This window comes from Chelonus insularis, unplaced genomic scaffold (assembly GCF_013357705.1).
Source record: "Chelonus insularis isolate UGA/USDA-ARS -01 unplaced genomic scaffold, ASM1335770v1 contig_23_pilon, whole genome shotgun sequence".
NCBI lineage: Eukaryota > Metazoa > Arthropoda > Insecta > Hymenoptera > Braconidae > Chelonus > Chelonus insularis.
This window is the reverse complement of record NW_023276443.1, coordinates 187965-332143: the sequence shown is the minus strand read 5'-3', so window position 1 is coordinate 332143 and position 144179 is coordinate 187965. Positions and strand designations below refer to the sequence as shown.

Sequence of the window (144179 nt, the reverse complement as noted above, 5' to 3'; positions counted from 1 at the left end):
ATCCATTTTTTATAACAAATGGAATTGTTATAAACGAAATGAGTCTGTTTTTATTCATTTGATATGGTTAGTTACTTTATTTCAGTAAAAGAAAAAATTGTGCGTTAGAAGAATTCGAATGTACCTCATAGATCCTTTTTTTCATTATTTACAACGAATTTCATTGTTATACACGAAAAAAGCATGTTTTCATTGATGGCATACGGTTGGTAACATTTTTTTAGTAAACGAAAAAATTATGCGTTAAAAGTACTCATATATATAGAAAGGGCCCCTATTTTTATTGTTTATAACAATTTAAAACTTATTATTTGAATATTACTATGATCAATGATCACTTGTTAGTAACAATGTTCAATTGTTATGAACGCAATTCCATATTATTGACTATTATAGCGTCTTTAATACTGTTTTCTCAATCCTAACACAAGTTTAAAATTCTTTCATTGCTGATTTTGTTTTTCAAAATTTTTTTTTTGATGAAACATTGTCACCATATTTTCATACAAGTATTTTAATCATTTAATATTCATATTCTTTTATAGATTTTGAAAAAATGGTATAATGTATAAATTGAGAAATTCAGGTCATTTTCCATTTTTGCTAGTTTTTGGTTCTGCAAAAAAAATGGCTGGACCGATTTCGCTGAAAATCTAATAGATTCTAAGTTACATAATAATGCGTCGAATGCAATTGGTCCCACATCGATATCATTTTTTGTTCTCAAGATAATCGAGGCGAAAAATAATTCCGAACGTACGTACGCACATATGACGCACGAGCAGTCACTACAGATCCGTGATTGTAAGAAATACTATGAGACATATTGCATGAAAATGACACTAAAAACGACCTGATTGTAATATTACAATTTACACAGAGATTCTTATTTTACATAGATATGAGTAAACCCTCATTTCACTGTCATAGGAGTAATACTAAGGTATCAGCGTGTTTACGCGGTAAAAGCAACTATTAAACATACAAGTTGTGACATCTACAGCTGAGAATGTAAATGAAGAATATCTATATTGTAAAATATTTGTATATCACCATCTAATGACTATTAGACTAACGACAGTTTGTTAGTTAACGACGATTGCTTGACGATTAGATTGTTTATAGCAACGAGGGGAGAGTTTGTTTGTCTCCAGTTTTTGACTGAGACTTGAGTTGACCGCACGGATTCTTTCTTTCTAATTAATTGCTGTCAATCTTTAATAAACATTTTTCTTTATTTATTAATTTTCCGAAGTTGTTATTTGCTCTTATTTTACAATATGTACACGACTAACACTCTCACTACAGTAAGAGTGTAGTAGTCATGCTTACTTGTTAAATACGGCTCTGACGCCGAACAGTATTAGTTTGGTGCGTCCTGTCTGCAGATTCGGATAGAACGTGAAATTTTTGTATGAAAGTGTAAACAATGACATCAAATCGACTTTTCCAAAGGATATTCAATGGATATTCTTACATTAGAGGAAGACAAGAAGGACAAAGAATGTAAGTATCTTAATTATTAATTACTCTCAGTTTTATAATAAAAAACATACCAAAATAAATTTTGAATCAGAAACAGGATTGAATCGATCGAAAATTAGTTTAATTAATATCGAGATTCATTTCCACATATTTTTATTTCATTGTTTATTCCAATATATTTATTCAGTAACATTCATTCCTATGATGAAAGTTTTTCTTTTCGGTAGATTTGTTCGATGCAGCGTGATCAATAATCATTTTTGTCCGAGGAGAGGATATATTACAAACAATTAGTTTTACTTAACTACAGAATATAATCATCCACTTATGAATAATCATCTCTTCATTACCGAATTTACAAATTTATTACGTACCCAGTAAACACTGAATATAACAGCAGTATAACACAAAGGTAACAATATATAACAAGTTCCCTCGCGGTTTCGAGGAACTGCGATTCTACGGTTACAAAATCGTTGAAACTCGGTTAAATTTAAGTTAAATTCCAGTTATTTTCTGGTAAAAAAATGGTTAAAAACTGGTTGAATAATCGAACCAAAATTCAACCGTTTTTCCTCGGTTGAAAACCAGTTAAAAAGCAGTAAAATAACTCGCATATTCAACTAAATATTTACGATTAGATCTCGGTTGAATCCTGGTTAAATATAAGGTATTAATTTAAAAGCAAAGAACTTTAGATTTTGACTGCTATTTTAGATAGTCTGTACTTGTAAATATATTTTTCTTGATATACTTGGCATGAAAAAGTTTATTATTATTATTTTCTTTTAGTTGTATATTATTTAGAAACAGACAAGCAGCGCAATTATTACCATTCAGAGACATAAGGAAAAAAATGAATTTCTGGCAAAACAGAGCAAAACTTCTACAACCAACATCATTACGTCTTTTTAAAGTGCTTGTGAAGAGAGCAAAATATCAAAAATTATTGACTTGTCACAATCATGGTCAGATGTCCATTGATTTTGGATATGATGAAGATGCGGTACGTTTTTGAAGTTTTTTTTAATAATCGATTAATTGACAAAATATTTGAAAAACTCAACGACAACATGAATTTATATATTGACACTAGTCATCCAATAATACCTAACAGCATGGATATTAAAAGATCAATTTCATGGAATGTTCCTTATAATCATTACGTAAGAGATTTTATGATAATACTCACTACAAACTATACATACAATTCTATTTACATTTTTTGTAAAGTATAATGGATTGTGAAAATTTCGTCCATGTATTAGACAGATAATCTTTTGGAAATTTTTTCTCAGTTATGATTCAAAATCTCTATTGATAATTTTATCAATATTATCTAAATTTTCAGCAAATGTTGTATCATCATATATATCGCTGATATGTAATTTTTTATTTATTCTATATATTCGCGTAATGTCCCATTCTTTCAAAATTATTTCATTAATTCTATTACTGTTAGTAATTTTCTTGAAAATATCAAGCATTGCCTTTTCATTAGGCTCTTTTCGTTTTTTTAATTTTATCTATTCTACTTCTCCTATCATTTTATTGGTTTCTTCATTGGAATGTTTAGGACATTCATATAATTCTCCTTGACATTTATTCAGCCGGCCATTAAATATGTAAGGTTTGTACAAAATCCACAAATCATTACTTTTGGGTCATATGGTACAAATTTCTTCGGCCCAAAATCTGTACTCATTTGGTGTAACTGGACTGTAAAAAAAAACATATATTAACTACAATAATAATGGACAAAATGAGAAAGTTTGATTAATGACATTTACGTTTGCTCTTTTTATTTGTCTACGTAAAATATCAATAGCTATATATTTAACTAACTGTTTTGTAATTTTGGTGGTGTCCGGGAAATCAAGCCAAATTTTTGTTTTTGGATTGCATTTTAAATAGCATCTCAGTGTCCGTTTTTTTTTTCTTCTTCATTGACCCGGCCTTGTAACAAAACTGCAGAAGCCTGTCCGTCCCAATCGTCACAAGAATGGTCGATTCCAAGGTTCCCTAATAGGCGCTGCCTGGGTTCCCTTAGCCCCGAACATTCCCTTATCATGTGGAGAGGCGTCTCCTCTTCTTCATCACACCACCGGCACGCGGATTCTTCTCCGCATCCCAGCATCAACATATAACGTCGAGTTAGCCAGTGTCCTGTGACGGCGCCAACGACCACTCTCAGCCTTTTTTTATTTAGTTCGATCAGGTCCCCACTAACTTGAGTTGTGGGTTTCCTGACGAACGCTCTGGTGTACCTAATTCCCGAGGTGACCGCAGTGACTCGGTACCTTTAGCAGCTTTAGTTTGTTGCAGCCTGCCGCTTGCTTTAGAACCCTTCTGCAGTGGTCCGCGAGTTTTGAACAGGCAGCCACTTGCGAAAGAGCCGTTGAAGCAGCATAATTAAAGATTCCAGCTCTGGTCTCTCCCCCCTTGATCTTCGCCCCATCCACGTACCAGACAGGCCCCTTAGGAGTAAGCGATTCCTTGCCTTCCTCCATCTAGGTCCGTCTGTCCATGAAGATGATTTCGTAACCACGGGAGAATTCTAGCTCCCTGGGGCAGCGGTCGACCGTTTTGCTACTGAGTCCCGTGAGGTTCTCTGAGGCCAAAATCGCCGCGTGCTCTGCTCGAAAGCTCCTTCACCGTCTATGGCTCCTTAAGCGGATGGCCCCCTCCTCGCTAACTCCTCTACCATCAGTTCCGGCGAAGGGATGCTCAGTAGGCAGCCCATAGCTAAGGTTGGAGTCGTCGTTAGAGCTCCCGTTATACCCAGCAGTGCCGCTCTATAGACTTTGTTCAATTGCCTCCTGCAGTCGTACCTCCTGACAGAGGTCCACCATACTATGGAGGCGTAGGTTAATTGGGAAATGACAACAGCTGTGTACAGCCATTTTATTGTTTTCGGCTTCAAACCCCATGTGAAGCTGAACATTCTTCTGCATGTCCAGAAGGTAGCCGTGGCCTTCTTGACCTGCTTGTCCACATGTGCCCTCCAGGAGAGCTTTCTGTTTAAGATTACTCCGAGGTAGCACTCTGTTTCCGAACATCTCAGCTGTTTGCTAAAGATGGAGGGAGGCCTGAAATCAGTCCTCCTTCCTCTTGTAAACAAGGCCAGTTCAGTTTTGTTCGGATTGACCCTGAGTCCCCGAATCTGGCACCATCTCTCAACGACGTTGAGGGCCGTCTGCATCTTGAGGGACAGACTTCTCAGATCGTCGCCTGTGACCGTGATGGCCACGTCATCAGCGTAACCTTGAACGCTGAAGCCCGCTTTTTTCAGGTTCATAAGAAGTTTGTTCACCACTGGGGTCCACAGCATGGGGGATAGAACACCTCCCTGCGGGTAGCCTTTGGCAACTGCAGCTCGAACCCTCGTACCTCCTAATTGGGCGATGGCCATTCTATTGGCGAGTAGGTTCATGATCCAACGTGCAAGCGTAACGTCTGCTCCGGAGTCTGCTCTACAGACTTGCCACTTTAGTAGGCGTCCTTCCCCATTTTGGGTATGAATACCACCCTGACCGTCCGCCAAGCCTTAGGTATGTAACCCATAGCAAGGCAAGATCGGTAAATATGTACTAGTCTGCGCCATAGTCGCTCCCTTCCCATTTGCAGCAGAACCGAATAAACTCCGTCTGTGCCCGGACTTTTGTAGCGATCAAAGGTACCGACTGCCCATTTCACCCGATCGTAGGTCACCACTCGCCTGGCGGTTTCCCAGTCAGTCCTTACGAACTCACCTGGTCCATCAGCCTTGCTTGTGGTTTCTTGCACCGAGGTCGATCCCGAAAAGTGCGTTTTAATAAAAAGCTTCAGTATGCCCTGATGATCATCGACCATCTCTCCTTCCAGAGATTCTAGGCCTTGGAGCGCCACGTTCTTGCCAGGAGTGAGCAGCTTGCGGATCCTGGCTACCTCAGGTAGGGCCTCGAGTCTCTCACAGAAGCTTCTCCAGGCTAGCCTCTTTACCGACTTGATTATAGACCTGAATTTCCTCCGTGAGGTTTTATATTTAGTTCATATCTGATCTGTCTTGAGCTTCTTTGCTCTGTCGAAGAGTCTCCCGGTTTCCCGGCGAGCTTTTTCAAGCTTTCTGTTTCCCCATGAGACTCTCCCACCCTACTGCATCACCGTGGCTGGGCATGAGCAACTATAGACCTCTGCAATAGCGTCCTGTAGGTCCAGTACCGCCTTATCGAGACTAGCTGGAGACTCTACACGCCCCTCCGTTTCAGGTTCCACCATGAGTTTTTCCAGTTCCTGCTTAAACAGGCCCCAGTCAGCACTCCTTGGGTCCGTACGGACTTGCGGTTCCACATTGCTCACCTTCCTCGCCAGAGTGAGATTAATGCGCCGGTGGTTCGACAAAGTTTCCTCTTCATCCACCTCCCACCTCCTGACAAAATCATTTTCGTAGGTTTGTGCCCTCTGTTCAGGACTCCCAGGCCGTGCTGAGTGAAGTATTCTAGTAAGCTAGCCCCTCTCTCGTTAATGTCACTGCTGCTCCTGAGAGTGTGATGAGCGTTGCCATCACATCCCAGTATGAGCGCGTCCTCCGGCAGTACTCCACGCGTCATCTGACCTCCTCAGTAGGTGGTGATTCAACAAAGTCATAAGGGAACTATGCCGAGCCGATGACGACTTTAACCGGCTTCCTTCCTAGCTCGATTTTCACCTGTACTGCCGCCAGATCCCTTGTACAGTATTAGCTGAGCCCCACGGGGTTTAGTTCTCGTCTCACGAAAACACATGCCTTAGGGTCCCTACCGCCTTTAGCGGCTCCCTTCAAAACCTCTCCGTCTTTACAATAAGGTTCTTGGATCAGGGAAACATCTGTGTGCTTTACCGCTTAGTCCCGACAATGTAATGCCACGGCCGTGGAGCAGTGTTGAAAGTTAATCTGCAAAATCTTCAACAGCCCTGATATCACAGAGATTTCGGCACCGTTTGATTTCGCGTGTTAGGAATGGGATTCGGGATGCGGAAGCATAGGAAGGTGTTATTCCTGCGTAGAGGGGCCAGCCGTCTCGCCGTCCCTTTTTCAGGGACGGCGACCCTTCCCTGCGCTCTCTCCCGGAGAAGGGTTATTCATTAGCTCTGCTCCGGGCCTTACCATGTCGGTCAGCCTGATCTGAGACAGGACCCTCCCCACCTTGGACAGCTTCTGGTTCTTCGTGGGTCTCCCCGAACCCCAGAAGTTGGCGTAACCCGCCCACTGGTCTGAGGTTTGCCTTCTCCACAGTGCGCCTTTTCAAGCCCCTGCGATGGCTTTCTTAGGAGTGGAGGGTTTGTGAGCCCTCCTGGCGTTCCTTCCTCCTCCGAGGTAGAGGCTGCATGCGTTTTCGCACGCCTCCTCTTCTCTCTCGGAGGGGGTGCCACCTTGGAGATCTCTGCTACCGGTAGTTGTCTCTTTCCGGGTGTGGCCTGTTTCCCCTCTACAGCCTTTGGCGCCTCGTAATATCGAGCTCTGCCTAGGCCGCAGTAAGGACTCATTCCTATCCCTTTTAAATCTTGAATAACTCGTCGTCCACACTAATGACCAAGCTAGTCAGTGTTAGCGTCGCCTTCGTGTTCCATACCCGCCAAAGGTTGGTATGCAGTCCAGCGTTTTGGTCTTTGAGCCTTTTTAAGATCACCGCCGGATCCACCAGTGGCCCGGAAAACGTCGCGGTGACTCTAGAGAGTCTTAGAACTTTTTCCCTCTCGAGAACCTCGAGGTTTACTCTTTCGAAGAGCTTTATAAAAGGGACTGTCTCCTTGAGCCACGTGGCTGCCCGTTCATCAGGACAGTTGATCTACAAGAGCCCTCTGTCGAGATTGTGGCCCTCGAATCCCAGAACAGTACCACTTGTGATGGCATCATCTAGGGCCCGAAGAAGTTCTGCCAGCACTAGTTCCCCTTGCTGCCTGCTGAAGGTCGCAGACGGATAGAGGTCCGGCGCGATAGCCACCCTCTTGCCTCCCGCAACCGCTTCAGCAAAGCTGCCAGGCCCAGGTGCTATGCGAGCCTTCTTCGCTCAACATTTTGCGTCGGGGGGGGGGACAATCCTCCGACATTTGCTTTTTGTTGTTACCTGCGGCTTCGGTAGAGGACCCCGACGTGGTGGAGCTAGTAGTCCCGGAATTAACCTTAAGGTCAGTCCCGGTTCCACTGGAAGTTGCCTTGCCTCCAGAGATTCTGCCGGTTACCGCAGGGGCCCCTGGTTTCCTTTGCGTTGACTCAGCTTTTGCTCCGGTTGTGCTAGCCCCGGATTTCTCCAGTTCCAGTAACCTAGCCTTCCTCCTTCTCTTCTTCGCTGCTCCGCAAAGTTTTTCCCTATTGGGGCGTAACGGTGAATCAGGTTTGTCGAGATTCTTCCCCTGATCCTCGGCTTGCGCCTCACCGTCCTTGCCGGTTCGTTCCGCTTCGGAAGGTCCTATCTCTTCGTCAGAAAAATTGGACTTCCACTACTCCGAATGTTGTCAAAATCATTCATTCGATTCCCACGAGTATTGAGTAAATTAAGGTCCACCAATAATTAATAAGTAATAATGATAAAAGTACCTCTTCTGTCAATTTTTCTTTTTTATACTATGATATTACTTAAAAAACAAAAAAATACGTAAAATTTTTATTGTAATTACTATAAAATATTATAATAACAATAATACCATAATGATGACTGTTTGATAAAGTCATACTTACGAAGAATCTTAATAAGGTATCTTTTTTTGTTAAAATTGTCTGAACATTTTAAAAATTGTTAATGTAAAGAAAAACTTCCGAAGTTTCTGTTAAAGTTAAATATGACTCCTTGTTGATTTTCATCTCTGCAATGTAAAAATAAAAAATAAATAAATGTCAATTAAAATTCTCTCAACGATAAGTATACTTTGATATTCGTTAAAAATAATATTTAAAAAATGTTCTTTTATTCTTATAAATATAAAAATCTAAATAAAATAGAAATGTTAATGTGCAAAAATTTTTAAATACTTCATAATTTTTCTAAAATCTACTCACTATCTGTTTTTATTGCAAATGAATGCCTGCGATAGTCTATTTTTTAGTTAATGTTTTTTGAGCTACGAATAACGATGGCAGATAAGCTGCGCCGTAGGATGTGGTCAGGGGAGGTGCACACACACAAAAGTCACTTTTCTTGAGCTTAATCAGGATTTTTATTATAAAAATAAAAGATTTATTACTTTAACAAAGCGTATAAACAATGTTAGAACTTAACAGAACTTAATTGATGAAATCTATCAAGAGCTTGAAACAATTCGTTTAGGCGAAATTAGAAAGAGCGGTAATCGAACACGTGAGCTGTAATTAGTTGAGCGCTAAAAGAAAAGCTAGGATAGGGCGAGCGGATCGGGTGAGCTCGACTGAGCACGAGCTGGGATGAGAGCGAGTCCAGCTGATAACTTGCAATTAACCTCTCGCAACACTATCAAATATGGGGGCATATTTGTCTAAGTCCCAAAAAGTTAAAAATTTTTTTGTAAATTCTACTGTATTATCTTCTTCTGAATAATATGATAGCGTGATTTGAAATTTATGAAAAACAACCCTATTCTGAGATGTACTCGGTTCCATAGCATCTTGATTTTGAGTTGTAATCGAATTGGCCCCGTTATCAACTTCGGTAACATCATCAGAAAGATGATATATAATTAATTCTTCAACATGCATTAAAATATTAAAAATTTGAATAAAATATATAGGCAAATATTCAAATATTTACATTTAGTTTCTTTTTTTGTTTAGGAGAACAGTTTATTTTCAATTTATATACCACACGTAACACTTTGAAATTTTATAAAGTGACCTAATCCCTACTCTTTAGCTTGACGTTAGTGTATATACTATACATACAACTTTTCTTGCAATTGCACACAATAAATCCAAGAATTTGGTGGGCATGGTTGGCGGCAACAAGAATTGTCAGCTTGACTAAGCGTCTACCGACGCTCTCTTGCCAGTTGTTATGTCCGACTTTATGGTTACAATTCTTCTTTTCTGGTAAACCAAAAAATAAACGCATACTTAATTTACCGATACGCTGACAAAATAATTTTTGTCTTTGACGGAAATTGAGTTTCACGCTTCCTCATGAGAGAATTCATTTCCCATGCAGAAACCCGAAGCCCTTGCTTAATGGAAAAATTCGTTTTGTTTAAATTTTAGGTTCTCAAGCTGACTAAGCTGAGAAACAGGTCTTTATTTTCGCTACCTTACAAAATGGCGGCTATATTTAAATAAAAGGAATTTCATTGTAAGTACTTTTTAAATAAAACGCTGAAATCGGAAGCGCTTACGATGCTCTATCGTTCGGGTCTTCTTGGAAACCCCCGGCGACTTAGACCAAGTACCGAGTCTACCTGTAGACTAAACAATTTTTATCGAGGCTTTTTGTCATTGACCAGAGATTAGTCAAGACAGCCCGCGTACTTAGCGTCGCGAGAATTAAATGACGTCAGTTAGCGCAACGACGTCGAACGCGCCCTATTAAGTTGAGATCTCAGTTCAGTTTGTGTTTAAATATATTTCTATACATCATCACGACACCAATTGTCATTAAATTGTAATAATCCGAGTTAAACAGAACTTAAATAAATTTCAAAAGAAACAGAACCCGTGGTACAGTTCATTATTAGTGCCTCTCTGGACAACGTCCCGACAACCTGCAAATTCCATCCATCCAGCACCAGTCGTAGCTGTGTAGGATATCTATCTTCAACAGGTAAGGTGCACAATTTTCCCGCTATTCGAGGAAAAGTCACTCAGCAAGACAGGGTCAGAGGGATAGAGTCCTTCTGAACGATCCCTAAATTAAAAATAAAAATAAAAAGATAGAGGAATTCTGTCCTCTATCTGAGATTAACGTACGTCCGCGCCTCCTGGGCCAAGTTCATACCGAGCGCTTCCAACGCATCTCAAAAATTTAGATTTAATTTATCATAAATTTAATAAATCATAAATTTAATAAATTTGAATTAAATTTCTGCAGTAGGAAAAATTTCAATCTTAATTTTTCGCGCCTTTTTATTTATTTAAACTTTCATAAAAAGTCGGACGTAACACAGTTCAACCAGGGTGTTGAGTATTGTAACATATAAAGAACATTTTAATGATCGATAATTCTTTATAATAAAACCTTCTACAATTACAAATGTTAATGAATTGTAATAAAAAATTTTTGTTATTAAAATTATTTTTCAATATTATCAATTAAACAATTATTGAATTTGACAAGCAGAAGGAACATAACATACCAATAAGTTTTTTTTTTCTTTAGCATACTTTATAAATATTTTTTTTTTTTATTCCATAACAAATAAAGAAATTTAAGCCATATTAGAATGCGGCAAATCTTGTATAACAAAATTTTTATAAATTTTAGTTTGTCAATGAAAAATCATCGATATTATTAACTTCTCAGTGGGAAGTTATAGTAATTAGTCCGATTTTGCGTATCCCGAATGTTGACATATCTCCACTCTGCCGAGTGGCAAAATTTTTCTAAATTCCACAGCTAGTAGAAAATATGAATTTCTACTGGAAAACACATTTTTCGATATATATACAGATCGATAGAAAATTTAATTCTCTATCGATTAGGCTATAGTTTTTTTAAAATTTTTTTTTTTTATATAATTTATCAATTTTTTTGCGAATTTCTTTGAATTTTTAATTGCAGGTAAATCTATTTTAACTCACTCAATTATTATATTACTAAAATACAAATAAAATAATGATATTTTCTTAATTTTTTCATCATTATTTCCATTTTTAGCATACACTTCTTTTATTATATATCGTTATTATTATTTAATTTTATATACGTATATATATATACATATGTATATATATAATATTAAGATAATAGAAAAATATAAATAATAAATTATAATTTTTTAAATTTTTATTAATTATCAATTATAAATGGTGAACCTATCTATATGGATTCTGTATTTTATTATGTATTTATTGATACTTAATTCTTACATGTGTTCGCTACTTTGCACTTACAAAAATTACAACATGGTATTTGAGCCGCTTCACAATAACAATTTACAGTATTACACGATTTGCAATTACAATTAGGCACTAACTCATGGATTGGTGGGAACAAGTCCATATTTTTCTTTGGTATCACTACTTTATCAATTTCTTCGTAACCAAATGCTAAGGGATCGAGATGGCTCTCAACATTAAATATATTAATTTGTTTGTAAGTAATGTAAAATGCCCTGCGAATGTGATATTGAATTAATGAAGAAGTTGGCGGTAATTCTGTGACTGCGAATTTTGCGGTGTGGTGGTACTGTTGATATCTTAACTGATCGAATGTTTGTACAGTATTTCCTTTTTTCAATACTTGAACTGAATAGGCTTCTGCTAGAGCAAGGGCATTTTCAAGTCGATCTAAATCTGCAAAAAAAAAACATTTAACATCATGGTAAAATTCGTAAAGTTACAATTATTTTCTATAACTCAATATAATTTAATGTTTTCTGAAATAATACCTGTTGCAAATATCCCCAAATAGAACAATCGCTGCAAATTGTAATTTCTTTCACGTGCTAGATCGATTATCCGTAAGGCATTTTGCATTTCTCTTAAAATGGAATTTTTACTGTCTATTTTGGATATCTTCTTTGACGAATTTCGCTCTGGAAATGTAATTCGCGAAACGACATCATTTAAGCTTCTCGAACGATGAAGTGATATTCTCTCCAAACAAAATTTTTTATATAATTCGGAACCAATTTCAAATACTTTATTACTAGATAAACTGTATTCTGATGAATATATTTCCTGTGTTGTAATGTTCAGTAGCGTTTTTGTACTCATGTCGGTAAATGGATTTGTATGAGCTTCTATAAAATCAATTATTTTATTAACAGAATTTTCAGTTTCTATTATCATAAATGAAGATTTATCGTGGTGAGTCTTTAATTCATTATTGTCATCTCGTACCCAGGTGATATTTCTAAATAAATTTGTAATTGCAAGTTCTTCATGGTGAACTAAGCCCCACCTAGTGACATATTCTTTTCGACGAGTAGAGCCAATGATACCAGGTGTGCTTTTTTTAGACCGATTTATTGTTTTTTCAAGGGCTTGATCTGGTGGAATTGACGAGAAGGGTGAGTTGGTCAGTTTTACCGTAAACCCCCCGTCACAAAAATTAGTGTAAACATCAGGGTGTGTTTTTTTAAGTTGTACAATATCTTACAAATATATATAGCTCCTCACCTTGCATAATTTGTACAATTCATCACGTGAAATATTGGCAAAATTTTCTCGACAGTTGACGTGTGCAATGTCCAATCACCCGTTCTGTCTGCGCGTATTAAATCTTTAAGTAATTGTATCATTATCAAAACGTTGTTCCAATATTTAAATAATGTGGATTTTTTGCATTGATTCGCGATGAATTCCTTCAAATTTCGATGTAATTTTGTCGATCTATCTTATAAATGTTCGTATATCATTTTCCCACTTTTTACATCTGAGATTATAGTCTCTTGCAGACGTTTGTACATAGCTAAATCGTCTTCATAATTTTCCGGCAAATTTTTATAAAAGAAAGCTTGTATTCGTTGGCGTCTTAATGATTCCTCTAATAAAACAAGACCGTATATCGATCTATTATAATTCCCGCCAGTTAAAATTTGATCCACTGTATTTAATCCAAAAAGTCCTGTTTCAATGAGTATTTCTTTTGCGTCACTACCAGTCAAATATTTTCCTATAACGCCCAAAAAAGTTTTTATAAAATGAAAATTCCCCAATAAAACAGCTAAATTCTTGAATATGGCAAAATTGGTAAAAAACCTTTTGTGTGAACTGGTCGTTCATCATTAATTAACATTGAATTAAATGGGGCCCATGTGACAGTACGCTGATTAGAATTTCTGATAAATATATATTTAGACGCCTCAGAAAGATTCATTCTGCATGAATTCCATGCTATATCACCTGTACGCAAGTTACTGTAGCTTTCAACATTAAGATGAGATTTCTGAAAAACTGATACAAATTCGTCTGGTAATTCCATGTGATCAGTAGGTTTAGACATTTCTTGTAGTTGTTGACATAGTAATAGCGATTCAAATGTTCTGTTTCGTGTTGAAACAGTTGTGTCTCTTATTAAGGGTTTACACATTTTATTTTTCGCTTCCTTTTGAAACAATACCGCTACAGTATCATAGGTACTGTTTAATCCTGATTTTGTGGCTTCGTTATGATCAAAGTTATCAAAAGCAGCTAAAGTAAATATATTTTTATCAAAATGTGTTGGAATCGGTACGTTAGAAGCAGAATTCTCAACGATAAAATCTGCTAAGCGCGTTTTACATCGTTCGACTTCTTCGTATGACACACTTACTCCAATCCTATTGAAACTCTTAATTAATGACGCACTTTTGCAAGTAGAATGTACTGTTGTACCTATAATTAAATGCAGAGGTGTTTTCTATTTACCTTTATGAAGCATATAATGCATTATTTGGAACAAACTCTTCATTCTCAGATCCATTATTTTTTCAGAGTTCAATGACTCATCATGGTTAGCAGGTCCATTATTTATTTCATGTGAAATATCATTAATATCATTATTATTAAATTTATGATGAAATAACTCAAAGAAAAAGATTTCCAGTTCCTGAGGAATTTTCATATTACTCCATGCCCCCTTCAAGTCATTGTCATCACAAAACTTATCATTCAGATCAAAATTATAATGTTTTAGAGATTCTCGCATAAATTTAGCACATTTTTTGATTAAATTTGTAGTAGAAGATACCGTGCTTAGAACATCATATAAATTAATTGATGGGCTGAATACAATTGTTGGTTTATCGCCATCTCCTGGCACAATACACTTCAATTTTTCATTGTAATATTTATCAATTATTATTTTAATATCTCTGTTTTCTACAGGAGATATTTCATTTAATTCATTTACCTGATTACGTATTTCAGTGAAAGTGTATGTAATTCAACCTTCAATGTCATTTAGAATTGAGTCGATGACTTTCTGAATTGTTGTTAATTTAAATAAACTTTGATTTTTTTCATGCACATTCTTATTGCCACTATGCATCTGAGTACTTGATATTTCACGAATTTCATTTTGACATTCTGTTTCAGTAAACTCATTTTGATATTTTGTACTGCTAATTTCATTTAGGCATTCTGTTTCAGTGACATTATAGCTATCGTCATTATTTAAATGACGTTCGTAGCGAGCGATATATGATCTTAAGCAGTTTTTGTAATAATACATATCTCCTGTGTGTATTTCTTCAACTGATCGGAAGTAAGACGTTCGTGAGAGAATTTCATCGTTAAAATAACGAGTAGCCTTGAAAAATTTACGCGTACTTGTTATGGCAGATAATTTTTTATTAGAATTTTTCAGCCAATTTTTATTGCAAATAATACAGTTCACATCTGATCCACAATTACGTTTTATTTTTGGTGGAGGTTCACTATTTAAACTTGAAGTAGATTGTGAATCTTGACTAGTTCTTCTCACTATAGCACGCTTGATATTGGCTTCAAAAGTTGAGTTGCCGCGGATAAAATTTTATTTCGATCATTTTCACAACTAACAAGATTTCTTACTTCTCCGCAAAGTACGCATTCACTTATAGCATCTTTACCATTTTTCGTACCGAAATCTTCGTGGTTTTTTTCCATTGTATCACGATTAACAAATGAGATTAATCAAAATTTGATAAGCAAATAGTAAAATCAAAGAAATTCACAATAAGTCGATCACAAAACAAAACGAAAATTGAACGCACTTGAGAACTTGAGAAAAAAAGAAAGTCAGTCTTGTATAAGAGAATATAGGATTTGTTAAAAAAAGGGATAAACTAATAAAACAATAAAACTTTATTTCTGTTATTAGCAGAAGATAAATAGGTCAGGAGTCCTAAGGTATAACTTATGACCTACATATTTTGATGAAAAAAATTGAATACAACGGAAATTATCTTATTGCAGAACCATAATTTAAATAAGCATCTATAGAGAAGTATATATTATCAAATAAATGTCAAAGGCAATAATTGTGACACAGTAAAGATTTTGGGACATATTGTTAAAAATTAAAACGGGGAATATATATGTATAAAAGAAAACAAATCCAAGGGTAGATACTTAAATATTTTACAATAAATCATATACAATAACAATAAGAAATAAACATAAAGCAGTTATACGGCAGTATAGGAGAAAGTAAAAGCAATCTAGGGATATATTTTATATCACTTGGAGAATAATTGATATTTCTAAAACCTTGGTGCTTCTCTTAAACCTATGTAACTATATAAATAAATAAAAAAAAAATGGCCCACCACCTAGAAAAAAATAGATTTTTACTGAAGAAATCATTTTTTAAACTATATATACATGCTGATATGTATATGCTGATTGATAGAAAATTGAATTCCCTATTGATTAAGCTATATTTATCTTCAATTTTTTTGGAATGGAAAAAATTAATTATTTTTCGCGAATTTCTCGGAATTTTTAATTGTAAGTGAACCTGTCCGTTAATTTTTCAGATACATAATAAAAGTAAATATTGATTTTTTAATTAATAATTAATTCAATATTGATTGACTAGTATTAAACTAATTAATGATTGATTATTATTTTATAATATAAATTTTTGATTATTACGTGCAGCAAATAATGAAGAATAGGTTTACCATTTATAATTGATAATTAATAATAATTCAAAAAAATTATAATTTATTATTTATATTTTTCTATTATAATAATATTATATATATATATATATATATACATACATATATATATATTTCTATTCTTTATGATAAACCTTTGTAATAATTTGTGGGCAATAAATACATTATAATTATAATAAATATTTAAAATTTTTATCCAAAATATTATCTCAATAATCATAATTTTAAATTTAAAAAAAATGCCTAAATATAAGTTTTAAAACAAAGGAAAATAAAAATATTGTTTCAATTTGGGTGGTTTTTAGAATTATTGTGCGCTATTTCTGAACTAACATTTCTGACAACCCTGTGTGGTGTCAGTTAACTCCAGACAAATCATGCGGTCGATTCTATACTTTTACTCGAAGTCAAGTCGCAGAATTTTATCTCTAAACTCACTTGTTGTGGAGGAAATACAGATCAGTCCTATCAGTGTTTGAAACTAACTTTTCTAACTTTTGTGTTTGAATGTTTGTTAATGAACCTTCTAGCATCCAACTTCATGAATTAATATTACGGTCTACTTGGTTCGATTTTTCTCATCCCGGCCGACTCGAAGTCAGAACATCCGGGCATTTTTAATATTTTCCCACTATGAGTTTAAGATATCATTTATTTTATATAAGACAACCAATTTCATTATTATTATTGATAGATAATAAAATAAAAAATTTTTTTATTAACAGTTTAAAATTGCTCTTGGTATTATTATATATACAAGAAAATTTGATTGAATACATTCAAATATATACGGGTGTTTCTTCAATGATTTGCAAGTTCTCGCGTATTTTTATATCTGTTTGGAATCCTAAACTTTAAAGATAAGTCATAGTATTAAGATCTCCGCCTCTAAAGTGTCTAAAAAATTCTCGTGCAGATATACTTTTATCTCTAGCTAGGAAAGGTATTACGGAATCGTTCTGCTAATTTTTTTATTTCATCATCATGACCCTTAGGAATTTCTTGAAAGGCACTATGAACATCAGCTCCCAACATTTTTGCCCATAAAATACTGTAGTAAGCAGCACAATATTTATTAACAAATATATCTTCCTTAGAAGTAATATAGTTACTCCTTTTTTCAAACTCTAGTCGAATATTGATTTAGGGTATTCTTTCGCTTTTTCAATTTTATCATTGTTTTTCAGCCATCTGAAATAATTTTGAAGAGCTATATTTTGATTAAAACTATGAGATATATTCAAAATATCATTTCCGAGGAAAGCTGGGTACTATTAAACTTTATTTTTATATTCATTTATTAAAGTTAATATTTGTTTATATAAATTTGAAGCTTCATCGACCGTTGTTGGAACTTGTACATCTGGATAAATTAGTTCAATGAGTTCATGATACAATGGATCGATTATCGTTGGTTTGGTTGTAAAATTATCAATGAGTCTTTCTATAATTCTCTGGTCTACATATTTTTTATAATTTTTTTATTCAATTTTTCTGGTATATTAACCATTATGTACGTCCTCCCACAAATATTATTTTTAGCTGCTTGTTTTCTTATTCTATGTTCGTTCCACAATTCCTTCGTTAAACATAACTCTGATTTGATTGAAGGGCCAAAACAATATTGTAAACATTTTATATGTAAATTGCTTCCATCAAATAAATTTCGTTTTTCCATACATTTAAAAAACTGAAAATAAAAGTTTGCGGAGTGACAACACATCTGACCCCAATAAGACTCGATTCTTTGATTTCGTGTACTCTTTCCTTGGATAAAATTTTTTTCTCCCGCCAACTTATCCGTATGTTTTTGACGAATGCAAATTTGAAGTGATTCAATCACGGTATTTTCTGTACCCTTATCTGATCTTGTAATCGTAGGTACAAATTGTAATTTTTGCACTGTATTCAAATAATAATATGCTGTTACTTTTGGATCTTTATTAGTTGTTGCAACTTCGAGCCACAAAATTATCCTAGAAAAACCATCTATGCAACCGTGAATAGCAAAACCAAATGATTTAAGTTTGTCATACCCATCAATATGTCACATGAAATTAGGTCCAGGATTTAAATACTGTCTTCTTTTCAGTTTATTTCCAAAACGGTTTACTATTCCCCTTGTAGCCATTAGGAAACAAGCTGCCGTCAGACTTACGCATGTTGCTGTCTTTTAGTTTCTTAACGTAAGATCAATATCAGACGTCAGATGCTGCCGCAGAAAGGAAACACACGTACGTAAGTCTGTCGACTCGTGCAAATGATGCTAGTGACACAGTTAACGGTGAGCCTTACGGGCTTCCGTAGTTATAGGAGGAATCGTAACCGTCAAAGATCGCCAAGCAAATATAAAAGTCGAAATCGTCATTTAGATCGTAGCAGTTCACAGGAGAATCGACGCTCAGGTGGGTCACATCGTCGTCGAGTAAGGAGTCGTTCTCAAAACAGTTATGAGGTTATGAGTCGCTGGAACAAAGATGCTCTGGAAGAGGTCAATTTTTATCTAGTTACTTTCTTGTTGATAAACTAAATAGCAAAAAAAAATTTATACTTAATCTGAAAAGACTCAATAATTTCATAGTATCTCTACCCTTCAAGTTGGAAGTCCTAAAGACGGTAAAGCGGCTCGTGTTTCAAGGATGTTTCATAGCTACATTAGACCTTAAAGATTTATATCTTCTCGTCTCCAGTAGAAAATCACATAGAAAATACTTATGATTTTCTTTCCAGAGCGTCATCTATCAATTCAGTTGCTTACCATTTGGTTTATGCACTTTGGTTAATGCTTAGAAAATGTCAAAGTGGTAAGAGAGTTATGTTGTATGGCCAAAGAAACACGAATTGAATTTTACTTCGAGTTTATTAACACTTATAAGTTCGTACAGCTTACAGTTGTTCTAGTAAAAAAATACAAGCTGACCTCGAATGGTGGTTAAAATCAATTCCTAAAACATCAAGAAATATCAAAGACTTAGTTTTTAAAAGAGCAATGCGCAAAATTGCTGATTCCCGACGAGTGTGAGTTTTAGCCCCGATAGAAGCGAGGAAGCTACATTCACACGAGTCGAGAATCAGCAATTGCTGCCCAAAATGCACATACTATTTTTTAATGCTAGGGGCGTTAAATCTCAAATAAAATTTTAAAGATAAATTATTAAAGTAATACTATATTTTTAATGCTAAGAGTACTAAATCTATATTGGAATCATTGTCAAAGTAGATTATACAAGTAATTTTGTTAATAACTTTATTTATTTTTATTATTTAAATTGGTTGTTACATTGCAATTTTTTAAGTGAAATGCAGCTCTTTTTTTTAAACTTAATTTAATCGTAATAGTCTGTGATTTAGTCAAATTCCTGTGACTTTGAGGTTCTTCCATTTCTTCATTGAAAAAATTTTCTGATATATCTATGAAGTTACTATCAATATTTATGTTTTCGTCATTAGAAATTGATGAAATATCTTGCATCTTCTTTCTTTTACTTGGTGGCGACAGTCGAGTATCATTATGTTATAAAATTGTAGTAGATGGTGTAGTAGAAGCAGATGGTTGGAGTTGTAATTGATGAGTTATCTGTTGGGTTATTTTCCTTTTGTTACACATTGAATCTTCAATGTTGCCGTGAGCAACGGTGTCAGATTTCCATCCCCCACGACGTTTGAGTGTGGACAAGTCACCTCCACCATCAACAAGTAACGTTCCTGATGTTTGGCGAAACGAGTGGCCGGAAAATAGTTCGGGATTAGGTAAATCCAAGAACTTAGCGATTTCCACAGGCATTTTCGCCATTTTCATTTTCCTATAGGCTGTCAAGTACATTTTCCCATTTAGAAATTAAGACTAATTTTATAAAAAAAAATCATCAACAATTGTTTTTAAAATAACATAAGAATTAAAAATAACTAAAAGGAATAAAAAAATTTTTACAAACTTTTCAAAACCAATGTATGTAAATATCAATATCGCAGGTTCATTAGTTACAATTACTACATTTGAATAATATTTGATTACAAAATAATAACATAATACAAATTGCGACAGGAGATAGCGCGCTGATTGATGTCTTTATTAAGAAAGTAAAATTATTTGGCTGTGGTGTGAAGATAGAAACTTTCGCATTTTCGCGTCTTATATTAAATCTAAGGATAATATGAAAGCTGATAAAAAATCAGGTAGACTACCGAGTGAAACAGAATGGGAGCTCGCTAATTGGGCCTTTAAGGAAATAAAATCAATCTTAAGGCTATTAGAAGTTGATTTTTTTGCATCGCACTTAAATAAAGAATTTCAAAAGTTTGTATCATGGCATAGAGACCCGGAATCAATGGCTATTGATGCTTTCACATTAAGATGGTCAAATATAAAATTTTATGCCTTCCCACCTTTTTCACTTATCACGAAAGTACTTCAAAGATTATTGTTGATAATGCAGAAGGTGTAGTTGTCGTACCTTTATGGAAGGGTGTATTTTGAGAACTGAAAATTATTGATTGGGTTGATTTATTTAGAGCTAAAAGATCGATAGCGATCGAGCTACGCCATAGGATGTGGTCAGGAGAGGTGCACACACAATAGACACTTTTCTTGAGCTTAATTATTAGGTTTATTATAAAAATAAAGTATTTTTCACGTTAACAATGACTTATTAACAATGTAAGAGCTCAACTGAACTTTATTGAGACTGAGCAGAATTTATCAAGAGCTTGAAACGATTGGGATTTGCAAAATAGGAACGAGCGATAATCGAGCACGTGTACTTGAGCGTCGCTTGAGCGTTAACGGCTGCAAACACGTTGTAGCCGGCGTCGGTAGACCTAGCACAATGATAGAGCAACTGTCATTGGCTAGGTTGGAGAAGAAGAGCTAGAATTCGCCGAGCGCTGAAACAAGAGCTCGGATAGGACGAGCGGATCGAGTGAGCTCGACTGAGCACGAGCTGGGACGAGAGCGAGTCCAACTGACAGGTTGCGATTAACCTCTCGCAACAAAGGGCCAAGCTTGGTTTCCTCTATTTAAAAATATACTAATGAGTAAATTATTGAAATTTGAGCCTAATAATAATTGATTAATTTCTATCCTCAGAGAAGTGCACCCACTGGCGCATAAACTTATCCTGACGAAGTGGGATAGATACATCCGTTTTCTCAGCACATAGCACAAGGCTGGCTTCTAGCTCAGCAGCATTCAGAAAGGGTGCTAACGTAGAAGTAATTCGCGAGGCAGCAGGGTGGACAGAAAGGTTTAATATATTCGCAAAAGTCTATAACACACCTCTTATCTCAGAAAAAAATCTAGCGAACACTATGATCTCAAATCTTAGGGCTGGGCTCAACTTGCGTAGCTGACTGATTCACCTCTATCTGAATACATTGAATCGTGTGTTTCTAATTTCTCCGGGAATTTATGTTTTACTTAAAAATTTTGCTCTCGAATCAAAACTTATTTTATGCTGCAGTGGAAAAAGTACAAATTTTGATTATCCAATTGACTTTCTTAACAAAAAAATTACAAAAAAAAATTGAATAATTATGAATTGATTTGCCGCGCTTCAACACTAAAATAGCTGCTACAAGGTTATAAAAATAAATCATGAATGATTCATTTTTTATTTAATTCGTGCTCATCAAACTTAGTTTCCGCAATTCTGGCATCATATTTGTACCTAAAAAAACGTATTTCAAGCGATAATATTCGATAATTACAATAAAATCCGTATCAAGAATTGATGGTGTCCTGCACTTTAACATCTATTACAGTTAATATAAATGTCAGTAATAATACTCATTGAACATGGAGGTGTATGATTCCTGGAAATAACTCAAGATACACATATTTATCAATTGTTATGATTGTTATCGGAGCCAGCATACTATTAATTGAATTTTCATGTTTTTCACATTTTAATTGATCAGTTATAAATATCAACAAGCAAGCTTAATTCCAAGTCTGCGTATCTAAGTGTGTAGTTTGAATGTGAAAAACATGAACATTCAATTAATAGTATGCTAGCTCCGTGGTCAAAGCGCTAAGCTTTTATTTTGCCGAGTAGGGTTCAATTTCGGTCACTGTCAATTTTTTTATTTGTTAGATTTGCATGTAATTATAATGTTATTGAGCATAAATTAATTCTCAATAACGATTTGAATTTCTTTTTTTAATTATTCATTTAATTAATAGACGCTGAGTAAGAAAAAATTCAAATAGGACCACACTGGAAAAACAGTTTCAGAAGGACCAGAAAATTTTTCCCTACAAAACTGGTTTTAGCTTATTGAAAAAACCGCAGTTTACAGGTTTAAAATTTTTTTGTGTAGTAAAAAAACAAAGCTTTCTTATAGAGGGTAAAAGAGAACATAACCTCCGCTGTATTACCTCAAATCTTTAATATCATATATTCCTAATTTTACAACGATATAGAATGAAAATATCTTTATTTTATATTTTTTAGACGTGCGCAATTATTCTCTACACAAAAAATCATTGAAAATTTGTAAAATATATTGATTTTAAAAACGAGAAGACTAACCACTACATTACTTCTGCAAAAACCACTATGACCCTCTTGCTTTAGACATTCTTTAGCTTCAACATTTGAGATTATTTACAATTTTTCTGATCTATTTAGTTTTGAAAAATTATAATTAAACGAATAAAGAAGAAAATAATAAGTGTTGATTCAACAATTTGAGGGCAATTAATTTATTAACTTTATTTTTACTAAAAAATATTTCAATAGATATTCTTACATATGGCCAGGCTACTATAGTATCGTGAGTAAGTTTTAATCATCTCACAAAACTATTGTTTTAGCGCTACACCGAGGAAATGGTCCAGTAATGTCAATCGATAAAATCGACCATAGATTTGTTCTAGGTCTCTTACCTACATAATTGACTACTTTCATTTGACTGTACTTTGACTTGAAGCATACAGAACAATCGGAAACATATTTCCTAACTATCTCAGTGAGTCCTGGAAAGAAGTAATGTTCCCTGACTCTAGCTTCAGTCTTACTTGTGCCCATATGACCTGCAATCTTATCATCGTGAAAAGCGAATAGAATCGTTTGGATTGTCGACTCGTCAGGAGGTACCTTCTTCCAATAATTCTCTTCGATTGGAGCTGGTAAATCACTGACATAGAAGAATAGTTCTTTATCAATCAACTTCCAGGATGGATACTTCTTAAAAAACTTCCTGACTTGTTTACAGCGATTTGTGTACCAAAGATCATAAGGAATCCGAGACTTCTCTTGGACTTTATCCTGACTATCTGTATACGACTTCTTACCGACTGATCTCATTAAAAGAGCATATGAGAAATAACAATGCCCATCTAGCCAATCTACCTTTAAGGCTAGTAGCTGCCATTAATGATGTTAGAGCTGAATGATCAGTAAATACGGAATATCAGTGCTCTGCAGTGGTCTGGGTGCGACCCGAAAGGTCCACACGACCAACTTCCCAGTGGAAAAAATAAAAAAACAATTTGAATAGAACCCGTTTCCATTTTTTATAACAAATGGAATTGTTATAAACGAAATGAGTCTGTTTTTATTTATTTGATATGGTTAGTTACTTTATTTCAGTAAAAGAAAAAATTGTGCGTTAGAAGAATTCGAATGTACCTCATAGATCCTTTTTTTCATTATTTACAACGAATTTCATTGTTATACACGAAAAAAGCATGTTTTCATTGATGGCATACGGTTGGTAACATTTTTTTAGTAAACGAAAAAATTATGCGTTAAAAGTACTCATATATATAGAAAGGGCCCCTATTTTTATTGTTTATAACAATTTAAAACTTATTATTTGAATATTACTATGATCAATGATCACTTGTTAGTAACAATGTTCAATTGTTATGAACGCAATTCCATATTATTGACTATTATAGCGTCTTTAATACTGTTTTCTCAATCCTAACACAAGTTTAAAATTCTTTCATTGCTGATTTTGTTTTTCAAAATTTTTTTTTTGATGAAACATTGTCACCATATTTTCATACTAGTATTTTAATCATTTAATATTCATATTCTTTTATAGATTTTGAAAAAATGGTATAATGTATAAATTGAGAAATTCAGGTCATTTTCCATTTTTGCTAGTTTTTTGGTTCTGCAAAAAAAATGGCTGGACCGATTTCGCTGAAAATCTAATAGATTCTAAGTTACATAATAACGCGTCGAATGCAATTGGTCCCACATCGATATCATTTTTTCTTCTCGAGATAATCGAGGCAAAAAATAATTTCGAACGCACATACGTACATACACACACAGACGTCCACTGGGAAATGATCGTATTCGACTCTGGGGATCTTAAAACGTGGAGATATGTAAAAATTCGGGATTTTCACAATCGAACCCATTACTATAACTTCCTACTGGGAAGTTAAAAATAGAACACCTCCTAAGAAATGTCTAAGTTTACTAATCGACCAAATGACTGCTAAACACTCTTTTTCTGATGCATGATAATTCTTTTCAACTGGTAAAAATGGTCGAGAGATACAGGTAATTAAATACTCTGTATCTTTATCTTTGTTCATACTGAACTAACACAGCACCAATCCTAGTATCATCAGCGTCTATATACAGCCTAAATGGTAACTTAGGATCTGCTGGAAATAGCGTTGGAGCATCTATTAATGCCTGTTTCAACTTTTAAAATGATTTTTGAGACTTAGCTGACCATTCCCATGAACTTTTTGAACTACATAATTCATTTAGAGGACCTTGAATGTCCACAACCATTTTCAGATGTCTATAGTACCAGTTCACCATGCCAAAAAATCGACAAAGTTGTTTCTTGTTGGTTGGTACAGGGTAGTCTAGAATAGGTTGAAGCATCTTACTATTTATATGGACTTCATCTTTATCAACTATGAAGCCTAGATATCCAATTTGATTTTGACATAGTTTACATTTGTCTACATTTAATTCAAAGCCTTGCTCTTTAAGTACAGAAATTAATGTTCGAAGTAGAACTGCATGATCGTCTAATGTTTGACTTACTACAACCCAGTCATCTAGATATACGAATATGTGATTTTCAACAGATAACCCAATATTTATCTCACTTAGTTTTCGTTGAACCAATTCTCTAGTAATATCTGCTAGTCTGGAGTATGTGAAGGGTGCTCCAGTTAACCCAAAGGGCGTGCGTACCCACTTATATTGTCCACGTCTTTCCACGTGGAAAGCCGTGTAATCCTGGCTTACCTGCTCAATCTCTATATGATGGAACGCACTACTAATATCTAGAGAAGAAACCCAAGCTGGTCTGCCTAGCTTCTGGAAGACACGAAGCATGTTTGGCAGCGGATAGCCAGACTTATAGGTTCTAGCATTGAGACCTCTACAATCTACACATAATGTCCAGCTACCATTTTTTTTCTTAACCAACAGTGGTTCACTGCTCCATGTGCTATCAAAACGGACAATGTAACCTTTTTTGACTAAATCATCGACTAGATCTTGTAAGACTTTAATCATGACTTCACTACGTTTGAATGGTTTCTGACGATAAGGTTCTACGTCTGGTTTGATATGTATTCGATGTTTTACTAATCTACATAACCCTTCAACTACACCAGTTTTGGTATTCTCGATTTCTTTATAAATTTCAGCTGCTACTTAATGAGGATCGAGTTTAGCAAAACTCGTATTATTACCACTAACTTCAAGTTTAACAATTTTTACTTTATCTGATCTAATTTTAGCTATATAATTTAGAGATGTAGGTTCTGAAGAAAGACTACTAAATTGCACTAATAAACTTTTTAACTGAGATATAGCATTTTTATCGCAAGGCGAGTATGTTTGGATTATTTCACTAGGAGGACAATATTTCTCAACAAATGGAGCCACCATATTGTTACCTAATGACCAAGTATCGTTAGAGAAGTTCATCACCATTTTGGCTTTACGACAGAAATCCATTCTAAGCTCAACGTCGTCACTTATATGTTTAACAGCGTATATCCATATTGGAACTAACTCATCATCAATTTTTAATTCAAAAATTGCACCAAACTGAAGTGGTACTGACTCACTACTTGCTGTGACTATACTACCATTCATTTCTGCCAAAAGCTTAGAGTATTGAACGACTTTTTTGAATAAATCTAACTTTATAGAACTTCTCTGTGCACCAGTATCTAATAATGCAGGTACTTTCCTTTTACCTATGTTTATTGAACACTCAGCTTTAAATAAACGTGTTTCTTGTAGAGTAGTTTCCGGGGTTTTATTTACTATTACTGCTATATTGTCTTTTATAGGTACTTTATTTTCTTTAATTAATCCAGTACATTGATCCAATACTTGTTTTAAACGCGTATTTTCACGGCATTTTCCTTCCCCGCCTAGAACGCGACATGGAGTAACAGAGCTGGACTTAATCCTGCTGCGTCGTCGAACTCTAAATGAGGCTGAGTCGCGCGCACGGCATCCTATCGATTTTACTGAATGGGGAAGTGCAACGGAGGTGGTATTGACCTGTTGCTCTTCTTCTTCGTCATCAGCCCAGTCAAGGTCGAATGCAAGTTGACTATTTACGACTCGACACGTGACTGCTGTGGTAGGTTGTGGTTCATTGGTAGTGGTTTGTTGGACGTTATTGACTATTGTATCAGCTTTTTTTTTATCTAATACCTTTATAATATTATCAGTTATTTTATCTATTAACTCTACATGTTTATCAGTTGGCTTTACATTTTGACTTGTTTGTTGTTGTATTAAATTTAAATCCGGTCTAATTTCGTCTCCCGCCAATAAATCAGCATCAATGAACTCTTCTTTAGATGAAATATCCTCATAATTATTAACTAAATCGGCTATTTCATTATTCATATTCTTCGATTCTGAAGTATTGTTGGTACTTTCCCCATCTAACTGTGATTGTACCAGAGCCACAGTGGGGTTTACCCGTTTTTTGATTTCTTACTAGGACAATCATTAATTCTATGCCCAGCTTTTTCACAATTGTAACATATATTATTGTCAGTAGACTTTGTAACAATTATCGCGTTGAATACTCTGTCTTGTTTAGAATGATTGATTTTCATGTATTTTTCAAATAAAACTTCTGTTCTGACTTCGAGTCGGCCGGACGAGCAAACTAAAAACTAGTGGACTGTAATGAATAAGAGCAGAATAAAGAAAAAGGTTGGATGCTAGAAGGTTCCTTAAAATAGTTTATTAACACCAACAGTGTATGGTTTTTTCACTTTTATTAACAAATACAATAAAACTAGTACAATAGAAAACACTAATCACTAGGGTTCATTGAGTTGTCCGTAATTCAACTATTTCTACACGTGTGAATTGTCTGCTGGTCAATGTTTCACCAAAAAAGTCTCAAAACAGTGAATAGCAACATTCACGTTATACACCAGAGTTGTTCGGGTGTGCGATGTATATGTGAATGTCCGTGAGGCACTATGGCGTCGACGCCAGTTCAGCTTCGCGTCCAAAGACACTACAACTGACTGTACTGGACCACTGGCACTGATGAGATTGATTATGAAGCTTCAATTATGTTCACGAGAGTTGTCTGAGTCTGTTTGACCGTATTTGTAACTATAAAGGGTGAGCTGACTGCAAAAATCTGCGATTCGACTGTGTAAATTTATACAGAGATGACCGCGTGATTTGCCTGGAGCTAACTGACGCCACAAGTGCTCGACCTAGGGGCTCACTAGGGCCGTAGAGTTGCCTTCTGGGCCATGAGGGAAATATTTCCCGATGATTGGTCCAGTGAGTTGACTGACGCGCCGGTGGACAAGTCCGGCATTAACAATTTTCGAATATTCTGAGACTTGCTGACTTGGGGCCCTCCAAGTCAGAACAACTTCTAAATTTTTTATGGGATTATTATTATTATTATTATGTAAATGTCTTTCCATTCATTAATACCTTGTCATTTTTTATACCAATATTTCCTATCGACGTAAGTGACATGAGTTCTCCAGCTCGCATATTTTCACCGGCTCGTGTGGGAAAATATCTTACAGATGCATGCTTAAATTCATTCCAAGAATTAATCGTATCGGCTTTTGATACGTACCACAACTTAGCTACGCCCTTCAAGACTATTTCATCATATTTTTCTATACAATTATTTGACTGTAGTTGACTATCTAAGTCTTTAAGAAAAATGATCTACTTTACTATCTTCCGTGCTGTGATATGAAAAATTCCATGTTTGAATGAATTTATGCCATCGCATCTTGCTATTTATTTCTTTAGCAACCGAGTCTGCACTTTGGACAGGTGTGCTCGTACGATCTGTAAATGTTGATTGTTGGCGTCGACGTTCGTTAGCTTCACTGACTATTTGAAATATATCAAGGGTACTAAACCCTGAGCAAAGATCTGCTACTAATTCAGTGTCCGATGGTCGCATTTGTGACACAAAATATATCATTGACACGACACGTTTTTTCTTATCTTGACTCATTTCCGAACTTTGATCTGTATTTTCAACTGCACGTGTGTTTCTTTGTGTGTTATGTGATTGAGGTAGGTTAGGTATATGGACAAGAGGCTGTTGGTTAGGTATTTGTGAATTCGTAGTTGTGGGAGTTGCTTGTGAGGTAGACGGTTGAATCGCCGCCTGTGCTCTTAGGCCCTCTAAACCAGCACGTATGAGGGTGTTGGATAGGGTTAAGTCTTCTGTGTTAACGTTACTTATGTCCATTTCCCCTAATATCAAACCTCTATTTTGTGTGATGACTTTTTCACGATTTTTCTTAGCCGCTGACGATCGGGTATCTACTCGTTTAATTTTTCCGAACGGTGTTGTTAATTCTAATTTCTTTTTATACTTTTTCATTAGCCTAATAGTATTTTGATATTTTTTTTCGTAGCCGTAATATTGATCCGCGAATATTCGTGATAGTAACGCAGTTACGGTTTTTATCTTGAATTTTTAAGAGTTATAGACTTGTATTATTAGCGACTAAGGTATGAATATTCAATAGATAATAAAACAAAAACAAATAAAATAAATGAATATTTCATACACACTCCATTCACTCGATAAATTTTATATTTCTATTTGTTCACGACTTATTTTGCATAAATTTGGTATTTTATTACTTATTTATTCTTTTTGTAGAATTATAAAATTTTACTGTTAAACAAAATAAAATAAATAAATGAGGGATTCCGTTAAACCGATTAGAAGAGATTTCTTTTTGTACTTTTTTTTTTTCTAAAAAGGACTGTACTCTTTTAGAAATTCTTAGGACGCTAGAGCGTCATGTAAATAACTTTTGACCGTTAGAATTTTCAATCAACTTCATTCAAATTTTGAAATATTTGTTCCGAATATAAAAGAATTTTCTAAAATAATATTCGATTTATTTCATTTTTTCAAATTCAATTTGATCGAATTTGTAATATTTTAAAAGTAATCAAAACGAAGTTAACTAAATTGAATAGCTTCATTTTCTGGAATATTCGATGTAAACGATTTCTCTTTGTTTTTCTTCGAAAAAAATAAAACGTTTTTGAAACGTATTTCATACGAATACAAATAATTTAATACTTGATTTTGCCTCAGGCTAAAATCTCAATCATTATCAATTAATAAACATATACTTTCAATTATTAATAAATTATTTCAGATTAATTATTAAGACAATTGCAATTCTATAAATTTCGTCCGGGCGCCATTGAAATTAACTGAGGAGGAGATCTTTTTATTTTTACCATGGGCGATCTTCCGCGTTCCGCGTTGGATGGATGATTCTAGATACCATCAACTATCCTAACGTTTTTTGTCATAAACATTCAAATTGTGAGAGCAACATCAGACTTTTATAATTACGTATGATTCAATGACTTCAAATGAATCGAATGATTTGTATGAGTAGCTTATAATAAATATTAGTGATAAGAACGGTGAGGTTCTCCTCAAAGAAGCAATAAAGCAATTTATATTAAAATAGACTTGATTTATTATAAAATTAATATTCTCTGAAATATGTCTTGATTGCCTCTCGAATTCACAATAAAATATTTTACAATAGTTAGACTTGAAGGCTTAAGATGAATATAATCTAAGACGTAATAAATATTATATTGACTGATCAAAGTTTTCAATCTCCATGTAAGTAATTGAATTTGTGAATCTCTTGATATTCACTTGACTACATCGACTGTTAGCGATGAGGATATTAGAATTTTAATATTCTGATAGTACAAGCTTTCAGCATTAATAATAAATCTAAATAGAAGTGGCATAAGCCCAGAAACAATTTGAGGTACTTTCTAGCAACACAAATGTGACTTCAACCCAAGCTTTAATTGCAATTGTTTCAGTAATAAGTAACTGTATTTGTCTTACTTAATCACCCTCAATCGTACCAAGTAACGGGCTGGACTTACATGACTGCAATCCTTGAGTGCGTAGTGGATTTGTATCTCTGGGCTTTGGATTCAACAGCAATGAACTCTGGACCCTTGGAGCTGGACCACGATGTCGGGATGCCTCCTGCTTCGACAGGATCTCTAGCTCTCGTACGTTGTCTCTGGAACTGTTATCTGATCTCTGGACCTTTTGGAAAACTTTCCGTTGCCTCAGGAAGATACGACAATAGTTTGCCAGACTTTTGTACTTGAAATATTCTTGGTGAATTAGACTTTATAGACTAATGACTGTCTGAGTGTACTCATATTGACTAAATCGACTTATTAATTAACTCTTAGACCAATTAAAGAAATAGCGGTAAAGCAAATGGACACGCCGTCATTGTCTGAAGAATCGTCTAGGGCTGAGAGGCATCGATTGTGCCAGCGTCGTTCCTCGTGGCGTCCGTCATCCCCTCCTATCTTGGTCTCGTTTTATTAGCTCTGTTAGTAACTGTTTTTTCTTCTTTATCGGTAGTTAATACTCTTATAAACGAAGATAACCATTGAGTAGAAACATAGTTGAATTGAATTAATCAGGAGTTAAGAATATACTTACATATCGAGGATTAGAGAGAGTTTGAAGTACAAATAATATTGACCATAGATATCATTCTTCTCATCAAGTACAAAAATTTTGAGTTGAGACAAGAGTGTGTTATAATTCTTAACAATAGAAGATTTAACTTATTTAACTTTCTAGACAAACACACCCCGGACGTCGTACTACTGTTAGAAACTAAACTAAATAGCAACCACAAGTTTAACCTAGACAAGTATCATATTTTCAGATCAGATAGGACGAAGGCGCTCCAGCAGTAGTGGTGACTAGGGATCTTAAAGTGGAGCATGTAACTATCCCAACACTAGCCAAGTTTGTAGTCTTAGAGGCTATAATAATCAAAATGAAAATGGGACAATCGTTGCTATATATCATCTCCATAGGTGAAACAAATAATAATGAAAGGAAAATATTTATCAATGAACTAAATGCACTTTGTGAGGCCCTTAAGCTTGCTAACCCGGAAAATTACGATGTCATGGCGGGTAATTTTAACGCTTATTCTCTTCTGTGGGAAGATAAGTCTTCTAACCAAAGAGGCATATACTTGGAACAATGGCTTACCAATGAAGGTGCAGCACTTAGGGCAAAGATCTATAGCTCACGAGGGCCCACATTTACGCTGGCAGGCACATTCCTGAATTTTTGCCTGGCAGATAGTGATCATTTAGCGCTATATTTAAAATGAATCAATACAAAGATACTGGCAAAATTAAATAAATGATATTGACTACAGGTCATCTAAAATTTCATTTTCCAAGGATTTACAAATATCTGAGAAAAAGGCGTCAAATCGAAATAGACTCGCTCACCGTCAATACACAAACAGACGACCAGCTTATAAAAAGAGCTAAAATCTCAATAACTGAACACTAAGCCGAAAATGGGAACATTATATTAAGCAACAAGACCAGCAACTTCAATGTGATTGTAGCTGTGTTCGAGGAAATCAATTCCCCGAGGTTGTTGAACAAAGGCCAGAGGCTTACTGAAATAGTTAATAGCGAAGTACGAAGATTTGTGAAGTGTTGGGCTTGACCAACGGATTCTAGCCACTTAGTTACGTCTTGGATTTTCCATACTTACTATAGGAAAGTACTTATACCCCCTTTTGCTCCGAGTTTCAGAGTATAAACTCTAGGGGCGCTAAATTAGCTGGGCGGAAGGAAGGGAGAGAACGAGGAACAAGAAGGGATAAGGATCAGCCACGCTTGGTAACGCTTGAGCGTTACTCGTCACTTAGATTGTGACTGTGCCAAAGAACATCACGCACCAAATACAGTCCAAATAGAAGCAACAAGTTGCCGCCTTTTTTATTATTGAACATCATAATCAAGTCACATAAGTCATTTATAGTCTATGGTCCTTTGATATGAAAGTCAGACAGATAGTCAGAGAGTAAAAGTAATATTCAATCAATAAGTACAAAGTAATATTGGCGACTGAAAGTCAGAGTATCCAGTCGATTTCTTCGAGATCGTTAATTCAGATCGTAAAGGAACAAAGGTGCTGTCCAAGGTATTGCAGCGTAGCTGAGACGAGACGGATTCTGGGAAGTGGAACAGCCATAAGCATCCAATCTACCAAAGTCTGAAGAAAGCCTAAAAAGTTCCAGTCCGGCAGAGACAACTAGATCCCGTAAATGCAGCAGATCAACATGAGCGAGTAAGTCCAGCCAGTTACATAGTATGATCGATAAGTATGTCTGTCTCACTATTAAAGTCTGTCCTTTCATGTCGATTTTGCTGATCAAGTCTTTATAGTTTAATAATTACCTGTTATTTACTGATCTCCTGTTGCCCAGGGTTGTAGTCTCAATCATTGAGTCATTGTAGAGATATAAATAATCTCGTGTTAGAGTCAATCAATAAGTCTATATGAAAACTACAGAAAATATTAATTATTGAGTTTTTGCATTGTATCGAGTCATCCATAGACAAAGTCTATAAGAATATTTATTGTCACGAATTAATGTAAGTCAGATGTTGGTTAAATTATATAAGTCGAATCATTTTTCTATTGTTAAATAAACTAAAGTAATGTAAATAAAATCTTATCATTCCTAGGAAAGATATTACACCTTTCCCATTTTCAGGAAGATAGTACAGATTGAGAAATCTAGATGACTCAATTCATTTGATCATAGTCGTACATTGTACATGTTTAATCAAGTTGTACTTTATTAATTACCTGCCAATATCGCTCGCTAATCAAATTATAGTCGGATTCTGAAATCAATTTCATAAGCTTAGGATAGGGTTCCTACAGGGTTGTCTTCCAAGAATAAAATATTTTCACTTCCACTTAAAAAAATTGAAAAAGTAGATGAAAATTTCACAATGGCGCTCGAACCAAATTAAGATTCACATAAAATTATTGCTGTTGAATTTTATTTCAGTGACTCAATGAAATCACAAAGAATTAATTGAGTCGTTATCCTGTTTTAAACATATTTATTTCGTATTAATTAATTCATTTAGTATTTATTTTATTAAAAAAAAGAAGAGAAATATTTACGCAACCCCGATAGGATAGAATCTAAGTACTTCATCAATGGAGAAACTAAGAGTGTTCGAGAGGAAATGCTGCAGGGCCTGTTTGAGTATGTACCGATCTGATGAATGAGAGTACACTAGGACGATCAGCAACTCTAAATTATACAACAGAGCTAACATTTCTCACATAGATTCACATATAATTAAACTTACCAGAGAATTTCTTAACAACTGTAAAGAAGTAAAGAACCCAATAATTTATAAGATAATTGACACTGAGGTTGAGAGACACCCAAAGTTCTTGAGTCTTGAGGAGATCTCCCCTCAAACGTTCACGCATATTGATCATCTAGGGCTTATTCAAAACCACAATAACGTTCCTCTCATATTTTATTATTTATAAAATAACAAACTAAAAGTAACTAGTCCTTGTGAAGGCCAAATAGTGTTATGAACGAGATGAAGAATTAGTCGTGGTAATTTCATTTGATCCCTTTGCACTTTGGTAATCGTCGAGCAAGCATAGAGTGATTCGGAATTTTTATGCTACGACTGTAAAGTACCTGCAAGCGATAAAGCTTCCATATTAATATTGGAATTATCAATTATTATATAGTTGCTACATCGACTTGCTTCTGGCCTCTGGGCAAGCAGTCGAAAAAAGAGTAGTTGATAATTAAGAACAACCCATCTTAGAGTCAATTATTAGAAATAAGCCAACACGCTGTGAATACAATTTACACAAAGAAAAGGAAGGAAAAACATTTTTGCTGTGACTGGGATCGAACCCTGCCTGGCAAATTAAAAGTCTGACGCTCTGAACACAGAGCTAACATGTATTCATATGAGATAAAAATGTTTATAAGTCATAAACTGCGGGCTTGAGTACGGAGCGTGGAGAGAGAGCTTGTTAGCGATGTACTGGAACTCACCGAATACGGTCTGACTGTTTTTTGTTGTTCATAATTAATAATTGATTAAAAAAAAATCCTACAACCAATATAGCTATATAAAGATAAGTTTTTGTTCATTACATGCAATTTTAACAAAAAAAAAAATCTTGCTGTAACTGAAATGGAACCATGCTCGGCAAAATAAAAAACTGGCGCTCTGACCACGGAGCAAGCATATCTTCATACGAATTATCCGTGTTTATTAATTGAAGCTGCTTGCTTGGGTACGGATTGTGGGTATTCAGCTTGCCAGCGATGTGCCGGAACTCGTCACAAATTGTTGTAAGTGTTTTTCATATTTTTATAATTATTTAAAAAAACTGCTATGTCTTATGTAGCAATACAAAAACAAGTTTTCTCAGACTTTTTAATAATTTTCTTTCTCTTTCGCCATGAATCGAGAGGGTAATAAATACAAAAAATGAATGTTGTAGCTAATTTCGGTATGCAATAATAACGCTTGTACATTATTTAATTAAAAAAAAGAGAAAAAAAATGGTCGTGACTGGGCTTGAACCCTGCTCGGCAAAATGAAAATCGTTTGCTTTGACTGCAGAGCTAATACATTAACTCTCCTATTGTTCATGTTTACAAGTTATAAGCTACTTGCTTGGGTACCGAGGGAGAGGATAGAGTTTGCTGGCGAAGCGCCAGAACTCGCTGCCGATTGTTATGTATCTCTCTCTTTTTACTAACATGAGGCTTTCTTATTTCGATTTATGCTTCTTTATGCGCGACACATGTGCAGAAAGATGGAATGAGTAAGACTGCGACAGAAGATATATCGCTCTTTGTCACTTGTCTTAGGGCCCTGAGTAATTCTGATACGCACTGTCGTAAAAATCGATAACCATTCCATGCTTTTCAGAGACCATTGTCACGCCACCTGTTGAGAATAAAAAAAATACGATTCTGTGAATGATCACCTGAAATTTTTTTCGCGAAACTATGTTTTATTTATTTGTTTTTTTGTTATGAAATATTTTCTTAAATATTCCAAACGATAGTCAGTACATCGGAAAAAAACGATTTAGAGTAAAGGTACAGTGGGAAGGAAAAAATAATGATGCTTTTACAGCATCCAGTATTTCAAATATATTATGAGAAGATAGAATAGAAAAGATTCTTTCCAATGTAAAAGAAAACGTAGTAGCCACGCCAAGTTTTTCGGGTATCAAATTTTTTGCAATTAAAATCACCGTATTTTTATTCATGTGATTCTTTATTCTATGTTCAATTTTTTAATGCGATATACTCTATCTTTTCTCGTATTTTTTTGTTCATTCTTGTTTTTTTTTTTTTAATTATCAAAAATTATTCTTAATTTTGTTTTAAAAATACCTAACAATTTGAAATGAAATAAATTAATTTGACTTTGATAAATATAATTGATTTTATCTACATGCAATACTTGGCATATAATTATTTTACGACTTTTTGTCGTCTTTTAAGTTACGTATATTTACGAAAATAGCATTTAAAAAATAAAGATAATCGTCCTCATTATTGAAACTTGGCGCACACTTTCTTACAGCCTGTGAGTATTTCATTTGTCACCCAAATTATTTAGATATTCTCAAAGTAAAGGATGAGAAATGTCTGACTGACCAAAACAAAAAAATAATATATAGATTGGTGTCCAGGAAATTTGTTTATTGAAAGTCCTTCAAGGTTCAAAAGGAATGTGGTAGCCTGAAATTACTTTTACGATTGTAGTAGGAGCTCCCATCTCTCTCCATCTTTCCTGAAATCTTACTAGCTACCCTCCTGAAAAAACTTTTGGTTTCATACAGTCATTTACCGGGTCCCTTACAAAAAAAATTCGACGATCTACGTCCTGGAAAATCTTTTATATTATTATTATTCTGGCTGTGGCTATTGCTCTTAGATCCAAGATTACTATGATACTGACGTGACTCTGCATTAGACCTAGAATAATTACCTGTCCTGACTGGTAATTGGAATGTTCGACCAGATTTAGATTGAATAAACTCTTTTTCTTGCACAGGCTTCTTCGAAGTTACATACGCTGGTGTATTGAGCCAAGTCTGGGCACCACCTTAAGAATGTATGAGGCTCGACAAATTTTCTTTATTAAAAAGGTACTCAGAACTAGGTGAAAGCATACGCAAGGCTGCTTGTACATTCTCATTTGAGATCTCTGATAATAAACTATCTCGTCTAGCCTCTACACATTTCGCTCGCTTACCACAGACTACCTGTAGCATCTGATTCATGATCTTGAAATATTCTGATCCAGGACCTAGATTTAAGGTTATGACTTCACTCAGGGAGTCTGCTGATATCTCTTCTTCTTTTGTCTGGAACCAATCTATTAACTGTCCCAAAAACTCCTGTAGTAACTCTCGTTGTTCCAGTAGAGCATTAGACGAACCTGCCATAACCCGTTCAGTATTCTTCACCTGGTCCTTGCCTTTTTTAAATAGCATAGTTCTACATTTACTTGGAGATCCGTAAAACCTGGTGAGGCTAAAAACTCTTTCAAAGTATTAGCATATCTTTCCAGTCTGGAGAGCCAAATCTTTGTAAACACTTAAAACTGATAACCTATCTTGAGATGCTGGACGGAATACTTTTTTCTTATCCACATCAGTCTTAAACTCTCCAAGGCCAAATGAGTTAACCAACACTGGACGGTTTTCTACGTTATCCTCTAAATTTCTATCTTATAGAAACATATGTGCTACAAAGACTACTTTCTCTTTCAAACCCTTAATATTAACGTCGTCATTCATCTTTCTTCTCTTGCTTGGCGGGCCGCCATCTTGCACATTGTTGTCAATAGGCCGTTAATCTAACTTGTCTGAAGAATTGCCACCGGCAGAATTATCTGCCGAGATCAATTCTTTATCTGGGTATAGACCCTTCCCGTAGGTATACTTGGTAACTCTGCCATTATTATAGCGGGACAGAGGCTGGGAGCCACCATCACCACCGCAACCTTCGCAGAATACCTGTAACCTGTAGATCAAACGGATAGGGACTTTATTCTCCATTCATTTTACTTAACAATCTTTAATAATAAAAACTTTTACATATTTCAGGAAACACTTAACACTAAACATTTTCTTTTAGCTGTTGACAATGTAATGGTGCTCCTCTCACACCATGAACAGCTGGGGCCGCCGACCAAAGCGGATAAAACTGGTACTACGGGAGACCGCAATCCAAGCCCGCATCCAGAGCTGTAAAGTCGAAAAACGACATGCAGGAACCAGGTGCTTTCGGTCAATTGAGTTTGGACTCGTAGTGGTATGTTGCAAGGCCTTGGGCTAAATGCATGTATCCTCGTACCTTTGTAAAGGCTCGAGAGTATTACGTCCCAAGTAACGCCGTCACTAGAGGTAGAACCATTCCCAGAGTTATGCCCTATAAGGCGAGGTACTCAAATAAAATGTCCTTCTCAGAACAGGGAAATAAGGATTTGCAGGAAGCAACATCTGATTATCTCGGTTATTTCATTCTGTTTTGACTTGGTCTAGGGTACTCTATCGACGGCCTAACATTTTTCTCCCCACCGAATAATTAGATGACTCAAGGTCTCTCCTGCCAACTCATTTTCGCCAATTAGACAACTCTAATTAATTCCTAGACGTATATATTCCTTTTCGAAGGGCCTAGAAGCTTCGAGAACGCAGAGTTTTCGAGAAACACGGACTGTAGTCTTCAGTATTCGCCGGTTACTGCGAGTATTCGTTCAAAAGTCCCGACTGCTCTAGCATCCAAACATCCAAAAAATTCAGTCCACAAAGTCCCGACTTCTCACTTAGCCGACTCAAAGTTTAAACACATTCTTTCCCCAAAAATTCCAGCTCTTGTTGGGGCAGCAAGACTAATTTTTCCTTGTTTATTTGCCATCCTGAAGACTCCAGTAATTTCACAGCTTCGACTGCCTGCATCTTTAACTTTGATTTGTCCTGAGACGTTTCAAGTATACCAAATGATAGTCTTCTATCAGTTGAAGCCTTTGAAACATCTTCTTTACCATAAGATTGAGACCCATGGCTTCCTGATGTGCTATTGTAAAAAGACTCTCTTCTCTGGATAGATTTCTTCGAGTACACATAAACTAGTGTATTCAGTATTAGGCGTTTTCTGAAATATCAAAGAGTTTGCATGAGAGATTGTTGTTGAGTACCTAAAAGTGAAGTAAAGTCATGTAAAAAGATAGAAACAAAATTAAAAAGAAAAACGAAACAAACAAAAAAATAAAGAATAGAGAATAAAGTCCCTATCCGTTTGATCCACTGGTTACATGTGTTCCGCGAAGGTTGCAGGCCTGCAACCTGTGCCTAGATGTTCCGACAACGCCCAAGTGTGGATCAATGAAGTTCACAAGCTATGTTTTACGGCGCTGGTAATGATCTACTACGTCTACGGGGTGGAGGATTCTGTGTGTTGGGCATCGCTGCTCCCGTTCGCGCTACCCTCCTCTTTTTTCTCACCCCCTCGCAGATTCTTCTAATTTCCCCCACGATCTTCTTCCGTGAGGGAAATTTTGGTTTCGGTGTCTTGTAGTGCAGGAATAAACAGATGTTGACATTATAAAAAATGTGAACCACCACGCTGAAGTCAAGTATTCTATCGGTGGGCGACGGGTTTTCTACAAGGAATGACGTAATCATGTGTTTTTTCCGTTTTGGCTGTGTCGTACCCTTAATATACTCTGAAGGAGGTGCGACCCCCAGATTCGGAGCATTACTCGATAAATATTGCCATCTAGTGACTCGGACCTTGTAGATACTACGCCAGCCGTCGTCTCAACGATAGACTCCTCTGGGATCCTGGAAATGCAACGGATAATTGCTTCCTGTGACCTCCTTTATGACGTTTACCTGGACAGGTGTGTACCAGGAAATCTGCGGATTCTGTATCTTCTTGGTGCCGGTAGAGGTTGACGTAGTAGTTTCGGCCTCACTAGTACTGACCACGACTGAAGACATAATGCGTACTGGGAAGTCCAGTACCTCAGTCTGAGATATTGATTTGACAGGTGTTTCAGCACGGACCGATTTTACAGTAAAACCAGATCTGATTATCACAGTAGCAGGCAGGTCTCCAGACGGACTGATACCGACAACGGACGTAAAAGCAGCAGGTGGAAATAAATCCGAACCTTCTCGGACAGGTGTATCCTAAGAATCATGAAACCCTGCGTCTTCAAAAGACGACAACTCTATTTGTTGATGCACTGGTGACAGAGATCCGGTGGCAGGCAGCGTCTCTTCAGACTGTGATGTAGCTTTCTCATTCTCTACGGCCAGTCTCCTCTTGGATATAGGTGAGCCACACGGTTCTAGATAGAATAGGTCAAATGGCCTCTTCTTCGTTGATGGTCGAGATTTGTACAGGCGGCGTAAGTCTTTGTGCTTATACGGTAAATCAGTCAATTCAACTACTGCAATCACGTCTGAGGTTACAGTCGGTGGTGTAACAGCCCCAGTTTGATCCTCACAGCTACCATGAGGAACTCTTTTGCCTTTCTTCAGTAGTTGGAGTACGGTTGTTGTCTCCTTCTCTCTTTCTTCTCTTACTTTTGATTTCTCCTGAACTTCAACAGTTTGTATAATAATCCTTTCCAATCTTACGATTAGCGTGGGAACATAATTTGGCATAGGAGTGAAAGCACGATTTGAGTTAGTAACAACAGATTTTGGACTATAAAGAGGGCTTATGATAGAAGCAGGAAGGAGCACAGCAGAAGCAGAAACGGAAATGAAATTCTTGGACACGGTGCGGTAATTAATCTAAACAGAATAAAGCAACAAAAAAACATGCAGATAGATTTGCAACGGAAATAAACAGTAAATAAGGTTCCCTTTGCAAAAAATAAACAGTAAATCAGGTAAGTAGTGCTAGCAAAATTAAATTACAGTGACATTTAACCATAAATTATTGAGAAGGAGAGCTGCTGCTCCATGGATTGATATCTTTAATATGCACTCTTTGGGTTTTCCCATTCTCATCAATCAAGATCAGTAGTTTAGGACTGAGTATCCTTTTTACAGTATAGCTGCCAGAAAATTTAGGGGTTAGTTTGGCTGAAATGCTATCAATCGCGGATAATAAAGTATGCTCTCTTTTCGACACACTGTCCCCAACCGCTGGCACCCAGTCACGCCGTTTGTCGTCATAATTATGTTTTTGCTTACTAAAAGCTAGAGCTAGATTCGACCTTACTATCTCGTAGGCCTGTTGAAGAACATCAAGATCCTGGAAACGATCTTTCGCGGATGCATAAACTTGACCGATACAAGAACACAAAGTATTTGGTGGAATCAGCTCCCGTCCACAATTCAAAAAGGCAGCGGATAAACCCGTAGATTCATGCAACGAAGTATTATAAGCGAACGATAATTCTGGAAGTTCTTTGTCCCAAAACCTTTGCGAACCTTTAAGGAACTGTACAATCATGATTTTGAAAACCCGGCTCGTACGCTCAACAGGATTGCACTGAGGAGAGTAAGGTGGAGTCCTCATGTGTTGAATACCAAAACTAGCCAATAAATCAGTAAATTCGCGACTTACAAACTGTGTGCCATTATCAGAGATAACGATTCTAGGGCTCCCAAAGTGACAAATAATCCTTTCCCTAAAATGATTACAAATAGCTCTTGCCAGTAGGTTGTCTCAATGGCCAAATCTCAGTCCATTTGGTGAACTTATCTTGTATAACTAGAGCATACTTGTGCCCCTTAGATGATCTTGTCATAGGTCCAATGATATCCATGGACAAAATCATTCCATGGGTTTGCGGTAGTGATAGTGCCCATTTTCTCAGGTGTCTGCCTTTGTGACGGCTTATGTTGTTGACAACTCGGGCATCTCTTCACCTAGTTAATAATATCTTGTCTCATCTTGGGCCAATAGTATCTCTGATAGATCCGTGCTAATGTTTTATAGCGTCTAAGATGGCCAGCAGGAGCATCATGATTCTCCTGCTGGCCTCCTGTAATACCTGAGCTCTAAGCTCTTCAGGTACTACTATCTTCCAGTCATTATCATCAATTCCTGGGCTCATGCTTAACTTCACGTGTTTAAACTTATGCCCATTCCTAATATAGTAATCAGGAAACTTGTCCGGAAATTGAGTAACGTGCGAGAACACCCTTTGATACCATTCATCTTTTTCTCGAATATTCAAAGATTATCTCATCGGATGGATCATCATCAACCTCTTCTTCAGCATCAACCGGATTACGAGAAAGTGCATCAGCGACCTCATTGTTTACATCATTTCTGAAAATAATATCGAAGTCAAACTGTTGTAAGAAAATACTTCAACGAGCTATACAACCAGCTAGACTTTCAAGTGAATGTAGCCATTTTAATGATTGATAATCCGTAATAATAGTAAATGCGTATTCTTCAAGATAAGGTCTCATTTTCCGAACACCCCAGACATTCCTTCTTAGTAACTAAATAGTTCTATTCACCTTTGTTTAGTGTACGACTAGCAAAAGCTAAGACGTTCATCATCATTATAGTTCTGCGTTAGCGCCACGCCTAGACCATACCCTGCTTAAACTATCCTGTTGAAAAAAAAACTTTCAATGGGAAAAATGCATAGGAAATTTCCTGTAATATCCTGTTGAAAATTATTATCCTTTTGAAAACGGTTGAACCTTATTAGACTATTCTGTAAAAAAACATAAAATCCTATCAAATATTTCAATAGGTATAAGAACTCTTCTACAAGATTATAATATTTTCGATATAATCCTTTTCATTACTTACGTTTCCTACTGAACTTCTTAACACGATTATTGAAATTTTAAAAGGGGTTTCACAATATCAGAATTTCCTATCAAATTGAGAGTATACCTATTGAACGTTTCGATAAGATCTTATTACCACAAAAAAAAAATTAGTTTTAACAAAAGGAAATTATAATTCGTTCTCGAGGTTTTTTATACAGATTTCATGTTTAAATAAACACCTGAAATGTAATTTATTAGAAACTTTGTCTGAAAAAATCCTGTTGATGGTGAGATTCGATCTTGAAATCCTCTGGTCCAGAGTCCAGTACGCTGCCGACTGAGCTATTCCAAAACATGACTTTCGCCAAATGTATTCAAGTTAAAATTCGAAATGATTCAAATATTAATGAAGATTGCTTCCTAACAAGTATTTCAAAGCAGAAAAAAAATTATTGTTATTTGAGAGAATATGATAAGTGAAATGCAACTTAGAAATCATATCTTTTTTCCAATGTTCCATGATAGGATTTTCTATTTTTTAAATAGAGAACATTATAACAATTTCTGTAAGAAATCAATAGATTGGAACGAATAATACGACTTAGAAACTATTTACTCATTGCAATATGCCACAATAGGATTCGATATTATTTGATAGGTGTAATTTTGTCCAGTCTTTATAGGGAATAAAAAAACTGAGAAGAAAAATACAACTAAAATAATCTCTTTTCTTGTTGTAATATTCCTCGATAGAATTTGATGTTTTTCAATAGAATTGATTTCTATATTTTTTTATAGGAAAGAAGATGACGTATCAAAATAATACGACATAAAAAATGTTTCTTTACTATTAGATATTCTAATACAATTTAATATTTTTTAATTGGCGTGATTCAATCAAGTTCCTATAGGAAATAAACAGACTGAAAAGGAATATACGCCATAAAAAATATTTTTATATTACTGGAAGCTTTAATAAGACTTTGAAGAGGCTTACTATCTTAATGTATTCATAGGAAGTAAATAAATTGAATAACAAATTACGACTTGGTGTTTTCTAGTGACAATATTCCTCAGCAGGATTTAATATTTTTTTACACGGAAGTCTTTATGAGGAAATAAATAAATTGAAAAGGAAAATGTGACTTAGAAAATATTCTCTAGTCACGATATTCCCTATTAGGTTTTCGCTTTTCAATTGATACAATGCTCACTACAGAAGTAAGAGTATTGACTTATGGATGTTGGAGGAGTTCAACTTATTAACTAATGCAGAATTCTACTTAGATTTGATCCGTCATAGATATAATTTCTATTATCCTATTAACATAGCGTTTTCCATGTCCGGATTGATCAATTGTTTTTAGCAGATCATCGAACATAATGTTCCAGCACAGTGGGCCAAGCACATATCCCTGAGGCCATCCACGCGTGGCCACTTTTGTGACTGAGCCAGTTCCTCATGATGGGCTAACTGTACGATCTGTGAAGTAATTTTGCATTCCTTTGTAGATATTTTCAGGGCAGTTTCGTGACTTCAGTCCTTCGAAGATTACATACATTATCAAACGTGCCTGAAATATCGAAGAGCAATGCAACCATGTTACGTTCCGTGGACTCTTGCACTGCTCTTCGCACTGTCAGTTGCGATCGCATCTACCGTTGATCGTCCTTCTATAAATCCATATTGGTGATCTGAGATGTGTCCTTGTTTAAGGACGCTAGTTGAAAGATGAATTTTTATAAGTCATTCGAAGATTTTGCCTAGTACTGACAGAAGACATATAGGTCGATATGATTTGGAGTCTGTTACATCTTTGTTGGGACTCTTTAGGAGCATACGAATTGTCTCCTCCTTTCAAGCCCGAGGAAAGACGCCTTGAGACAAGCATTCGTTAAAAAATTTTAGAAATTTTTTTTGGGAGGTACAAGATTGCACGTCTAACAACCTCCACTTCCAGTAAGTCTAACCTTTGAGCTTTTCCATTCTTAAGCATTCGGACGACTTGCTTGAGTTCTTCTTTATTGAATGATTCTGCATCATTTATGCTGGATAGGTTGAAAGCGTTTATCTTTATCCTGCTCTGTTCGTCTGTATCCATTTCTGGATGGTCATCGACCACGCGACTGCCAGCAATCGCTTGGCTGTTTTTTGAAAGTTCAGGGTTCCATTACCCTCTCCAGTGCGAAGTGCATTCATGACTTTTTCGGCTCGCATTTTGTCGGCCGCAATTTTGTATACCACACCCCATTTTTCCTCGTTTTCGTGGGTCGTGACGAACTTTTTCCAGCTCTTTGTTTTCGCCTTTTTAATCGCTTGGGAGTACCTATGTTGCTACCTGCAGTCGAGGCAAGGAAGATTACGAGCCTTATCTCAGAGATTTTGAGGGATTACTGCCACCATCTTTAGAGATTGCTGACCCAGTTCAAACAGAGGAGACCTCGCGAAAGGAGACAGATCGAACATCAGGTAATTTTAGAGTTAGAATGGTGGTGCGAGGCCACAGTTTGGACTGCTTGCCTTCACAAGAAGTCAGTCTCGAATTTTTTAACTACGGATGCAGCCGACAGGAGCTGGGGAGCTCTGCTGGATGACATTATGATGTCGGGGGATTGGTCAGCAACCCAGAAAAAATGGCACTCAAACAAAAAAAAATGTGGGTAGTGTACACTGCAATATCTCCCCAAGCTCATCGGTTACATCATGCTCACATCTTGGTATAGACAGACAATCAAACTTTAATAGCCTACTTATTAGCGGTATACCTACCAGGAAGATACAAACGGGATTACAGATCGGTTGTCAAGAAGAAAAGAGCTACCGGAGTGGCATTTAAGCTTAAGAGCCACAAAAGAAATTTTCAGAAGGTGGGGTACACCGGAAATAGATTTCTTCGCCTCAGTGAGGTCAGCCGTCGTCAAGAAATATGTCTCAAGAGATTGCAAAGATCGTTATGCCAATTTTATCGGAGCATTCAGTCGCCCTTGGGAGTGCAGTCTAGGTTGGCTGTTTCCTCCACCCAACCTCATTTCCAGAGTGTTGGATCACCTCAACAAATGCAAAGGACAATTCCTTCTAGTAGCACCGGGATGGGAGAATACCTTTTGGTTGGTCAGATCTGAAAAGTGAGAGCAGGGAGCCTCTCCTGACCATAGAGAACTTGGAGCGGGTCCTAGTGGACTTATCAACGAATCAACCACCCCCGCAAGTAAACCAGCTTACTCTCCGAGTGTGGAAAATTGGGGGTGGAGTAAACTAGTGGCTGACTAGTCAACGGAGGAGAGAAGGTTAATTTAAAATAATTGGCGACTTTCTACTGGAGAAACGTATAAGGCTCCAATCAGAAGATGGATTGAGTGGTGTCGAAAAGTGGGGGTTGATCCCAGGTCACTCAGAGGTCAAAATCTCGCAAGGTTTCTGGCGAACCTCTGTTAATGAAGGTTTAGCTTACAGTACTGTTTTGGTGCATAAATCAGCGGTGTTGACCTTTTGTTCTGGAAGCTGAACCTCTCTCTCTGCGGATTTTTTAGTACGCCAAGTTTTAAAGGCTATCTCAGTGGCTAACCCTAAGATAGTAAAATCGCCTATCTGGTATGCTAGTATTCTGGTTAACTGTTTGTTGATTAAAAAAAAAAATTTTCCTTCTATGAGATCTCGAGAAGAACCGCTGCCTTACTGTTGCTGATCTGAGGTTGTCGGGTTCATGACCTTACTTTATTAAAAATATCCAAGGATTTCCTGATTAATTGTGAAGAAAGAATTCAGAGGAAAAAAGAGCAGGTTCTGGTCAGGACGAGTTGTTTATTTCTGTTACAGGTGCTGTAAAACTTGCCCCTAGAACAGTGATAGCTAGATGGATAAAGTCTGTGCTAAGAGATACAGACATTGAGGCACCAGCAGGTAGCGTCAGAGCGGCAGTAGACTCTAAAACTTGGCAGGAGGATGTGCCTGTTCAGGAGATATTAGATAGAGGAAACTGAAGATGTGTGGAAACCTTCCGAAAGCATTATTGTAGAAGTTAGTAAAGAGACTAACCTAAATTCAGTATCGTCTAGTTTTAAACCAGTTTAATGTTTCCTTAATGTGTTCTTAGTTAGGAATCTGGTTAATTTACTATCTTCATTCATGTGTAATTATGTAGAGTTTGTTTTTTGAAGATAAGATTCCAAAAATGATAATGTGATATTGTAAAAGAAAAAAAAAGAAAAATGATGAGCTTATATGGTTCTGTTTCTAGTTTTGCAAGTTTAACTTCGTTTAAAGTTATATTGAAATGTTTATATGTTATATAAATGAGATAAAGGTTAGCTGGGAGTATGGTTCCAGTCCAGAGTTAAATAAATTTTATATGGTTCTTATATGGATTTGATTTTTTCTAAATAATTATTGTGTGTCTTCAAATAATTTTCAGTTCTCATAGCATTGAGATCATCAGTAGATAGCAAACACGTCTCTCATTGGGATGCCGTATATCGGCCAAAGGACTATAATGCAAGTGTTTTGCACTGCAACAAAACACGTATTGTATTTCAGAGCCGATACACGGCATCCCGGTAAGGGTCTTACTAGATGAGATCCGCTATGAAGAAGGATGCGGTCGCTGCCGCACTTACTTGTAATCAGGTGAAGGTCTAAGGTAAGTAGTTCATATGAAAACTGGTAGATGGGGCTGAATTCGACTCGATTAGGATAAATACTCAACAGCTTCTCTCATAGGGATGCAATGTATCGGCTCCGGAATATAATACGTGTTTTGATGCAGTGCAAAACACTTGCATTGGCGTATAGATTCCTAAATATTAAAAAGTAGACATTACTTGCCCTAAAGTAAAAGATGTGTCGATAAATTGATTCGACCGTGGTTTTTTCTTTTCTTATCCGAATATTCGTATTTAATGAAAATTAATTGGTAATTTGTAGTTGAAACTCAATAAACACCAATGAAATTGAATCACCATATAATATTTAACGAATAAATTTTTTTCATACTTCGTTCTAGTCATTGAAAAACCTTTAGTTCAATTTCTATGGGGGAAAAAAAATACGTAGCAAAATGACCTTATAAACCAAATTTGGTGTTTTATCCACATTTATTCATTACAACCAGATAATATAGTTTGTTAAATCATACCTAGATCAGTGTGTTTAATCGACGTAAGACGCACTATTAGTCCAAGAACTATCATGCTAAAATCATGAAAATCTTAAACAGCCGCCCAGACAACACCCCGCACGAAAAGAGTTCTTTGGAAACTCTTTTTTGTAAGTCCATAGGAAACTCCTAAAAAAGAGTTTTTTGTGAGTTTTTATTTGAAAGCTCATAAAAACGAACTCTTTTCAAGCTCTTTTTCAGAAGCTCATAGAGAGATTATTTATTTATAAATAAAGTTTCTCTAAAAACTTATTTAGCGTTCTTATCGAAATTAATTGTTAAGAATTTGCCTTTATTCACCATTGTCAGCATTGTAAAAAAATATTGTAAACAAATGTTCATACATGAACATGTGTACTCCATTTTACGCTAAAGTTTGTGATTAGCAAAGTAGTGTAAACAGAAATGCCTCCACATCAAAATTTTCTATTTTTATCTAAAAGCCAAAAAATCCAAAAATCGAGTATTTGTATCTGAACTTAATTATATGCCAGATGTAAATCTACAAGAGTCACCTTCTCCTGTATCTGAGTTGAGAGTCAATGATTGTTCAAATTTTAACCTACAAGAAACAATAGCACAGTGGATCTGTCATTTCATTATTTCTCACTCAGCTTTAAAAGTTTTAATGGACATTTTACCCAGTGTAAATTCATTAGAGCAACTGAAGCAACATCCACAAGATTCAAGAAAACTCCTCGAAGAACCATAATACGGCCTGTTTCACCTGAAGAATATTTTCATAATGGTCTAGACTTGTTGTTGAAGCGAGTTCTTTGATAACTTATGAAAATGAGCTCCTGGAGAGCTCTTTTCTCTGAGCTTCAATTCTCCTCCCCAATCGGTGCATAAGAGTACTTTCTGAGTTCGTTGGGAGCTTTCGAGTCAGTTGTTTCTGAGTTGTAATTCAGAAAAAAGAGCTTATTTGCTATCAGGATGATTAGAAACTATCCCCGTCATGAAAAACAATCTTATTTATTCCCATTGGATTCTTTTTCCGATTGAGAAAGTCAAAATGAATCAGGAATTTGCATCAGAAACATCCGATTGAACGGCGCAATTTAGATTGAATTTACAATTTCAATGGCAATCAATAGGAAATATCCCATAAACAGACTACATTCCAATGGGAAAATAATAAATATTAATTTAATATCGAAATTCCAATCGGTATGTATAAAAAAACCCATATTGAAACTCTCTTTTTTGAATAGGAATAAATGGGAAAATAATCAAATTAATTCCGTTTTGAAATTTCAATCGGTTCTTTTAAAAAAAATTCCATTGACACTTTATTGTTTGAATAGGAATGAATAGGAAAATAATCAAATTTCAATCGGTTCCAATTGGAAAAATTTCTTTGATATGCTACTTTTTAAATGAGAATTCATCGGAACATAGTCTTTATAAAAGAATCCAATTCATTCTAATTTAAAACAAATTGAATCAGAATGATTGAGAATGTTGTATCAGAAATATTTCATTCAAACATGAAATTTCTATTAAATTCTGAATTGGAAAAGAAGTTAATAGGAAAAACTTAATTCAAGATTGATTTTGAATCGGAAAATTTTAGAATTCTCCAATTGATTTCTATGAGAAAAAACTAATTCAAAGAAAAAGATTAAAACGAATTTGTTTACTTCAATCACATATGATATTATTGCATTTAAATCTGAAATTATGGTATAGTGATCTTTGATTAAAAATGAGTATAATTTAAAATACATAATGCAAATTTACATGATAAATTAAATAATATTTTTCGATATGTTTTATATTGCTGAATGAATGAATAATTCTCGTTTGTTATAAATTTCACTAATTGTAAACAGAAAATACTTCTATTTCAGTACTCTTAATATACAAAATGGCGGACCAAAATATTCAAATATCGAATAAAAGTCAACCGACTAGGTTTTATAAAGATTATCTTCGAAGGAACCAATCTATTCTTGTTCATCAAACAACATTGTACCGTTGGAAAAAACGAGCATGCTCAGGTATAAAAATATTGTATGATTTATTCCGTTTTGAAATGTTGAAAACGAAAAAGTATTTACTCTATGCCCATACAGATGAAAGTTTGTAAAACTCAAAAAAAAACCGTAAAACTCACTTCACAAGAAATAATGCAAATGATGACTACAAAATGACTTATCAATGTGGAAAGCGAACACGTACAGGTACAAAAATATCCAATAGTTATTTCAGTAATGTCATTTACGTTTTATACATCATTTCATGTATCTTCATTATTATAAACTGAATAATAAATATGGATGAAGTTATCTTACTTTATTTTACATAGATCAACATTATGGAAGCGAAACAGAGGAATCAACAACATCCAGAAATAGCTGTAGTAATGAAAACGAACAGCAAATTCTACAATCAAGTCCTAATGACAAAAATATTAACGAAGATCAAAAGTTTGCAAGATTCCAGAGTAGCTGTAGCGACGATAATGATGCTCATGTACCTCGATCAAATTCTGAACATGTTGCTGAGAATGATAATAGTTCAGCAAAACATAATGACTTCGATGATAATTATTTAAGTACTTGGATTATGTTTCCACAATCAAACGCATCTGTTTGGGAAGTATTTAACATGGTATTAGCACTTGCTTTAAGATTTAATTGGAGTGATGAAGCAATTACAGCAACTCTGGAAGTGCTGAAGAAACTAGGGGGTCCTGATTTTGAGAATCTCGATATTTCGAAGTATTCAATTAGTCAATTATTTAGTGCACCAGACGGCGCCATTAACTATGTATTTTATTGTAAATTTTGTAATATCGCACTTTATGAACCAATTTCAAAAAAAAATTTAAGGACTAAAAAAGAAGTAGCTCGTAAAGAATGCTCAAAGCAATACATACTAAGTACTTCTTTTAATAATTGGTTTTTGATTATCGATTTGGAGTACCAAATCAAGTCTTTATTGTCGAATATTGATTTACGATCAAAGATTTATGATAATATTGATCGTATTAAAAAAAACGAGAAGATAAAAATATGGATATCATTGATATCTATAATGGCGACCGATACCATTGTAAATTTATGAAATCAAAAGAAGCATCTAATAAAATAGTATTACTCCACAATTTCACAGTGGAAAACATAGTTTTTGGCTGTTGCAGTGCATAATTGATGAACTACCGGCAAATCTGCGATTTAAAATTATACTTCTTGCGTAGAGTAGAAATTGTGAATGCTAATGAAGAGAAAGAAATTATCTATATCATGGTATTATGTATGCCAGTTGATTCTGTCGCTAGGCCAATCATGCAAAATAGAATCCAATTTAATGGATATGATGGATGTAGTTGGTGCTATGCACTCGGTGCTTTTATTGGCAGCATGAGATATTTAGTAACCTCAGAAACTACTGAAGACCGTACTCATAAAAGTTATTTAAAAATGTGAAGGAAATAGAATTACGTTTAAGGCAACAAAAATCTAATAATAAATCCAAAAAAATTATTGTTCATGGTGTAAAAGGTTTATATATATTGAGTGATTTACGAGGGTTCGACTGTGTTTGGGGATTTCTGATAATTTGGTGTAAATTCATGCATAATAACGCTTAACGAACTGATAATCATTCACTTTTATTTATTTTATTCCATACAACATCTTCATACAAACAAAGACTCAAAAGAACTGAACTGATTCTATGCGCGCAGCGCTCTCTACATAACATCTCGGCCCCTTTGAAAGGTCCTCTTTCAATAATAAAAAACAAGATTAAATTGAAAAGTAATTAATATTTAAAGACTCGAAAATAACAAACTATTAATCTTCATTGTTAAATATCAACGAAAACTGACTGCCTTTATAAGGAACTAAACTTATGACATATTAATAATAAATATACCAATGAACTTTTAGAATATGCACTAATGCATTAATCTTCGTCTTGCTCACTAAGTGGCAAAGGACATATCTTGCAGACAGCTCTTTTATACAGCCCTGTGTGTGTTCTCACCGTGACTACTCGCACTTCACCGTCTTTACCAGGATGAATCTCCACCACTCTACCCAAAGGCCAATGTAAAGGCGAGGTATTGTCTTCGATAAGTAGAACCATGTCATTCTTATCAACCTTAGGATTAGAGGTATGCCATTTACCTCTCTTCTGGAGCTCTTGTAAGTACTCTCGCTGCCAGCGAGTCCACAAAACTTGTTGCAATTTTTGCAAATATTGCCAGCGTGATAGTCGGCCATCAGGAGTATTATTAAAATCATGTCGGATAGGTTGTACTAGCACATCTCCGATTAAGAAATGAGATGGAGTAAGTACCTCCAAATCATTAGGATCACTTGACAGTGGAGTTAGAGGTCTAGAGTTCAATACTGCTTCAATGTTAGCAAGTACTATACAATATTCTTCAAATGTTAAAAATCTACCCTGTGTGACAGTATAGAAATGTCTCTTGACCAGCTTTACCGCCGCCTCCCAAAGGCCTCCGAAATGAGGGGACCGTGGTGGGTTAAATTTCCATTCAATTTTTCTGTTTCTCAAAGCTTCGGTTATCTCAGGTTCAGTTTTCTTCAAGAATTCAAAAACTTCACTTAAATGTCTTGAAGCTCCGACAAAATTGGTGCCATTGTCGGAGTGCATTTTCCTACATAAACCTCGTCGTGCCGTGAACCTATCCAATGCTGCTAAAAAGGCTTCAGTGGTCAATTCACTAACCATTTCTAAGTGAACAGCCTTTGTCTTGAAGCAAGTAAATACCGCGACGTAGCCTTTTGTGATCGGGATTTTCCCTCTACGTCTGCTCTCTCTAACTGAGAATGGGCCAGCGTAGTCCACTCCTGTTGAGGAAAATGTACGAGCGTAACCTCTCACCCTTTCCTGAGGTAAGTCACCCATACGAACTTCTGGAATTTGGGGTTTAAAACGAAAACATTTTAAGCAGTGCCGTACAATTTTCTGAGTCTCTCGGCGACCACTAACTAACCAAAATTTCTGACGAATATTATAAAGCAGTTGCTCTGAGGGGAAATGCTGAAGCCTCTGATGTTCTTCTCTAAAAATGATAGTTGTAACATGATGCTTGGCTGGTAATATTATTTGATGTTTCTGATCATCTGGGATTAATGCGTGTTGGAGTCTTCCTCCAACCCTGATAATTTTATTTTCATCTAAAAAGACATTCAAAGAACGTAGTTTACTTTTCTTCGGAAGTTCTCTCCCATGTATAAGACAGTTTAACTCAGGTTCAAATTTCTCTTGCTGCACCCATCTCATGATCGTTCTTTCAGCTTTCTCAAGCTCTTCTGCTTTTAATGGACCACTTAACCTTTGCCTCAACAGTGCTTGACAGAAGCGGTGACAGTAGGCTACAATTCTACACAACTTTGAATATGAAGAGTATTTCTTAATAATTGCTGAGGAAAAGGTTGACATTAATGTTATTACTGATGTTTTCAATTCAGGTAAATCTGATTCAGCGTCTTCTGAACGATTTGGTTGCTGTTTTCTTTCTCTAAGCCATTCTGGCCCATACCACCATAAGCTACTATTTTTTAAATCCTCTACCGAGGTTCCTCTGGACAGAAGATCTTCTGGATTACTTTCTGTAGGCACATGTTTCCAAGCAATTGACTCAGTATAATCTTGAATTTTGGTGACTCTATTGGCCACAAAGGTTTTAAGCTTGTAGGGTTCTATTTTTATCCAGCCCAACACAATTGTGCTGTCACTCCAAAACGAAACTTTCTTTATTTTATCTTCGCATGATGATTTTACCTCATTGTACAGTTGAGAGAGTAACAAAGCAGCCTCTAATTCCAGTCGTGGTAATGATATGACCTTCAGGGGGGCAACCTTGGCTTTCGCACACAAGAGATAGGACTGGAGGTTACCTTGTTTGTTCACACTTACTGCATATAGACATGCTCCAAAAGCTTTTTCTGAGGCATCTCCAAACCCAAATATGTCAAATTTCTCTTCCGGATTAGTTGGATGTATATTTCTTGGAACTTTTATATCACCTAGATGCGAAAGCGATAAATGATAATCTTCCCATACCGACAGCTGTTCTGACGATAGAGGCTGATCCCATGACATGTTTTGTGACCATAACTGTTGCATGAATATTTTCCCATTTATGAGAATCGGTGCAACTATACCCAGTGGATCGAAAATCTGTGATATTTTGGACAATACCTCTCGTTTTGTTGTCACTGACCCTTTGGGTAAATTTGTTTTATACTGGAAAATATCTTTTGCAGAATTCCATAAGAGACCTAAAGTTTTTAAAGACTCTTCTCCATCAATTGTTAATAATTCGTCTGATACATTTTGTTGTTTTATGGTTTTCAATATCTGTGATTCATTAGATCTCCATTTCCTCAATAGGAATTGGCCCTTCTGAAGAAGACTTGCAAGTTGTCTCTGCAGTTGTATTGCATTATCTATCGTTCTTGACCCTGTCAACACGTCATCCATGTAAAAATTTTCTTCCACGACTTTGGCTGCTAAAGGAAATTCGTTGTTGTAGATATTTGCGAGTTCTCGCAGACATCTCATGGCATGATATGGAGCACAGGCTGTTCCATATGTTACTGTGTTTAACTGATAAACCTTTGGGATTCGATTCTTATCTGTTCTCCACAGAATAAGTTGATAAGATCTGTCTCTTGGATCAATTAATATTTGCCTAAACATTTTAGATATATCTGCTGTTAATGCATACTCATATGTTCTGAACTTGATTAAAATTTTAAAAATATCTTGCTGCAAATTAGGTCCCGGAATTAACTTATCGTTCAGTGACGTACCTAATGTTGTTTTAGAAGATGCATCAAATACGACTCTAAGTTTAGTTGTCACGCTCTCTGGGCGGACAACTGCTTGATGAGGTATAAAATATATTTCTTGATCTTCAAAATTCTTGATATCTTCCACAAGTGACATATGGCCACATTGCTTGTATTCTTCCATGAATGCACTATAACCTAATTTCAACTCTGGATCTTTAAAAAATCTTCTTTCCATGGACTCTAATCTTTTCTGCGCTCTGTCTCTTGAGTTACCTAACATAACCTCTGACCTTAAGGGCAATCGAACTATAAACCTTCCTGTCTCGGTTCTCTGTGTAGTCTGTTTAAAATATTTTTCACAGTACTTTTCTTCTTTTGTGTAATATTGAATTTCTGGCATGTGTTCTAATTTCCAAAACTTTTCAATTTGTTGACTCAATTGGTCATTCGTAACTGTGAGACAAGTTGATGAAGGACTTGCTTGATTTTCTATCAAGTCTCCTCCAATGATCCACCCTAGATGTGTATTTTGTAAAGCTGGTTGACCCTTGATTCTATTTCGTGGAAATCCTATAATAATTTTCCAATACAAACCGGCTCCTATAAGCAAGTCAATTTTCCCAGGCTTGTCGAACTCTGGATCCGCTAATGCTACATTTTTTGGTATGATAACTTTGCTAGAATCTACCTCAGTTTGTGGTATGTCTTCTGTTATCGATGGTAGCACCAAACATTCTATATCAGCTGTGAAGTCACTATACATTGCTTTGATCTGAATACTCATATTCTTTTTAGCTGATGATCTACTTTCATTGATGCCACTGATGAGTCTGTCTTCTTTTTTAAATGATAATTTTAGTTTGCGAGCCAATTCTTCTGTAATAATATTTGATTGTGAAGCTGAATCCAGTAAAGCACGTCCAATAACTAAATTTCCATGAACATCTTTCATGTATATTTTAGCTGTCGACAAGATTACTCTGGTCTGAGGCTTCTGATTGCAATAAACCGCCATTGAAGTACTTGCACTTGTAGGTGTCGAAGAATCTGCTGTCTTTACTAATGATGTATTTGATTGATTATCTGCTGCTTGTTTAAACTCTTTATGAAGCAGTGAGTTATGCTTATCACCACAATGCTTACATGTTGAGCTTCTACAATCTTGTCCAATATGACCTTTCCCTAGACAATTGATACATAATTTTCTTTTTATAACTTCTCTTTTTCTTTCATCTGGCGAAAAGGCTAATAGTGCTTCACACTTGAAGAATGGATGTGTGCCGTTACAGAATTTACAGACCTGTGTGGTCGATGACAAAGTGACTTTCCTCTCATGTTTGTGATCTTTATGTTGTGATGGCTTTGTTGACGAAGCTGCAGTTTTATTTTGATTTAACACTCTTAGTGTTTGACATCTTTCATTAAGAAATTTGATGAATTCATCTAGTTTTGGCATATTCTCTGGCCCACGACCATTTATATAATTTTGCCAATCTCTTTGTTCTATAAAATCTAAACCTTTCTTTGCCATGTGTATTATTAATGTGTCCCAACTTTCGACTGGTTGTTTGAGTGTTTTCAATGATGCCATATGTGTTTGAATATGCCAGATTAATTTTCGAAGAGACCCTGCTTTGTCTTCTTTACTTATTGATGGCATTTTAAGTAAAGCATCCACGTGATTCTCTATTAACATGACTTGATTGTCGTAGGTGTCCTTCAACAATTTCCATGCATGCTCATAATTTTCCGGAGTTGAGATTTCAAACCTTTCTACAACTGCTCGTGCTTCTCCCTTTAGTGCTCCGACTAAATACCGATGCTTTTGGATTGGCTCCAGCTCTACTTCATTATGTATTGAAGTTTCAAAATGATTTTTGAATATCATCCATGTTTTGTAATCTCCATCGAATTCTACTAGCTTCATTTCCGGAAGCTTAGCCCTCAATGCTGGTCTATCTCTACCATAATTATTGCCGTGGTCTCCATTGGCTCTTCTTACATCTTGAGTTTGGCTAGCAGCTGCTATAATTGACTGTGCTTTTGCTGCTATTGTAAAGTATCTGTTTTCAAATAATTCTCGTTCTCCTTCACATTCGTCGTTGAGATCTGACTCGTTGCCATCCGATTGTATTTGACTTGCTAAAATTGCTTCTATTTCTATCTGAATTGTATTGAATGATTGAAAACAGTCCTCCAGTTTTTGTAGCCTGATTTGTGCATCGATTGCTGTTGCTTGTGGATGATTTGCAAAATATGTTTCTATGCGCGTAACCTGTTTTTTGATTTGTGCTCTTTGTTTTTTAAATTTTACTAAGAGTGCCATCTTGTGTATTTTTTAAATGATTCATGTGAATTGCCGACTGTCGATAATTAACGAACGCCCCACGTCGTGATTTGATACTGAATGATATATGTATAACCTCACTTTTTCCTTTTTAACAAAAAAATTGAGAGATATATATTTTTTCTTCTTGCTATTGATGTGTTTTTGAGATTTCTTACTGTAGTGATGTAGTCTCAATTACTCAATGCAATGCCAATAATGAATTGAATCTTTGTTGCACAGTCCAATGTCCCTTGACACGCTGTGATTGCCTAAAATGTATACAGTCGTATACCTGCCGAAGTATGCCTTTTATATTTTCCGATTTCAGCCGTTAAACTTCTCAGTTGTCGTGAGTTTCTTGTTGCTGTCGGGCGCCAATGTTAATTTGGTGTAAATTCATGCATAATAACGCTTAACGAACTGATAATCATTCACTTTTATTTATTTTATTCCATACAACATCTTCATACAAACAAAGACTCAAAAGAACTGAACTGATTCTATGCGCGCAGCGCTCTCTACATAACAATTTCCATGCGAATACATGCATGGAATTTTATTAGGTGTTGTACGGCAACTCTGGGATAGATGGACAAGTACAGGTTTTCTTAATTCTGCAGACGGTAATACTATCAATAATCGTTTAGTTAATATTCATCCAGTAAAGGAAATTCATCGTGTACCTCGATTGTTATCAGATAAAAGTAAATGGAAAGCTACAGAGTGGAGGTCTTGGCTTTTATATTATAGCATTCCGTGCTTATTAGGCATATTAGATGATGAAGCTCTAAGGTCTTTTTGTTTGTTAGCTAAATCAGTTCATAAATTACTTTCTATGCGTATTACTGACGATGATCTCGTTCAGTGTGAAATAGATTTATTAAGATTTGTGGGAGATTGCCAAATATTATATGGTGATGAATTCATGACTTTTAATGGTTACTCATTACTTCATTTAGTAAGTAGCACACGAAAAAATGGACCATTGTGGGGGAACTCAGCTTATCCATTCGAAAGCAATATCTTTGAATTAAAAACTTTCATTACAAGTCCTAAGGGTGTACTAGATCAAGTAGCAAATCGTATATTGAGAAAAAATAATTATGAAAATATTTTGAATTTAAATGACAATGGAGAATCATGGACATGGATTTTATGTAAGGAGATAGTTTGTCGCAAAAAATTTATCAAAAATATTTATTGTACAGCAGATAAAGTTACAGTAATAAAAAACAAATCACATCATTCATTGAAACCCGAAGATAGAATGATATATCATAAATGTATATATAATGGAGTTGTTTATCAAAGTATTTAATACATAAAAACAAAAAAAACTGATAATACGTATGTTTTATTAGAAGATGGTTCAATTGGTCGGATATTACATTTTGAAGTTATAAATAATCATACTTTTGTCAAGCTACAAATGTTTTACATTTTAAAATTAGCAATAATTTCGATAATAACTCACATGTTTCAAATCGGAAAAATACGAGAAGAATCAAGAACTGAGCCGATTACTAGTATTCTGAGCAAACTAGTCGTAGTGAATATTAAAAATGAAAATTCAGAAGAAGACATTACATATATTTGTATACAACCAAATACTATTGAAATACAGTAGGGTGTCATTTATTTTTTAATGTAAAAATCAAATAGAAATTATCGATTTGAAAAAAAAAATTAGTACAAGGATAATGTAAATAGGATGTATATTTTCATCAGTTAATAAATATTATTAATGAATACAAGAATTATAAAGCTGGACAAATTTAATCATACAATTCCTATGTTTTATAAGTGAACGATCATTTTCCCATTCAATCCTATTGAGCTTGAATAAGAAATTTCTAATATAATCCAATCAAATTCAAATTTTAAAATTGATGATTAGTTTCCCATTCAATCTGATTCGATTTCAATATATTCAATAGGAAATTCCTCATAGATTATCATTGAAGAAATAATTCCGAAATTCTAATATTATTTTCCAATTCATTCCTATCAATTTCGACTACTCCGAATTGGTTTTATCTGATTCAATATTATTACAATCGTATATCCGATTCAATCGACTCTATTTCTCATAGGAGGACCAATTCTGCCCGATTAAATCCTATTCATTCCTATTCGGGAATTTTTTTATTCAATAGAAATTACACTTTTTTCTATCGGAATTAATAGGATTGTTTAATAAGGGAAACTAAATACATGAACTAACATAAATAATATTTCATTAAAGTCACGACAAATTACGCGCTGGTCTAATTCTTGAAAGTTATGTTTTAGATGTTTGAATAAGATGTAAAAAGTTCTCAAAGGTTGTAGAATGTTATAAAATTCTACAAGGTACTACAGCAACCTAGATAGCTACGCATTGGAGTCTTGAAGGCTATTTTAAAAAATTTTATATAAAATGTGAAAAGTTGTAAAATATTATAGTATTCTACAAGATACTACGACGAACTACACGCTGGACTCTTGAAAGCAATTCAATGAAATTTTAGATGAGACATTAAAAGTTGTAAAATCGTAATTCATTGTAGAGTTACGTAGAAAGTTGTAGATACATCTCTACCAGAAAAAGAATTTAAAAATTAATAAATAAAAAACTTACTGGTATTGAATCGAAATATTTGTTTTATATTTGTTCACAATACTGTCAATGTTCATTGCAATGTTAAACGCCAGTAAATATTTTTATTTAAAAATTAATAAATAAAAAACTTGCTAGTGTTAAATCGGAATAATTGTTTATATTTGTTAACAATACGGCTCATTTTCAATATTTCAAAAACAAAATAAAGTTGTCAGAGTAGTCATAAAGTCATCCTTTTTTAATTATATCAAACAAATTTTACTGTGAAATTTAAAATCTAACGCTTTTTGACATTAAATACGCAAGAATTGTTTCCATTATTTAATTAATATTCAAACGTTTTTTTCACTAATATTTAACCGTGAAATGCATCAGGACTCATAAAAATTATTTTAATTATTATTTAACCGGAATTAAGGTTTTCCTGTCTCTTACTTCAAGTAATTATTTTATAATTACTCATAATGTAATGAATCGAAGTATCAGCGCACAATATCAATTTAAAAATGTAACTTTTATAAAATATTTATTGTTTATTACAATATTTGTTACCATTTAATTTAGTATTTTTATGTAATAAACAGTACAACATTAAAAAAATTAAAAATTCGCGCCCACTACTACTCTGCAGTTGTGTTCAGGTGATACTAATCGCATACATATTTCCTTCTTCTAGACTCCATGATTGATACCACGTGTTGTAAATAAAAGGTTCATGGGCCGGTTTTCTACGTTGTCTTCTAATCTTTACTATATTTATTTTTTTGATATTGTTAAAAAAAACTTTAATAGAAGAAGAATGAGCATTTTTACTCAAAATTTCGATCCAATTACTGGGTGCACTGTCTGGGAAGAAAAGAACTCCGATTATGATTATCATCAAGAAGTTGCTCGTTCGGCTTTTGCTGATATGCTTCATGATACAGAGCGAGTATGTTTAAATTCTTAATAATAAATGTAATTTGTAAGAGAAGAAAAAAATTATTATTAAACATGATTTCGTATGATTCATATACCACTGCTTTTTTTTGTTGGCATATATTTTTTTACTTACAGAATCGCAAATATTATTCTGCACTCCAAAAAGCTGTAAACAAAATGCACTCGAAAGGAATGAAAGCTAATGTTTTAGATATTGGTACAGGTACAGGTTTACTGTCAATGATGGCTGCAAAATGTGGCGCAGATACAATAACTGCATGTGAGGTAATTTATGTTTGATAATGATTTCCACAATAAATTTTTTTAATTATAATTCAAAGGCTTTTAGACCTATGGCTGAGTGTGCTGAAAAAATCATTGAACACAACGGCTTTAAGTTACAAATACAGTTAATAAAGAAAAAATCTACTCAAATAATAGTAGGTGAGAATGGTGATATGAAGCAAAAAGCGAACATCCTCGTAACAGAAGTATTTGACACTGAATTAATTGGAGAAGGTGCTCTCTCAACATTTCAACATGCTCATCAAGTATTGTTAGAGGTACTTAATTTTTTTTAATTCAAATTCTTTATGAATCAGATAAAAAAATTCTCACACATTCTAGGAAAAGTAAAAAATTATTTAAAAAAATGAAAAATACAAATAACATTAAGTGAAGAATTTTTTACATTTCTAAATTTACTTACATTACATGATGATTGTTGATTAAAATTATTAACCATTTTAAGAAAATTTGAAAAATCATTGTAGTTTTTCAGTAAATATCGATTTAGTCAAAATATTCATGAAACAATAACTTATTATTCTATGAATTAATTTTTCAATATTTTTATACACATTTTTTTTTTCTAAAATTGATTATAAAAAATTTTTGCTTCAGAAAAACTGTATTGTAATACCATGTAAAGCTACCATATATGGACAATTAGTCGAAAGTTGGACAATGAGGCAATGGAACAGAATCAATCCTATAATCGATCCAGAAACTGAAAAAATTCTACTCAAACCTCCAGATATCATTAACAGCTGTCCTGGATCTTTAGCTTTACATGATATTCAGCTTAGTCAATTACCTTATGAATCATTTACATCTTTACTAACTTCTCAGCCTATATTTACATTTGATTGGTCTGGAAAAAAGCCAATAATTTTTAATGAAGTTAATTCAGTCAATTCTACTGCAATTGCTTCAGGAACAGCTCACGCTGTATTTATGTGGTGGGAATTAGCCATGGATGAAGATGAAGAAATAATATTAAGTTGTGCTCCATTGTGGGAGCATCCTAATGGTCAATTAAATACAAATGAAGAAAAAAATTCATTATCTTCACATAAAGATAGTAAAATTCCATGGCGAGATCACTGGATGCAAGCTGTTTATTATCTTCCCACAGAAATGCCCATAGAAATCAACGAGAAAATAACTCTTATTGGGTGTCATGATGAATTTTCTTTGTGGTTCGACATCAGTAAATCAACTGAGACAAACATTAATTCTCTTCAATCTCCTGCTTGTAATTGTTCTTTACATTTAGCATATTCGAGAACAAGAATAGCTCAATTAAATGATGAAGAAAAGAACAATAAATACATGAAGATCTTGAAGAAATATATTTTACCAGATACTGAATGTCTTTGTCTCTCTGATAGTTGTTTAATAGGTCTTACTTCAATATTGTTTGGTGCAAAAAAAGTTATTATGTATGAACCCAATTCACTTTCAAGAAGAACAATAAAAAGTTTTATCGATTGTAATAATTTAACTGATAAAGTGGAAATGATCGATTCTATTGATGAACTGTGCTGGACAAAAGAATCAAATCGTTTAATTATTGGTGATCCATATTATTTAAACTCTATTTTTCCATGGGATAATTTTCGTTTTTGGTATTTAATATCGACTCGTACTCCTGGTATTTTAACTATACCCATGGCTGTTCGAATTCGCGGAATTATTGTAGAATTTAAAGATCTGTACAAAATCCGAGCATCTGTGGGAGTTTGTGAAGGCTTCCAATTAATGGACTTCGATGAACTAGTTTCTGTGAGCCCAATTTTTATTTAGAGAAAAAAAATTATTTTCTTAATGATGAAAGCAGGACTGTTGTGAATATAATTTTCTTCTAGGCTTCTAGTAAAATAAGTGATTGCCCAGTTGAAGTTCATTCGCTTTGGGAATATCCAAGTTGGGCTTTATCTGAACCTTTTGATATTGCGACGTATAAATTCAATGAGGATTTTAATTCTGCAAGTGGAAAAATGTACTCAGGAGAAATATCTATATCTAAGTAAGTAGATAATTAGTATTTAGTTATAAATTCTTAATATTTAATAGATCAAATAAGATTTAAAAATTTATCGAATTTGAAAATAATTTATGACTAGACTTCGTGTCTTCTAAATTTTTTTCAGTACTTTTTATAAAAATTTATTTTTTTCTGTTGTCTCAATTTTTTATATCAAAATTAATTTGATATAATTATTTTGCTTTTTGACAATGACATAGAAATATTGTTTGACAAATCTCTTTTCTTATCGATACTTGTTCTCTAAAATAAAATTTAGAATTCTATATTTATTGGATTTAATTGTTAACACAAATAGAACAAATTTAAAAATTATTTTGTTAATTTGGCGCAAAATATTGTTTTAGAGGTATTATTGCTTGCTTGCTTGTTACGAATATCAAGTTAATTTTTATAAATAAGCCTCAAATTTTTCATGCTTAATTCAATAGTATATGAATTTTTTCTAAATCATAAAGATGTATATAAAATTGATAATTTCAGTAACAAAAGAAGAAAATCAATTGATTAATAATTTGCATCTTTTTTATATATTTACAATGCTTCATTAAAAGATTGAATACCATTTTCAATATTGATCTTTGTTATTTTTATCTAAGAGATTGATCGTAAATGTTAAATTCTTGATCTAAAATGTTAAAAAAATATGAATTACATTTTAATCAGAATAATCTATAATACGTTTGATCATGATGGTCAAAACTCTTATAACGTCATATCTAATATACAAATGTATTTTAAAGATATTGTGTTAACTGTTCTAAATATTTCCTCAAATTTACGGATAATCTAATATTTATCAATGAATTTCTCTTTCTTTTGTTTAACTAAAAATGCTTTTGAATTCAATTAAATCTGGTATTTTACTTTCAGTCAATTACCATTAATTTTTTTGTTATTTTATATTTAGGAATGGTATTTGCAACGGAATTGCTTTGTGGATTGATTGGTATCTAGATTCTGAAACAATTCATTCAACAGGTCCATTAGAAACCATTATTCCTGGTGAGATAATTTCTTGGGGTATGTGTAATCGTCAGGGTGTATATTTGTTAAAAGACATTAAAAGTGTTACTGAACATGATGTTCTTAAGTGGTCTTTTAAATATCGGCATGAAAATGATAATTATTTTGATTTTAAATATCACTTTGAAGAATAAATATGAAATTTTGAAAGATTTATAAATAAAAACAGTTAATATACAAAAATAAAAATTAAAAAAAAATTTATAATAAAAAGGAAACTTCAAATTTTTTTATATTTCGTAATTTAAGTATTTATCCAAATAATATATTATAATATCTGATAAGTAGGTAATTATCCAATTATATTTATACATTCCTCAGTTGTCTAGCCAACTGCTTTCCAATTAGCCTTGGATATAAGTTGTGTTTGATTAGAAATTCTTTACTTTGATGGGTGACAGCTCCATTCTCAAGTTGATATCTATAAAAAGTCATGATTCAACGTTAATTTTAAATCATTAAATCTGACCTTTGAAACAGAAGTTTTTAATATAATGACAATAGAAAAGTTAAATATAAAAATTTTTATCGTATTTATGCAATGATCAGTAAATTACGTTATTATATTAGTTGAACAAAAAAAAACTTATCAATTGTAATTCGATTGTTAGTTTTTTTTTAATCATATCAAATCATAGATAATTTACTTCTGCTTTCAAAGTCTCAGTTATTTACATTGTAGATTTTAAACGTACTTGCAAAGATAATGCAAAGGACGAAGCATGGTATCTTTATATGATGCTTCATTTTCTAAAATAGACAATGAAAGTGCACCACTTTCAAGAGTCGACAAACATCCTTCAGTTGGTTGTGTTCGAATAACATAATCACTTGCAGCATTTTGGACTATTTTACACGTTTTTATTGTAGACAACAATATACTAGAATGGTAAATTGCCTAAAATTATTAAACATTAAAGTTTTTCACTTAAGTAGATAACTAATAAAAAATTTTTTAAATGTTACCTTAGCTTGTGACCAAGTTCCATCCAGCAAAACTATATTATAAGGTTTTTGTCCATCAACACCTACTTTGGGAAGTTGCGATATATCAATCGCATTTTTTGAAGGATACAAAAGTATCGTATTTGAACTATTCAATATATCAGCTAAACCTTCATGTTTAATTGATGGAAATTTTTTTCCTCTAAATATATTACATTTGTTTTGTTCTAATGACAGACTGAGCATTGGAGCAGTTCGCAGGCATCTTTTATTTTCTGCTGGATGTTGTAAAATAATTAATCTTGATTGTGGACATAATCGAGATTTCGGTAAGCCTGGACACCAACAAACCTTAACCGGTCTGCTACATAAATATTAATAAAATTTTTATTATGACACTTTATATTTACTTTCACTGATTATTTTGACAAAAAATTTACCTGCAGTTCATACAACTTTCACGTATTTTTGGAGGATCAGCTAAAATTTGAGAAAGATCTTCCCACGCGTCGTCATTTAATGTCATTTTTATATTTAAAAAATCTTTATTGTTAAAAAACCACAATGTGTAAGTTAAAGTAATAAATAATAATAAATAAACATATAATGAAATTGATAAACAAAATCTTATCCCCACTACTTCTTTTGCTTGAAGCTATAGTTTGGGTTGATACATTAGTACATGCGCTCTGTCTGTTGGTAAGAACGGAGATTAGGGCAAGTTCATAACTTTTTGCTAACTTTAGGACAAGTTCCATCATTCGATTGGCCAGGATTGCCAATCAAAACTAGGGATAAACATTGTGAAAGCAAATTTTACTCCAAGCGAAAAATATTTTGCAGTTGCAAATATCAGGTTGACCAGCTATAGTCAAAAAAACCAAAAATATGCCATCCCTATTGTTATAAATGTCATGTGAACTATATGTCCCCACCACTATTTTTATGAAATATGAACATCACCTTTTTGGCCAATTTGGCTATATAGATGTTGCAATAATTTATCGACATGTAGTTTGGTATACATATAGATATCAATCACAGTGTCGTTCTTTTGAAACGTGATTAGATTATTCACTTGATATCAGTGTAAATTAATCTGTCAAGCATGGATCGAATTTCCATGAAATTAAAAAATCTTCATTTAATTCTAAAGTATTCTCATACAAAATGAATAAAAGTTTTAAAGGTTAACATGCAAATTAGTTAACAATGAAATTTTTATAAAGCGCCATTTTTAGTTTTCAATGTACTTTTAAGAGAGAGAGAGAGAGAGAGAGAGAAAGAGGGGAAAAAGACAATTAGTGAACGAGAAGGAAGCATTGCACATATACATAGATAGATGGCCGCCATTTTTGAGACGAATACTTGATTGCAAAAATTTTACTTTATTTGGTTTCATATCTGACAAACTGTGATTGTTGAAGGAAGTCATAAGTATCAAATGACATACATAGATGTATTTTAATCTTTTGTTGGAGTATTAAATTTTTCATGTGCATATATTAGTACTTTTAAGGGGTTATTAAGGTACATTTTGTAGTATAATTATTAACACCCTCAATAGTACTAAAAGAATGCAGTTAGTATTGGAATATCACATATATATACAGTAAATGAGGAAACAAATCCAAAGTGAACGTTGATGAAATATTGTGTGTGATGGAGGTGGAAAGTGCAAAAGGAAATGAAGTGCGATAACTTAAAAACATGAAGAAAATCCATGGTAGAATGGTAAAACAAAGTTCAGCAGAGGGGATTGGAGTGAAGAAATTTATTTATTACTTAGTGAACGTTGAAAAAGAAGTCTGACTGGTTAGTACAGTCCTTTTTCTCCGTTTACTGTCGCATTTCTGCTTTCTTTTATTTTCAAAAATTTATTAATTGTGTAGTGATTTTATTCCTCTCAAAATTTATCATATGTCATATTGAGTGTTCAAGTAGTTGGATAAAATAATGGTAGTAAAATTAAGTGTTTCTTACAACTAAAAATTCATTCATTGTTCTTCTTATCATTTACTATAGAGAATTGAATTATGTTGAAATAACAAGTGTCAACTATTGAAAAAAAAACATGAACATAAAACAAATTCAGAAATTTGTGCAGTCAGATAAATCACTTTTAGTTTATTAAAATAATAATGTTATCGTTACATCAGGTGAGTTAATGTTTTTATAGAATGTCAATTAAGAGATTGTAGACAAAAACTGAAACACATTAGTACATGTTTATATAATTGATTGCAAAATTTTAACAGAATAAATTCTTTTTTTTATAGAATTGTTGTATCACTACAATGGAATGATCTTTTTTATTGAATAATGTTGTTCTGATTTAATCTTATAATGTATGTCATTTTTTAAATAATAGTAAATAATCATTAAATAAGAACTTGGTTACACATAATAATTCAATAAATCTTTGGATTTCTCTTTATATTATAAGAGATCAGCTGGTTGTAACTACAATTGTGACAATTTAGCAACTTTCACCTTCTTGAAAACCTTAAAAGGTTGTAGATAATTAGAAAAATATTTCACCAAAACTAGAAAAAAAGAGTAAATAACAACTAAATATAATGATAAATTATTTTTAATCAATAAATTATTTTATTTTTTTTTGCATATTTTAATTTATTTATTTTCTTGATAAAGCATATGGATAATGATTATTTATATGTATTGTTGTGTATGATTAAAAATTTAATCATTTTCAATTAATGTATTAATAATTAATTATATTAACATTGTTCACTCTGAAAAAATTATTTATTTTCAACTAAACATTGTATTTGATAGTTTTAGTATTGCTATTTTAATGATATTCAGAATACTTTCTAGCTTTCCTTAATTTTTTTTTCTTTTTTGACGGTAGTATAGCTGTGTTGATATAGTTTAGCAGAAATAATATGTTTACCAGCAGTCTACATGATGTATTGAATGATAATTAGTTTTCAATATTCATTTTAATCAATCTCATTTATTCTTTTATGTGATTCAAACAAATAGTAAAAATTGATTATTCATTTATCATAATGAGATTACAAGTATTGGTATGTAAAAGGGAATTTTTGCAATTTTAAACAGCGAATGTACTCTACTTATCCGTACTAATGCTTGAATATATACATTTTAATTTGTTATCTTTACGAGTTGAATTTACAATTTTCCATAATCATTCTAATATCATTGTTAAACAACTCTTCCAGTTTCTTTCTGCAATGGTTACAATATTAAATTAAAAGATTAGTTATTTCAATTTTTTCAACATTAATTCTTGAAGAATATTTCTGTTTCTTTAAAAAAATTTCTGATAATATTGTGAATAATATATAATGTAAATTGCGGTTAATTTTGCTATGCAAAAGGCCACAATTTCCTGTTTCTAAGTACCCTCTTGTAAAATCATGACTTGAAAGAGACAAAGAAAAAAATAAAAGTAATATAAAATGTTCGTATGTTACTTTCTGAAAAGTTATTGAGAGTAACTTAAAAGACAGCACAATACTATTTTATGTCTAGGAATATCCCATTGAAATTAATTTTATTCCAACTAGTTATACTTTCACTACGTTCGTTACCTAGTTATAAAAATGACCCTGTATTGATATCACTTGGATATCATGGATATGATTTTCAATTAGTCGCTTCATATGCACTAGATGTTAAAGTACGAGAATAGAAAATTTTATGGTAAATCAAAATTAAAAGTGAGTACTTTTTTAAAAGAAATTTACATTAGAATAAAACGTTACGTTAATGAACAGAATATTTTAGTGAATAAAATGAATGAGTCGTTGATTTAATCAAAGGATGAATGGCTTCTTAAAATACACTTTCCTTCATTTTTATTTGCATAAAATTATTTATTGTTTAATATTTGAATGATGAATTCAATTGATAAGTTATTTTGAATCAATTAAATAATTAATATTAAATAATTAATAATAAATATTTAATAAAATATTTCCATTGATGTTAGTAATTTTTTATTTCTCAATGTAAAGTTGTAAGTGTTGAAAACAGCCCAGGTATGAGAATATTCTTTGTTACTTACAATGCAGCTATACTTTTAAAATATGATCCAACACCTGTGAATATTTTAAAATTGAGTTTTCAGTTATTGAGAAGATAAAAGGAAAGAATAAAACATGTCAAATCTTAGAATAGATTATATTCAAATACTATAATATTAAAAAATACATTTATTGATCATTTAAAATTGAAAACAATTTTAATTTATTACTGATTTATCGATTGTAACTTTTTCAAATAAATAACAAAGAATAAATTTTTGTTTGAGATAATTTGTTTACTTCAAACAAGAGAATATTTTTGGGAATAATCTGTCAATAACAAGTTAGTTAATTAAAAAAATTGTTTTTCATCATTATGGTATCTAAAATTAACCAAAATATTCTGTCGTTGGGTTTACAAAGATAGTTGGGAATAGATTCAGTCAACTTTTTACTTCTTGTAGATTTTTTCGATTCGTTTCTTTTATAAAACGGTTTCAAGGTTAGATTGAGATTTTTGTAAAATATGATTTTATAATTAATTCTTTATATAAAAAATATGAATTTCATAATAATTTTACATTAGATAAGAACCTTTTTTTTTTCTTAATTTAAGAAATCTTTTTATCTGTAAAACAATCATTTACTATTAGGTTTTTTATCTAGCCCAATTTTTCTAATGCTTATAATTATTTACAAATTTTACAATATAAAGAAAGAGGACAAATTTTTTATTGCTACAGGAATGTTGTTAACTTGAAGAATCAGTTTATAAAGAAATCATTTCTAAAAATAAGAATTAATGATAAATTTAAAAAAAAAATGATGAAGAAGTTCAATGTTTGTTTGATGTAATAAATGTAATTATGATTAAATGTTATTTTTTAATGTCTCGAAATTAAATATTGATATATAAATATTTTCTGTTACAGATCAAACTATTAGCTGGGATAAAATTTAATAGAAAAACATTGATCAAAACATATAAATTAAATACTGCCGCTGAGTCATTTTATATAAAGCTACAATATGACGTAAAATTGTATAAATTAAATAAATATTTTAAAGAAATAATTCATAACTATTGCACGTGGAAAATTAACTTCTTATTCATATAAAAAAGATTAATATCAAAAATATAATCACATAAATAATTTGCTAAGTGAATAATTCGAATTTACGTTAAAAATAAAAAATTAGATAATGTGTCGTCGAATAATACTCTTTGGGCTTCTTTTGCTCTTTATTGCAAATAACGCCTATTGTAGTTTAAACATTGATGAGTTAATAGAACCAAATATCCGACGCCGTCCTATCTATACTAATCATTTTGCTGTGCATATTCCGGATGGGCCAGCTGTGGCAGCTGCAATAGCTTCCAAGCATGGATTCAATAATATTGGTCAGGTAAGTTCTAGTATTATCATTATAAATATATCTGCTTCATAACAATTTCTTATGATTAGTTTTTTTGTCACATTTCTGCCAAAAAGTTAATCATCAGGAAGTAACACTTTTTTAATTTTATTTAGAAGCATCGACTTGTTTCCCACATATGCACGATGAATTCTTTCATTTACAATAAAAATATCATACCTAATTTCTTCATAGAATAAGAGATCAAATTTTTGAGATAAATGTGATGAAATATTCTATACATTATAAAGGAAGGGTATGGTCTATCTTAATTGATGTATATGTCCTTAATCTCAATTTAAAGTTTTCTTAGACTAATGATGATATGTTCAGTTTCTTTCCGTTGATGTGTGATATGTTATTATGATTAATAAAACTAAACAACATAATTTTAATGAAAAATATGTTACAAACGTTTAGCTCTTTATATTCTTGTATATTAAAACAATGTTAAAAAAGGTTTTAATTATCAGCAATAAATTTGTTTTCCTTGAGTTATTTTTAAATGATTTTTTTCAACTATATGGTTTGCTTTAATTTATATTTTAATTCTTAAAATAATGTTTTTCATTACATTAAACATTTTGATTGAATGTTACATTTTCAATGTTTCTTTAATTATTTTTGTAGATAAATTTTATTTATTTTACTTTGTAGTTTATTTTTTTTAAATCTAGCAAGTCAATTCTCATACAGTTCTTGTGATAATACATTTTCGAAAAAAAATATCAGTTTTATTAAAAAAAATATTTTTTTTGTTTAGCTATCAAATTTTTTTTTCAACCCTTGTCCTCATTCAGTATATTAATTTTGAAAATTTTTTTAAAATTCAACTTTCAAGTGTGAATTAGAAATGTACACACAAAGAAAAAAATTTTTTCAACCATCATAATCAGTTATTTAATACTTTTTCAGATTGGCTCTCTAAAAAACTACTATCTTTTTACACACAATCATGTGCGTAAACGATCATTAGACACCAGTGAGCACCATCATAAGCTTTTAAAAGACGATCCACAAGTAAGAGGGCGAAAGCAAAATTTTTTAATATATTTAATAACTAAGCAAAACTTTAATAAAATCACACGATATACCCTCACATAGACATAAAATTTTATGGTTGTGTAGTTTTAAACTAATATTTATCTTTTATATCTACCTATTAGTGAGAAAAGCTTTTCCAATTATCACAGTTTCTAGAAATCGAATTTGTGTTTAATTTATAGCTTACTAGATTAATTTAATATTTTAGATACTTTGGTTTCAACAACAACATGAAAAACGACGCAAAAAACGGGATTACAATATTTCACCGTTCAATTTTGGTAGTTTTCCTAGTTTTTTGGATGACTATTCACCAGCGAGATTTCGTCAAGCTTTTCATCATCAACGTAATCGAGGGGTGTTGCATGAAAATGTCTTTACTGATCCACTGTTTAGAGAACAATGGTATTTGGTAAGCATATATATTCCTTTTATTTTTTAATTTATTACACATTATGATGTATAACATGGAATTTTTTTCTCAATGATCCTGAAGAATGGTGGAGCCAAAGACGGTTTTGATATGAACGTCGGTCCAGCCTGGCAAAAAAATTATACGGGAAAAGGTGTTGTCGTATCCATATTGGATGACGGAATTCAAACGAATCATCCAGATTTAGCATTGAATTATGATCACGATGCAAGTACTGATATTAATGATAATGATGATGATCCAATGCCTCGTGATAATGGAGATAACAAACATGGTACGCGATGCGCTGGTGAAGTGGCTGCCGTTGCTTTTAATCAGTACTGTGGAGTAGGAATTGCCTATAATGCAAACATTGGAGGTAACTATATCTATACTTATCATCTATCTTCTTCTACTCTTGTCTGGGTTGGCATATGAACAAATTCTTTATCACGCACGCAGAAAGAGAGAGAGAAAATCTTTACTTATTACATTGATTTTGATCAGTAAATATTGATATCTCACGATCAACTCTACAACACCTAATTTCCAAATAAAAAGGGCAAATTATAGTAAATTGTGAATTAAAAGCAGTAAATAACTGCTTCATTGTCCTTCAGAAATCGTCGATTATTTGAAACTCTAGTTTTACATGTTGAATACTACAATTAGTAGGAAAAATTAATTCCCGCGTATGTATTTTTTATTGAATTTCTATGTTTAGTTATTCGTGAATAATTCACTATTTATCATTAACAAAATTAGATGATAAATTAATATTTACTACTACTACTACTCTAGAAGGAAAATAAAACAATAATTATCTCTCATGACTAAGTCATCTTTGTGTAGTCAGCTTCTCTTCGATCTTATTAGAGTTCATAATTTATCACTAGAGCTTTATGCAAGATGAGATATGTCATTTCATAAACTTCTGAGTCGAGAATAAAACTGGTTTTTGTGTAGGCAAAGAATAAAAATATTTTTTAAGATAAGATAAAAAAAAGAAGTTGTTTTCTGCAATTTGGTTATTTGAAACAAAAAATAATTATTTTTTTTTATACTACGTGAGGATTTTAGAAAACACGAAATTATCAATTTTAAACTAAGTAGCAAACATATTCCGACAAGATGCTAAAATAAAGTCACGTATTTATATAAACAGGACAAAATTAACTCAACTTTTTATAATATAAAATCACACAATAAGTAAAATTTATATAAAAAATATATTTTTTCTTGTTTTAAGAACATTTCGTATAAATAATTGCTTTACAATATTATTTTATATAAATATTATATCAATAAATTCAGGATATTAATATGATAATTCTATATATAATGACTTTCAGGTGTAAGAATGTTAGATGGCCCAGTGAATGATGCAGTAGAAGCCCGAGCTCTAGGCTTGAACCCTGACCACATTGACATCTACTCGGCGTCATGGGGACCTGAGGATGATGGTAAAACAGTTGATGGACCTGGACCTCTAGCTCGGCGAGCGTTTATATATGGAGTAACAAGTGTATGTATACATTTCCGTGAGTTGTTATTATTCACAATATTCATTTCCAGCATAAAGCGCATACTTCATTATTCGTTTATAACGCTACAAAAGTAAGGAGTTGCATATAAGTCTTTCTAATGTTAAAACTACAAGAAATTTGCCGTCAATCGCTAAACAGATTAAATTTTCGACTGCTTCTTTACAAATTATTATGCAAAAAAGTAGAAATACGCAAAAGCTTCTGGTTAGCTCAGAATGAAACAGGATATAATGCCAAATTTATTAACAACTTTTGCTTATGTTAATTACCTGCACTTTCTAAATGAGATCATGAGTACTAGAACTGAACGAATCAGAAAGCGCTGTTAAAACAATAATCACGTTTGAATTGATCTCAGGGTAGAAGAGAATGGGCAAGATAAAACATGTAAATTCTGAGGAAAAGAGAGGATCAGGGATATCGTGTGACTAGCATGTATTCGACAGAAAGAACTTCGTATTGGAACAAAGTTAAAGTATAGTTCGCCTTTCATATTCTTGAATTATTTAATTCTGATATTAATCAGAAATTATGTATACTGTGCATCATTATGTTATTTTGTTAACTTAATAAATAATAGAGTTTCTAATAATAGAATGGTTGGCAAATTTGCATACAGATAGAAAATGACCAAGATAGCTGAATTGTTTAGAACCTTTTCTAAATGCACTAGATCCATATTTCTCTTTCGATTTCCTGCGGAAGGTCACGTGGACTATCTCCGAACCAATCAACGATCATTTCCGAATTCGCACTGAGGATAGAGAGGGGAGGGGAACTGCGTAAACGTCCCTGATTGGTTCGGAGGTAGTACCCTTTGGATACTATATATATGGCGGTAATTTTTGAATTATCCATATACCCCGGCAAGCGGAAAAAAATGGAGTCATTTGCCCAGCTCTTAGATGCAATTGATGCTCGAGCCACTACTCATGACATGGTCATGATTTTACCACCGGAAATATGTCAAAAGATATTCCGAATGCTAGACCCTAAATCCCTCTTAAATGCCGCTCAAGTAAGCCGGAAATGGAGGAATATATGCAAAGGGGATCCAAGAATTAAAAGAACAGCCAGGCGTTATCTCCGGAAACAAAAAATGGCTGCCTATGATCTCCCTCCTAAAAGACTCCCGAGACTTACCTCGGCAAGACCAAGCTCATTCCGAGCCAAGCCCCTCAGCTTGCGACAGCTCAGATGAATCATCATCTAAAACTCTCAACTGACTAATCGCCTCTCTAAGGCGATAAAATCTATTTCTGATCTTTTTATTACTGACAAGTATTATAATTAACTTTTACTACTTATCTTTCGGATTTGTTTGAATGATTTAACTTTTACATTTATTCCGAAATATTGCTGCTGCCACTTTTCAGCAATGTTTGGCCATGAAATATTTTTTTATGTCCTATTCTAAGGTTCATTCATCTCCTCTCTCAATCATTATTCTTTTTTGACATTACATCCATATGTTTTTGATTTCGTTTTTTTCAGGGTCGTAAAGGCAAAGGATCCATTTTTGTTTGGGCGTCGGGTAATGGTGGTCGTCACACTGATTCCTGTAACTGTGATGGATACACCAATAGTATCTTTACTTTATCTATATCTAGTGCTACTCAAGGAGGATACAAACCTTGGTATCTAGAAGAATGTAGTTCAACGTTAGCATCTACATATTCGTCCGGAACTCCTGGAAATGATAAAAGTGTCGCTACGGTCGACATGGACGGAAAACTTCGACCAGATCATATATGCACTGTTGAACATACTGGAACTTCTGCTTCTGCTCCTCTGGCTGCTGGTATTGCAGCATTAGCTCTTGAAGCAAATCCTAGTTTGACGTGGAGAGATATGCAATATTTAGTTGTTTTAACCTCCAGATCAGAACCACTCGAAAAAGAGCCGGGATGGATTTTGAATGGAGTGAAAAGAAAAGTTTCTCATAAATTCGGTTATGGGTTAATGGATGCTGGTGCTATGGTTGAATTGGCTGAACAGTGGATCAACGTTCCACCACAGCATATATGTAAATCACAAGAAATAAACGAAGATAGGCCCATAGATCCTACTTTAGGTTATACTCTCAGTGTTTATATGGATGTCAGTGGTTGTGCCGGGACAATTAATGAAGTTCGTTTTTTGGAGCACGTTCAATGTAAGGTAATTATACAATGTTTATTTTAATTTCTCTAAATTATATTCGAAATTTTTGTGGATTCCATGTAATGCTTCTTTTTAATAATATTTGATAAAGTTAAAAAAAAAATTTTACCTCGTTTATAATGATAGAATTTATGCATCAAATCATCATAACAATTAATTAGGATTGCTCATAGAAAGTATAACTTCTCAGCTTGTAATTACAAAAAAAGTGAACTCATTAATAAAAAAAGATATCTAGATATAAAAATAGTTACTGAACCATCTTATAAAAATTCTCTATCGAGATAATTACGGATTCTGATTAAAGCCTAGTGCATTGATAAATTATTCTTTAATTCACGTTGATCTAAAGTAAACGTAGTTGGTCCGCTTCTCAAAAATATTTTATAAACATTACTTAAAATAAATGATTATTTACATAATAGTTGCAATATGTCAAAAAAAAACTATAGGTGTCTATGATAAAAGAAAAAGATAGATATAATTATAATAAATATAAAATATCAATGTTTGATAACTTAAATTTAATAGCTGATTCAAGATATATAAGAAGAACAGATGATACTTTTATGCAGAATGTCTGAGCTCTGTATTAACTGTTCGTGCTAAAACAGTGATTGGTAGACTTACATGAGATGCTATGACAGAATTGAATTTTCTAATAATATAAGAAAATACCTACAGGAAAAGATTCGCGCAACAACGATCTATGAAATGAACCGAGATAAGGACGATTGGTAGAAGAATAAGCAAAATATCCGAAATTGAAAGTCTATAGCGATTTGACAGATTGCTTTTCATATTTCTAACTCTCTTGCTCGTTTACATATGACCGAGCAAAAACTGTCAAATCACTGTAGATTTTTAATTTCGGATATTTTGCTTATTCTTCTACCTATGCTTTGCTTATTATTTAATCTATTTATTTGCCTAAAATTAGTGCGCAAAAATCCATATACTTTGATATATCTATATTTTCCGCTTGAGGCGCCTTAATAAGAAAAATTTACTGTTAAATAAAATTAGAACAAAAATCAAAAAACAAATAAGGGATATTTTACAAAAACAATTGATTCATTAATCTAGCGAAAGTGAAAGAAAAATTCTTTAAGGTAGTTCTATGCAAATATTTTTTTCGACCAATTTTTTTACAATTTTGAATATCCATGCAGTAATATATTCCAGAATAATTTGCAAAAGATCAATCGAATTAACCACATAGTTTATGAAAAAGTTATTTTTCAAATAAATTATTTTTACACGAATCTTGTAGGGACAGCCATTTTTACATGCCTTGGAATGGATGTTTTTATTTTTTTCATCGGAAACAAGTCGACAAAAATATTTCTAAAAATAGTAGTGGCCTAATCAATTCTTTTAGAACCCGATGTAATTGTTCTATCATTATTTACCACGTAGTTATAAAGAAAACTTCAATTGAAAGTTGAAAAATCTCATAGTATCGTGAGGGGACACGCGATGACTTACATTAGCAAAATAAAACTGGCAACGTTGCTTACGTCACTCAATATGATTTTTACCGCCGAATTTTCAAATCTTTGTCTTATCAACTCTGTATTGTTATCGTTTTTTAAAGAAAAATAATAAATAAATAAAATTATTCGAAAAAAGGATTTTTAAAAATTTCATTTTATTCATAAACAAGATAAAATTAAAATTGGCTCAACTTGGTCTTTTAATTCTTAGCATTTTAAACATTATTAATAGATAATATATAAGAAAAACAGAAATAAGTTAAATTGTTTTTAGAAAACATATATATTTTGCTTTGGATTTTCTATCACATTAATGAATTTTAAGTTATAATAATATATAATATAATAAAAGTTAAAAAATGTAATAATAACAATCGTTTTCAAATTCAATAATTAAATATTATATAGATTTATACTTTCCTTTTGTGAATTTTAATAAATATTCAATAATAGTAAGAAAATGACAATTTGAGCGCAAAACAAAAATGACTAATTATTTTTTTTGAAAAATTCAATTATTTTTCTTAAAATTTTTTTATTCTTAGTAACCAAAGTTGTCCCATCTCTATTTTTTTTAGATAACAGGTCTATGATAGCATTTTCTCCATCCTGTAGGTATATTTTTTTTAATTTATTGTAATCTATCCCAGCTTGTGAGATTTTTTTAATCATACCAGACGAAATAATATTTTGAAGAGGTTGTAAAGTTTTTTTTAAACAGTTTTCATTTTGTAATCTCATAATAGATTGTAAAGTAGCTCTAAATGATACCGCTGTATCGAAAAACTCAGTTTTAGAAATTAGTAATGAGCTTAATTGCTGTAATACATTCGCGTCATACACTGCATCGTGAAAATTCTCGTTAGAATTTTCAGGTAGAAAATCATTTGCTAATGCAGATAACTTAAATACTCCTGGTCCTTTTCGATCAGGATACTTTGTTTTGAAGATATTTAAAGAATCTGAAAATCCAATAATCACACTTTCAAATTCAGATATTAGTGAATGTTTTTGAATTGCTCGAACTAAAAAATGCGAATCAAATGTAACTTTATGGGCTACAAGAAGAATAGGTGTTGACAATGAAGCTAAATAATTTTTAAATTCTAACAAAGCTTGGTGTATCGGTATAGAAGATACTTTTTTACCATGTAAAAATAATTCACCATGAATATTTTCTAACCCAGTAACTGCTGATGCAGAGACTGTGACAGGTTGTGATGGATTTACATAAGTAGAAAATACCGATTCTTGACCAACAGCTGCGATTTGTAAAATATCCGCTGATCTGCCAAATCCTGAAGTTTCTAGATCAAAGTAAATGATGTTGTACTCATTTACTGTTTTCAAAAGACAAGGTGATCTTTCATCTTCTTCATTAATATTATTTTCAGCAGATAAATCATTTGATAATTCGAGACCACAATTAGATTCGTACATAGTACCTTCTGACTTCTCGTTTTTTTTCCTCAAATCTACTCTTTGTTGTCGCAAATGTACCCTTCTCAATTTCGTTTTTGGTAAAGAAGCTGTTTTTGCACGTTTAAGTCTTTTTTCATCTAGTTGACTTGAAAAAGATGCGGTTCTCTTTCCTGGACTCATATTCAACTGCTTTTCTACTTTAGATAAATACAAATTACCTTCATTCTTTGTACATACAGCACTAGCTATTCTAAAATCGCTAGCCTCACTAAGTGAATGACAATCTTTTTTTGGATTCTTATGTGCAACCATATTGTGAAAGCTTTCGTTACTCTGACTGGATGCTCCAGTTGAAAACTTCGATGCATTATTTGCATACTTTTGAAAAATTGTTGACAACTCTTTGAAGAGCTCTGGATTGTGAAGTAAAATAGTTTGTGATTCGGTATTGTTATTAGAATCAGCAGAATCTCGATGACACCAAGAATCACAATTTTCGTGTCGCCCATAAACATGATCTGGAATAGATCGAAGTGTAGATGCTAATTTTGCTGTTTGCCCTTTATTCTGAGCTACAGCATATCCAAAGCACTTCTTCAAATGCGGAATTACGCTCTTATGTGCCATTTCTCTATACTTGTTTTTTAACGAATACAAATCACTAACAAAGTGTTTACGAAGATGATTATAGTCAGCAAACTTCACAATACTATGTGCACTATTCTTACGTACTGAAGATATTGTTGCACTATCTTCATCTCCAATTAAGACTCGAACATTCACGTTTGCTTCTTTTAAAATCGAGCTATCATTAACAAGAGCAGAACCAAGATCAGCCTCCATGGCTTTGGCAGATCCTTGAAAGTTTTTGCGACAGTCATGTTTTTTGTCAGCATTTTTTCCACACTGGCGGCATTTTCTGTTTCGTGTTCCATAATCGATTATTTTTTTGGATAAAAATCCAATTATTGCTCCATAACCGTTGAAGCTATCATAGCTATTTCCTGCACCTCTTTTGGACCAAGCCATGTCGTAGGAAACTATGATGTTTACGATGTTGTCTACTGCCACATCAAATTCTTCAGTATGATCTTCACTTGACATGCTGGGATCACGATCTAATTTATATAACTGGGGGTAAACCTCCTTCACCACTTCATCGGGGCTATTACAATAAAAGAAAATCAAAAAATTACATTAAAATTTATCGAAATAAACGAATATATTTCCTGAAAAAACTTCATGGAAGCTACAAAAAAAATTGAATTTTTATGGTACATTGATTACATTACATCATTTGAATTTCTTCAAATTAAAAATTGATTTCATTACGTATTTACTCCAAAAAAGAGTTATATTCATAATTAAAACATTTACTATATATAAAAAACTATAAACTGATTGGTAAAAAAATAGACATAAAATCATAAGTAACTATAGTTTTCAACTATCTATACAATAATCCATTCGTTTACTATGATTTTAAAGAATCAAAATTCATAAAAAATTAGCTTACAGTTCTTCACATAATTTTGTAATATTTTCAACCACAAGACGTCTTTCCTCTTCTGCAGCTTCTTTACAACTATTTTTGGCAGTTTTTTCAATAGCCAATCCAACTTCTCGCTCAAATTTTTTATATAATGCTGGATAAATTATTGGACAATTCATACAAGCTAACATTTTATTTAAAGCAGTACACCCAATCCCACTGTGTATGGCACCTGTAATGTTAATTTTACCTTAATCATAAAATTAGAACTTATAATTAATTACGAATAAATGATCATTATTTTCAACTGTATTTACCAAGAATTAATCTTGTATTAACATCACTTTTCATTGTTTTTTTATCACTTGACAGGTGTGATTTAGTCGTGTATACTTCTTTGACAGCTTGACATTCAGTGCATGTCACTAACAAATTCACTCGTTGACCAACTAATTTTTCTTCAGTTGCATTTTTTAAATGCAACAATTGACCACATTTTTCACATTGTAAATTTTCACTTAAAACTTGTAAATCTATAAAACGTATGCCTTCACACAAACCATGTTTCATGCTACTTGAGATTACTTTTGGATGTTCGGCTTCTCTATTGGAATAAGTTAAATTTCTAATTTGTTTTTTTAGTTTCCCTTTATTGAGAATCTCTACTGCTTTCAAATTTCTTTCTAGAGTTTTCTTTTTTATAAATTTACCCTTATATCTTGTTTTTTCCATGATGAAACAACTGTCAAATTCTTATATATGTATTTATAGGTTAGAGAGGGTTAAATAATGCGATGTTGCCACGATGCATTTGTCATAGTGTACGTGAAAAAATTATTTCTATGCACACAGCTTTTTATCTGTAGTAGGTACCGTATCGACAAAAGTTTGATTTAAAATAAATAAATAAGAATTATTTAACATATTTAAACAATTATTTTTCTCTTCAGAAACATTTATTATGATAATTATAATAGAATAGTAGAAGTGTTTTTACCCATTTTCGTGGAAAAACAATATAAATAGAATTAAAATCTAAAAGCATAAAAATAAATTTTTGTTTCTGAATATGCATAGAACTTCCTTAAGCACTCGCGTGAGACACTTACTTTCGAAATCTACCTAATTTATATTGTGGCATCTTGAGAACTAGGTCGAAATATTGAAGTGAATTGCTTGAAGTTGAAGTTGATAGCAACATAAATTCAACTTTACTTCAGATAACTCTTCGCCCTAAAATCAATTGCATTCAAATAATATTTCCTCTAAATTTATCAAGCCATTTTGAATATGCATGTTTGTTTTGATTATAGATATCATTAAGATTTTTTCCCCGGGGGAATCTGCGCTTATTACTTACTTCGCCTATGGGGACGGTGTCAACATTGCTTTTCGAAAGACCTAGAGATGTTCTTAGTGCTAATTTTGATGATTGGCCATTTTTAAGTGTCCATTTCTGGGGTGAAAAAGCAGATGGTCGATGGACATTACAAATTATAAACGCCGGAATAAGACGTGTGAATACAGCTGGTGAGTACTTGAATCAATAATTTGTTTTATTTACAATTTACAATACAATAAATTTGTCGACAGAAAGAACTTCGTATTGGAACAAAGTTAAAGTATAGTTCGCCTTTCATATTCTTGAATTATTTAATTCTGATATTAATCAGAAATTATGTATACTGTGCATCATTATGTTATTTTGTTAACTTAATAAATAATAGAGTTTCTAATAATAGAATGGTTGGCAAATTTGCATACAGATAGAAAATGACCAAGATAGCTGAATTGTTTAGAACCTTTTCTAAATGCACTAGATCCATATTTCTCTTTCGATTTCCTGCGGAAGGTCACGTGGACTATCTCCGAACCAATCAACGATCATTTCCGAATTCGCACTGAGGATAGAGAGGGGAGGGGAACTGCGTAAACGTCCCTGATTGGTTCGGAGGTAGTACCCTTTGGATACTATATATATGGCGGTAATTTTTGAATTATCCATATACCCCGGCAAGCGGAAAAAAATGGAGTCATTTGCCCAGCTCTTAGATGCAATTGATGCTCGAGCCACTACTCATGACATGGTCATGATTTTACCACCGGAAATATGTCAAAAGATATTCCGAATGCTAGACCCTAAATCCCTCTTAAATGCCGCTCAAGTAAGCCGGAAATGGAGGAATATATGCAAAGGGGATCCAAGAATTAAAAGAACAGCCAGGCGTTATCTCCGGAAACAAAAAATGGCTGCCTATGATCTCCCTCCTAAAAGACTCCCGAGACTTACCTCGGCAAGACCAAGCTCATTCCGAGCCAAGCCCCTCAGCTTGCGACAGCTCAGATGAATCATCATCTAAAACTCTCAACTGACTAATCGCCTCTCTAAGGCGATAAAATCTATTTCTGATCTTTTTATTACTGACAAGTATTATAATTATCTATTATTCATTATTCTTTACTATTTGATTACTTTTTTTATATTTTTTTTTTTTTTCGAAGTTATCTATTTTTATCAGCGAAAACGTATCATTATTCTAATATTTGTATGAAAAGAGTTACAAAAGTATTTTCTTTTAATATCAACCCGTATTTACTAATATCTAAATGTAAATATGAAATCTAAAAAACGGAAAAGTTGATGGCATTAGTATTTTTCATATGCAACATGAAGACTTTGAACGTCATATGATGTCAAGATACTATTCACTACATAGAAAAATTAATAACCTTGAACAAATTACTGCTGCAAAAGTAACCTGCTAACATGCTTATAAGAATAAGCATATTGCATAATGATATAACCATTACCTAGAAGTCCGATTATGACTGATAAAATTATTTTAAAGTTTCTTACTATGACGTTTTTTTCTTACTCATTAATGTATTTAGTTCTGTATAATTTTGTCCGTTTCTAAATCATAGTTTAATTCAAGTCACATAGCTTTTGTTGATTAAACAGTTTGTACATTCAATTAACCTTCGAGTAATAAAAAAAAATGAAAGTAATTATATCATTAAAATATCGAATAGCATTGTCACAGTAGAAACTTTCTGACTCCATCTTTACATAATTTGATTTTCTACATTATTTATGCATATTTTTGTTATGTTTTAGGTATCCTAAAAAAATGGCAACTAATATTCTATGGCACTGCTTCGAACCCAATTCGGATACGAACGCAATTTAACCCGGTAATTATTCATCTGCCAAAACAACTGATAGATTTAGAAAAATAATTAACTAATTTTTACAGACTTTTGTTAATTCATACTCTGGAGCCACATCAAATATTCAAGAGTCTTTGGCGTCTCTCGATGGTTCTGCTTCATCAATTCTTACAAATCGTTTATCTAATAACAATATTCCCAGTGATATATCTAGATCATTACAAAGTTCCCTTGATCCATCAAAGCAGGTATTGCATAATTGTGACCCTCAATGTGATGACCAAGGTTGTTACGGTACTGGACCTACCGAGTGTATTTCATGCAAAAACTATAGACTTGATAAGTAAGTAATTTTTCTTTCTTTACCAATCATTTTGAGAAAAATAATTTATTATTGACATATCTTAATAAGATGAACGTGCATTCAGAATATTAAATTTAAAATTAACATATAACAAGGGTGTTGTATTTTGTCAAACAACTTAATTTTTATTGAAACAAATAATTCTTTTTCTCAATATGATAAACATTTTTTTCACGTTAAATTTTTTTACATAGCATGTGCGTGAGCCGATGTCCGCCAAGAAGTTTTCCAAATCAAGGTGGCGTATGCTGGCCTTGTCATGAATCTTGTGAAACTTGTGCTGGTGCAGGCCAAGATTCTTGTCTCTCTTGTGCACCAGCTCATTTAAGAGTCATTGATCTTGCAGTTTGTCTCCAACAATGTCCTGAAGGATATTACGAAAGTATGTAAAATGTTAATATTATGATAAAAGAGAAGTTAATTATCTACATAATATATAATTTAATTTAATTGTAGATGTCGAAAATAGTACTTGTGTTCCATGTGAAGCGAATTGTGCAAGTTGTCAAGATCGACCAAGCCATTGCACAAGTTGTGAGCATCATCTTGTAATGTATGAGAATCAATGTTACGCTGCTTGTCCTCTTTACACATTTGAAACACAAGATTATAATTGTGCACCATGTCATCCTAATTGTGAGACATGTAATGGTACTGCTCAAGATCAATGTATTAGTTGTAAACCCGGATATTTTTCATTAAATGGCGAATGTCATAGTATGTGTCCAGCTGGTTATAGCGCTGATAAAAAACGTCGTGAATGCGTACCTTGTCCTTTAGGATGTAAAAGTTGTTCAACGGGAAGCTGTTTTAGTTGTATTAACGGTTGGAGTTTGACTAAAAAAAGCCAATGTGCACCTGAAAATCGTAACAAATGTGATTCTTCGGAATATTATGATAATGGTCATTGTAAATTATGCCATTCTACCTGTGAAACATGCGCTGGTCCAACTGAAAATTTCTGTATATCGTGTTCGAGCCCATTAATTCTCCAAAATCACGAGTGTGTTCCTCAGTGTGATGATGGTTATTATTTACTTGCTCAATCTTCACGATCTATATGCTCGCCATGTCTTCATACTTGTAAAACTTGTGTATCACGACTAAACTGTACTGCTTGTCAAGATGGTTTACAATTACAAAGTGGAGAATGTAGATCAGCTTGTGCACCAGGATATTACAGTGACCGTGGACAATGTGCTAAATGTTATTTATCTTGTAAAACATGTTCTGGTCCACGAAGAGATCAATGTGTAACATGTCCACAAGGATGGCAATTAGCAGCTGGTGAGTGTCACCCAGAATGCCCGGAAGGCTTTTTTAAATCTCATTTCGGCTGTCAAAAATGCCATCATTATTGCCGAACATGTAAAGGTGAAGGTCCACTTAAATGTACATCATGTCCACCTCATTCGATGCTTGATGGTGGTTTATGTATTGAATGTCGAGGCGCCCAATATTATGATCCTCTAACACAATTATGCAAGACTTGTCACAAGAGTTGTCGACGATGTACAGGTCCAGGTAAATTCAGCTGTTCTGCGTGTACTTTACCACTACATTTGGACAAACTTAATAACCAATGTGTGCCATGCTGTTCATCTCCTAAAACCAAATCTATAACTGAAGAATGTTGTGTTTGTGATCCAGAAACCGAAAGTTGTAGAAATAGTTCACCAGCTGGCAAAAGAAGAGTACTTGGAACTGACATTAAGACTAATTTATCATTTTCATCATTCGATACTCAATTTGAAAGTCTTAATGTAAATATGAAAGATCATCCGGCAAATGTTACTATAACAGTAGCTACGATGATGGCCGTCGCAATTTGTATTGCATCGATCGCTTTATTTGCAGCTATCTTTATAGCACTTCAGGTAAGAATTTGTCATTAAAAATGTAAAAAACATTCTAAAAAAATACTTAAAATTTCCATTTCAATTGGTTTAACTTTTTAAATCTATGAATAAACAATTTTTTAAAATATTAGCGAAGCTAATATTTATACACGTACTCACACAGTCACTTGATTTTTTACTGAAACTTGGTACATACTTAAATGGTAATGGAATCACATTATCATTATGAAAGCTCATACATAAACAATGAATTTAAATATTCTTTAAAAATTGCATCAATTTAGATTGTAGGTTAAAACAACTTTGACAAATTTTAACAAATTTCCTGTGCTATATCTCTGAAGGATCGGTTTCCTTAATTTAATTATTGATGTTCTTTCAAGATTGCTTTCAAACTAAATAATTTGTTTCACTAGGCTGCATCAAAGAAGCGGGAATCTGCGATTGGATACACAAAACTAGCGGTACGAGTTGAATCATCAGATGAAGTTGAAGTAGACGATATGACTGAGCTTATGACATGAATGTATCTGTTGGAAAAAGAATGCTGAAAATGAAAAAAATTTGTTTTAATGCTAAAAGTATTATACCATTCTATAAAACTTTTGTAATTTTATTATGGACTTGTGTCAAAAAAAAAGTGACCGGTGTCTTTGAGAAAGTATTGTTATTTCGTTGCTCAGAAGATTCCGTAAACTTCAACGAACCGAAATGAAAGTGATAAAAATGCAATTCAAGAGAAATTTAAAGTGTTTTAAGAAAGAAAAAAAAATGAATTTCATGTTAATAACAATTAATTCAAGAAGTAAAACACAATGAAGTGAGTAATGATACAAAAAAATATAATTGAAATTTAATGTTTTGAAAAAATTGTGAAAAATATTTCAAAGTGCCTAATCGATAATACCTTCATTATTTATTATACATCAACCTTTTTATCCCTTTATATGTTAATTTTGAAGATGATTTATTTATTTGATGATTTCTATTTTTTAAAATCTATTTTTGCATATTTTGAACAACTATTTCGAATATTTGCTACATCTTTTTTTTATTATACAAGTACTACGATAAATATTCTTTAAGGATTCAATACCAGTATGTAAAGTAATATTTCAATATATCAATTTATACACAAGTTCATTTAATTGAACATTTTATATTTTGAGTAACGATAGTTAATTGTTACAAATGTTATCATTTTTAATATGCATTTGAGAACATTAACTGAAATCATTGCCATATATTCAGTAATTACTTACGAAGCCTCTGTCATTTTCGACCATCTTGGACATGAAATACATCTTTATGAGACAACATTCATTGGATTAATTCACGGCCTTACAATGATGATTGATGAATGATGGAAGTAAGACGTTTAAAATCTATGATTAGAGTTATTTCAAGATTTACCGACTATTCACTGATCAAAAAAATATTAAGATATTTAAGGTAAATGTTCCAATTATCAGGCATACTCTTATTACCAGACAGTTCAAATTTTTTATATTATATTTAATTATTATTTTTTGTTACACTGACAAAATTGGCTGTTAAGAATTGTCTGTTATATAAGGGTAAAATTTACTAAGCAGCCTGACAAGATCACTTGACTTTCAAATTTTGGATCAATTTCATGAAGCAAAATATTGGTACGAATTATTTTTTCTTTTCTGTTTGAATCTTCATGCACTTACATGAAATTTTTATTACACCTTAGTTTTGATGAAATTTTGTATAATAAATATTGTTTAATTCTATTGCACATTTTTTAAATATACATCATATATTTGTTTGTTATATATTTTGTTGAGTTTTTTGATTGATCAATTTTATTCATGGAACTCAGTTTTATGACAACAATATTTCATTCATTATTTACAAGTTGTACGAAACCAAATAGGGATGGAATTATTTTATATCATTTTATTTAAATATGGATAAAGGTCATTTTTCAAAATCATGAGGGCTGGTGAAAACTGTATAAAAAAAAATTACAGCTGAATATAATAAAATTTATTGTGTTACTTAAAAAAATTGCCTCTTAAGTACAATGATTGTTTCGTCAGATTCTGAGTATTTTTTTTTTCGTAAAGAAATTTAATTCAAATTGCTTGGTAAAATTTAACTTGATAATTTTTTAATGACTCATCTAATACATACATCATTTTGTGAGTTCTATAAAATTGAGTGATTAACCTATCAAAGTTCAAGGATAAATTGATATTGCTAATTTTCTCAGTATCGTAATATAATTTTGACCAAATCTTGATACGTCAAAAATCATGATCACAAAAAGTTAATATTTAGATACAATAAAATAGAAAAAAAGTAAATGATAAAAGATATTATTAAGATAAATAAGGAATTTTGTCATATTTTTTTACAGTTTTTATTAGCAGTTGCTAAATAATCATGAAGATATGTAAATTCACTAAAAATGTAATAAAAACAATATATTAAATTTTATTTTAAATATTCTAGGGTCATTTTGACAGTACAAAAATATTACACTAATTCCAGTGACGAATTAATTGTTCATAGATAAGTTTTACGTCTTTCACTATGATAACATCGGGATGTTACAACTTTGTTGATATTTTAATATTTTATAAATAATTATAATAAAGATAAATGTGATTTTTATGAATTTTTAAAGAGTACTCAAAAAACCTAGTTGAACTGAAATAAAACTAGCGAGATTAATAGGAAAAAAACTAACAAATTTGTTATATTATATAATTCTTATTGTTGTAATAATTTAAGACTAATCGATAAAAGTAGTACTCGTTTATGATATAAGATTTTGTTTTCGAGAGTTATATTTTTTGAAAATAACAGTTGAATTACATTATTTGCAATCTTTGATGAAAAATAGTCAGTAATGATAGAAATTGATGCATTTTTTTGTTTCAAATGAATACTTGTATTTACTCTTTTATAAAATCTAGTCCTAGTTTTTACTGTCCTGGAATTGGGACATTTACCTTATGTATAAAGATTTTACAAAAAATATTTTATGGAAAAAATAGCTCGTATTTTTCCCATAAATTGATAACATAAATTAAAAAATAAATATTGTTAACTCTAATCTAACTAGAGAAATATAGGGCTAATTTGTTCGACAATTCATAAATGAACAAAGAAATGTACTTGATATTTCGAAATTGTATACTCAAGGTCTGGTCCAGAAACCAAAAAAATATACCTGCCTTTATCAAACTTAATAATCTCATAATAAAACGAAAATTTTAATCAATAGGAATGAATAATTTACAATGTACATTCGCAACAACAATAAATAACTCAATTTAAAATAAATACATCATAATGGACCTGAAATTCAATTATTGTAACTTTTTAATTGTGTTTCTTTATTGTTTTGAACGAGAAAAATACTACTCGCATTTAAGACCTCAATAACTATTATTATGAAATATGATATGAGAGTTTGATATTTTTCAAGTTTGAGTTGAAGAGGGAGGTTCTTGCACGACTTAGAGTTTAATACGGAGAAAGCTTATATGTATTGAAATTAATTTTAAAAGAATGAAATTCGAATATACCTTTTATATAATTGTTTAATTATTCACTATTTCATTGATAAAATTCTATTATTGCCAGTGTGAACGGTCAAATGCATTGGAAAATAAATTTTATTTCAATTTAATTATTTCCTTTCACTCGAAATAATTTTTAATCTTTATTTTCAATAACTGCGATAACCTTCTTCAATGAAAAGTAATTAATTTGCATGGAATAAATATTTCCACATGAAGTGAATTATTTTGGAATTTTTTAATTAAGTTTAATCCAATCAATAGTTTAATTAAATAAACGAATTCATATTTAATAAATAATCCAAAAAGTTTTATTATTTGTTCGCCTTTGTTTCACTATACAATGTTGAAAATTTTTATTCCCAAAAACTCCAAATAAAATATACTGTTGAATATTAAATTAATTAATCCACTCTTTATGGTTTATTGTTGAAAGTTTGATTTTATTACATACCACCAGTGACTCAATTAAAATTTCGTTAGATAAATAAAATCAACTTTGTGTTAAAATTGTTGTAGATTGATTTGTCCTGGTTTTAGCATATTAATTAGAGAAGTACTTGTTTATGGACAATAGTGCAGTTAAAAGGATGAAGAATATTTCAAATATATGATTGTTTTTTTTACCGAGGAAACATATTGTTAGTGTGTAGTTGTCACATCAAGTCGAAGTGTCAACAGTAAATCATTGGTTTGTCGACGGACATGACTAATCAACTTGACCGAAAAGTAACGAGATGATCTAACTGTATCCATCTAGAGGGGATGATTCATTGTTTACACTCTGATTTGAAATAGTTCTCAATAATTCAAATTCGTTGCTGATAAATAACAACTTTACTCGCTTATTTCATTTAGGATTAAACAGTTACTCTCAACCAGGGATCGTCAAAAAAAGTATTTTCAATGACACATAACTCAATTACTGGGAAATTGTTAATCAGAAAAAAGAAATTATCAATTACTTCTGCAATGGATAATATCGAAAAAAAAATTATCAATTACAGTATTAATTGATAATTTTATTTTTAAAATTATCAATTGATAATGTAATTTGTAATTTAATAAATCCAATTACAAATTAATAAAGTAATTTGTAATTTCGTAGATCCAATTACAAATTAACGGAGTAATTTGTAATTTTATAGATCAAATTACAAATTACTTTTGTAATTGATAATATTTTTGGTGAAATTACAAATAACAGGAGTAATTTGAAATTTTTTTTGCCAAATTACTAAATACAAAAGTAATTTGTAATTTAATAATTGAAATTTATAAATTAATAATTAGTAATTTTACTAAGAATTAATTAAAATTTTTATTTATTTTGTGATGAAAGCATCACGTTCTCATAATAAGACAAAAAAAATGTTTTAATATGTATATCAACGATGCAACTTATGGTTCAATAATAAATTATGTGCTTTAAAGTTCACACATATATTTTGACCATAACACATGTGTTTATAACAACTTATTTATATTTTAATGTTCGTCAAGATGTTTTAATGTTGAATCATACAATTAAACGTTCTAACTTATCTTTTAATGATTAAATATATGTTCTAACGAACATTAAAGCAAGCTTAAGAACAGCAAAAATGAATTAGATCATCTTACCAAAAGTGGATTGTCTACAATTGCTTGAGTTTTGAGCAAATGTTGGCAGTTGGTCAGCCAATATTCACTAAGAATGCCTTGGTTGTATCTTTGCAGACGATGAATAACTCTCTAGGATGAAATGTTCGTTCCAGGATTACCAAATGTAGACTCCCGATGGTTAAGTTGGAGGGTGATAATACCGAATGCACAAAATCAACACCAAATATTATCAATTGTTGTGACTAAGTACTTTTTTAATTCAATCCATCTACAAACCAATGAATAGCTTGAACGATCAACGAAGACGATAATGTAACGATTTAGTCTTTATCTGTATATTTTTATTTAATACTAATAAAAATATATAAGATACTCCATGCATGATCAGGATGTCAATATAAAAACTCCTATGGAAGAAATGTATAAATAAAATAAAATTTGGGAAAATATATTTGTTTTTATATAAGAATTGGCCAATTATTATATCCATAAATGTATAGTGGATGTAATTTTAATAATAGATTCCCCAAGTATACGTTTTCCATGAGGGAATTTAAGCTCATGTATAAAAGCAAGTAAATTTTTTTATTTATTTTTTCGACAATATTTTTTTTTATTTAGCTGTTAATTTTTCATCAAATTGAACATAATATAAAAAAATGAAAATTTATTCGTAGAGTCTAATATTACATTTTACATTTATGGATTAGTTTTTAGAATTTAATCTATACTTCTTCTATACTACTATGTAAGGTTCTGGTGTCTGTCTGTCTGTTTGTTCGGGGTAATCTACGGAACGGCTAATCCGATTGCGACCAAATTTTGCAAAAATGTAGAAGGTATTGTGGGGAAGGTTATAGGATACTTTTTGTTTATGTAAATTGTTTATAACAATTGAATTCGTTATTAACAACAGAAAACGGGATCTATTCAATATATTTAAACTCTTTCAACGGGAAATTTGTTCTTTTGGTAAAATTAAGTTACAAACCATGGAAAATGTATAAAAGTATACTATTTCTATTTATAACAATTGAATTTGTGACAAACAATAATAAACAGGATATATTTGAGTTCTTCCAACGTGATTATCACATTACGCGGACGAAGTCGCGCGAATCTGCTAGTCAAAATATAAATGTGATAAAGAATTAATTTCATGCATTTCATTTTTTATTAATTGTATACGTATTGTAAAGTATATGGTTATGTATTTTATGTTTATATCGAAAACTAATAGGAATGCACAGCTGATTTGTTTATTTTACAATATATGTATAAGAAATTGATAGTACATGAGAGAGGAAGATGATAAAAATTATTACAATTTATTTACTAGTGAGAAAAATAATATTTATTTGAAGAGAAAATTGGTTACAGATCCATACACTAAATAATATTTGGAGAGACTGACGACAGTGACTTGTCTTTTACATCCCTTCTCTCTAGGAGGGTGTGTCTTTTGTCCTACCACTCTGTCGGTCCCATTAGTCCCATTCATGAGGGTCACATATTTTAATTTTCTTATTTTCAGACAAAGGTATAAATCTAAATCAGAGATGGGCAAACGTGACTCTTCAAAGCCAATGTGACTCTCCAGGTATAATTTTCAGAGCTATCACTCCTGCGAGTAAGAGTGAGAGAGGTATAAGATTTTACTAGCTAGACTTTTTTACTGGTGCTCTGCAAAAGTTAAAGTTTGCCCACCCCTGATCGAAATATTTGAAAAGTAGTCATTATAACTAGGAAATACAATAAAAATTAAAGTAACACAATCGTAAAAGAAACTTTCTTGATAATTAGAGTCAAACAAAGAAAAGGAAAGCTAGCTCATAAATTCACTCTTTACAATGCAAAAATAAGTCTTTGAAATGAAGATATAGACAATGATAAGTACCTTTCAATTTACCTTTAAATCTAATTTTGCTGTCTAATATAACGGGGGAGACATTAACCAATCTGTCAGGGCCATTGACAACTTCTCAGACGGAGAGTCCCACTGTGAAAGTCACAGCAAACTCTACCGGGGTTTAAGGAAATTCGGTACAAAATTGTCACGGTATATTATTTGAATAATAATCATAAAAAGATGTAAATTTACGAAAATTCATACATTATCTTAGTGATAAATAATCTTCCTATAACTTCCTTCTTCGAATTGACACAGTTATTGGACTGAATTTGTCTATTGCTATAATGTCATTAGTTATTGTATGTTACATTTTGAACAAGTTTACTTGATTTCTGAAAATTTTAATTCAACACAACAATCTTTTAAGAAAAATGTTGAGATCATTTTACAAGAATAGGAACATTACAATTTTTTCAACTGGATATCTGTGGTGTATACAGATCACTATACTAATATAATTGTCTTAATGAATTTTCTTCTAATATGTAAGATGTGGTTTGACATAAAAAAAAAGGGCTTCAAAGTAATATATTTAAATTGTTGCTGACAGTTTTGTTGTGGTTTCCACCTTCATGATTCAAGTAAATCTAATTTAATCAATGACTAAGAAGAACGTATAACTTGTTTATCTAACAAGTTGTGAATTAAATCATTTTCTAGAATAATATATAAAATTATGAATAACTTAGTCTGTAACTTTGATTCATTGATAATTAATTAATGAGCAATATAATTTACCAATATTATTAGATATTGGAGTAATTCATTTAGTCCAGTTCTACAGGCGATATTAGCAGCAATTGTTTGAATGAGAGTTTGAAGTAGAATATTATTGTATATGAATAGATTTGAGAACGTCTAATAAATAAGTTGTGTAAAAGAGATCGAAATTTGTATAACGTGTGAGAAAATAAATTGAAAGGTAAGAATAATATTTTATAATTATAAAATAGTGAGAACTTGGCAAGTCAGTCCTTCAAGGACTAAAAAACATAAGTATTGACATATATATATATATACCAAATTGAAATCTGTATTTATAAAATCGAATTATCACTAATTAAATCATCATTTTCTATTATGAATTATCACACAAATTCTAAGACCACAAAAGTTAAAAATTTGTGATCTGGCAGATAGATTTCTTATATGACGTAAACGTTTATTGAAAAGAGAATTTCTCGAAATTCAACTTCTAATAAGTCAAAAAAGTAGCTGTATAACTTACATCACAAAATTATTGTATAATAAAGAGATAGAAAAAGAAAGCATGGTTTTGGAGTAATCCATTTTGGAGCACAACTTGTGTCTATTATACATTTTGAAGTAAGGTTGACTTAAATTTTTCAATACTTACTTAATATTACTTCATTCGTTCAATATATCAACTTGTCAATATAGAATTTTTTTTGTTTCATCAAATTCTTACACACAGAATGTACTTTCTAATCGTAGAACTAGACTTTTTTGAAATGACACTTGGTCTAATTAATAAAAAGTGTTTCCATTGGATGAATCATCTCGAAATTAAGTTAGAGTTGTACTGTTTATTGTCATCCATTATCAGAAGTGTATTAAATTCTGACAGTATTTTATTATGCTTCACTTTCATTGCTTTCCTAATACATACGTAATAACTTTTTTTTAACTTAATTTTTAAGTTTTTATTAAATAGTTAACAATGACGTGTTTACACTAACTAGTAATTGCTATATAAATATTTCAACATTTTCATTACATTCAAATGATAATATAAAAAAAAAATTTTCTCATCGGTAATATAGGCTTAATAATATTGCACAAAAATTGACATTACGACTATTCCTTGTAGCGTGACCAACTCACTCATTTTTATACACATGACATTTAAAAAAAATAATTCTATGTAACAGATACATAATAATGTAAGCAATAATAATTAAAAATTTATATCGTAAGTAAAAAAAAGCCCAACAAATAATATTTTATATTTTCCATAAAAATTTAGTCACTTGAAAAGAAAGACTTCATAAGAAATACATTTCTTCCACTTCGACTAGCACAAGACGCTGCCTATAACGCTATCTCACTTAGATACAGTGGGACTCCTATAATTTCGAATCCGTAATTTCGATTTCCCCTTGTTTATTGGGCGGAGCGATTCCCCCACTCTATAGTATTCCCCTCATTTCTTTATACTCATATATTATTTAACTATTGTTTGGTTTAATAAAGAAATTTGCATAATTCGTTCTAAACAAATTTCTGTCTTATTTAATTCAAAAAAATCCTTGACATTTCATTCATTCATATAGAAAATATTATTTTGTTTCTGAACATTGGAGGTTATGTTTGCCATAACCAAATTGCCTAAGAGAAAAAGAGACAGAATATATTTTATCTGTCTCTCTCGATTCCCCCTCTTGCGACGGATAGTCTTAGGAAGGGGATTGAAATTAAACGGAATTCGAAGAAAAGGTCGTCGAATTTATAGGAGTCCCACTGTACGTGAAATCACTAAAATATGAAAAAATCATAGGAAAAAAAATCAGCGCATTTTCGCTTTTGGGTAAATTTTTTCTCTCGGTTATTGCGGATGTTTTGACGTTGAAAAATTAAAAATTTCCCATTGTACAAAAAATGTGCCCACTAATGGAGTAAATCCTCCTATATTGAATTAACGATTTAAGCATTTTTAAAATTTAATAATTCCACCCTTATTACTCAAAAAATTATTTATAAATTTAATGAATTTTTTATTCTCAAATATATGTTTATAAAAATTTGATGAAAATTTAAAAAAATATTATTTTATCATCGTGGTTATCATTCCTGTCTACCTGAGAAATTCTTCTACCATGCGATCCACAAATACCCAGGAAAAAATTTTCTTAGGCAATTTTATGTAGGAAATTGGCCTTATATGGTTTATGCATAGAACGTATATGATCTTATATAGATTCTATATGAAATTTATAAGATCATATATGTAATTTTTTTGGCCATTATGTTACGTATACGATCTTATATGTTTCATATATAATCCATATAAAATCGTACTCTTTAAAAATGAAACAGTGAAAATAATAAAATACACTGCAAAATCAATAAATATTCACTGATTTCGCCGTCTCATATATAATTAATATAAGATCATATATGTTTTATAAATGAACTATATAAGACCGATTTCCCATACACGATCATTTAAAAAATTTTTTTACCGGGTAGAAGATTTTATTCCCAAGGGTTCAAATGTTACCTGATATTATTTTTTTTTTAGTAAAAGGTGCAGTTCCAGTTAACACTGTTATATTGTGGTAATGAAAAATGTTCCATTACAGTAATACATTCTGGGGCTAACACGCACTTTACTATTTCCTACTCAACAATTTATTTTTTTTTATATTGCTATTATATGGCGCAAATAAAACAGTTATATTATTGTTGTAATGGACAAATATAAAAAAAATTACATAACATGGTTATTAAAACAACCGAAAAAAGTTATTTTCATTATACATTACTAATTTAATTGGATTTTCTGTGGTTTTTCACTATATCATCGTCTTTAAATTAAAATAATTTTTTTACAGTAATATTCAGTGTTTACAGGAGTGTTACTTCATGACAATGAACAGTTCAATTTTCGAATCCACCATTATTTATCTTTAGTTAGTCTTAAAATTTAAAATATATACACAATATATAGTGTAATGAAGAGTTTGTATTCATTATAATATAATAAGAGAGTTCTCTACAACGGAGTAATATTGTTCAAAAGTTAAAATTTGTGCAAAGGTCAAATTCTTTTACTCCAAAATTTAATAATATTGAAACATATTTATGATTGATTCAACATGACCTCCTTTCGTTGAGTACTATATCTAGAAATACATAGAATGACAATGTTAAAGACGAATTGGTAAAAATAATATGAAATCATGTCAAACAATTATAAAAACTTCTAAGAAAACTCGAGAGTATCACTGTTGTTGATTTTTTCATTCTCATGTGATTTTCACTTGAAACCATGGTTAATTCAAGAATCATGTATGACATCAATAGAAATTATATAAGTACATTTGCACTACTCAAAGAATCACACAGCATGTTATTCAATTTCTTGTATGATTTCTCTCCAAATTCTACGAAAACTGGTAGGCGAAATTTGTCACAACATCCTTAAAATGATATGATTATCTTCTGATTCAAGGATTGACAATGTTTTTGTCAATTTAAATGAATAAAAAAATAGAAAATTCTCAACAATTGAAATTAATCAGCTATTATAAATCAATTATTTAAGTTAAAAAACCAAAATGATGTTTAGTTTTGCTCCATTGATTTGTTTTGTTTTCCACTAATCTCATTTAAAATTTCTGTCTCAACAGAAAAAATATCAGCATTACTATAATAAGGTATTATGACCTCGACAACAGAAGGACGTCTAGTTGACTGTTGACATGACTTGTATGTCTTTCGATAAATAAATGTAAAGATATTTTCTATTGTATTTAACATAGAAATAATGTGATAATAAAATTTAAAAAAATCTTATTATTGTAATAACACATTTCATTTAAAAAAAATATAAATAGCAAGAAGATTTTCCTTCATCCCTTGCAAAACAAATGGGCGTTTCATATGGACACGCTCTGTGTATTTTTATGCATAAGTCTGACACTTTCTTCTATTTCATAAATAAGAACGTCAATGTCATGAATATTAATGATACCTTTAAAATATTTCATAAAAATTAGTTAATAATATATCAATTATAATTATTTCAAATAAAAAAGTCAGTTATGTGGTATTAGGAATGGTGTAAAAATACAAGAATTATACTTAGTCATAAGGGGGGTTAGGAATACTAAATACGTACCTGAAATACTTTCATGGATAAAACCTCATTTCTTTTCGATGATACTTATATACCGTTCACTGTTTATGATTGTTGAGTTTTCAAGGTGTCATTTAGAATGATTGTAACTCAGTATCAATAATGTTCTTACATTTGGTCCAGATTTAAATGGATTATTTCATTGTTTACAAAACAAATGTGTTGTTGAGTCCTTGCAACAATGAGATTTAGTTGATCTGTTTACTTTGAGTGTTTGATATTTTAATTCAAATTCAAATTTAAGTTAATATTTTAGTGCTTGTTTCTAACAGTATATTTTTATAATTTATCATTGTGATGTATTTTTTTCCTCTAAAGACTAAAAGTTTATATTTTAGCTAATTTTTTTCTTTTCAAGTGGTGATAGTTTTTTTGTGAATATCTAATTTTCTTTTTCAATCAAGTGGTGTTGATATATCGGATAACTTTCACCGTTAGTAAAATGAGAACTATTATCATGCTTCAGTGTAAGTTTTTTTGAATGAAAATAATATGTTATATAACGTGAGATAAAAATATAAATTATTTTAAATTGATATCAATAAATTTTTCTAATTTTTCAAAAATGAAAATTTTTATCACATAATCTCACGTCGTATAACAAGTGAGAATGCAAGAGAAAGTATTTTCATTACTCTTAGATCTCCAACATGTGTGGTTTTACTTCCTGTATGTTTTAATATTGGATGTGCGAAAGAAAGTATCTCAAATTGTATTTAAACTATAATATTTTTTAATATTACTAATCTTCAATATACCATATCTTTCTGAAATTCATTTTTTTTCTTATGAATTATGTATTGGATTTTATAAGAACTTTATTATATTATCTAAGATGAGTATGATTGTAACAGAAACAATGTCGAATAATAATGGTAGGAGGAAGAAACTTTCGCTAGATGAGTTGGAAGAATTAATAAGATAAATTTTAAAATATAAACAGGGCAAAATGATAAAGCATCCTTATTTTAATAAATACACTGTAAATTTGAAGTGAGTTAAAATAACACATCTTAGGTATGTTTAATGTTAAATTGCTATACATTAACTATGACGCCTTCACTAAAAAAAATATACAATTGTATTTACTATTAGAGTGTTATAGTCATTTTTGATACAGTTTGGAATGTACTAAAATTTATCATTGATTTATGGTATTTAGCATTAAACACGTGTATGTGTATTTACTGTAATACACTTATAAATTTGCTGTGTAAAATTTATTAGATCGATTTTTGATGAAAATACTCCTTAGTTGAGTAAGCATGCCAGTAGACAGAAAGTTAAGCCCAAAAAATAAATAAGTAATCATCATAAATAAAACATACATCTTTATTAAAAGAATTTAATATTTCTTCTATTCATTGGACCTTACTCTAATAAATAAATATTTTAGAACGTTTTAGTTTTTTGTGTAATCACCTCATGCTTCGCAAAAAAAATAGTTCGTACACTGATAGAAGTATTTCTTTCTAACTAACATAATTTATTAGCAGCTAATAAATATGTTATCTGAAAAAGAAAATGAATGAACATTTGTTAACAGTTAAGAAATTATTCATTAGAGTAGATTTATTTGGCTCAATGAATGATTTCTTAGCTGCTGACAAATATTTATTTTTCATCTAAATACTATGATTAGGCTCGATAGTAAGGTAGAATAACGGCGAAGCATAATCAAATGTTAGGTTATATGATGAAATAACTTTTATTTATTGAAAATTTTTAAATAAAGAATAACGGTTTCGTAATGATTAAAATTAATATTTTCTTTTAAACAATAGTTCGACAAGCAATTACATTATATCCATTTAATTTCGTATGAATTTTTAATGGTTTTATAAATATAATAATATCAGACAGCTAAGCAGAGAAGATTTATTACCTACAAATCAATATTTATTTGTATTAAATAAATGCTGAAAAATAATTTTAATGAATTCATTTAGTCCCACCAAATATATTCTTTTAACAGTGTAATGTAATTGTGATCCTTATAATCGTACAAGATTCTCGTTCAACTCATATATTTTCAACTAAAAAATTTTTAAACTAAATGGCAATTAACTAATAATTATAAATATTAATAGTAATAATAAGAATATTAACAGAAAATTAAGTAAACTAACAGTTTCAATATTCTTGAAATAAGCTAGTTAAAAGTAAATGGAGTTGAAAATATATAAACTCTCTGTATGATATGTGATAATACCGGAGTAGGTATCTGTATAAATGTGTTCATACTCATGCAACTAATATCGTTGTTTTCCAACACAAATAGTTTCTTCTTATTTTGTTAACTATCGGATATCATTCAGCCAGAATTTTAGAAAGAATTAAAATGAACTTTCATTTGGATCGTTTAAATAATTGTAGTATTTTCAAAATGTTTAACTATTATTCGGAGAAATATAACAGTATTAAAAACATTAATAATATAACTAAATAAAATTCTGTATTATCTGTTAATAATAAAATAAATGATATTATTTATATTATTGATTTATATTTCTTGGAATGATGGTTTTATTTTATTCAATAATTATTTTTCACAATCGTTATGTATAAAATATGAAAGTATTTGATAATTTTATTTTATTATTTCCTGTATTTAAAAAAAAAGCAGTACTGATTTTTAAAACAAAAACTAATTTTTAATTAATAAAAAAAAAGTGAGATGAAAATAATTGTTGTAATTATTTAAACAAAATTAATTTAAATCTTTGTAAAAATGCTTGTAAATTGTTAGAACAATATCAAGACAATGCACTTTCAAAAACATATGCTTCAGAAAGTGTGTTGTCGAACCGTGTTGATCATTTTTCAGCATACGTTTCAAATGCGTGTATACTTCCCAGTGGGAGTTGGCCTGACCGCTATGAACATTTTGTTTGTCATGGTGAAAACCATCAACCTGCCCCCATTTTGAGTATTGGCTACTATTCATAGCTTCAAGATACTGCTGAGATCCTGAAAATTTAAAAAGATAGTATTGGAATATCCACAAGGTCCATATTGATGACCAATCCACCTTTAAATTCCAAAGTTTAGAGAATTTACTTTATATCTGAATGCTTAAGACATTTATGGAAATAAAATACGTCTAAGTACACTTGGTATTTCGACGATATATTTTCCATTTATTGATATTCGTAATTTCGCCATCATTTTGTTTTTTTTTTGCTTACAACGAATCGCTATTGTTATGGCCAATATACAATCGTTTAATCGAATAAAGTTATTCATAATAATATTTTGTCGATCTTTATAGAATATAATTACAGTAATGATCATACAATTAATTAGAATCTAAACAAAACCCATATCTTCGGATATCAATAAAAATCTGTGCAAAGCTTAGATTCAAATGATAATAAAAGAGTTAAATTTAGTTTCCTCAGAAACAGAAAATTTCTCAAATCATCAAATCCCATCAGGCTTTATTTATTGAAAATAGATCATTGTTCTAATTAAGACAATATACATCTTATGATTGTAGATAGAATGCAAAAAAAAATTATAAAATTTCGTTCATCTTCTAAATCTCTGATAATTAGAAAAAATTTAGTTACCTATTGTTAGCTATTGTTTAATTATTAAGAATAACAACTTGTTTTATGATTAGAATTCCAACGGCTTGGCCCAATTTTTTTCAAAGCGTAGATAGATGGAATTATTATATGTAATAATTCTCCATGAGAATTGTGTTAAAAATTGGACAATAAAATATTCGTATTTTTTGAATACCAATAATTCAACATTATAGAAGTTTTTGAGATAGGGTACACGCGCACATTGACCAAAAAGTAAAATAATATTTCGTGTGTAATGGTTAAATGTTATTTGTTATACTATTATAAATTTCTTGTACTTTTGATGTGTATAAAACAGGCATGGGCAAGTGGGCAAGTTCTCGAGGTCTCTGTGATTGAGTACCTGGATTACTTGATATAATTTTCATTGCAGATTTTATTATACGAGTACTCTTAATCTTAAAAGGGACTTTGACTTGCTAGGAAAAAATCATTTAATGGTCAGATTGTCAATATTTTTTTTTGATAAATTGGCTGGAGTGATAGACAAACATGGATTTAGTGAGTCAAACATTTGAAATACGGATGAGACAATAGTGTCTACTGTGCTGAAGTTGAATAAGATTGTAGCTGCTAAGAGTAAGCGTAACGTTAGCCCCCGGAAGATTGTTCGATCATGTTCAAAGGAAAGCTCCAGAAAAGCTATCAAACTTAACAGAAGAAAAAGAAAACCTGTTATTTTATGTAACAGACACCTGCGAGAAAAACGCATTACGAGTGGACTAAAAAGTTGAAAGCAAAAGAAGAACATTGATAAAAAATGAAAGAAAAGTGTTTCTAAAAAAGTACTCCGACCAAGTAAAGAAAGCAACGATAGTGATTATTCTTGTCTGAATTGTTACGAAAACTATTTTAGGGTCTCGTTTGTTCCTTCGAAGCGTTTGGACGTGTATATTTGGGCTCTCAAGCCCCTGCTTACCTTAGTTTGAGCGTTCTCTAAGATATACGATTGGTGTAATATAACATTAACGTGCCTATTTTTTGAAGCTTACTGCTCCAACTAATGCTCTGCTACTCTCTTTCTTCTTTTTTGTGTATCTCAAGAGTCGGCTTCTGTCTACAGAGGATCCTACTTTGTTACTCTCTCACCATGTCAACTCCAACGTCAAAAACTTACTCCGATGCCGCTTCAACTGATCATTTTCCAACCAAAGATCAAGCCATAATCTGCGACAGCGTGGAAGGATTACTTATTAAAGAGTATGCCAAAGCCATAGCTGACCTTGTCATGCCTTCGTCCATCAAGTTCATCTCTAGAATCTCCAACAACAGAATCTGTGTTTACCTATCGTCTTCCCGAATCGCCAATCAGCTCACCACGACTCACAAGCAACTCATCATCTTCAACAATGTGATTAAAATGAGGCCTCTCATCTCTCCTCATAAGAGAATAATCATCTCAAACGTGCCTCCCATCGTTCCACACAGTTTTTTGGAAAACCTTTTTCTAAAAAATCACATACACCTAACGTCGTCAATTTCGTTCATTAGAGCTGGACTGAACGATGCAGGATTTTCACATATACTTAGCTTCCACAGACAAGCATATGTGCGCGCTGACGACGTTTCCGAGCTACCTGAGCGTGTATCAATAAATTACGACAACACAAATTACTGGATTTATTTCTCTCAGGATACTGTCATTTGCTACGCATGTAAAAGAGAGGGACACCTAGCCAAATCATGTTCAAACGTTCAAGGTGGGGACAGTGTCACTGACACTTCACGTGCTCTTTCATCCTCCGAGCCAAATCAACAAAAAATTTTTTCCAACGATAATCATTCTGAATATATACAAGTACCTGCTCCCAGTAGACTATCAACAAGTTCGCACACAAATGAAACTGTGATCAGCAAGCGTTCCCACTCTGAGTCACTCTGATACCAATCAGGACAAATACGAATTTACTTTCGACCAGTTCAAATCATATATCGAACAAACTCAGCAGAAAAAAGCTGCAAATATCCCATGCTTAACCACGAATAGATACACTTTAGCTGTTAATTTGAGAGAGCTATATCGCTGACTGACAGCAAGGAGCATGAAGTATAGGTTCTCCAAGATTATCGACAGCCTCGACCCAGACAGAGCCACTACAGACGCCGTCAGCATAACATCGAGTCTTTCTAGCTCCAGTATTGACAATTTAAATGAAAATTAATCTCAATCATGGACACGTCAAAGCCTGTCAGATTAATTTTTTGGAACGCTCGAAGTATTCGCAGGCGTACAACAGAGCTTGAATCGCATATCCTCAAGGTAGCTGACATCTTTGTTGGCGTCGAGTCCTGGCTGTCACCTGATGACGTCATCAAGTTCCCAGGCTTCACCACCTTTCGTCAGGACAGAATTCACCCAAGAGGAGGGGGCATTCTGGTACTACTTCGTAAGTCTCTGGCATTCAGAGAAATAAATAGCATTCAATCTATCTGTCCTTCTATTGAAATCTGCGGTCTCAGTATTACTACCTTGCAACCTGCTGTAGACATAATAATTTGTTACAGAACTCCCAGTTTCACTCTTTCCTAAGATCATTGGGACCGGATAATCAATACAATCGATTTAAATAAGTGTACTATCCTTCTAAGCGATTTTAATTCACATAACCAGAGGTGGAACTGCCGTGACACTGACACTAATGGTGTACGGCTCGTGCACAGTTTAGACAACAGTAATTTATTTCTTCTTAATGATAATTCTATAACTAGAGTCGGTTCTAATGTAATTACTAAATCTAACATCGATCTAGCCTTCGCTACATGTAATCTCATCGCTAAAATTGATATAAAAGTGGGGGATGACACCTAGGGTTCTGATCACTTTCCCTTGTTCTTGAAATTAAACGTTGGTAAAGCACACTATAAGATAATTTATCTGCCGTTAATAAATACCAATTTTTCCTTGATTCAATAACCAAAGCTGTTAGGTCTTCCGCTCCACGTAATAGGCATTTCAAATCTAAAAAAATTAATAACCCTGTCTACTGGTGGGACTTTGACTGTAATCGTGTCAAGCGCTTGAGAAGAGCGGCCTTCAGAAGGTGGGAATTTACCAACGAGTACAGAAATTATCTCGTATACAAAAGAGCTTGTGCTGTAGCTATTCGTACCTTTAAAGGCAGAAAAAGGTTTTGTTTTAGACTCTTCGCGAGTAGTATCTCACACCAAGATAACCCTAAATATATCTGGTGCAAATGTAAAATCTTTAAAAATAAACGGGTCAAAATTGAACCCTCCTTTGTCAAAGAACACAATCAGAACCATGATAAACTGTCTACAGCCCTTAATAAAGGGCCCCCGGGGTTGCATAGATGTTTCTGTCCTTAAGATATGTCACGTAACAACGGGGGCAAATTAAAGATTATTGATCATAATCCGTCGTGTCCTACTTTCGTACTGCCCCATATGGTAGTCTGAATGTGGGCACGTCGAACACGCCGAGCGCGAGACGCGTTAGCGACCGCCGACCAAAGCTGATAAAGCCTAAAGCCCTGTGCCTGGGGCTGCAAAGTCAAAATATGACATGTAGGCCTAGGTACAACTGGCCAATTGAGGTCGGACTCGTAGTGGTATGTTGTAAGGCCTCGGGCTTGTTACGTGTATCCCTGTGCCTGTTCTAGGTGCAGGTATACGCATCTCGGGAAATGCCATCGCGAAGAGAGTAGAGTTATAATTTCCCAGAGTTATGCCCAAAGGGGCGAGGTACTCAATTTCCGTCCTTCGGACGGGGGAAGCATGGCTTTACAGCCCTTGATAAAATAAGCCCCTCCTGGGTAGGTTCCAGCCCACATTGGTTACCTTCATGCATGCAAAATCCATTCCTGGACTCGCACTTTGACATTGCTGAATTCAATGCTGCTCTTGACCCTAAAAATAGCTCTTCTGCTCCAGGTATTGACGGCATTGACTTCGAGGTCCTCCAAAGCATGCCAGTCAACTTCAAATTAATATTATTAGATATCTTTAATGAAATGCATGAAACCTCCTGCTATCCTGATGCCTGGAAAAAGTCTTTATCCACTTTGTTGAGAAAATCTCAACTTGTGAATTAACCTAACCGTTTAAGGATAGGGATGATTGTGCCGGAACAGAGCAAACGGAAGTCAGGTGTTATAAAAAATAAAGTATCTTTATTTTCAGCACTAACAGGTACACTAAATACACTGACAACTAGTTGTTATTAAATAGGAAGACTGAATGTCGCTCAAAATCAATGAAAGTCTATTTTAATTACTGAATCTGAAGTGAATGTCCAAAAAATACTCAACTTGGTGTGTTCGGTATTATTGACCTCCCACACGAGCTCAGCACGCTTCTCGAGTTGAGCAAGAATGTGATTGTGCACGTGGCGTTAGCCTATCAATGCAATGCAAAATGAATTTTAATGAAATGTCTTGAATTTACAATGAACCGTCTTGAAATATTTCTTGATTTTAGTTTCAGAATAAAGCCTGAATGTTTCTGATGATTTACAATAGCACTAGTACTGATGATTGTCTCAAAACTTTCAGATTTGTTAAGAAAGAATATGAATGGCGTGTACACGTGAACGAGAACAGTGAAAGAATGGTGACAGGAACTTCATTAGTCAAAAGGGACACTGAAAATTAGTCGAATGATTGACTAAATTAAGAATTATTGATTATTTAGTCGATTGGTTATCGACCCAGTCCCAAGATGGCCGCCGAAGTTCCTGTCACCTGGTAAATTCAAACTGAGAATTAATTAATTCTCAACACACTTCATAGATAAACCTAATAACACCGAGGTCAGACCCATAATGTTGACTTCTTGCGTATGCAAACTCTATGAAACCTTGGTCAAAAATAGATTATAATGGTGGGTTGAACACAATAAACTCCTTTTACAAAATCAATCAGGGCTCAGAACTGGTCGGTCTTGCTATGATAATCTCGTTAATCTTGAACTCACGGTAGAACGTGCCTTCATGGACTTCAAGGAAATTCTAGATAACGTAAATTGTGATATACTTCTCTTCAAACTTGCCTCAATAGGTGTTTCGTTAAGAATGATCAAGTTCATAAAACATTTGACTCATGAGAGATTTGCTCTTTCTCAAGAAAATGAAAATTTATTTCGCACAATAAATAAAGGCGTACCACAAGGTGGGGTGCTCAGTCCCCTTTTGTATTTACTGTATGTTGCAGATATAGATAATGATATTCCCTCGAACGTCACAATTTCTCAATTCGCTGACGATATTGCTCTTTTTACTAGTGTCAAATCATCTATCAAAGGCATCGCCATCATGGAGTAATCAATTCAAACACTTAGCAACAATATAGGCAAGCTAGGACTCGAACTAGCTTCCCACAAATCTGTTTTTCTCCACTTCAATAAAAAAAAAATAGCGCCAGGCTCTATTAGTATTAGAATCGAAGACGTCATCGTAAAATCTAGTCCTAATGCTCGTTTTTTGGATATACAATTTGATCATGACCTGTCCTTTGATTCACATAGCCAAATCATTCTAAATAAATGCAATAGAGCCTTGAATATAGTCAAGTTTCTTTGTGGTACTTGGTGATGGGCTGACCCTGAAATCTTGTTAACTCTGTACCGAAGCTTTGTGCGGTCGCTGATTGAATATGCTAGCTTCATCCACCTTCCAGCGCGAAAAACCAGGATTGATAAGATCGAGAAAATTCAATTAACAGCTATCAGATGCACGCTGGGTTACAGGATTTCCACGCCAAAAAATATCCTATTAGCGGAATCCAAGCTCATGTTCATTCAGGACAGGGCAGGGCTTCTTTGTAGTATGTATTTAAGTAAAATTCTTTCTAATCCAGCCCTACCGCTTGCTAAGGAAATTCTAGAGTTCAGAAAAAGATGTGCTAAATGTAAGAGAAAAAAGAAATCCATTCTAAGACGATGTATTGAATCTCTTTCTGAGTTAAAATGCGACACCAAAAGTATCTGCTCATCAAACATCTTCGCACACTCATATGAAATAATTGTCATCTTGATTCCTTTCAATAGAAGTTTAGATGAAATTCTGGCTCAATTGATAATGTAAACACTCGGGGTGGGGCATTCTCTATTTATACTGATGGGGTCTGCCTGCTTTTGCCCGGAGTTAAATTACCTCAAAACAAGATCTTTACATCCTAATCCTCAGTGTTCACGGCTGAGTGCGTCGCCCTGAGTGATGCTCTGGACCTTGTCCGTCCAAATGTAAATACTAAGTTTCATATCTTTTCTGACTCTCTTAGTGCTCTAGAGAGCCTCTCCAGCTCTCTCGCGAGTATAAAAATAAACTTCTATACCCTGGACATTAAAAAAAATACTTCGAGCTCACGACGGCTGGGGGTAATAATAACAGATGTTCTATCAAATTTTGCTGGGTCCCCTCACACGCCGGCGTCCTTGGGAATGAAAGAGCTGACACCCTCGCGAAAGAAGTCACGCTCTACTCGCCCAACGAGTCTCCACCTCCTATTCTATTCACTGATCTTTTTGAAGACTATAAAAAGTCATTCACGAATAACACTCGCAAAAAAATTAAAAAAGATGGTATGACTAAGGGTAAGGTATACTTTCAGGAGTTTTCTAATGATGGTCCCAAACCGTGGTTCTTCCACAAAGGTCTCAACAGAGAGACAATAGTTATTATAAATAGATGTAGAGCCAATCATTTTAACCTTGGTGTATCCCTTAAGCGCATAGGCATAGTCGATGACGATCTTTGTAAATGCAGCAAGAATGTAAAAGACTTGGATCACGTATTATGGCACTGCGATCTATATACCAGCCAGCGTAGTGTACTTTTTAACGACTTGAAAAAACTTAAGCTTCACAATCAGCTTGATTTTCAAGCAATGCTCAAAAGGCCAAATATCTCCGCGTGTTTATGCATGGTCAAATACCTTGTGAATTGCAAACTGTATTTGTAAGCCATTCATCTACCTATGTAATATAAATTGTATATTTCTATATTTTTCTATTTCGTATCTGTACATATGTATACTTTTTTTTGTACATTGGCATAGCCAAAATAAACCTGTATTGGTTTAAGGTGCTTAATAAAATGAAAAAAAACCATTTTAAGAGTTTATCTAAAGAAACATGGATTTGATATCAAGTTTGCAGGGAATAGACTTATACAAAATGTGTGCCAGGTGCTGGTTTTACTTTCGTCTGTATCATTTGCAACAGTGACAATGCCGATTAAGTTCACAAGATCTTTTATAATATAAGCTATATTGATAATTACATAAGTATTCGAGTCTAACTTTGAACAAAAGGACTGAATATACTCTTAAATTTAAGCTTAAGATCTGTTGATGTTTTGTTGATTCTATTTTTATATTATTATTCAATGAAAATTACTTTGAGCTTTGTTGTTTTGTTTCTAAAAAATTATAAATCAAAAGTTGACTGTCAACAAAAAATTTTATTTCATGTCTAGTTAACGTCAAACTCATGGTTGGGCTAGAGTCTATGAGTGTTCAATTTTCTCTATACCCTTACTCAACTTTCTCCGGGATGATATTCCGACCTGGGTGGCAAACACCCCGGTAAGGATATCTTACTTTGTTCCGATGGTCAACATATTATTTTTTATATAATCGTCCAAAATTCAAGTTTATTCTCTGTTTTGAGGTTGGAAAAGTGACGTTGTCTCTCTCGCAGAGAAAGATAACACCCGTCTGGGCATGCGCACATAAGACTTTTTGTCTTTTTATATGGGATAGAATACGTCGCTTTGGGACCCAAAAACGGGAAGCAAAATTTTTTGTTTGACATAATAAAATCAAAAAAATAGTACATTTCACACCTAAGAAGAAAAAGTAGACTAGCTTAAACCAGTGTAAAATTTATCCCGCATAAATAGACAAAAAATCGTCCGTCCGACTCTGATAGAAAGTACTGTAAGAATAAACGTTATAATTCGGTATTTTCGTGGGACGATAAATGTAACCGTGTTAAGCGTCTGAAGCGCCCAGGTTTTAAGAAATGGAAATATACAGGAGGCTTTGCGGATTTGAGTTTTCACAAGAAATCTCAAACAAAGAGTTTTTTCAATTCACTTATCGTTACAAAAACATTTGGTATGATTGGAGCATTTTTAAAATCTTTGAATACAGTCAGAAACTAAACATTCATATAAGTTTATAAATATGCTATCAATAATTATGTAAGTAGTTTAGATGGGTTTCTTTATAATATGCTCATCATGTCTAAAATTAAAAAAGTTGTCTATTTTGAGATAGATTAAATATTAATGGCAACATACACAGAGAAAACTTTGTGTATGTGAAAACACACTTACGTTCGTTTCCTTTCTGCAGCAGCATCTGACGTCTGACGTCGATCGTATGTTGATCTTACGTTAGGAAACCAAAACACAGCAACATACGTAAGTCTGACAACAGTCTATTTCCTAATGGATACAAGGGAAATATTCGAAAATGATGAACCACGTGTTTTTTCGGCGGAAAAACGTTTTGAAGGGGTAAAAATCACCCTCAAAGTTAACACCCTATAAAGGTGATTTTTCATTTTCACATATTTTTAATCGAAATTTTCTAAAACGACCTTATACGTTAAAAACAATTTAAAAAATGATGAAAAATACCTTTATTTACATATTTATATAACTTGCGAATATACATTTTTTTTATTAAAAATAACAAAAAATCTATTATTTATTTTTTAATGAGACCAATTTCAATCGAAAGAACATAAAAAATTACAAGATACATGTCTTTGCAATTTTTGAAGCAACATCGAAATCGATGCCAAGAAAACTGTTCTTTTTTTTCGAAAAAATCCATAACAAAAAATCTATAACTCAAAAACTAAAAATTATTCTTTGATGGGACCAATTTCAATCAAAAGAGTATAAAAATTTACGAGATACGCGTCTTTGCAATTTTTAAAATAACATTAACGACAGTAAACAAAATTGCAATTTAAAAATTCCCAATTGCTATTAATGAATTATTCACAGTCACAATAATCACAGAATAAAATACGTCGTAATTAGAAACTGAATAGTTTATGGTTAGTCAAAATATTATTTTTTGTTATTGTCATGCGGGCAAACTTAGATATAATTCTTATCACAGGCACTGATGAACTATTTTTGAAAAAAATTGTTTCTGTAATTGTAATATACAGATGATTTAATGCTAGAATTTTGAACAAATGTGACATATTTTAATAATTTAAACAATTGTAACATTATTTTTTTGCATTCATCTTTAATACTGTAGTGAATGGATATTTCTGTATCCCGTATTCATGTCAATTTTTGTTAACAGTCATTATTTTATATATGTATAAAATCGTGTGCTTGAAATAGAAATATTATCATCTTTTATTCTAAAAAGTGTGTTCAATAATGATGAATAATTTGTAAAATTTAAAGCATTATAATAGCTGAAATTTACTTGTATTTAATACTGGTATGTGAAATAATAGATACCGTAGAATAACATAACATGTGTTTCAAATTTTATTCAGATTATTAAAAAAAATTGACTAGTATCTTACAATAAAAATTACAGCAATAGTTGTTCTTCGTGTAAAAGTAAGATGAATGAAATGAAAACAATAGAAAAATATATTCTATAATTATAATCATTTTTAAACATGTAATAACTTTTAGGAAAGCGACCGACTATTATGTAGAGAGATTTGTGGAAAAAATATCCATGTTCTTATATGGAATAAAAAACTAAATTTTTAACATTAAAAATAGTCACTACATTCCAAAATTTTTGAGCAAATGAGGCATGGAAATATTAATTATAAGTGCTTGACACCAATGTAATATTAACACATCCTGTAATGAACAAGCTTATGTAGAGTTTAAATAAATATGCAAAAAAGAAAAAAATTGTATACAATACGTATACGTACTCTCTAAAAATTAATCAGGAAACATTCATTGATTCGTAGCTATAAGATGTCTACAATTTAAACAGCGGATAACTTATATATAGCTATAGCTGCGAATCCGTGAATATACCAATTTGTAGCGATTTTCACTTATTCATTTTTAAAGCGTAATTATTTTTTATAAAAAATATCTATTATGATACGATATATTTATAATTTAAAAATGATTCAAAACGAAGAGATAAATATTAGTAAAAAGTTCGTCATGTAAACATCCCTAATTGAATCTAGAGCAATGTTATATATTGGTTAAAATTTTTTTCTTTAACGTAAAATAAAGTTTCATGAAATCAAAATTATAGTTCACAATATCTGTTACAGAATGATAACTTCTTGTGAATTTTTTTTCCAGTATATAAACTATTTGTTATCATTATTCGAGATAATGATTGAAATTTTGTTATTGTAATATTAAACCTTTATAATAATTTCAATTGTACAAAAAGTATCTTTTAAATAATAATGACCGAAGAATATGGAAAAAGATGACAAATTTTTTTTTATATCTTTTACAGGGATAACCACGTATATCGTAGTACTTTATCAATCGATAGATGAAGTTACTGGGTTATCATCTGGGGCTCCGCCTTCTACCTGCAATGACCTTACGCCGAGACATAAAGACACTCATAGTGCAACCTCATATCTACCATATGAAATTCGACCTGCTATAGAGGAACGTAGTGTGAAAATAACATTAGGAAGTTCTCAAGGTCTTCCGTTTAAAGGATTTATAATCAACGCCCGAGATATTGCAACTCATCAGATAATTGGAAAGTTCGAAAATATTACTGAGGGTATACAGCCTATCAAGTGTGAAGCTGATGTCGATGTAATTTATGAATAATATTATTTTCAATTTTAATATTTCGTAAAAAATGCATGAACAAAAATCAATGTAAAGGTTGCAAATTTTATTGACATTAACAATTAATACTTATTAACTTAGAAGTTAAGAAATATTTAGTAGTCCAGTCAATATGGTTTAAAACTTTCACAAACAAAAGTTGAATTTTCAATAACCTAGTCGATTGTTCAATAAACGGCGATCATTTTATATTAACAATTAAATATCTTGAGAACTACTAACCAAAGAGAACCGAAACTGCTAATGAAATGTTGTTAAATAACACACTATGTGATGTGTGCCACAAATGTTTGCCACTCTTTGTCGTCACCAAAAAAGAAGTTTACAAACCAAATTGATAAATATTAGAAATAATTTTTAACTTTCACCTTTATCGAGGCATATAGACGAGACTATAAAGAGTATCTATATCTTAAATCATATTATTTATGAATCGAAAAGTTATCGTTGGCCTTCTAAGCTATGTAAAGTTCAGCGTTCCAGTAATAATTGAATAATGTCAGTGTTGTTACATTTTCAGAATACTGCTACTCACACTGACAATCAAGTAAAACATAATCTATTGTTGCAATGGGTACCTCCATCAGATTACGAAGGAACCATAATTTTCAAGTGAGTATACCGATTTTGCAATCCAGTTAGCTTTGGAAACAAGCTTCTCTGAATTCTTGAAAAACGATTTTTAAAAATTTTAAATCTAGAAAAAAAAATCAGATCTCATTAAATTGAATAAGAGTTATCTCAAACTAGAGATATGTATGTTTTTCTGAATGTTTAGCATAATTAATTTAGATATTAACAGAATTACAGTAGTCTGAATACATGACAAAAAAAAGGTTATAAACAATATGTAATTTTTACGAGTCATATTTCATCATTAATAATATTATTTTGTTGAAAGCATCCAAATCTATGTAATATACGCATCAGTTAATCGATAAATACAATTTTCAATTGTTTATAACAAATTCATATTGTTATAAACAATGCGTAATTGTTAAGAGTCATATTTGGTTATGAACAAAAATGTCAAGTCAGTATCGACTTAATTTTCAAATAAAATTGTTATTGTTTGGCTTAAAAGTATTTTAAATAGCTAATCTTTTACATACATACATACATACATACATACATCATTCTAAAAATATGTCAGTATGCTTGCAAATATCTTGAAACGTGGAGATTTAATAAAAATTTAAATTTCACCAATCGACCCAATTACAATAACTTCCTAATGGGAAGTTAATAAAATTTTTCGTAAAATATATATTTATATGTGTTCTATAAATAATAAAAATATTTATTATTCAAAGCGCCTCGAAGGGAAAAATATAGATATAGTACAGTAGAACCCGTTTAATACGATCACGCTTGATAGGATTTCTCGCATAATACGCCATTTTGCATCAGTCCCAGCAACTTGAGACATGTTTTTATACATCCCGCATAATACGCTTTCCCGCTTAAGGGGCGTTTTTGGTTGAGTCCCTGTGAAATCGTCTTGAACGGATTTTACTGTATATGAACTTTTGCGCACTAATTTTAGGCAAATAAATAGATTAAATAAGAAAATACCTACAGGAAAAGATTCGCGCAACAACGATCTATGGAATGAAACGAGATAAGGACGATTAGTTGAAGAATAAACAAAATATCCGAAATTAAAAATCTAAAGTGATTTGACAGATTTTGGTCGGCCGTATGTAAACGAGTAAGAGAGGTAGAAATATGAAAAACAATCTGTCAAATCGCTTTAGACTTTTAATTGAGTACACAGAAAAAATTTTATAGGAATTTTTACTAGTCAATTTTGGGGAAAATTTACTGCCCAAAAAAATTAAAAATTATTAATTTTTTTTTTTACTTTGAAAAAAATACTATTTTGGTTGGTAAAAAATTTCTAGAAAACAACTTATAGATTCTGAAATTTTTTCCGTGTAAATATTGCTATTTTTTTATTTGTTTTGCCAACATTTGGCAGTAGTTTTGATCCCACGCACGATGTGAAACGAACTAAACAGTTACTAGCGACATTTAGTCAACAGTTCTATAAATTATTTCGACTGGCCTTCTACCCCGGACTTATCCTAGAGTTAGAACGGTTATAATTGTGAAAAGTAAATAAAATATGAAATGTTGATAAATATAATAGTTAATGATAACACATTTTTTGAAATTTATTAATAAAAATAATAATTTTTTACAGTTCAACGATTGTTCAAGATTACGCAACTTATTGGATTGGCGTTGAATCTCCACCCATTACTGTACTGAAGGAAAACATAGAGCTATCAGAGCCATCAATACCATTATCTTCGACTCAAAGAACCACTACTGAACCATATTATGAACCTATGACAGAAAGCCCGGTAAAATTTTTATATTTTATAAAATTTAGTGAATTATATAAGTTTTATTAATTTCCCAGTCAAAGGTTATAGTGTCGGGTCCGATTTTGCGAATCCCGAATTTCGACATATCTTCACGTTTCAAGGCCTCCTAGAGTTGAATACGACAGTTTTCAGGTGGACGTCTGTATGTGTATGTGCGTACGTTCGAAATTATTTTTCGCCTCGATTATTTTGAGAACAAAAAATGACATCGACGTAGGACCAATTGTATTCGATGTATAATGATGCAGCTTAAACCCGATTAGGTTTTCAGTAAAATCAGTTCAGTCATTTTTTTTTGCAGAGTAGAAAAACTGGAAAAATAGTAAACTAAATTTTATCATTCTTTCCGCTGGGAAGTCAGTCGTGTGGATCTTTGGGGTTGCACCCAGACCACTAGAGGGCACTGATATTTTTTGCTTTGATAATAGGATCTAATAAACCTACCTTTCTTAATATATTTTATTCTTCTTTACTGCTTTTTTTTTATTTTGAACTTCAAGTAAGCATATCTCGCTGTCTATAAAAGTTACAATTAACAATTAAAAAGTACTTTCTCTATAAAATTTAATTTTGAATGAGTTTTGATTCAATTTTTCTTCATTTCTCTTATAATTGGTGACAAAACTCGTGTTTCAGGTAATTTTGATTTTGTTCTTCCTATTGAATAAACATAATTTCATGTTAGACGTTATTATGTCTCACAAAAATACATACAGGCTAATATCTCATGTATTAAATATTAATATTTCATCTAATGTACCTGTCAGTCGAATGAACTGAGTGAAAGTTTCGTATAAATATTTCAAAAGGTCATGGGCGATACATATTGGTCTATAAAGTTCTACTTTTTTTTCCCAGGTCACTACTTCTCATGGTCACAATTCAATTCTATACTACATAAAATACTTATGGGAAATCTAAAACCTTTTATGATTTGTAATGATATTTCATTACATTACCAATAAAAGACTATTGTGCAATGTTCCACGTTTGACCATCAAGTAGAAAATGATTATAAATTGAAAATAAAATGTTTGATTGACAATACTTTAGTAAGAATAAAAATTGCCTCACCTCTTGGCTAACGTAAAACCAATGAGTTTGAAGTTGTGCAAGATATGAGTCAATTTTTATTTGTATGAGACTTTTTAATTGTTGTTATTATTGGATAAGTATATTCAATCAATATTGTGTATTTGAATTCTCTACATATTCTCACATAAATAATTTTACAATAGTCTTTAGATTTATCATCATATTGATTATATATTTTGTTTTTAGGTAAAAAGTGATCAACATCATCCAATCTATGATGGATGTGGTACTATAAAAAGTTGTTTTGGTAATAATGACAAATGCGTCGATGATAAATCTTGTACAGCAATTGTTGGAGTTAAAGTAAAAGGAGAAAAATATATTTTCGAATTATTGGGCAAAGGTGGTAGTTATATTGCGGTCGGATTATCGAACGACAATAAAATGGTAAATCAATCATTATCAAGTTTTATAAACAATCGATGAGCGTACTAATACAAATTAAACTTACAGGGTGATGACAGTGTAGTTGAATGCATCAAGGAGAATGATACTGTAAGTTTGCACATGTCTTGGAATTATGGTAGAGACAATATGAGAAATTCAACTCCAGATGGAATAGTATCATTAGAGAAGACTTCAGTAGAGAATGGATTGCTCTATTGCAGATTTGTTAGAAATGGGAAAACTGTCATTCAAGATGAAATATTTGATCTTATTGAAAAAAACTATTATCTTCTTTTGGCTGCAGGAAGTAAATTAAAACGTAAGATTCTTCGAAAAGAATATTTACGGATAGCACACCAGCTAACGCACCATGGGGCGTGAGTCCCACACCGGGGAGAAATTACGCGTGTAGTTTTTTCTCAGTTACTAAAAGCGAGAGATCTTTGCATGAGACTAGTCTGTTTCGGCACAGATCTTCTACAATTTTCTTATGTTCTAGTATAAATGCACTACAGCTCAGCGGTAAAACAGCGATAAACGCAACCTCGGGATTTTTCTCAAGAATATTTCGTCTCATTTAAAAAATAACACGATAAAAACAACTATATGTAGTTATAGAGATATAAGTCAATCATTTTATTTGAAGATAATCAATTTTCGTTGTCTAAATTTGCACACAGTGAAATTCTTTTGAATATATAAAAAAAAACGTTTTGTTTTAGATACTAGCGAAGTGGGATTTCACGATATCATATACGTAGCATCTGACACACCAAAAAAGTTAGCTGATATCGGTAAAATTATGGCAGCTAGCGATGCGTATATTCGCATTCATGGTGCACTTATGATTTTTTCATGGATTGGACTAGCATCTATTGGAATGCCTCTTGCACGATATTACAAACAAACTTGGGTGAAATCCCAACTTTGTGGCAAGGATCAATGGTTTGCAGTATGTTATAAGGATTGTTATTTTTCCTTTCACAAATTTCTTTTCTATTTTCTAAAATATCCACTCATTTATTCCAGTGGCACAGGTTTGGTATGATATTAACATGGACCATGACACTCATAGCATTCATTCTCATTTTCGTAAAAACTGGTGGCTGGAGTCGAGAAACACTTCATGCATCAGTAGGTCTTGCTACTACTATATTAGTATTTATTCAACCGTTTATGGCAGCTTTGAGACCTCATCCTAACACTCCAAGAAGACCTTTGTTCAACTGGACGCATTGGCTTATTGGTAATTTAGCTCATTTGTTTGCGGGTAAGTATCGTCTACATTATTATACGAAGAATGCTTAATTCCACAATATGTAATACATCGAATTATACATGGTAGAGGATTTGAAAATGACTGTAGTCCTACCCGAGTCAGAATTTTACTCTTATTTTGCCGCTGAACCTCCTGAATTCAGGAGCATCAGCGGGAAAAAATTATTGTTTCGTATAAGAAAAATAATATAAAAAATTTTTATATTTTGCCGCTGAACCCCCTTCATAATTCCCGATTCAGAGGCTTCAGCGGCATAATATTTTTAAAAAATTCAGGGACTTAAGCGGAAAAATAAAATTCAGGGGCTTCAGCAGGAAATAAAATTCAGGAATTTTAGTGGATGAAATTTTTTTTAGATTTCAGCTGAATTAAAGAGGATGATATAATTAAATTCTTAAAATATTTAGGCTTAAGAGACCTACTTTTTTGAACCTTTGCGTTGTAGATTTATGATTTATATTCATATCGTTAGAAGAACGGATATAAATTAATAATTAAATTATCTAACTTTTTCACATTTCTGTAAAAAATTGATCTCTTCTTAAGCCAAATATTTAGAGAATAGATAATTATTCTTATCATCCTTTTTAACAATAAATAAAATTTAATGCAAGTTTCATTATATATTTTTGATTAATTGATATTTATTTAAATAATTAAAATTAAAAAAATAATAATAATTAATTAAAACTCATATTATCTGTTTTTTTTTCTTCACTCTTCCTCCTGTAGTTACGCTGGTTACAGCTCATATGAGTGATGAAATTTACAAACGTGAATCTCTTGACGTCACTTGAAAGATCGGTAACCCATTCTACAAAATGTTAATGATTGAAAATTTTTATTATAGTATTCACTTATATCTTTCGATACGATATTTATTATAAAATATACTCACGCCATAAACCCTTGAATAATTCTTTTTTGATTCCTTCGCGTCCATTTTTCCCGGTAGCTGAGTATCGTATGAGATGTTTTCCATAAATTAATAAAAAGGTTTCCCTTACTATTACGGTCCAGTCTTTATTTTGTTCGTACTGTAAATTTACTCTCATGATAAAATTTTTAGGTAAATAAAACGAACAATTTGGCGCTATTGGGAGCTGTAATTAAATAACAAAAGACATTTATTAAATATCAATCAAAAAAATATATAATGATATGTGAATATCAAGTACTCTAATAGTTCATGATAATACTTACTTTATCGTCATTACGGTGTAAATATTTATCTGGTATCTGGAACAAAACCAACATTAAAAATTTTATTACTACGCAACATTGATTTACTATTTTCAATATAGGAATAAACAAATACCTTAAATTCAGGATTTAAAATCCTATTTGTTTCCTGCTGACAGCTGAAGGCTCTTTCGAGTGATTCGACTATAGCTGTTTGTACTTGTATATCTCGTCTTGTAACTGAAACAAAATACATAATTATTATGAAAATCATTTTATACTGGTGATTTCAGTAAAAGTATTTGATAAATGTAATAATTATACAAATAATATTTAACTTTTACCTTCATTTTCCAGCGATCTGGGCAAACTTTCTCCATTATCGTGTTTATTTTTTTGGGTTCTGTACGTTATTTGTTTAATGAAATCGCTCTGACTTACAATATCGTTCTCAGTGCAGCGGTTGACCCATTCTATACAAATTTTCATACTTAAGTTACTATAGTCAATATTTCAGATTTTACATTTTATAATTAAGATGTAATTAAACATGCATTTTTACATTACCGAATAATCCTTTTAAGGAATTTTGGTACGTCCTTTCAACCCTTCCACCGAAAAATTCACGAGATTTTTGCCGTAGACTGTATCTAAAACCATTTTTACTAAATTCTGCCAGTTTTTGGATCGATCATATTCATCCTCAATTTCCTGGAATATCTTCTTTGGCAAAAAAAAGACACATTCGGCGAGATTTCAACCTACAAATTCATAATTTTATTTTTATACACTTCTTCAATTTTAAGCCATAAGTATAAAATTTTCAGGGCCTTACTCTTTCATCGCCTGGGTAAAGATAATCAGGTGATAACTGCAAAAAGTTACAATTTTAGATGAATGAACATAATAATTTTCATTAAGATTATAATTTGCATACCTCAAATGGTTGTCTGCAGTTCTTCTTTTCTTCATATATTTTGTCAAATGATGATTTCATCGATTCTAAAATTGCCTTTTGGACTGCAATGTCACGAACTGTAACTGCAAATTGAAGACAAAAGATTAATGTATCACATATTAGATTATGTAAATTTGTGATATCATAAAAAGAACATACTTTCACCACTAGGCATTTTTGCAATAATTTCGTGAGCAAACGAAAAATTATGTGAATCGTCATTACAAACAGATATCATACCACTGTTGGATTCAGCATCAGATACTAAAGAGTCATCCAAATTTGATTGTGTATCATTTTGCGATTGTGTCACTTGAAGTACAGAATTCAGTTTCATACTACACTGAGCGTAGTTGTTTTCATTCACAGAATTGTGACGATTTATGGTGATCTCGCTTCCATAATTAGGAACGTTATTGCCAAAAGTTGATCCAGCTTCATAGTTTGCAACTGGTTGTTTCCAATGGACAGCAGGCTGATTGTGATTTGATAAATCCATGATTAAATGCATATTATTAAAACTTTTATCTGAAAATTCTGGATTATTACGAACTAAGGGTGCTGGAGAAAAGGATTCTTGATTGTTTTGTTTCATAGTCATCACATGTGTATTGTTGACACTTTTATTTGAAGGTTCTGAGGTGTTGTGAATAATAGCTGTTGTGGTTATAGTCCTTTGATGGTTTATAATATTGTTGTTTTCCTCTGTCGCTAAAGTCGTTGGTGAATCAATTGATGAGTGTTGTCCTTTTCTAATCTTTTTATACATGGGTTTATCTTGTCCTATGGATTCTGTATATTTTTCTTTATTTAATAGTCTTTTCTTATTTCTTGTTTTTTTTCCATTTGTGCTGCATTTTCTAATTCTTTGTCCGTAAGCTCGGCGTTAAAAGCTTGGCTGTCCCTAGTTTCAATATCTTCTTGAACTTCTTTTTCATTATCTAGAAATTTATAATTACAATGTCATATTTTATGAGATTACAATGAAATATTACAAAAACTAACTACTTTTTATTAATGACCATAGTGATTCTATAATTATATCAAATTAATTTCATCTTTAACTATATTACTAACGTTTTGTTGATTATAATAAAAAACATGAAAAAATGACAATACGAAGATGATTACTTACTTGTTATCTTCACGATTTTTATTTGTTCATCTTTCCATATGAAAACTTTATTAACGTCGGGTTTGTTCTTCGGGATGTTTGATAATGGTATTATTTGGTTTTTTTTTAGCACTAAAATTCCAGACAAGGGCGTACAATTTTTTTCTTCCCATGTTCATTTAATAATGCACCACAATCATTTACTTAAAACAATGAAAATCACCAATCAAAACTTTTACTTTAAAACATAAAAATGCTGCACTGTTTATGTTACTTGCCGAATAACGACGCGTGCGTACTTGTCTGTTCTCGTTGAAATCCTTAAAGCGCATGCGCAAGAATCACGTGATGTAAATAACGTTGGTCGTTGGGCTTTTCCCATTCTACTATATCGACCAAGATCTACCACAGCCACCATAGCATATATCGCCATCTTGAATATACATTTAGCGCTACCTTCGATATTCTAGCGACGCTGTATTGTATACTAATTTTTTGCTATTTTGACTAATTTGCACAGTTCAATAGTTTATTATTATTTTGATACATTTTAATTTGATAAAATGAAAATCCATTGAAAAAATTTACTGTGTATGTGAATGATACTAATTACATATGTGTAAAATAAGAAGTGCATAGAGTACATTTGAATCAAACATTTTTAATGAAAGTTGGAGTTTAAAAGTGTTTTTTAATTATTAAGTTAATTAAAAAAATTGAATGTGAAGTCACGAAAGCCTATGAGTGATCTTGGACCACGACAATATCGTAACCGTTTAAATCAGTTGTTTCCAAGGAATGACAATGATGATCTCGAAGCAATAAATGCTCCGAATGAAGGTTTACCAGAACCATCATCAGATACTTTAACGTAAGTATTCAATATTATTAATCTCATAATTATCTTTTATACAATGTCTTTTACTTTATACATTGATATAATTATTTTCGGTGTTATAAATGTGTATTTTATTTGTATTGTGAATTCAGGAATAATGAAGACCAAAACAGACATTTCAACATGGTATTTTCAAGTGATCCAGCACCAGAACTTGAAGCAGAAAATATAATGGAGATGCTCTTAAACGATCATAATGTCAATGATCATGTGTAAGTTATTGAATATAAATTAATATTTTATTTTATAAATATAAATGTCTTAAAAGAGAAACCTAAATTAGAATGTAACAAATGCTATATAAAATTCTTTTTAAACTAGTCTGGTTGGTGAGTTGTTGGACATCCATGGAGATGAGTTGATCAACGAAGATGTTGAAGAAGGTGGCATTCTTTTTGAAGTGCCACTTAAATCAAATAATGAATCCAGCGATGAAGATGGAATTAAAGAAGAACAAGCACGTCGAAATTTTAATTTAAATGAAAACATGCCTCTGTACCTAGGAGCTGATATCACAGTAAAAGAAAGTATGCTATCCATCTTATCATTATTTTTGAAACACAATTTACCAATGACTACTATAGAAGACATAATTGCTATCATAGGAATGCATTGCTTAAAATCTGGATTAATTAGAAATAGTGTGTATAAATTTCAGAAATTTTTTAATTTAACGGAATGTAATTATAAAAAACATTATTACTGTTCTTTTTGTCAAAAACAATTGAAAAATGAAAATCAGGAATGTGATAGTTGCCATACTCAGAAAACATCGCATTTTATTGAGATACCAATAATTCGTCATATGCAAACCATGTTTGCCAGGCAAAATTTTTTCGAGAGTTTACAAATGAGATTTGAAAGACGAAACGGAAACAATTTAATTTGCGATATTTATGACGGTAAATTATATAAAGATGCTTATGATAGCGGTTTTCTATCAAATCGCAACAATATATCTTTTACCTGGTATACAGACGGCATTCCAGTTTTCAAATCATCCAAAATCAGTGCATGGCCTATATATTTAACTATAAATGAGTTACCATTCGAAGAACGAAAAAAAAGATATAACACATTGATTTTAGGACTTTGGTTTGGTGAAATTTCAATCAATTTATATATAGTTTTCGAAAAGTTTTTGAAAAAATTTTATCTGGGATCAAAGTTGAACTTCCCAATAGAAATAAAATTACTGTGAAAAATGTTTTATTAATGGGAGTATGCGACTTATCCGCAAAGAGTAAGTGTTTAAATTTTAAGCAATATAATGGCGAATATGGATGCCCTGTTTGCTTCTTCCCTGGAGTATCCATTCAAACTGGACCAAGATCTTTTTATCAGATCTTCCCTTACACTAATCGATTTGAGATACGAACATTAGAACGATGTATAGCCTTAGCAGGAATGGCTACACTTAATAATCCGCAATTTGGAGTCAAAGGGCACACAGCGTTTTCGCGGATTATGCCTGATTTCTTACGTAGTGTACACATAGACAGAATGCATGCTATTGATAGCGGCGTTGTCAAGAAAATTTTACTCTTACTCTTTGAGAGTGATTTCAAATCTTATCCATTTTCTTTGCACAACAGTATCGAAATGGTTAATTATCGTTTAAAGAAAATAAAGCCACCGAAATTTATACATCGTATGCCTCGTACCGTTAATGACATCATTCATTGGAAAGCATCCGAGTTCAGGCACTTTTTTTCTACTATTCACTACCAATATTTGATGGTATCATGAAACAAGAATATTATGATCACTATTTGCGACTGTTTATAGCTGTTTCAATCCTGAGTTCGGATAAAATTTCTTATGCCATGATCGATGTAGCTGAAGATTTATTAAACAGATTTGTACGCGAATTTCAAGATTTATATAATGTCAAATACTGTTCAATGAATATCCATTTATTATTACATTTGGCTAATTCTGTACGGGAACATGGACCTCTTTTAACAATGATAAAAGATATTGAAAGTATTAATAATGATGATGTTCGTAATTTTTGTTTAAATAAAAAAAAAAACAGGTAAGAGTACTAGAAGAGATTTTTAATGGTGGATATAGTGTAGGTAAATATAAATTATTAGACGATATACCCGACTTAATTTTAAATGCATTAAACCACAGCGGAATTGAGGTTAATAATGTACATATATGGGAATTTCTGAGACTTTTAAAAGATAATCGTTTATATGTTGCTAAAAAATACTCTTCGTCTGTACAAACAATTAGTTACGCTATAAAATTCGTTGAAAATGATGAAATAAAAATGGGTTTTATTCATTCATTTATAAAATATTTTTATTGCAAGTGTAATAATAACGAATGTTATTGTAATTCTCAATATTATGCAATCATATACGTGGAGATCAATGATCGAATATTTTTTGCATCCCCTGTCAAAACCAAAAAAGTAGAATAGTAAAGATTTAAATTATTATCAGAATCTTATTTGTAAATTCCGCAAAATATAACTTACTTTTAGATATTGTATGTATTATTGAATTTTTCTGTATGTAACTAATATTGTCCAATGTAACTAAAAATATACGGTTAACAGTGTATTGAAACAATAGTAATAATAGAAATAAAACTAATTAAACATCATATGTATGATTTGAAACTTTAATTCCCTTGGTAGATTAAATAACCTAAGAATTTTCTGTCAGGAGGTTCAGTAGCAAAAATAAATTTTTTCAGTGGGTTCAGTGGCAAAAAACATTTCTGTCAGGAGGTTCAGCGGCAAAAATAAATTTTTTCAGCGGGTTCAGTGGGAAAATATAGATTTTAAGGGGGTTCAGCGGCAAAATAAGAGTAAAATTCTGACTCGGGTAATTTTTATGACTCAAATAAGTTTTGGAGTCCAGCATTTCTTTTAGAAATTCAATTACATCTTCAAAGCTTAATTTTTCTATATAAATTTTCAATACGTTTTTCATCTTTTACAGTGGCATCTCTTTTTTTCTCTGTTCGATTGACCAAAGCAAAAATACCAAGATGGGTGGATTGGATTTTGATAGCATACGTTATTCTTTATGCTATCAATCACATTTTATTATCGGTAAAAATACAATATCATTTTATAACAATTATAAATATGTTGAAATTTGTAAAACAATTACTTTTCTGGCCGGTGCAGTTATTGTTTAATAAAAACTAGTTGGAAATTGTAATGATGAAAAGTCGAATGCTATTAACCTTTATTTGCAGATTGCAGGTTTAGTTGTAGCAAAGAAGAAAGTTGAAAGTATTAATACCTTTCCAATGAAAGATTTACGAATGAGATCTGTTATTGCTTCGAGCATTAAAAAAGATGCTCCTGTAAGTAACAATGAATAATAATAACAATTAATATTATTTATAAATATAAATAAATTTGCATCCTTCTTTCAGTTAGCGGGATTCAGAAAAATTATACTAAGTATTTATGTTTTTGGAATCGCACTATTTGTAATTATACTATTAGTAATTACCGTCTTGGCTCCAATTGAAGATTCCTGGAACGAATTTATTGCCACTATATCTAAGTACTAAAAACTTCATCGAATAATAATGATGAAATAAACATATGCATTTTTGTAACATATTGTAATTACGTAATATGAGGTTATCAGTATATTTAATTAGGAACAGTATTTTTTGAAACAAGTTTGTAGAATAAGCAGAATTATACGTACACCTATTCGGCTTGAATTAAAACATTGTATTGTCCTTTTGTAAGAAAGAAATGAGTTGTCATTTGAATAAGCAATAAATTTTTACTTACTGAGTTATACATTATATTTTTTTAATAATACTTGTAAACGATATAATTAAACCAATGACATTTACTTCGGATTTCATTGAGTATTAATATCTGTTTTTGATAGAGTTAGTTGGTACCGAAGTAAAGGAAAGGAGAATCCAATGTGTAAACGCCAAGTAAAAAAACATAAAAGCAATAAACAAACTCCGAACGATAATTATCAGCTGAAAATTAATGAGCTGACATATGTAACTATTGTTGATTTCGCATACTATATTATGAAGCCGCATTTATTCTATTCACTAACCATATTACATGCCTTGCTCTATCAACCCAAAAAAATGAGTATCTCTTGAATAACAATGAACTGAAGCTCTTTTACCTCCAGATTATTCATATACACTTAAGATGTCTCAAGCAAAAAAATGTAGATAGATAAAAGTATATGAATCTTTGCACATTAGATAAAGCAAATAAATCTATATGGATAAAATAGGAGTGTCTGTGTATGATTTTAAGAAAACTACCTCCGACTGATTCCGATAAAGCTTTGCAGACATGAAGAAGAGGATATCAAGAGTAACATAAGCTACTTTTTGTTCACGTAAATTATTTATTGTTTATAACGATTGAATTTGTTGTAAACAATTCAAATCAAAATCTACGTAATGAATTCGAGTTCTTCTAATGAGAAATTCTTTGCCTGCACAAAAAAATTTCTAACCATGTGAAATAAACATAAACGACTGCCGTTTATTCATAACAATTGAATTTTTGAAAAATATGTTTTTTAGTTGACAACTCTTCAATGATTTTGTAATTTTAGTATAATTTTAAGTTCCTCGTTCTGAACAACAATACATATATACGAGCTTACCCACACGGAAATCCAATGTATCCATAATGTATCTGGGAGATATATGAAATACATCCAAAATATATCCAAAATATATCCAGATACAAAAACAATGTATGCGGGATATATTTGGGATATTATACTTTTGGCCGATTTTTATATATCCGGAATATATCCCGTTTATATCCCAGTAATAAAAAAGATATATTTAAGATACTTACAGAATATATCTTATATATATCTACATAAATTTTCGAAATGAAAAAAAAAAATTGAAAAATTTGAAGAAAAGAAAAACTTGTTTTTATTAACTCAATTAATAAATGAAGAAAAATTAATAATAATTTAAACAGCAATAACGACGCACAGAAGTTCTCATTGCTGGCAGTTTGGGAAAACCAGTCATACCTACCTTTTTTTTAGTAGAAGAAAAAAAAAGTTTTTCCTAATTTGTTCAATTTCTTTCCAATTTTCTTCCTTACATCCTTTTCGGAGGGCATTCGTTCGAAGTCGATCTTCTTATCTATTCTCAATATGTTCAAAGAGAATTTACAAAAAATATCTCAACAGTTCTCTACTTGAAATGTAATTGAAAAATCTTATTTTTACTAAAATTATGTATAAATGGATATTTTTATTTTGAAATTCAACATTTAGTAAAAATAACCATAATTAAATTTACAATTTGAGAATTTATTGATGCTCTTAGTTTGAAAGGAGCAATTAATTTCCACAACAAAAAAAGAAATCTATCATTAACAAAACAAGAACAGTGTTGGAAACATTGTTTAAAAAATTAAAAAAAACGTTTTAACAGACATTAAAGGTCCATTTCTTGCCGATTTCTTAACTTGCATAATTTAGTATTTATTGCTGCTCCAAATTTGCTTCTGTTAAATGTGTCAGGGAAACGATACTTCACGATTTCTAAAAGAAGATTTAAACAAAATTATTAAAATTAATTCTTTATCAGACTATTCATTCTTAATTATAGATTATGTATTTAGGGACTTAAGTTATGTATTGTTAGAAATTCGCGTATTATTATACCCGACTTTTAATGAGAAATGTCATTATATTACATTATTGATCTTTGAGTAAATAAACACTATAAATTCTCGCTTTTTTAAGGTAAAAATTATGAGTCAATATTTACGTTTTATTGCATTAACGGCATTTTGAGGAAGCATTCGTTTACGCTCAGCATTGGTTTGAATTTTGCTTCTACCTCCCTTATAATTGCTAATCAATAGATCTTCTAATGGAACAATTGCAAGAAATAGGTTTACTGCCAAACTGGTAAAAGTTTTTTGTTCAAGAGCTGTATCCCATTGCTCTCTATCAATGAGAATATTGCTCCCTTCAACACCTATTTCTATCTGAAAATAAATGTTTATTCATTTATTTTTGTAAACATACGCGATCTAACAGTTTTATTAAAAAGTTTGATTCTTTATTTAATGTTAGTAGAAAACAAAGTTCAATAAACTCATAATCGAAGAAGTATATGCGAAATTGTAGAATTTTTCATTCTTGTAACTAATTATAATAATAATGATTCAAGTAAAAATGTTATAACCGTAAAACTGAATTAAAAATTTGCGAATGTCTTTTATAATTCATAACATAAAGACGCAAACATAATTACTTGATATTGATCAATCGTTCGATCAAGGTCTGGAAATATGATGCAGAAACTTGAGTTATGTGTGACGTTCGAATGAACGTCCCTAATTTATTTAAAATTATAAGAATGGCTAAGGAAGTATTGACAGTCAGATACTAATCTGCTACTGAATCTTTCCTCGACACTGGTAATCGAGGTTTAGTACTAACCAACGTACCAGGTACCCTAGACAATTTCTGTTTATCTATTTGTGTTCTACGTCAGGTAACGAACACGGATTCGGATACATTTATAGTTCAATGAAGGGATGGCCGAAACTACCATATTGCGGTAAAAGAATGAAACTAACGCGAAAATGTGCGTAAGGGTCGTAGGAATATTATTGCAAAAAGTCAGGATCCTAAATGCAAAGGAACCCTTGCAAAAAAAATGCGAAAGAGTGCAAAAATGACTTTTTCCGTAATATCTCGAGAACGGCTGAAAATATGAAGAAAAGTTTCAAGTAAAAGTTGTAGAGAATTAAATTCTCTACAAAAAAGTATTTATACATTTTTTACGTATCTCTTACCGTTTATAAATTATATGCCATCAAAGGGACCGTGGAACGTCGAATTTTTTAAAAAATTTGTTTATATTTTAAAAAAACCAAATCAGAGGGCTTCTTTATTACTCTGACAATATTTTCAAAGGTAATGAGCTTTTCATTAATTAATATTAATTTGAAAATTTCAAATTAATTTTTTTTATATTTAATCGAATTGAATTTTTTTTTTCTCTTCCATTCGATTCAGCGTAAAATTTACGATACAGTATGCTCTTTTACTTGGATTTCCATTTTAATCCATGTGAGATAGATGAAAAAAATGAATTGGGGGACTTTTTATTCCTTACGTTACTGCCGCTGAGAGAGAACGACATATCTCTCCTTTTCATTCGCACTCATTACATTTTTCTGCACATGCGCGGCGCATAGAAAAGTGTAAGTACGAGAGAGAACGGCAGTTTCTTCCGTTTCACTTGCACTCACTATATTTTTATACACCTGCGGAGTACACTACAAAATATAAGTGCGAGTGAGATCGCATACTCCTCTAAATAGTGGAAGCGCAAAAGATAGAAAAGGGCCCATTGAATCCTACTGTAAACATATAAAATTTTATTACTGCTATTATTCTATATGAATGGTCAGCAGCTATGGACATTTTTGGTTTTGAGTCGAAAATGCTTTTTGACTCAAGTATGAAATCTGTAAAAATTTTTCTAAGTTTTTTAAATATTTAAAGTATGGAAAATTGAGTGAAAAAAAGTAATAATTTTTATATATACAGATCGATAGAGAATTTAATTCTCTACAACTTTTACTTGAAACTTTTCTTCATATTTCCAGCCGTTCTCGAGATATTACGGAAAAAGTCATTTTTGCACTCTTTCGCATTTTTTTGCAAGGGTTCCTTTGCATTTAGGATCCTGACTTTTTGCAAAAATATTCCTACGACCCTTACGCACATTTTCGCGTTAGTTTCATTCGTTTACCGCAATATGGTAGTTTCGGCCATCCCTTCATTGGACTATTATAGTCTCGAGAAACTTAGAGATATTCTTTCAAGGTTTTCTTTAAATAAAATAAGGATTGATTTTAATAAGGTTTATTTTATACGGTTCCCAAAACAAAGATAGGATATATTATATTAATAGAACAATAATAATAAAAGTTTCAGTTACCAGTAAATTCCTTATGGGGAAAGTGTCACTTTGGTTAATTTAGTTAGCACAATCAAGACTCTAGGTATGATTGACTCAGACTTTGTATCCCACCTACCAGTCCAAGACCGAAGTATGGCCCTAGTAATTAGGTTGAGCCTACTCTGGATTCACTTATTTTATTTAGGGGAAATATTGTGGATTCTATCTTCAACCTTACTTTGAAGCAAAGTTATACAGCTCCTAAAGTAAGTTCTACGAAGCAGAGTTATACAGCTCCTGTAGAGTGTTGAGAAATATAAAGGAAATTGGAAAATAGGTTAATAGTGAATCTGAGCCTCTGGAGAAGACTGACAATCAGAATACAAGAGTCAACGCCAGAAATTAGACTGATTATTCCCTAAAAAGTGGCCCTTTTTTATCAATTGAGGCCCACTCACACATGATATTATGGGGTATATGTTTATGAGTCTTGATTGTATTAGTATGTAGACGTGGAACTTTAGTCGTGGCGTTTTTGACGTCAAGAAATTTTCACATCTATTATTTTGTAAGATCGTAGATAAGCTAACATGATAAAATCTCGTCCCTTATCTATTGTTTCATGAATAACAATTATGGCTCTATAGGGTCTTATAGTTAACTTTAATTGTTACTGATGGTAAAATAGATTTCTTCCTTTTAAATGGACGAGAAATCATCCATTTTTACGGTTGTGACACATGGAAAAATGGGTAAATTTTGATTCAACTGTATCTATTCGACTTCTTCGTTCAGTTATGCCTACATAAATTAAAGGGAAAAACATCAAATAATCGAAATTTGAATCTTTCGAGCCTATTCATCAGTTTAACGGAATTTTAATTATTCAACAAAATTATTTATTTATTAAAAATATCATTACCGTTTGACATTCGTAATCCTCTTGCAGCATTTAGTATGTTAGAAGAAACAACCGTTGTTTCTTTTCTTTTTCTAACTTGACTTTGATCAATTGTGCCATTCGCTTTATCAATAGGATGATTTTCCTCAAGAAAAATTCACAATATTATTAAATTAGTTGACTAAAATGTTAAAGCATTGGGAAAAAGTATCGAGTAGTCTGACAAAGAATTATTTGGTTCAAGTAAATTACTGATTATGTATTAGTTAAATATGTATTTATTCGTGTTAGTGATTTACTTGAAAGTTATATTTTTTTTTCCAATGCAACATTCTAAGAAATTTTTAATATTGTAATTACTTCGTTATGATCATTGAAGGACCGTGAGCGACAAAGAGATTTAGAGCGTTGAGCAGATTCTATAGATCGATGAGATGATGACTGACGTACTATAGAATTTCTATGAGACGGTGGAGAACGACGAGGTGTTTGAGACCGATGAGACGATCGAGAGCGGTGGGCTGTTTGATAACGGTTTGATTTTGAGTGTTCATGCCTCTTATGGCTTCTTGAGGAACTGTGAGGTGATGAAACTCTTTTATGTTTAAAGTGATGATGAGATCTTGATCGAGAACGTGATCTTCGTTTCGATTTAGATTTTGAATGAAAATCTTTCGAATCATTTTTGTTTGAAACAATAAATTTCGATGATGGTTTCAACATTAATTTTTTCATATGATCTTCCAATTCTTTTTGCCTTGCTATAAGGAAATAAATCATACAAATTTTGAAAGCAATAATTAACAAAATTTATAGCGAGAAAAACGCATTCGAAGAAGTTCTATTGATAACAAAAAATAAAAACAAAATTTTCGACAGTAATCTATTGGACATCGAGCGTAGCGGCGAATACTCGGCGCCGAACACATACCCTAGAGAGAAATATCAACTAAAAAAAACCCATATAAAGTTCTTTTTCGTTTGTCTTGCAGGAAACATATTTTGACTCGAATAATGAGCATCTAAATGAATCTGTAAATTTTAGTGAACAAGATATAGATGAACATCAATACAACAAAGATGAATATGAAAATAAATCTGTAAATGTTTTTGAACAAGATATAGATAAGCATCAACACAATAAAGATGAATTTGTAAATATTTTCGAGCAAGATATGACTGAACATCACGATAACGAAGATGAACAGAGTTGTTCTTTTATTGGTAATTCTGAAAACGTGCAGGATGAGAGTGATCGGTGGTCATTTACGAATGATTTTAAAGATGTAGAGAATGAGTGTAGTGATTCCCAACCTTTACATAAAAAATATTCTTACGAATTTCTTCGAAAAGTTTTACCTATACTTGCACTCAAATTGAAATATAATTTAGTTTTTGAAGCTTGCCCTGAAATTGCTGATATAGTAAATACTTTCTCCAATTCTTTTGGAAATATTTCTGTTTATCATTTTGAAGAAATCAGTAAATTATTTTCAACTCCAATGAATACTCATCATTTATGTCCTGAATGCCACTGTTACGTAGGCCCACAACCAAATACGAAATGTGTTAACAACGAAAAACTATGTTGTTATGCATGTAACACAAATTTTGATTTTAAAAAGAATCTTGAAACTCCAGGTTATTTTTTCACGTAAATCCCATTAGAAAATCAGCTCGAGCGTTTGTGTGAGAAATATCATGACAAGATGGTCGATTCAATATCAAGAAAGATGAAATGAACTACCTCCTAAAATAAGAAGAAAAAACGTTATGCTCGTTAGTTTATGGTTTGGTAAAGGGTAACTTTCTACTAATGAATAATTGAAACCATTGGTTACTGAGTGTCAAGATTTATATAAATTAGGCTTTACTTATACGAACAATGGAGTTTCATACACAAAAAAATGTCAAGTTTTAAATATTATCGCAGATTCAATTGACCGACCAAGGTTGAGGTGTAGAACTCAATTTAACGGTGACAACGGTTGTGGTTTGTGTTTAAATTCTGCAGAAACAGTAAAAACAAATAATAGCCGTAAAAGAATATACCAAATTACTGAATCAAAACCATTTGGTGATGGTCTTCGCAATCATAATGATACATTAATCCACTGTGTGAGAGAAATAAAAGGAATGAAGAAAAAATCTATTCTGTGCGACATACCAAATTTTAACATCATCAATAACTTAGACGTTGATTGGATGCACTGTGTGGCATTAGGTGTTTGTAAGCAGTGTTGTAATCTCTGGTTCGATAGTTGTAATCATAGAGAAGATTTTTATTTTTATCCATTTCTGAAGACGTTTGATCAAATCTTGTGTTCTTATCGACCGACCTCAAAATTATCTCGGACACCAAGACCGATGTCTGATCGTCATTATTGGAAGGCTCATGAGTTTGTGGCATGGTTATTATATTATAGTTTGCCAATAATGAACTCAATGATTCCTAATAAACAAGAATATACAAGCACTGGAGTCTTTTAGTAGATAGCGTTTCAATTTTGTTAAAATCTTCAATTCTTAAATCAGAAATACATTATGCAAACCAATGCTTGATTAAGTTCATTGCAGGAGTTAGAGAATTATATAGAGAAAATCATCTAACATTCAACGTTCATCTATTAGCACATTTACCTGCAAGTGTATTAAATTGGGAACCGTTGTGGACTCATAGTGCCTTTACATATCCCGAGTAGAATTTATTTTAGGCATGCCTAAATACCCATCAGGCCCTTATTGGGAATTGGATGGGTTAGCATAAATTAGGCATTCCCAACCTATGCCTAATGAAATTGTTATTTGGGTATTATAGGGATAGCCTAAAATTTGCCCAATTTTGCTATGCCTAATAACTTACCAACTACAACCTTATTAACTTTCCTAACTTTATGTGTAAGTCGTGCACTGATAAAGAAATGTTTATTAGGACCAAATTAGGATTCCTCAAACTACACCTAAATTCGGTTCATTTTATGTTAGCCTATAAATGATAATAATAGATCTGACTCAGAAACAGAAGTGCTTAATAACAATAATAATTTTATAGAACCACCAGATGATCTTGATGATCTTCGTAAGTAGGCTTTATTGGATCCACCAATATCCCATACTAGATTAGAGGCATTGATGAATATTTTGAGAAGAACGGCTTACCCAACTCTTCCAAAGAACGCAAAAACATTTTTGAATACCACTTCTGTCGATTATAAAATAGAAAGTTTCGATGGTGTCGACGAGTTTGTGTATTTTGGAATAAAAAATAATCTCCAATTGTGTATTAACAGTAATATTCATAGAAATAATAAGGTTGAATTAATGTTTAACATTGATGGCCTACCATTATTCAAATCAACAAATAAACAGATCTGGCCGATATTGTGTAAAATATTTCATTCTCCAGATATTTACAAACCGTTTATCGTAGCAATTTATTGTGGAAATAGTAAACCTACAGATATTAACTAAAGGTCATGGTGGATACAGTGCTTGTGAACGATGTACAGTGCGTGGAGAACGATATAATAAAAGAACAGTTTATTTTGTGAATGCAGAAACTACTTTAAGAACAGATGAATCATTTCGCCTTCAGAGTGATCGTAATCATCATAATGGAGTGTCACCTTTAATAAATATCAATCCGAAAATTGATTTAATAAAAACTTTTGTATTGGACTCAATGCACTTGCTTAGCCTAGGAGTGATGAAGAAACTTCTGGAGTACTGGATCGACGGAAAAATCAACAAACAACATAAAATAAGTCAAAACTCGAAAGCAAGATTATCTAATTTGCTAGAAAAGGTTAAAGTCCCTGATGAATTTCAGCGAAGTACAAGATCTTTGACCGAGTTTCATAAATTTAAAGCAAATGAGTTTAGCTTTCTTTTGTTATACAGTGAGCCTATTATCTTCAAGGGCATTCTGGCTACAGAAGTCTATCAACACTTTTTACTCTTGCATGTGGCATGCAGAATTTTATCATCAAATAAGCTAGTTGAGAATAGATGTAGATACGCTCGATATTTATTATCAGTGTTTGTAACTACTGGTGCAATTTTATATAAGCCTGAATTTCTTATTGGAATAGTACATAACCTTACACATCTTACTGACGATGTAGAACATATGGGTTGTTCTTTACCAGAAATTTCTGCACATCCATTTGAAAACAAATTAGGAAGAATAAAAAATCTTCGCAGTGGTAATAAGCCTCTAGCTCAATTGTGTCGTAGGCTTCATGAAATATCAGAAGTTGAAAGTAACAGCATTAATATAGAACCAAATATTGTTATCGTAAGGCAATTGAAACCAGATGATTCTGGGAGGATAACTATCAAACGTATAAAATATAAAAAAATTATATTAACGACGAAGCCACCTGACAATACGGTATTATTAAAAGATGAACGACTACTGCAAATTTCCAATATATATATACCTCCAATGGTGACGTAGCTTCGATACGTTTTGTAGGTCAAATATTAAGAAAGCGAAAAGATGCCTTCAAATATCCTTGTCCATCTAGAGATTTTCAAATATGGAATGTAAGTATACATAATACACGAGTTGTTGATTTAGAACTAATTAAAATAGACAAAAAAATGATTTGTCTAGATTTTAGCAATGAAAATAAAGAAAAAATGTATGTTTTTCCTTTATTACATATGTAACAATTTTAAGTAATATAAGTGTTGATTGTTGTGAAAGTGTTGAACAATCGAGTTTATTAGAAAAATGTAATAAGATACATGTGATATAAATAGTTATTTATTCCGTTGAATTGATAGACATCGCTTGCAAGTGACGCTTCCAGTCGTGCTAAGAAATTGTAAACAAACATACTAATCTAGTGTTTTTATTGGATAACGAACAGTGTGGTTTATAATATAGACGTTAACGAATGTTTCTTTGTGTTTCTTCTAAATATTTCTTTGTGTTCTTTATCATCAAGTCGAATGTTGTGTAGAAAATAGTTGCCACATTGAAGCTCGTCATTTGGTGTTTAGTTCTTAAAGAAGATTATTCTGTTCAGTAAAGCGATTCAGTAAATTAGTTACATCCACAAATAAGTAACTAAAAAGTGATTGATAAAATTTATATTGATTTGATTGATAAAAAGTGATTGAAAGTAAAAAAGTGATTGACAAAATTTATATTGATTTGATTGATAAAAAGTGATTGATAAAAATTAAAAATGTCAGACAGTGCAGATGATAATAATATTCGAAGTTACAAATACAGACTAGTAGTATTTGTCACGCAAAAGAAAAAAAAGAGAATAGAAATAGATATCATTCCCAGTAATTGGATTTTTTGGGATAGTTCAAGTAATACTTTGCAGTGCAAATATATGCCTAGACCCTACAGTGAAGAAAAAAAGATAGTTTTATCAAAAATGATAAAAAATTGTGAAACGCCACATAGTGATTGGCCACATTATTAAATTGAATTCAGGGGTAGAGCAAGTAGGTATCTTTTCACTTCTTAAATTTTGCTAACATTATTATACCGAAGGATTAAATATGATTGTTATAATTTTTTTTACAGAAACTTATTCTGAAGCTCAAAAATTAGTTTCAGAATTAGAATATAAACCATACGTTTACTCTACAGAAAATGAGAGTTCAGCTATTAAAAAGGCTGATGAAGATCGTGAATTTTTTAAAAACCGAACGGTACCGAAACATTTTGCTACAAAAATTTTGAATAACGTCTGTAATGATTTAAATGGGAACTTCGATTCAAATATTGGTAATGAACTTTATCAAATTATATTTCTTTTTATTAGAGTAATCAATTTTTGAGAAATTTATATTGAAGTTATAATTCCAAAAGCTTATTGAACGTTAATAAATAAATAACGATTAGAAATTATCAATGTAACTAAAAAATTATTTTATGTTCGAAGTTTTGAAAATTTTCATGATTATTCATTTTTTTCTATAGGAATAGATAATTTATTATCCAAAAGTGGAAGCAGTTCAAAGGACTATAAAAAAAAAGACAAGGAATCTATGAAGCGTAAAAGATCTTTCAAAAAACGTAAGCAGCCACCCTTTAATATTTTTTCATAAATTGAATACTTCAATACTTACTTAATATTGAATATTATTATATACAGTGCACAAATCTAAATTATCAAGAACTAGTTCGGGCTCTGATAAAAGTTCCGATGATACAAGTATAGATGAAAATAAGAAAAGAAGAAAGCCTGCAAACTTAAAAAATAAGCAATCAAAATCAGCTGATGGAAAAACACAAAAAAGAGCAAGTTCAAGTTCTGATAGTATAAGTTTAGATGAAAATATAAGAACAAGGAAGCCTAAAAATAGTAAAAATCGGAGTCCAGGATCACAGGAAAGGAAAACAAAAAAAACAACTCGTATTTCAATAAGCTCTAGTGGCGAAAATGATACAGGGTTTTTTAAATCAAGTACATCAGATAATATCAAAAATAACAAATTAGAAGATAATAATAAATGTGGTGAGTTTTTATAGTAAATACATAAACTGTAGATTGTATTTTGTGAATGTAAAATTTTAAGTTAATAATTTTTTCACAGAAAATTCTTGTTGTATTCATGAGAAAACTTTGAAATCATTGGAATTTAAAATAGACACAGTGATTAGCAACTACCATTCACTCAGTAAACAAATAGGTACACAAAACAGCCTGATCATTGACTTGAAAAATTCATTCCAAGCTCAAAATATGAGTCAATATTACATAATGAGTGATGGTGAAGAAAGTAACCCGAACGTGAAGCTTCCCTGTCAAACGAAAGAAATTTTCGATCAGCTAGAAGAGGCATTGAAAGATAAGGATTATAATAGCAAAATGGTAAATTTTTATACTATTTTTTGCTCTGTATGTTATATGTTCTATAAAATTATATAAAAGTAAAATAAAAAATATATATCTTAATTTCAGATACGTAAATTTTTAAGAATGATGAACAAAGAATTACCTATTGTCAAAAATACATCAGCAATGATAAAACATTGTCTAAGTCGAGATCTTGCTCTACAATTTAATTTATTAAAACCAAATGATAAAAAAAAATGAGTATTCAGCAGTACAAATCTGTACAAAGTTATAAAAAGTACGTTTTAATTAATTACTTGATAAAGATATGTACATAATTTTTTTTCAACAGAAATTAAAAAAAATTTTTTTCTTCATAGATGTGCTCATTAAATGTCATTCACATTCTAATGAAGATGAGTTACCAGATCACGTCATCAATGAGGCTATAGCATCTGTACTTTACCATGCTCGAGATTGGGGAGGTTTTCGAAGCATACGAGCATCGAAAAAAAATCAACAAACCAAGATTCCAGTAATCTTACACAAAGCGATAAATAAATATTCTTTCGTTAATTTTCTCTTTTGAAATATTCAAGAAATGTGGAATTTTGTTTCAGTATAATTCAAGTGTTCATCTGTGTGTAATTTTTATAATTATAATTTTAATTTTCTAAATATATAATATTTATTCAGTAACAAGTGATATTCATAATAATAAGCAAGTTAAAGAATTTTGTTTTTTATACCGTATTAATTTTAATATTATTTCTTCAATAACAATGTTCATTTCAAATATAAACATTTTTTATTTATTAAAAATTAACATTCTTAATAATATAATAGTAATTTTCATACGTATTATATTAACTATTTTGTATTTAATGCATTTACATAAATGATTCCGAATATACGTCTAAGTTTCAATATTTTTAGAGGTGACAATTTATTTAGAATTCCCAAAAATTTCCTTAATTAGGCTTTCCGCATCTCACTCCAATTGGGACAAGCGTTACATTCCCAATGTGGGCCCAATGTGATATCCCGTTTGGTGCCTAACTTGAATTTAGGAAAACCGAAATGGGTGCGAACTGTTTCCCAAGAATAAATTCTACTCGGGATGAGGATTATAATCAAGTTGTAAAAAATTATGTAAACAGCTCTAATAATGTCCCGTCCCAAATTTGCTTCTCTTTTCAAATGAATTCAGCAGTCATTAATTTGGAACAATATTGTGACAACTACACATCTTCAAAAGAAAAATATTTGATACATCAGATATTGAATCGGGATCATCTGCCTAAATCTTCAGTTTCTATTCATAATATCCATCTACTTGGATCTCCTGTAAATTTAAATAATGACAGAGTAAAGTTTTTTGAATCTGTTATTTATCGTAGTGGAATTAAAATTGATAAGGATGAATTCATTAGTTTCTATTCTAGAGCAATCATTAATCGGCAACAAATACAAAGTACATCTTATATAAGATCCAAAAAACACGATAATTCTAATGTTTTGCTATTGAATAATACAATATTTAAGATTGAAATATTTATTTTAATCAAATCACGAAATAGTTTGGAATGTTATGCCATTTGGAGGTTTTTTGAGAAAATACATAATCCTTCAAAAGATCATAATTGTAGATTCACATATTTAGTAGAATTAAATGAGTTAAGCGATCAAAGTGTATCAATAGTAAATGTATTAGAGATAAATGAGTTAATTATGGTTTTAGATTCTCCGTTTTTAAATAATCCTGTTGGATGTGTACAATTAAATCATCATGAATGTTTAAAATGCATTTTTTTTCTATTGTTACTATTACGTTCATTTACAACTTGTAAAGCAATTCGTGTAAATAATTATTACATAACACAATAATAAATTATATTCAATATTCTAATCTGTATGATTCACTTCCATGATTAAAGTAAGCACATTTAATTATGATTTCATCTACATTTTGATGTATTACATTTTTTGTAAATAATACCTGCACAAAGTTTAAATAAATTTTAATAATGATGAGTCTATAGGAGAATATAATCTATGAGACGTGATGCACATCCAAGGTACTCAATGGACTAGACAAGTCATTCAATTTTGATAATAACAGGTTACTGCATCATACATGTGAACAATGTTTTCTCGCGAAAATATCACCTGCAGGATCTCAACTATCATCACTAGAGTTTGACGTCGTCCAAAGCAGTGAGTTGTTAATGTGTTTGTTGACACTGATATGGCCGAACTCAGGAAAAAGAACCGTTATGCATCTTTCAAATGCAGCTAGTATCATGTTACTTTTCTTAATTTCAATATTTATTCATTTTTTTTTGAAAAATGCTTATGTCTCGAAAACGGTAAGAGATAGAGCAAAAACAAATTTTTAAACTATCTAATTCATGATGGTTATTTCCACTGAATGATAAATTTCAAAATAAATCCTTCAATAATAAAAATAGCTGTTCATACATAATGTTCGTAAAGATTTTTTAGTTACATTTCAAGTAGAGAACTGTTGAGATATTTTTTGTAAATTCTCTTTGAACATATTGAGAATAGATAAGAAGATCGACTTCGAACGAATGCCCTCCGAAAAGGATGTAAGGAAGAAAATTGGAAAGAAATTGAACAAATTAGGAAAAACTTTTTTTTTCTTCTACTAAAAAAAAGGTAGGTATGACTGGTTTTCCCAAACTGCCAGCAATGAGAACTTCTGTGCGTCGTTATTGCTGTTTAAATTATTATTAATTTTTCTTCATTTATTAATTGAATTAATAAAAACAAGTTTTTCTTTTCTTCAAATTTTTCAATTTTTTTTTTTCATTTCGAAAATTTATGTAGATATATATAAGATATATTCTGTAAGTATCTTAAATATATCTTTTTTATTACTGGGATATAAACGGGATATATTCCGGATATATAAAAATCGGCCAAAAGTATAATATCCCAAATATATCCCGCATACATTGTTTTTGTATCTGGATATATTTTGGATATATTTTGGATGTATTTCATATATCTCCCAGATACATTATGGATACATTGGATTTCCTTGTGGGTATTGCCATGACTTCGTCAGCGTAGATACTATTTGACTAATATGAACGGTAATGGACTAATAGAATTTATGATGAAAGATTTAAAACCATGTTATTTTTACAGCTGATTGAGATAATTACTTATTTATTGTTCCAATTGAAAATTTCATTACTATGGATACTGTCTCCACGCCCCGCAAAGGCTACGTATTAGTAAAAAAAACTATACAACCATCTATAATTAGTTCAGAATTGATGAGGATTTCTTGCACATATATAGATACTTGTTTTATGACTTTAGATAATTAATTTATACAATAAGTAGGGTAGCCGTCGAGAGAAGCAATATTTAAATACACGAGATAATATTGATTCTTATCAAATGGTTATAAGCCCATTTTTGGTCGTCTTATAGACCCGATATGTTCTTATTCATTCTTATAAATTGTGTATTAGAATCTATCGGAAATTATAAGTTTTTATCAGTTTGTTTCGCCAGGGTGTTCCCTCTTTCTAAGCCCGAGGAAAGACGCCTTGTATTGGGACGACAAACATTCACTGAAAAATGCTCTAAATGGAATGGTCGAGTGGGATACAAAGTTACACAACTCGACACTGTGTTCCTAAATGAAAAGCACCCATAAACTTCCGTGTGCACCACAGGACCTAACCTATGATTATCTCGGACACGATGACATCAGCAAAAGTCGTGCGGATACGCCACACACTTCGGCTGACATCACCGGCCCGAGACAATTATAAGACACTTAGATCCTTTGATACACAATGTACTATTATGTATACGCGATTATTAGAGTTATTCTAACATAAAATTGTAATTTGTTAGTTTTAGAGAATTTCCAAGTAGGTAACAATAACTAATAATTAATTTGAAAGAATTAATAATGAGCGAAATATAAAATATTACATAACTTATTTAGATTATTGGCATTTAAAAATTAATATATCTATTTATAATTTAATAAGTTTTGTTGTGCTATTTTTTGAAGAATCAATAAAAAGTGTTCAGTAAATAAATACTACAATCATTAATATGTCATTAAACTGTCATTCGTTCCGATAAATTCTACAATGTTTTAAAATTGAAAAAATTTGGGTTTATAATTGAATTAATTAATCTGAATCACTCTAGAATACTCTGAAAATCTCATATAAATAAAAATAATTTTATCTGATAAACTGCTTTACTCTGAAAATTATAATTTTTAATCTGGAGTGCAATTCTGTTGTACTCTAAAAATTTGTAATCTTCATAAACTTAACTCCGTAATTATCTAGAAAATCTCGTATAAAGGAAAGCTATTTTTCTCTGATAAACTCTAATTTAACCGGAAAAGCTCTAAAAGTATGTTTCGAATACAGCAAGATTTCAGAATATTTTCAGAATAATTTTCTAACCTTTTCAGACTTTTTTCCGAGTGTTTCAGAATGAAGGTCATTTATATATTGCATCAGATGGGTCCAAATAGAGAAAATATAGTGTTTAAAGGATAAAAGGAAATGCGCGATTCAATTTGTCGACACGACATAAAAGATAGCCGAGTTGTTTAGAGCTTTTTCTAAATGCGCTAGATTGAATTTTTTTAACGCTTAAGATTTTTTTGTATTTTGTTAATTTCTCTCTAAGGCGATAAAATCTATTTTCGATTTTCTAATCACTGACTAATTGTTTTTTAAAAGCAATAAATCGTCCTTTTTGCTGACTGCTTCTGAATAATATTATATGTTATGAGCACCTTGTTACTTACTATATATTCGTTTTTCTACTTTTAAAGCAAACAATCAAACCTTATTTCTGTATGTTTCTCCCTTTTCTACCTTTTTTTTACTTATTGATTATAATTTTCATTAGAATTAAGTGGACTGTATGAGTAATTCAAGAGGTTGGATGCTAGGAGGTTCAGAAAAGCACTTACAAACACAACGAATATCGGTTTGTTAGGCTTTGTTCACATAAACACTTAAACTATGAATATCTATATAATTAATCACTGAATGTTTGTGAATTGTCTATGTTCGTCAGTTGTCTATCTCAGACCGCGTGTAGCGACAGGCATACAATACAACGGAGTTGTTCGGGGGTGTGCTGTACGGGTGACTGTCCGTGAGGCACTATAGCGTCGACACTAGCACAGTTTCGCGCCCAAAGACTACTGCTGTTCCTGGACCACTTGCACGTTTGTAGGGGCTTGGCTCGGAATGAGCTTAACTTATTTAAATTTACGATCGTTTTATTACGATTTGAATGTACTCGCATTAGTTTTTATAAAAGCTAATATACAACTAAAGTAAGATGTCGCACATAAAACTTGAATCAATTGAAAATCGAACATCGTAAAAATACTCCAAAGGAGTTCAGATTTACGTACTCCGTTGATATCAATTATAATTTAACCTGAATATGGCATATTGACCATAGATATTCAAGGAATAAAACAAAACGTGATGTTCGATTTGTTGATATTTAATCTTTTGATCTCTTTCGATTCAAAATATGGAAAAAATTTGTTTTGATTAATTACAACCGTTAAATGTGTACTAGTTTGCATTATCCGTTACTTTCTATAGTAATTAATATGCATTTGGTCCTTCGGAAAAATATTGACAAAAAAGGCCTAAAACCCTTGAACTGCTCTGAAAGATGGTTATGTTCAGGTGGCTATTTCACCACTAAAAAAGGCTTATTGGCAAAAAAAAAAAACCGTGTCTCATAAAATTTGATGTAGAAAATCATATGACAGCCACAAAACAATTGGAGGTCACTCGTCCGTATACCTCATTTGTTAGTTTATTGGTTTCATTGAAGTATTTGTAATAATTACAATAAAATGATGTTTTCCGAATGTTAAAAATATCATAGACTAGTATATATAGTAGATTATACATAATATAAATAAAAAAATTTTTTATCGAAGGGATACGAAATATAAAAATATAGAAGTCAACATATGGTAGAATGTTGTCGCTCATTAGAGATTAACCTCTGATAATTCACCTTAGAAATGTTTTTGAATAAACACTTACCAAAGAATCTTCTTATTTTAACTCTTTCTTGACAACTCCAAACTTCCACACCATATAAACCACCTGTTTCAACCAATGAGTCACATAGACATAATTTGTCCTTGAGAGTAATTCTTTTTATAATATCCCATGTTGCATTGATAGCATTCTCCATCTTTCCACACACTAAATTTATATTAGTCTAATCAATGTGCAGCAAAAAACAGGGTTAACACAAGATTTCGTGGCACAAGTCTGGACTGGGCTGTTCGATTTGTTGACATGACATATGAAGATAGCTGAATTGTTTAGAGCTTTGTCTAAATGCACTAGATCCATATTTTTTGTCGACTTCCACTTTGAGGTTACGTAGACTATCTCCGAACCAATCAACGATCGTTTCCGAATTCGCACTGAGAATAGAGAGGGGAGGGGAACTGCGTAAACGTCCCTGATTGGTTCGGAGGTAGTACCCTTTGAATACTATATATATGGCAGTAATTTTTGAATTATCCATATACCCCGGCAAGCGGAAAAAATGGAGTCATTTGCCCAGCTCTTAGATGCAATTGATGCTCGAGCCACTACTCATGACATGGTCATGATTTTACCACCGGAAATATGTCAAAAGATATTCCGAATGCTAGACCCCAAATCCATCTTAAACGCCGCTCAAGTAAGCCGGAAATGGAGGAATGTATGCAAAGGGGATTCAAGAATTAGAAGGACAGCCAGGCGTTATCTCCAGAAACGAAAAATAGCTGCCTATGATCTCCCTCCTAAAAGACTCCCGAGACTACCCTCGGCAAGACCAAGCTTATCTCGAGCCAAGCCCCTTAGCTTGCGACAATTCAGATGAATCATCATCTAAAGCTCTCAACTGACTAATCGCCTCTCTAAGGCGATAAAATCTATTCACTATGATACAATTTTTAAATAACTAAAGGAAATTTTTTTTAGATGAACTGCGAAAATATTTTGAGTAATTCCTATAATATGCAACTTGTTAATCACTTTTTTCTCTCACAGTCAACTTTCATAAGTTGAATTTCAAAGACAAAGCTATAGAGTAATTGGAAAGAGATTTTGTTTATATAAATTAATATACTTCAATTACCTCTAAATCATGATGAACATCGAAAAATATTTTATTATAAAAATCATTTAGTTACATTCGATTAAACTTAGATGCTTTTTTGGGTTCATCTATAAGAGTATATTCTAAACTAGCAGTATATTAAACTGAATGAGAATAGATACAAATTCAATTAGACAAAGATATCTAACCTAGGTTACATACCTTTATGTAAGAGTAACAGCTGCTACTCTTTAAAAAATGTAGTGCAAATGTAAACATTTTCGTGAAGTATGTATTAACTCTAAAAAACTTTTTACACAGTAATTTTTCAAAAATATCACAAGTCTACAAAATTGAGGTTCCAAAGAATTTTTTATCTAATATGAAAGTTAATTATTCATTCACTTATTCTTATTATGAAAATATTTCATGTTATTTTTATTCACAAAATGTAAATGTCCTAAAAATCGAAAATAAGGAAGCTGAAATTTACTTCTTAAAGAAATGAAAATCTTTTGTTACATAAAAATTGTGATGTTTTGAAAAGAAAAAACAGTACGTTTGAACATTTTCGAAATTAGCTGAATATTCTCAAATTTTTAGATTTGTAATTGGTGATTGACTACATCATACCCCGGTGAAGGGGTATTATCTTAGTTTCATGTATAACGAATAAAATGTTTTCTTTAGAAAACACTCACAATTTAGAAAGAACTTGGCAAAATCGTAAGAATGAAACCATACATTGAAATAAATTTAGTTACTGGACCAATAACGTACCCCTAAAATTAACTATCTCGCTCGATAGACAAAAAAATTATCTAGATTGTAGATTAATGATGTCTGAAATTATTGCTTAGGAAACATATTCTACGGC

General features: G+C 32.0%; 9 protein-coding genes and 1 pseudogene across 12 annotated transcripts; 5 read left to right on the top strand and 5 right to left on the bottom strand.

Annotated features, from left to right (window-relative positions):
• Nucleotides 1–36441: 36441 nt before the first annotated feature.
• On the bottom strand, nucleotides 36442–38527 carry LOC118064555 (uncharacterized; annotated as a pseudogene).
• Nucleotides 38528–51437: 12910 nt separating this feature from the next.
• Nucleotides 51438–56630, bottom strand: LOC118064554 (uncharacterized). Its single transcript, XM_035079240.1, has one exon. It carries the CDS (start codon nucleotides 56628–56630, stop codon nucleotides 51438–51440), a length of 5193 nt encoding a protein of 1730 aa, XP_034935131.1.
• Nucleotides 56631–59924: 3294 nt separating this feature from the next.
• On the top strand, nucleotides 59925–63713 carry Art7 (arginine methyltransferase 7). 3 transcript variants are annotated; one of them, XM_035079283.1, is made up of 6 exons: nucleotides 59925–60166; nucleotides 60292–60441; nucleotides 60498–60719; nucleotides 61060–62223; nucleotides 62307–62467; nucleotides 63396–63712. In XM_035079283.1, the coding sequence occupies exons 1-6, from the start codon at nucleotides 59951–59953 to the stop codon at nucleotides 63643–63645; spliced, it is 2163 nt and encodes a 720-aa protein (XP_034935174.1). In that variant the 5' UTR covers nucleotides 59925–59950; the 3' UTR covers nucleotides 63646–63712. The 3 variants fall into 3 exon arrangements, with proteins under 3 accessions (XP_034935174.1, XP_034935176.1, XP_034935175.1); XM_035079285.1 differs by lacking the exon at nucleotides 59925–60166 and having other exon boundaries at nucleotides 60308–60441; nucleotides 60506–60719; nucleotides 63396–63713; XM_035079284.1 differs by lacking the exon at nucleotides 59925–60166 and having other exon boundaries at nucleotides 60349–60436; nucleotides 63396–63713.
• Nucleotides 63712–65105, bottom strand: Dtwd2 (DTW domain containing 2). Of its 2 annotated transcripts, none has more exons than XM_035079286.1 (4): nucleotides 64897–65105; nucleotides 64478–64820; nucleotides 64207–64409; nucleotides 63712–63932 (listed from the first exon to the last, which is right to left on the bottom strand). In XM_035079286.1, the coding sequence occupies exons 1-4, from the start codon at nucleotides 64980–64982 to the stop codon at nucleotides 63818–63820; spliced, it is 747 nt and encodes a 248-aa protein (XP_034935177.1). In that variant the 5' UTR covers nucleotides 64983–65105; the 3' UTR covers nucleotides 63712–63817. The 2 variants fall into 2 exon arrangements, with proteins under 2 accessions (XP_034935177.1, XP_034935178.1); XM_035079287.1 differs by having other exon boundaries at nucleotides 64478–64817.
• A 373-nt stretch (nucleotides 65106–65478) lies between these two features.
• Fur2 (furin-like protease 2) lies at nucleotides 65479–85762 on the top strand. Its single transcript, XM_035079321.1, has 13 exons — nucleotides 65479–66271; nucleotides 69405–69879; nucleotides 70804–70908; nucleotides 71141–71344; nucleotides 71429–71723; nucleotides 72697–72869; nucleotides 74386–75051; nucleotides 80778–80994; nucleotides 82583–82659; nucleotides 82722–82978; nucleotides 83194–83381; nucleotides 83456–84876; nucleotides 85275–85762. Exons 2-13 carry the CDS (start codon nucleotides 69676–69678, stop codon nucleotides 85380–85382), a joined length of 3915 nt encoding a protein of 1304 aa, XP_034935212.1. The 5' UTR covers nucleotides 65479–66271; nucleotides 69405–69675; the 3' UTR covers nucleotides 85383–85762.
• Nucleotides 76976–80252, bottom strand: LOC118064613 (uncharacterized). The gene is made up of 3 exons (XM_035079322.1): nucleotides 79782–80252; nucleotides 79489–79696; nucleotides 76976–79137 (listed from the first exon to the last, which is right to left on the bottom strand). Exons 1-3 carry the CDS (start codon nucleotides 80194–80196, stop codon nucleotides 77040–77042), a joined length of 2721 nt encoding a protein of 906 aa, XP_034935213.1. The 5' UTR covers nucleotides 80197–80252; the 3' UTR covers nucleotides 76976–77039.
• An 11068-nt stretch (nucleotides 85763–96830) lies between the features above and the next one.
• On the top strand, nucleotides 96831–124301 carry LOC118064578 (putative ferric-chelate reductase 1 homolog). Its single transcript, XM_035079264.1, has 11 exons — nucleotides 96831–97284; nucleotides 110856–111172; nucleotides 111729–111820; nucleotides 113415–113577; nucleotides 114883–115083; nucleotides 115150–115402; nucleotides 115806–116035; nucleotides 116113–116353; nucleotides 123475–123587; nucleotides 123737–123847; nucleotides 123920–124301. Exons 1-11 carry the CDS (start codon nucleotides 97260–97262, stop codon nucleotides 124058–124060), a joined length of 1887 nt encoding a protein of 628 aa, XP_034935155.1. The 5' UTR covers nucleotides 96831–97259; the 3' UTR covers nucleotides 124061–124301.
• LOC118064581 (uncharacterized) lies at nucleotides 117075–119448 on the bottom strand. The gene is made up of 9 exons (XM_035079266.1): nucleotides 118662–119448; nucleotides 118482–118585; nucleotides 118380–118415; nucleotides 118112–118305; nucleotides 117889–118017; nucleotides 117681–117784; nucleotides 117566–117601; nucleotides 117261–117465; nucleotides 117075–117176 (listed from the first exon to the last, which is right to left on the bottom strand). Exons 1-4 carry the CDS (start codon nucleotides 119269–119271, stop codon nucleotides 118210–118212), a joined length of 846 nt encoding a protein of 281 aa, XP_034935157.1. The 5' UTR covers nucleotides 119272–119448; the 3' UTR covers nucleotides 117075–117176; nucleotides 117261–117465; nucleotides 117566–117601; nucleotides 117681–117784; nucleotides 117889–118017; nucleotides 118112–118209.
• LOC118064580 (uncharacterized) lies at nucleotides 119699–123444 on the top strand. Its single transcript, XM_035079265.1, has 3 exons — nucleotides 119699–120487; nucleotides 120607–120726; nucleotides 120836–123444. Exons 1-3 carry the CDS (start codon nucleotides 120357–120359, stop codon nucleotides 121713–121715), a joined length of 1131 nt encoding a protein of 376 aa, XP_034935156.1. The 5' UTR covers nucleotides 119699–120356; the 3' UTR covers nucleotides 121716–123444.
• Nucleotides 124302–134786: 10485 nt separating the features above from the next.
• Nucleotides 134787–136831, top strand: LOC118064541 (uncharacterized). The gene is made up of 7 exons (XM_035079222.1): nucleotides 134787–134807; nucleotides 134890–135093; nucleotides 135289–135384; nucleotides 135464–135826; nucleotides 135906–136183; nucleotides 136274–136445; nucleotides 136528–136831. The coding sequence occupies exons 3-6, from the start codon at nucleotides 135357–135359 to the stop codon at nucleotides 136406–136408; spliced, it is 804 nt and encodes a 267-aa protein (XP_034935113.1). The 5' UTR covers nucleotides 134787–134807; nucleotides 134890–135093; nucleotides 135289–135356; the 3' UTR covers nucleotides 136409–136445; nucleotides 136528–136831.
• The last annotated feature ends 7348 nt before the right edge of the window (nucleotides 136832–144179 follow it).

What these genes read in the sequence shown, in the direction of transcription:
- LOC118064554 (XM_035079240.1), bottom strand. Translation starts at nt 56,630, where the DNA reads ATGGCACTCTTAGTAAAATTTAAAAAACAAAGAGCACAAATCAAAAAA.
- Art7 (XM_035079283.1), top strand. Translation starts at nt 59,951, where the DNA reads ATGGGCCGGTTTTCTACGTTGTCTTCTAATCTTTACTATATTTATTTT. An exon ending in ATACAATAACTGCATGTGAG is followed by an intron (nt 60,442 to 60,497) that starts GTAATTTATGTT and finishes TATAATTCAAAG; the next exon opens with GCTTTTAGACCTATGGCTGA. An exon ending in GGAGAAATATCTATATCTAA is followed by an intron (nt 62,468 to 63,395) that starts GTAAGTAGATAA and finishes TTTTATATTTAG; the next exon opens with GAATGGTATTTGCAACGGAA.
- Dtwd2 (XM_035079286.1), bottom strand. Translation starts at nt 64,982, where the DNA reads ATGACATTAAATGACGACGCGTGGGAAGATCTTTCTCAAATTTTAGCT. An exon ending in GAAAGTTGTATGAACTGCAG is followed by an intron (nt 64,821 to 64,896) that starts GTAAATTTTTTG and finishes ATATTTATGTAG; the next exon opens with CAGACCGGTTAAGGTTTGTT. An exon ending in GAACTTGGTCACAAGCTAAG is followed by an intron (nt 64,410 to 64,477) that starts GTAACATTTAAA and finishes TAATAATTTTAG; the next exon opens with GCAATTTACCATTCTAGTAT.
- Fur2 (XM_035079321.1), top strand. Translation starts at nt 69,676, where the DNA reads ATGTGTCGTCGAATAATACTCTTTGGGCTTCTTTTGCTCTTTATTGCA. An exon ending in TACGAACGCAATTTAACCCG is followed by an intron (nt 82,660 to 82,721) that starts GTAATTATTCAT and finishes TAATTTTTACAG; the next exon opens with ACTTTTGTTAATTCATACTC. An exon ending in CTATCTTTATAGCACTTCAG is followed by an intron (nt 84,877 to 85,274) that starts GTAAGAATTTGT and finishes TTGTTTCACTAG; the next exon opens with GCTGCATCAAAGAAGCGGGA.
- LOC118064613 (XM_035079322.1), bottom strand. Translation starts at nt 80,196, where the DNA reads ATGGAAAAAACAAGATATAAGGGTAAATTTATAAAAAAGAAAACTCTA. An exon ending in TAATACAAGATTAATTCTTG is followed by an intron (nt 79,697 to 79,781) that starts GTAAATACAGTT and finishes TTAACATTACAG; the next exon opens with GTGCCATACACAGTGGGATT. An exon ending in ACAAAATTATGTGAAGAACT is followed by an intron (nt 79,138 to 79,488) that starts GTAAGCTAATTT and finishes TTATTGTAATAG; the next exon opens with CCCCGATGAAGTGGTGAAGG.
- LOC118064578 (XM_035079264.1), top strand. Translation starts at nt 97,260, where the DNA reads ATGAGAACTATTATCATGCTTCAGT. An exon ending in AGTGTGAAGCTGATGTCGAT is followed by an intron (nt 111,173 to 111,728) that starts GTAATTTATGAA and finishes TTACATTTTCAG; the next exon opens with AATACTGCTACTCACACTGA. An exon ending in TTTAGCTCATTTGTTTGCGG is followed by an intron (nt 116,354 to 123,474) that starts GTAAGTATCGTC and finishes CATCTTTTACAG; the next exon opens with TGGCATCTCTTTTTTTCTCT.
- LOC118064581 (XM_035079266.1), bottom strand. Translation starts at nt 119,271, where the DNA reads ATGTATAAAAAGATTAGAAAAGGACAACACTCATCAATTGATTCACCA. An exon ending in AAAAATGCCTAGTGGTGAAA is followed by an intron (nt 118,586 to 118,661) that starts GTATGTTCTTTT and finishes TTCAATTTGCAG; the next exon opens with TTACAGTTCGTGACATTGCA. An exon ending in TTTACCCAGGCGATGAAAGA is followed by an intron (nt 118,306 to 118,379) that starts GTAAGGCCCTGA and finishes ATGAATTTGTAG; the next exon opens with GTTGAAATCTCGCCGAATGT.
- LOC118064580 (XM_035079265.1), top strand. Translation starts at nt 120,357, where the DNA reads ATGAGTGATCTTGGACCACGACAATATCGTAACCGTTTAAATCAGTTG. An exon ending in CCATCATCAGATACTTTAAC is followed by an intron (nt 120,488 to 120,606) that starts GTAAGTATTCAA and finishes TTGTGAATTCAG; the next exon opens with GAATAATGAAGACCAAAACA. An exon ending in CATAATGTCAATGATCATGT is followed by an intron (nt 120,727 to 120,835) that starts GTAAGTTATTGA and finishes TTTTTAAACTAG; the next exon opens with TCTGGTTGGTGAGTTGTTGG.
- LOC118064541 (XM_035079222.1), top strand. Translation starts at nt 135,357, where the DNA reads ATGAAGCGTAAAAGATCTTTCAAAAAAC. An exon ending in TAAAAGATCTTTCAAAAAAC is followed by an intron (nt 135,385 to 135,463) that starts GTAAGCAGCCAC and finishes TATTATATACAG; the next exon opens with TGCACAAATCTAAATTATCA. An exon ending in AGGATTATAATAGCAAAATG is followed by an intron (nt 136,184 to 136,273) that starts GTAAATTTTTAT and finishes TCTTAATTTCAG; the next exon opens with ATACGTAAATTTTTAAGAAT.